The sequence below is a fragment of the Camelina sativa genome, chromosome 15, assembly GCF_030686135.1.
Source record: "Camelina sativa cultivar CO46 ecotype springtype chromosome 15, ASM3068613v1".
In the NCBI taxonomy this organism is placed as follows: domain Eukaryota; kingdom Viridiplantae; phylum Streptophyta; class Magnoliopsida; order Brassicales; family Brassicaceae; genus Camelina; species Camelina sativa.
In genome coordinates, this window is record NC_141894.1 from 14,130,422 (window position 1) to 14,257,841 (window position 127,420).

At 33.4% G+C, this 127,420-nt stretch overlaps 18 protein-coding genes, 2 long non-coding RNA genes, 1 other non-coding gene and 7 pseudogenes across 28 annotated transcripts; 15 read left to right on the plus strand and 13 right to left on the minus strand.

Annotated features, from left to right (window-relative positions):
• Positions 1-13,102: 13,102 nt before the first annotated feature.
• LOC104746811 (transcription factor MYB15-like) lies at positions 13,103-14,698 on the plus strand. Its single transcript, XM_010468339.3, has 3 exons — positions 13,103-13,539; positions 13,631-13,760; positions 13,943-14,698. Exons 1-3 carry the CDS (start codon positions 13,407-13,409, stop codon positions 14,526-14,528), a joined length of 849 nt encoding a protein of 282 aa, XP_010466641.2. The 5' UTR covers positions 13,103-13,406; the 3' UTR covers positions 14,529-14,698.
• Positions 14,699-17,476: 2,778 nt separating this feature from the next.
• Positions 17,477-20,430, plus strand: LOC104746812 (pre-mRNA-splicing factor SLU7). 2 transcript variants are annotated; one of them, XM_010468341.3, is made up of 10 exons: positions 17,477-17,689; positions 17,854-18,017; positions 18,105-18,217; positions 18,314-18,730; positions 18,836-18,971; positions 19,049-19,351; positions 19,552-19,768; positions 19,869-19,972; positions 20,063-20,131; positions 20,226-20,430. In XM_010468341.3, exons 1-10 carry the CDS (start codon positions 17,674-17,676, stop codon positions 20,301-20,303), a joined length of 1,617 nt encoding a protein of 538 aa, XP_010466643.1. In that variant the 5' UTR covers positions 17,477-17,673; the 3' UTR covers positions 20,304-20,430. The 2 variants fall into 2 exon arrangements, with proteins under 2 accessions (XP_010466643.1, XP_087344901.1); XM_087488775.1 differs by having other exon boundaries at positions 20,066-20,131.
• Positions 20,431-20,435: 5 nt separating this feature from the next.
• LOC104746813 (uncharacterized) lies at positions 20,436-21,865 on the plus strand. Of its 4 annotated transcripts, none has more exons than XR_015582390.1 (7): positions 20,436-20,599; positions 20,691-20,811; positions 20,893-20,936; positions 21,018-21,115; positions 21,231-21,314; positions 21,385-21,488; positions 21,576-21,865. XR_015582390.1 is itself a non-coding variant. In XM_010468343.3 (7 exons), the coding sequence occupies exons 1-7, from the start codon at positions 20,508-20,510 to the stop codon at positions 21,686-21,688; spliced, it is 675 nt and encodes a 224-aa protein (XP_010466645.1). In that variant the 5' UTR covers positions 20,440-20,507; the 3' UTR covers positions 21,689-21,865. The 4 variants fall into 4 exon arrangements, 2 of the variants coding, with proteins under 2 accessions (XP_010466645.1, XP_010466644.1); XR_015582389.1 differs by having other exon boundaries at positions 20,438-20,599; positions 21,382-21,488; XM_010468343.3 differs by having other exon boundaries at positions 20,440-20,599; positions 21,018-21,134.
• A 1,526-nt stretch (positions 21,866-23,391) lies between these two features.
• Positions 23,392-24,540, plus strand: LOC104748470 (putative F-box protein At3g23260). The gene has a single exon (XM_010470108.3). It carries the CDS (start codon positions 23,406-23,408, stop codon positions 24,507-24,509), a length of 1,104 nt encoding a protein of 367 aa, XP_010468410.1. The 5' UTR covers positions 23,392-23,405; the 3' UTR covers positions 24,510-24,540.
• A 357-nt stretch (positions 24,541-24,897) lies between these two features.
• LOC104748471 (uncharacterized) lies at positions 24,898-25,982 on the minus strand. Its single transcript, XM_010470109.2, has 3 exons — positions 25,853-25,982; positions 25,689-25,764; positions 24,898-25,430 (listed from the first exon to the last, which is right to left on the minus strand). Exons 1-3 carry the CDS (start codon positions 25,874-25,876, stop codon positions 25,003-25,005), a joined length of 528 nt encoding a protein of 175 aa, XP_010468411.1. The 5' UTR covers positions 25,877-25,982; the 3' UTR covers positions 24,898-25,002.
• A 487-nt stretch (positions 25,983-26,469) lies between these two features.
• LOC109129102 (putative F-box protein At3g23260 pseudogene) lies at positions 26,470-26,994 on the plus strand (annotated as a pseudogene).
• A 224-nt stretch (positions 26,995-27,218) lies between these two features.
• On the minus strand, positions 27,219-28,419 carry LOC104748472 (expansin-like A3). Its single transcript, XM_087486840.1, has 3 exons — positions 28,143-28,419; positions 27,766-28,060; positions 27,219-27,672 (listed from the first exon to the last, which is right to left on the minus strand). Exons 1-3 carry the CDS (start codon positions 28,261-28,263, stop codon positions 27,297-27,299), a joined length of 792 nt encoding a protein of 263 aa, XP_087342966.1. The 5' UTR covers positions 28,264-28,419; the 3' UTR covers positions 27,219-27,296.
• A 2,351-nt stretch (positions 28,420-30,770) lies between these two features.
• On the minus strand, positions 30,771-39,037 carry LOC147926623 (uncharacterized; annotated as a pseudogene).
• A 790-nt stretch (positions 39,038-39,827) lies between these two features.
• On the minus strand, positions 39,828-41,177 carry LOC147926624 (uncharacterized). Its single transcript, XM_087487122.1, has 6 exons — positions 41,043-41,177; positions 40,681-40,948; positions 40,473-40,584; positions 40,250-40,377; positions 39,948-40,035; positions 39,828-39,867 (listed from the first exon to the last, which is right to left on the minus strand). The coding sequence occupies exons 1-6, from the start codon at positions 41,175-41,177 to the stop codon at positions 39,828-39,830; spliced, it is 771 nt and encodes a 256-aa protein (XP_087343248.1).
• Positions 41,178-41,645: 468 nt separating this feature from the next.
• On the minus strand, positions 41,646-43,166 carry LOC147926625 (uncharacterized). The gene is made up of 6 exons (XM_087486844.1): positions 42,966-43,166; positions 42,630-42,900; positions 42,411-42,525; positions 42,145-42,287; positions 41,977-42,061; positions 41,646-41,880 (listed from the first exon to the last, which is right to left on the minus strand). The coding sequence occupies exons 1-6, from the start codon at positions 43,098-43,100 to the stop codon at positions 41,799-41,801; spliced, it is 831 nt and encodes a 276-aa protein (XP_087342970.1). The 5' UTR covers positions 43,101-43,166; the 3' UTR covers positions 41,646-41,798.
• A 751-nt stretch (positions 43,167-43,917) lies between these two features.
• Positions 43,918-44,477, minus strand: LOC109129103 (uncharacterized). The gene is made up of 2 exons (XM_087487123.1): positions 44,241-44,477; positions 43,918-44,154 (listed from the first exon to the last, which is right to left on the minus strand). The coding sequence occupies exons 1-2, from the start codon at positions 44,475-44,477 to the stop codon at positions 43,918-43,920; spliced, it is 474 nt and encodes a 157-aa protein (XP_087343249.1).
• A 522-nt stretch (positions 44,478-44,999) lies between these two features.
• LOC109129104 (uncharacterized) lies at positions 45,000-46,302 on the minus strand. The gene is made up of 6 exons (XM_019236731.2): positions 46,249-46,302; positions 45,897-46,161; positions 45,719-45,818; positions 45,420-45,544; positions 45,225-45,309; positions 45,000-45,147 (listed from the first exon to the last, which is right to left on the minus strand). The coding sequence occupies exons 1-6, from the start codon at positions 46,300-46,302 to the stop codon at positions 45,000-45,002; spliced, it is 777 nt and encodes a 258-aa protein (XP_019092276.2).
• Positions 46,303-48,566: 2,264 nt separating this feature from the next.
• Positions 48,567-48,640, minus strand: TRNAV-AAC (transfer RNA valine (anticodon AAC)). Its single transcript has one exon. It is a non-coding gene; the product is annotated as a tRNA-Ile (tRNA).
• A 461-nt stretch (positions 48,641-49,101) lies between these two features.
• On the minus strand, positions 49,102-50,792 carry LOC104746815 (uncharacterized; annotated as a pseudogene). Its single transcript, XR_015581644.1, has 6 exons — positions 50,602-50,792; positions 50,295-50,521; positions 50,082-50,202; positions 49,857-50,008; positions 49,536-49,774; positions 49,102-49,457 (listed from the first exon to the last, which is right to left on the minus strand). The product of XR_015581644.1 is annotated as an uncharacterized LOC104746815 (transcript).
• A 6,169-nt stretch (positions 50,793-56,961) lies between these two features.
• LOC104748474 (uncharacterized) lies at positions 56,962-59,163 on the plus strand. The gene is made up of 2 exons (XR_015581590.1): positions 56,962-57,083; positions 58,935-59,163. It is a non-coding gene; the product is annotated as an uncharacterized LOC104748474 (long non-coding RNA).
• Positions 59,164-60,148: 985 nt separating this feature from the next.
• Positions 60,149-61,211, minus strand: LOC147926626 (uncharacterized). Its single transcript, XR_015582909.1, has 3 exons — positions 60,915-61,211; positions 60,618-60,778; positions 60,149-60,462 (listed from the first exon to the last, which is right to left on the minus strand). It is a non-coding gene; the product is annotated as an uncharacterized LOC147926626 (long non-coding RNA).
• Positions 61,212-62,384: 1,173 nt separating this feature from the next.
• Positions 62,385-64,054, plus strand: LOC104748475 (putative F-box protein At3g23260 pseudogene; annotated as a pseudogene).
• Positions 64,055-66,258: 2,204 nt separating this feature from the next.
• On the plus strand, positions 66,259-70,627 carry LOC104746817 (PH, RCC1 and FYVE domains-containing protein 1-like). Its single transcript, XM_019236938.2, has 8 exons — positions 66,259-66,635; positions 66,801-66,887; positions 66,980-67,069; positions 67,159-67,245; positions 67,329-67,427; positions 67,518-69,590; positions 69,673-69,819; positions 69,913-70,627. Exons 1-8 carry the CDS (start codon positions 66,582-66,584, stop codon positions 70,477-70,479), a joined length of 3,204 nt encoding a protein of 1,067 aa, XP_019092483.2. The 5' UTR covers positions 66,259-66,581; the 3' UTR covers positions 70,480-70,627.
• A 4,946-nt stretch (positions 70,628-75,573) lies between these two features.
• On the plus strand, positions 75,574-78,373 carry LOC104746818 (uncharacterized). Its single transcript, XM_087489472.1, has 5 exons — positions 75,574-75,715; positions 75,813-75,848; positions 76,480-76,679; positions 76,899-77,706; positions 77,793-78,373. The coding sequence occupies exons 3-4, from the start codon at positions 76,514-76,516 to the stop codon at positions 77,201-77,203; spliced, it is 471 nt and encodes a 156-aa protein (XP_087345598.1). The 5' UTR covers positions 75,574-75,715; positions 75,813-75,848; positions 76,480-76,513; the 3' UTR covers positions 77,204-77,706; positions 77,793-78,373.
• A 4,127-nt stretch (positions 78,374-82,500) lies between these two features.
• On the minus strand, positions 82,501-84,014 carry LOC104748476 (uncharacterized; annotated as a pseudogene).
• Positions 84,015-85,704: 1,690 nt separating this feature from the next.
• LOC147926627 (uncharacterized) lies at positions 85,705-87,090 on the minus strand (annotated as a pseudogene).
• A 274-nt stretch (positions 87,091-87,364) lies between these two features.
• On the minus strand, positions 87,365-90,444 carry LOC104748477 (uncharacterized; annotated as a pseudogene).
• Positions 90,445-90,725: 281 nt separating this feature from the next.
• On the plus strand, positions 90,726-93,988 carry LOC104746819 (putative E3 ubiquitin-protein ligase XBAT35). 2 transcript variants are annotated; one of them, XM_010468348.3, is made up of 10 exons: positions 90,726-91,259; positions 91,378-91,492; positions 91,819-91,899; positions 91,997-92,085; positions 92,186-92,277; positions 92,417-92,498; positions 92,597-92,699; positions 92,786-92,857; positions 93,029-93,114; positions 93,206-93,988. In XM_010468348.3, the coding sequence occupies exons 1-10, from the start codon at positions 91,158-91,160 to the stop codon at positions 93,761-93,763; spliced, it is 1,380 nt and encodes a 459-aa protein (XP_010466650.2). In that variant the 5' UTR covers positions 90,726-91,157; the 3' UTR covers positions 93,764-93,988. The 2 variants fall into 2 exon arrangements, with proteins under 2 accessions (XP_010466650.2, XP_010466651.2); XM_010468349.3 differs by lacking the exon at positions 92,786-92,857 and having other exon boundaries at positions 90,826-91,259.
• Positions 93,989-99,172: 5,184 nt separating this feature from the next.
• LOC104746822 (protein LIGHT-DEPENDENT SHORT HYPOCOTYLS 4) lies at positions 99,173-100,687 on the plus strand. The gene is made up of 2 exons (XM_010468352.3): positions 99,173-99,627; positions 100,117-100,687. The coding sequence occupies exons 1-2, from the start codon at positions 99,343-99,345 to the stop codon at positions 100,417-100,419; spliced, it is 588 nt and encodes a 195-aa protein (XP_010466654.1). The 5' UTR covers positions 99,173-99,342; the 3' UTR covers positions 100,420-100,687.
• A 4,097-nt stretch (positions 100,688-104,784) lies between these two features.
• Positions 104,785-108,400, plus strand: LOC104746823 (putative methyltransferase PMT1). The gene is made up of 8 exons (XM_010468353.3): positions 104,785-105,384; positions 105,691-105,982; positions 106,076-106,240; positions 106,327-106,509; positions 106,588-107,182; positions 107,298-107,410; positions 107,509-107,729; positions 107,817-108,400. The coding sequence occupies exons 2-8, from the start codon at positions 105,734-105,736 to the stop codon at positions 108,133-108,135; spliced, it is 1,845 nt and encodes a 614-aa protein (XP_010466655.2). The 5' UTR covers positions 104,785-105,384; positions 105,691-105,733; the 3' UTR covers positions 108,136-108,400.
• A 4,332-nt stretch (positions 108,401-112,732) lies between these two features.
• LOC104746824 (uncharacterized) lies at positions 112,733-117,970 on the plus strand. The gene is made up of 14 exons (XM_010468355.3): positions 112,733-113,247; positions 113,722-114,112; positions 114,550-114,724; positions 115,131-115,214; positions 115,297-115,538; positions 115,641-115,866; positions 116,035-116,114; positions 116,213-116,297; positions 116,453-116,584; positions 116,683-116,796; positions 116,916-116,963; positions 117,102-117,186; positions 117,281-117,337; positions 117,473-117,970. Exons 2-14 carry the CDS (start codon positions 113,889-113,891, stop codon positions 117,628-117,630), a joined length of 1,710 nt encoding a protein of 569 aa, XP_010466657.1. The 5' UTR covers positions 112,733-113,247; positions 113,722-113,888; the 3' UTR covers positions 117,631-117,970.
• Positions 117,971-120,573: 2,603 nt separating this feature from the next.
• LOC104746825 (uncharacterized protein At4g14342) lies at positions 120,574-122,092 on the plus strand. The gene is made up of 4 exons (XM_010468356.3): positions 120,574-120,734; positions 120,930-121,015; positions 121,112-121,235; positions 121,802-122,092. Exons 1-4 carry the CDS (start codon positions 120,729-120,731, stop codon positions 121,847-121,849), a joined length of 264 nt encoding a protein of 87 aa, XP_010466658.1. The 5' UTR covers positions 120,574-120,728; the 3' UTR covers positions 121,850-122,092.
• Positions 122,093-123,130: 1,038 nt separating this feature from the next.
• LOC104746826 (putative pentatricopeptide repeat-containing protein At3g23330) lies at positions 123,131-126,068 on the plus strand. Of its 2 annotated transcripts, none has more exons than XM_087488600.1 (2): positions 123,131-125,443; positions 125,833-126,068. In XM_087488600.1, the coding sequence occupies exon 1, from the start codon at positions 123,179-123,181 to the stop codon at positions 125,384-125,386; it is 2,208 nt and encodes a 735-aa protein (XP_087344726.1). In that variant the 5' UTR covers positions 123,131-123,178; the 3' UTR covers positions 125,387-125,443; positions 125,833-126,068. The 2 variants fall into 2 exon arrangements, with proteins under 2 accessions (XP_087344726.1, XP_019092113.2); XM_019236568.2 differs by lacking the exon at positions 125,833-126,068 and having other exon boundaries at positions 123,325-123,617; positions 123,730-125,510.
• Positions 126,069-127,420: the final 1,352 nt, after the last annotated feature.

The following is a 127,420-nucleotide window of genomic DNA, read 5'->3' on the forward strand; positions in this document are numbered from 1 at the left end:
TATTTTCTCCTCTATTTATAGAAGAACCCTATTTTTATTTTACAAAGGCTCCTCTATAAGGGCATCTCCAACCCCACTCTATTTTAGAGTCAAATCTCTATTATAGAGCAACATTTGCTCCAACCCTACTTTATATTTTACTCTAAAATAGAGAAAATAATAGGATTGCTCTATATATAGAGCAACTCTATTCTCACCTCTATTTTTTTACACTACCTCTATTATAGAGGTGAAAATAGAGTAATACATTGGAGGAAAATAGTGCTCTATTTTTGAGTTACTCTATTTTAGAGAAAAAAATAGAGAAATACAATGGAGATGGTCTAAATAGAAGAAAAAATAGCAATCTCTATTTTAGAGGTGAGAATAGAGGACTATCGGAGCAAAACTCACCTCTATTATAGAGTTCTTTCTTTTATAGTGGCAAAAATAGGAAAACTTATTGGAGATGGTCTTAGTAGAGACTTCCTAGTTCTTGAATTAGGTGATAGCAACTTGAGTTCATAGAATAGATGAAGCTCATGAAAACTATTTACATTTACAAGTCATAGGTTAGCTAGTATATATCAAGAGATTTGGATTTGGAGTAGTAATTTCCATAATAGTATAATACTAGTATTAGTATGTAACGATAATTTTTTTCAATCTATTGAGTTCGGATTTGAACATCTGTTTTTCTTGCATAAACTATGCCAATATCATATTGGTAGTATTACTTTCAGAAAATTTGTTTGCCAATTTTGTAATTACGTAAAATATTATTTCTTCTGTTGTACAAAGAGAACCATTTTGACATGTAACACATGCTAATAAGTTATTTAAGTGTACTAATATTTAGCGTATTGGAACTATATTTAAAGTATATAGGCTATAGTTGAGAGATATATGAAGTAATGTTATCGTGTAAACCATTCTAAAATTCTTAAACAATGTTTGAAAAAAAAACAAAAGAACTTTTCTTGTAAAGCAGAAAAATGTAATAAACTTTTATGTAGATTTACCAGTCATTTATCATCAATAGGTATAGCCGCCAGTTGTACATGCTAACCATTTACGATGGCATTCATCAAGAATGAAATGCTTATTATATCCTAATACTGTTATTTTATGTAAAAGTAAACTAAAGAATTCTTGCGATATGTTCATCTCCAGTTAATCAAAGCCGAGTGGAAAATTCCTACCAAAGTTTTAGAAATCATTTGTTGTTTCAGCTAATGAACTGGTTTGAAAAGTATCCTCTTGGGGCTACTAATCCAATCATCATGTCTATATATAATATATAATCTATATGAAACTTTGGAATGACAAGGTAAAATAAAATACGTCTTAGTGGAATATATAGTATTAATAAACTCTATCAATCATGAAGTAAATTTTGCTACGCTTCTACCAACGCTTTTTAAAATAAAGAAAGATACAATTGAAACTTGGATGAGCCAGCCAATAATATATAGCTCAATAGAGTAACTGGCTAACTGCAAGAAGAAAAGTCAGGATAGTGGTCTTTCTTTTTGCTAGCCGCAGGCGAGAAGACAAGAAAGTAAATAAAAATTTCAAATTTGGGGATCCTTTTTCTAATTTGCAACCATTTACGAATCGTTCTCGAAAAAAAAATATTAAAATCTTCAATCTTTTAGAATGATCAATATATATACAACTACATCGATAAACAATTAATTAATGTCATATTATAGAATCTTCGAGTAGCGGGCGATCAAAGTAAAACCTCACATGCTTTTGGCGGTGTGAAGTGTGAACCATTACCTTGAACTAAGTAAGGTTCACTAATCAAGCATTTAAAATACTTGGTATTACTATGTCAGCAAGTCCAAAACATCTAGACATGATCTGCATGAAAATAGATTCACATCTTAGCCATGTAAGCCAACCACTTCATTTGGTTGGGTTAGGTAAAACCTTTAGAAATACCTCTATTCTCACTTAATATATGAAGCGAAAATAATGGAGAGGAGGATTTTCATTATATGATATTATCTCTCTTAGACTTCACTATCGTTAGGAAGATCCTTTGAATCCTTTGTCCATCATGACTTAAGCCATAATTTCTTCCCGAAATCTAACTTCCGACAAGTAACGTTGACCCATTATAACTAGAGCGTCGAAGAGTCCTCGAGAGGCTACCATGAATGTGTTGTTTAATTTTGTCATGTCAATTTTCCCGAAAGATGGTCTAACGAGTGAGGTTTCACAAGATATCATATATAGTGAGCCTTATTTAGTGTAAACGTACATTTGGATTTGAATGTGAAAATCTAAAACAAGCATACGACCCATATTTTATCCATAAATCCATCAATGATAGCTACATCAGTTTTCAAAACGGCTAGGCAAAATTATGTTGTTACATTTTTCTCCGATTGTTGATATAATGTTGAGATTCTTAGGGTTATATAAGAGAAATAATCCTATTCGTTGTATATATAGAATTTAAACTAAGAGTACTATGCCCAAAAAAAAAACTAAGGGTGTACAAAATGCTGATCCACTAGATTAACCATCACATATTATCAGTTCTTTTTATTTTCTAAATAGTAAACGAAATAAACATGCTTGTTTCAGAGAAAAAAATAGTGAAGGCATTGGAAAGCCATCATTACATGCATCTTTCTCTTTCTTAATTTTATCTTAGAGAAAACGAAGAAAATAAATAAGACAAGTTGGTTTGTTATCCACAAGTGGTAAAAAGCTTAATACTTAGGTGGAGAAAAACATTTTAAATGTTGGAAAGTATCACTATATATGTTACTGTCAGTGGTATTACTCACTGGTCTTTAAATAAAACAAACATAGGAAAAGTCGAATTGAGAGGTCTATAAATAATGAACCGACGCTTAACTATTTAGTAGTGTGTTTAAGTCGACCAAAGTTATACCAATTATTATCCGAAATAAAAATTTATTTGTTCTATAACTTTTTCAGTTTTTTTTTTTTTTTTTGGCTCCGAGTTTTGGAAAGATCGATGTTAACTTACAACAACTGTATACAACTACGGAGTCTTAATCATCTAGCACGTATTTCACACGTTTTGACCAGCATTTGATTAGACTACCACAAATGGAATATTACGCTCTTTGTTTCGAATGAATTCTATCTAAATTTTGGGAACGACTTTTTAATAAACTTCTTTTTCAAAGAGGAAAAACATTTAATAAACATTTTAAATAAATATCTGAAACAGATTGTTTTTTTGGATACACTATCTATTTACATCTTTATATTACAAGAAAATATGTGAAATCGGTCGATTTGACAATTTAACTTTTGGAAATCAAAATTCTATCAAAATATTTTATTGGAGAAAACACCTAATAAAAAATATATTGAAAATAATATTTTTGATGAATTTTCTACAAAATTTTACCGCCAGAAATTTGTAAACTCTCCAACTGATTTTTGACAGTTTTTTTTTTTAAGTTTTGAAAGATAGTGTTATCTAATCCGTCAGAGATTTCTAACGAGTTTTTGATGGATTTCTATCTTATTAATAAATTTTACTAGATAAATCAGTTCTGTAAATATAATCAAATTTTCATCAAATGTCTCCGCATGTTAAAAAAAAAAAAAAAACTCGTTGATTTGATAATCTAGAGTCCTAGCTAGACTATGTACGATGCATGGTTGAAACCGGATTGTCTATTTAAAACCGGAAATCTAAAGTATTGCTAACAGAATACAATCTGTGAAGTCAAAGTCTTGACAGAACTTATGGATAATAACGCGGAGGAATTAATATCTCAATTCAATTGTAATTTTTTTTTTTTTTTTTTTTTTTGTTCAAAGCAATTCAATTGTAATTATGAAAAGAATCTTGGACATTTTGTACACCCACACATACGTTCAACTAAATATATCCTGTATGAATTTTGTAGTTTCGGTCTTGGTAGAGTGAATGAGGTATTAATTGTTATAAAGTCTTCAAAATTGAGTTCACATAATTTGGAGCTAAATGCTAAAAGAGTAAACGTTGATGGATCATCTGCTAATTACCAAACTTTGGAGTTTGGACGTCGATAATAGAACAAGTAGCAATTTAGAGGTAGTTATAATTTACTTCTAATTTCGCATTTTAGCCCTAATAAGATTATCTATTATATAATAAAATAGAAGTACACAACTTTTTTTAAAACTATATAATATAGGTTATAAAATTAATTATTTGATATTTGATAAGTTATAGGTTATATGGGTTGTAACCATTAATTAAATCTCCATTTAAGATTCTCTTAAAAAGGACATTCGAAAGAATATCATCAAATATCCAAAGAATATTTAATTAACCATATATAGGTAACAAAATCTCAAAAATTAATCACTCTTCCGCAGATTAAGAGTGATTTCCGATTATACTTCTTTTTACCGGTAACAAAATCCAAGCAGGGGAGAAGAAAGAGGATGTTACGAAATTTGAAAAAGTTCTCACAAAAGAGAATTGAAAAATCATTGAGAAATTTTCCATCACCAAAGTGCTAAAGAATGAGTTGATTTTAATCACTAGATTTTAACCGTGTACGAGCACAGATACGGTTACAAACAACCACATATTATCCAAAAACCATTTTTAAACAATCACATAAATTATATTTTATATAAAAGTGTAATATAAATAAAATAAATTTCAACATGTGCTCAAGCACGGATGGATTAGTTAACTTTTATTAAATATGTCTATAAATCTACTGTAGATGTAAATAAGCAGTTATACATCATTAGTATCATAATAAATTATCATAGTGATGTCATCATGATCATTATCGAGAATAATAGCATAATGGCAGCTTGTAATAGTGATGCCGTCATGTAAATAAGCTTCGAACAATATTTGATGAAGAGATGTAAACGACGGCAAAAAAAACATATCGTTGTAAATTACCAAATCAAATCTGAATTTCGACAATAAAGTAAATAAAGACTATTTTATTAACTTTTCTATAATTTCTTTTTAGAGTACGGTAAATGAACTCAACGATGGAGGAAAAATTAGAAAAAGGCCAAAAACAAACCTTAATTTAAAAAAAAAACAAACCGAACCTAACAGATTCGTAATCCAGTGATTCAATTTGGCTTTGATTTTTTCTAAAACCTTGGTTACGATTATCAGAATTCTTTTGGTTTTAGTTTGGTTTGATTTAAAATTGTAAAACCGTTGGTTTGAGTTTCTATATTTTTTTTATTATACAACTTGTATGATTAGTGTTTAATTGCAAAAAAAAAAAAAAAAAAGATTTTTGTTTGATCATTTTTGCAATATTTCTTTCCTCTTGTCGGTGGTATATAAGCTAAATAAATACATTTTTGCAATCAAAGGATAGTTTTTTGAGAAAATTTATATCAATACTTATAAGAAGAGGAAAATAAGAAATAAAATTCTTTGAAAGATGATATAGTTTATTTATAATAATAATATGTTTACTACTATTTAATTGATAAAGTATGTTGGAATGTACTTACAGTTTCATAAAATTTAAATCAAAGATGTTACATTTTAAGATAATTTTTATTTTGAAAAATTATAGAACGATTTTTCAAGTAGCGTTTGACTAAAAAATTCACCAAATAGCCAGAACTGAACCAAATCAGACCACATATAGTTTTTTAAAATAGTTTTAGTTTTAAAAAATCGATAAACCAGAAAACCAAAAAAAAATTAAACCAAATTACAAACGGTTTTTTACTTTTTATATGGTATAAAATCGATATACTATAAAACCAAAACACATAAACAAATCAATTAGAAAACCGTATGTCCATCCCTAGGAAAACAAGAAATCAATCTGATTTTGGAGAAAAAATAAACACAAATATTACCTTATTCTATAGAATGTGAACACAAATACTAATTATTTTTATATTCTTAATTAAGCAATTTTTCTATTACGTAACTAAAATCTATAATTGACCCGTGAGAGAAAGAAGACCCGTCTCCAAAAAGGAAATCCAATGTTCTTTAAAAAAAATACTATTGAAAGAATTAGCCCAAAAAAGGTGACAATGGTGGATTAATGGTCATTACTCATTATGGTCCTCTAATTATTTATATAATGCTTATTGTCAAAAAAACAAGTTATATAATATCTTCACCATATTTTCGGGACAAGACAAAAGCACCAAACCCCATCTTGATCTCTCACTCCGTACGTACTATTACGACTATCGTTTTTTTCTCCTCCTTATGATTTGACGATTTGTATTCTATAACGCGTTTTTAAGAATCCAATAAAATATTTCTCTGTTGAATTTCATCTTTGCATGCACATATAGTAATCATTTTACTTTCTTAGAATTCAGCACCTAGGCGTTAATGATTTGTGTTGAAAAAATATTGATGGAGTTGACATTCTCATCGTTATTTCAAAGTCAGCTCTTACATTTACATACCATTTTTAGGATATATGATATGTTTACAAGTAAATAATCGTAATTACGAGATTAGTATAATTAACTCGGAGAATGTATAACACAAGTTCAAGAGAAAACATGATCATAACTGTTTTCTTTTTTTCCAAGTTGTGAGTTGTAGAAAATATTATCAAATGTTATAAATTATAAATCTTTAATTAAAACTAGATGCAGTCAAGGATGACATGCTTTGATGATCATTTATTCCACTATTTACATTAATGTATACTTAATACTTTACAAGCTAGTACTATTAATTTATTAAGCAGCCGATATAGCTTTGCAACCACTTTCGTTCTTCAGCTACATGTCTGCCTGCTTGTAAATCAAATTTCATACCAAAATTTATTATAGTCATTCCTTGAAGTCAAAATTTTACCGGCTATTCGTGTATTCGAGTCAATTGCATTTAGATTTGAGGTTGAAAAGGTTGAACTTTTTCTTTTGGTTATGAACAAGGTAATTAAAAATCCCCCACTTATGTGAATATATATGACTTTTTCTGGGCACTCATTAATTACTAAATGACCAAGAAATAGTCTATATGTACCAATATATTTTTAACTGCTTGGTGTTCACATTAGAGAAAGTGGGTTTATTTTGTGTTAGTTTTATTTACCCTTTTCATATATATATAGAAAAATCGGTTCCTAATTCGCAAAAGTATTTGGTATGTATCGAATACTTGTGTGTATAAATTTGTTGACCGGCTGTTAAGTATAAACATTGTAAATTTGAAATAAATCTCCATTAGTGCACCAAGTAAAAATGATAACACATCAAAAACTTTATCACTTGTTTTCAACACATACCAACTTTTTAAGCACTTTTTTGAGAACAATATTTGATAAAGAGATCATTTTGACAAATAATATGGAAAAAATAAACGCATTTTTATAATTGGAGATGATTACGGTATTGGCTAGCATACCAAAAGCTAGATACTAATATATATGCATATATAAAGAATTTAAGGAATAGATATATACTCACTCCATTCTAGTTTAACTGTCGTTTAAGGTTTTTACACACAAATTAAGGAAACTATTAAATTTTATGTTTTGTCCTTCATTAATATCATTTATAATTTTTTCATTGGTTGAAACTTTAAAATAGCAGGGATAAAATTGGAATATTCATCAAACATCTGCATTGAAAATCTAAAACGACAACTAATATGAAACAAAAATTAAATCCTAAAACGACAACTAAATTAGAACGGAGGGAGTAATTGCAAAATAAAATAAGTAAAATAAAAATTGATGAAAAACTCGAAAAAGATAAATTGAAAGAAAATTTTTGTAGACAAGAAAATATATTTATGTTTTGCATTGATGCAATATCAAATCTGAGAAAGAATTATTTTTTTATAAAATAAAGATGAAAGGATTTCTACATTGAACTGTAAATTATGTTTACAGATAAATATATTAAGCTAGCTATAACTAATCTATATTAACATTTTTGAAGTACATTTTATGTTATGTCCTTTAAATTGCTTATTTAAATTTTTGTTTACAACGTTAACCCCTAAAAAAATTTCATAAATAACATCGCAGATAAACTCAAATACTAAACTTTTTTAAATTGACCAACATTTGTTATATTTATTGCCATAAAATCTTAACAATATCTATACATTCTGATTTTTCTAAAAACAGCTCTACCCATTAAAGTTTTAATCCCATAAAATCACCAAAACTATCTTTAGATATTTTGTTTGTATAGACTTTCTATAGAAATTTTTGCTTTACATATTTTGATTATAAAATGTAGATTTAGTCTCATCTACATTACTTGATTTAAGGTACTTAGTGGTTGATTCTTCAGATTTCTCACATTGTAATAAATAAAACTAAATAATTATCCCGTGATGTTTCTATAAATTGAAGTACATTTGGTGTCCTTTAAGTTATACTTATTTACAAAGTTAATCCTTAAAAAATTGCACATACAAACAAAATCAATTAGATTCCTGAAATGTCTCTACAAATTTGATTTATAATTTCCTAAAACAATTTATTTATTAAGAAATTTATTATACTTAATAACATATGCCAAAAATATCTATACAATATTTTCTTCTTTTAAAAACTCTAATATCCAGTAATAACTATATTGTTTCATATGAACAATTAAAACTTTACTGGTTATTAATATGCTGATAAAAAATACAAAAATAATTATTTCACGGGTTAAATCTAATAAATTGGAGTATTTAAAATATAAATTAATATGCGGTATACTGCATAATAAATTTTATGGATATAATTCTTTCACGGGTTAAATCTAAATAACTTTAAACTTACGGATTAAATTTAAACACTAAAAATTTAAAAATAGAATAGTGTAAGAATAATTCTTTCACAGGTTAAATCTAAAAAGCAGTAAAAATTCTATTTTTATAACCATAAGAAATTCGATACGGTACAAATGTAACATTAGTATAAATAAAACTAAATAATTGTCGCATGTCTGCACTGATCAAATTTTATAATTAACAATTAAAATACAATTATACAATCTTAAACACTAAACAAAAGAAACAAAATTAACAAAAAAATACAATTTTTAAAAATTAATTTTTTTGTTGTAAAAATATTGTTCCGTGGTGTATCGCGGGTTAAAATCTAGTGTATTATTATAGTAACTATCCTTAAAAATATGTTTACCAACAATTACCAAATTTATCAATATAAATGTCGTGTTAACTACGTGAACTATTGTCATCACATAAAGACATCCATAAACAAACATAGGTTATGTGTGCAACACCATAAACATTCGAGGTTTGCCGGAATCCGGCATTGACCAGAGTTGACCGACGTTGACCAGTATTGACCGGCGTTGACCAGAAAAAAATATTCAAAAAAATATTTTTTTTTCTAAAAATAATAATGATTTTGTTTTTATGTATTTTTGATAAATAAATAAAAAAGATAAATGATTTGTATAATTTACAAAAACAACATATAACAAAAAAAATACAAGAAAATTATTTACCAAAATAAAATAAAAATAATATGAAAAACAAAATTTGTGGTATATAAAGTAATTAATTTTGTTAAGGCTAGGGGTGAACAACTCTCATTCATCCCTCTTAATTAACAAATCGGAATACAATAATATGGCATGTCATATCATATTTTAAAAAAGAGATCTTTTATTAATAAAATTATGTCAGTTTGGGTTTACAAAAGAGTGGTTAGGGTATACATTTTACAGTTAAACGAAATTATATGTCGGTTTGGGTTTACAAAAGAGTGGTCAGGGTTTAGATTTTACTATTAAATAAAATTATATGCCTGTTTGGATTTATAAAAGACTGTTTAGGGTTTAGATTTTATAATTAAAAAAATTATATGTCGGTTTGAGTTTATAATAAATGGTTAGGGTTTTAGATGTGATAATTAAAAACTCTAATATAATATTAAAATTAACAATTAAATTGATTGATCAACATATTTTGTTTCTTTAATTAAGATTTGTTTCCTTAATTTAAAGGGGATGAATAAGAGAGGTTCGCCCATAAGGTGAACCCACGAATTGTCTGTTTCTTCGTACAGAAAATATACCAAAAATAATATAATAAAACTATACCACCAAAATTTGACGTGTAGTAGATTTTTTGATAAACAATAACAAATTTCTACTCTTTCTATTTAAATATCATTTTTAATTTTGTATTTTCAAAAATACATAAAAACAAAAATTATTATTATTAGGAAAAAAATATTTTTTTGAATATTTTTTCTGGTCAACAGCGGTCAACACCGGTAAATATTGGTCAACATCGGTCAATACCGGTCAACGCCGGATTCCGGCTAACCTCGAATGTTTATGGAGTTGTAGACATAACATATATTAGTTTATGGATGTCCTTATGTGATGACAATAGTTCACGTAGTTAACAAGACATTTATATTGTTTGTATGTGTGACTATGTGTTGGTGTATACTTCAAGTAGCTAGCAATCATTTTTCCCACGTGTCGTGGATTAGTCATTCCAGGTAAGTCTCGAAAACACATGAATCTAGGAAGATGCGAATCGAATCTCGTTTTTAAATTGATTTCGGCTTTGAGATTGTAGGTCTGAAATTTCCAAATTATCAAAACCAGAACTGGTTTAACTGTTTGTAATCCTCAATAACTAATGCAGTTGAAAATTTGTATGTTAATACTTTCATTTTACAGTACATAGCTATATTAGCTGTTCCAACCCATAACAACCCTCGTCTAAATCGATCGTGCGGAACAACTCTTTTTTTCTCTCTCTCCCTCGTCTAAACCTAAAAGCCGCCGCTCAAAATTTTCTCAGATCTGAGGCCAGGGTGCGGTGGCTCCTCTAGCACCGGCTCTGGTCTCCATGCTTTATTCCTTTCTTTTTCTGTTTTAGTTTCATATTAAGTTTTGGGAAGTTTTTTAGCCTTCAATTGGAGTTTCTATGTAGTTTAATCGGTTTGTGATTTCTGGGTGTTTTGCGGAAGCGGTCGAGCATTTTAGATTTGGTTGGTTCATAGCTCGTGCGAGGAGGATGGTGCCGGATCCGGGATCGACGGGACTTTAGTCTGTTATAAAAGCCATCTTTTCGCCTGCCCACAACCCATATCAGTTTATCGCTCTTGTGCTTCAGTTTGGTTTGATGCCGCGTGCTTGGCTAGTGTTTGCTCTGAAGGCAGACTTCTCTTTGCCATTGTCTTTTCGCTCTCCCTTATTGCCTGGTTTTAGCTATTAGTTTCTCATTTGGTTTGTCTCCGTTTCTAAGAAGAGGTCTTTGTTGTGTGAAGTTTATGCTAAGTTCTTTGCTTCAGATCCTTTTTCTCTTAGGTGGAAGTTACTGGTGATGATAACTTTTGTAGATGAGTTTTGTTTTTGTTCATGATTTCAAAGCTCATCGAGGTTGTTTGGTCTTGCTCCTTGTCTTTGTGTTTCCGAATCTGAAGGATATCGGATTGCTTTTATATGGCTTCTATCTAGGCGCTCCCTTGACGCACCGTTCGTCTCTGCCGCATCTGGAAGTGTTTTATGAGGTTCTGAATTGAGCCTTTATTTGTCAGGTTATGAAGTCAGGTTCTTGGTTCCAAGAAATCATCTCTCATTATGATAGGAGGAGCCTTTTGTGATCGATGTGGTTGCCGTGGGCAGCATTGGTACATTTCTCGCAGGAACTTCAGAAGAAAAGATGGATTTGTTTGTTTAGTCATAGCATTTATCTTTGGTCTTAATGTTTTTTTGCCTCTGTTCTTAGTTGGGTTCATTCTCTTTCGTTAAGGGCTTTCAATTCTTCTCTTTTGTATTTCTACATGACTCCGGGAATTTATCCTTTGTCCGCAGGCCTAGCTTCCCTTGTTTGGGTTTTAAACTTCGGGAATATATCTGTTTTCTGCCGATTAAGTTGTATTTCACAATGTATTATTCCAAATATTATCAATAACAACAACAGATGACAAAAAAAAAAAAGCTATATTAGCTGTTCCTTAGTTAATCTTACTCCTATTATTTAGCTTTAATATCGCTAAATATAAAAAATAACATTATTTTAGTTTGGTAATAAAGCTAAAAATATCCTAGTGTAAAATATATAGATATGGTGAATTTGAAACCTGTAGGTAAGCCTCATTTGTTGACCAGAAACTTTGAACACAATACTTCTATATTAACAAATACTACTAACAAATGCGGTCGCAAGAGAGGTGGGGGAGGAGGTTTTGTTTGAAACTAGAAATGTTTTGAGTGCAGTAAGTGTGAACGCGTTAGTCAACTTGCTATCACGACACGAGCTATATCTATCAATCGCAACTTGTTTCTCTATCGCGCTGTGTTTTGTTTTGTTCTTTTCAGGTTTGTGTCATAATAATATAATGATACCAATGGAAATATATATAACTGGTGAAAAAGGATATATATTTTTGCAGACGACTTTCTCAGGGTAATGCAAATTCATAGCTTGGATAGTAGGATTTGAAGTAAGAAAATGTATGCAAATATGTAAATATATGCTGAAAATTACCCCTAATATTAATTACCGCACAGTTGGTGTTTATATTGTATCAAATACGATTATAAAAAAACGAAAAATATACATATCAAAAGACTGAAACATTTAGTAGGTTTTCTGTTTTTTTTTTTGGGTACAAATTTAACATCACAAATTTATTTTTTTACGAATTTCAAAATAAAAATTTAAAATCTAAAAAAGCTGGATAATTGTTTATATTAAAAATGTTAAGAATGATGACAAATAATACAGTGACTTTGTTTCTTCATTTTTTTAATATGTACGTACATAGAGATGGTTAACCTAAACACCATTACTACCACGATTAAAGATGTCAAAGTTTAATAAGAAAGTAAAACAATTTTACGAGCAGATAAATGAATAGTGTTTTTTTGGGGTCAACATATAATCCACCCAACGTTGATTTTTGTTTGTCGTATGCATCTGTAAAACGTTGATTTTCTAAAATATATACGTGTGGGCTCATTATAATGCTCTTCGTGCGTCTATCCGACGACTTTGTTGTTTACTGGGAACTATCACTATACGCCACATCTAAAATTAGACCATCACACTCCATACACACATTTACATATACATGCAGACCCATTATTATAAAATAGTAAAGTTTTACTGTATTATTCATTCCCACATGACATATAATATACGTAAAACAAACTTTTGACTATGTTGCCAATAACCAAAAAAAAAGGAGACATCTCTCTATCTCTCTCTTTCTTTCTTTCTCTCTCTCTCTCTCTCTCTCATCCTATTTCCAAGAAGCTCACCAGTGCTTTTGAATTCTCCCACATGTCTTTTGACAATTTCAGTATATATACTCAAAGCCTCTTAGTAATATCATTCTCATGCTCATCAACACAACTCATAACAATTGATCACAGCATCCTCCTATCTTGATCGTTCGTACCCCACAAGACAAGAACTTCAACTTTTTTTGTACCTGGCAATCAAAACATATTAATCAAAAGAGATGGGAAGAGCTCCATGCTGCGAGAAGATGGGGTTGAAGAGAGGTCCATGGACGCCTGAAGAAGATCAAATCTTAATCTCTTTTATCATCAAACATGGCCATAGTAACTGGCGAGCCCTCCCTAAGCAAGCTGGTATGTACAAATTATAATAACACCACTTATATAGTTTCCTCAATTTGGTTATATATAAATTTCAAGACATTGATGGTAATTATAATTACAGGTCTTTTGAGATGTGGCAAAAGCTGTAGACTAAGATGGATGAACTATCTAAAGCCTGATATTAAACGAGGCAATTTCACAAAAGAAGAGGAGGATGCTATCATCAGCTTACACCAAATCCTTGGCAATAGGTATTTTACTTCACATTCAGCCGACACACAAATTTTATTTTCTTTTCTTACTATTAATAAATCACCTAAAGAAAGTAACTTTATATATACGTCTAGGTCCACTATATTACTAAAGAATGTATACTATAATCCGCTCTTTAATTGCTTTTGTATTAATGTTTTCATTTGCTATTTGTCTCTAGGTGGTCAGCTATTGCGGCAAAACTACCAGGAAGAACAGATAACGAGATCAAGAACGTATGGCACACTCACTTGAAGAAGAGACTCGAAGATTATCAACCTGCTAAACCTAAGACAACTGGCAACAAAAAGAAGGTTACTAAACCAAAATCCGAATCCGTAATATCGAACTCGAACAGTACTAGAAGCGAATCCGAGCTAGGAAACTCATCAAACCCTTCCGGAGAAAGCTTGTTTTCGGCATCACCTTCCACTAGTGAGGTTTCTTCGATGACACTCATGAGCCACGAAGGACATAGCAACGAGACTAAGATGGATCATCAAAAAGCGGGAGACATCATAAGTACTATCGATCAAGATTGTGTTTCTTTCGAAAATTTCGGTGCGGACATCGATGAGAGCTTCTGGAACGAGACACTTTACAGCCAAGATGATCTTGAAGTTGCTGGTTTAGATGAGACGACACACCAACAGTTTCAGCACCTAGGCTCCGTTGATGATGGAATGATTTTCGATAGTGAGATGGACTTCTGGTTCGATGTATTGGCGAGAACTGGCGGGGAACAAGATCTCTTAGCCGGGCTCTAAATTAACATTTTGATAAGTAAAGTGAATTATACAGTATGGTGCAAAATTAAGTCTAAGAAACTCAAATTGCTGTTTACTAAAAAGAAACACTCTTAACTGTTGATGTGATGTAATTAGTATATTAATTAGAGCTTGTGTATTCAAGAAAATCTATTCATTTGTTTCTCCAAGATTGAGTAGTTAGCAGGTTCGAGTAATTAATAATCACTGACAAGTAATCATAGAGTATATGTAATATGTATATTAAAATGAAAAATGGTAAAAAAAAAAGTCCTCAACCGTCAAAAAAAGCCAATAGAGTTGAACTTTGTTTTGGATAAAATAATTCGATTTTCATTTTAATTGTTAATTTTTGTTGATTTCGCCAAATAAATCACCTCGTCAAGTTCACTAACGGAACTAATTAAATTACACAAAACAATGTCATTTTGACTAAATAAATAAAAATAAAAAAGTAACTAGTTTTGACTTTTGAATGCAATGAATAAACTACATATATATATATATCGCCTTCTTCTAAATTAGAATGAGAATCGTTTATACTCAATAGATGGAGGTGCATCGTCGATATCGATGCTCATTGAGCAAACCTTCTGCTTCAACATGAGGGCCCGTAACTTCTTTGGTGCTTTACTAAAATGTTTCTCAGTAAGTTTCCGGTTTTTGAATAAAGCATTCTATCGTCTAGCAAATATTTCGTAATCGTTTCAAAGGTATGGTCGAAACTCTATAGAGTATTTTCTCTACAAAGTCATAATGAAGATCAGACATCATCATTGTAATTCTCTCTAAGAAATGAGAAAGCCACTCCAATCCTTAACCTTGTTCACTTTTCGTTTGTGGATTATGTTTACTATCTTATTTAATAATTGGGCTTTTTTAAACATGGTTTTTTGTTTAATTAGTGGTTTGTGTTAATGTTGTAATGTAATCATCATTTAAGTTTAACTCCTCATATCACATTGTTGACAGAAATTTTTTTTAAATTATAATTAAACAAAATATATGAACTATTGATTTACTATTAAATTAGATAGACTAAAACTTCAAAAAAGTTTGGTTGTTGTTCTCTTACATTAACTTTGTAATGTACGAGGAGTTTGATTGGTTCCTATTGCACATACAGTTCAAGCATTTTTTCAATATGCTCAAATACTTAAACTAGAAGTGGATGTTCTTGCTTCGCACAGTGCATTTTGGAGAAAAAAATGAATGATGGTTCATGGTCAATGGTGTACCCATCCGGTATTCTCTTAAAATAATGATAATCATTTTTGGGTTATAATGTCATAAATATCTACATTTCAAAGAAGGTTTGACATATTTAAGTTTTGTTGGGAAGTACTTTGAGGATGTATCAAAAATAAAATATAAAGATGTCAAAGCCAAGCTACTATCAATGAGGAAACCTTCTGCAAATTGTTTGAAGATGGCAATATTGTATTTCTTATGTGGCGTCATTATAGAAAAGAAAAATGGTGGGAAGAAAGCAACCTCTATGGAGTCTATTTTTGTTAGAGCCGTTGATGGTTTTGATATGTGTAAAACCATCCTTTAGGGTCGATTGGCATTCGATGAGAATATGAAAGACATCTTTCATTTGATGTACCACTTTAGTGGAAATATGGATACAGAATGAGTCTTTCGTAGCACATACTAAGTAATTAGATATACTATGTGCGGAATTTAAAATTGTCTAATAAAGTTAAATTTTAAATTTTAAGTAAAATATATTTTTCAGAAGTAAATATATAAATATATTTAAAAAGATTTTACTTTAATACACTAATTTATATTTTTATATTTGAAAAATTATTATTACAACTATTATTTTTTGTCAAATTCAAAAATATTCAACTACTTATTCACAAAATATTTTACATCCAAGCAAACCGTCAAAATGTTATCTTATTAGGATGCACATATAGTTTTATTATATGGTTTACCATTAATAATGTGCTCTTACACTCAAAAATATTTTATTGTTAAAGTATGCTTTTTATCATTACCTATAAAATATCTCTATGAACAAATTAAACTAACTTTTATTCTTTTACTTTCACTTTGAAGTAGTTCCTTTTCAGCAATAATTTTTTTTTTGTGGCAGTTTCTTTAAGCACTAAAATTGTTTACTCAAAAAGTATTTTGGACAAAAACTGTGAAAAATATCTACATGATTGCAATGAGTTTATGAACAACTCAATAAAATTTGAGAAATTGAAAGACTTAGTTTGACAGAGAAAACTAAAAAATAAAAAAATTATAACTATGATGATATATGAGTATTAGATAATTTAAAGATATAAAAGAGAAACTAAAATAGATAATATAAAAATACTACAACATAATAAAGTTACAATATTTATTTTTAAATAAATAAATTTATATTGATCTTACATATATCCTTAACTGAAAAAGAGTTTTTTAAAAACATAAAATTTTTATTTTATAATTAAAATCTAAAATACTACAACATAATGAAATTAAAATATTAAAAAGAAGGAATAAACAAATAGTAAATATCCTTAACTTATATATAACATAAAATTAGAATAATTATTTTTTGACATGTTTGGTGATCTCAAATCGATATAAATTGTTAATTTTTTTTTTATATGTGTCAAAATCATATTGATAGATTTGATATATGTCGCGATCATATTAATGCTAACTTTTTTGAATATATAAATAAATATTTGTTGTTTTCTATATATAAATTTCTTTTTTACAATAGATTTAGAATTTTTACCTTTTTATTTTTTATTTTTAATATTTTAGTAAATTTACAATTAACAATATGTTATCAATACAATTGACACTTTGAATTTTCTTAAAACAAAAATTATATGCTAGAAACAAAAAATATCCCTTTTAATAATTTTGGTAAGTGAAACAACGTCGTTTTCGTAATAGACTTGTATATTGTGAAAGATCAATTGTGACTAAACGAAGTCGTTTCAGTGGTGAATCTTCGTCTTCTCTCCAGAAAGTTCGTCTTCTCTTTTTTGTGACGTCCGTCTTTTTAGTTACCGTAACGTTTTTAGGAATACAGAAAAGTATCAAAAGAAACAATCGAATCCGGCTTCGTTTGAGCATCCCTTGATCGAATTTGTCAAAAAAAGTTTTCATCTTTCAACACATCGACATGGCTACTGCATCAGGTTCGTTTTCTTCTTCTTGCTGCAATATTGACATCTCTGTTCTTGAATTTATGTTAAAAGGATTTGGCTTTATCGTCTATATAGATTGAATGGTTTTGGTACATTAATGGGTATTTAAATCAATGTATGAAATTGATGGTCTTGGCATGTAAATGTGATTGTAGTTGGGTTTAAGTCAAGAGAAGAGCATCGAAAGAAGCAAGAATTGGAGGAAGCGCGTAAAGCTGGGCTTGCTCCAGCTGAGATTGATGAGGAAGGTAAAGTGATTAACCCTCACATACCTCAGTACATGTCATCTGCTCCGTGGTATCTTAATGCTGAGAAACCTGTAAGTTTATGTTCATAAGTTGTGTTCTGTTCTACATCAATTAGATTAAGGAATGCTTAAAGATTGTGTTTTTTTTTTTTTTCTCAGAGCTTGAAACATCAGAGGAATTGGAAATCTGATCCTAACTATACGAAGTCGTGGTATGATAGAGGAGTGAGAACGTTCAAGGCAGACAAGTATAGGAAAGGAGCTTGTGAAAAGTAAGCAATGTGGTCAAGAAGAAACTCTTTTTTTTTGTTGTTTCTTTAGTTTCTTTGATTTGTGTTGTCTCTGGTTTTGAGTTTCTTTGTTTACAGCTGTGGGGCTATGACACATAGCACAAAATTGTGTATTGAGAGGCCAAGGAAGATAGGAGCAAAGTGGACTAATAAGCATATATCCCCTGATGAAAAGATTGAGTCTTTTAAACTTGATTATGATGGGAAAAGGGATAGATGGAACGGTTACGATATGAATCAATATGCTCGAGTAATTGAGAGGTATGAGGCTAGGGATGAAGCGAGAAGGAAGTTCTTGAAAGAGCAGCAACTGAAAAAGTTGGAAGAGAAGAGTAAAAAGCAGCGTGTGGATGAAGATTGTAGTGATGTTGATGATGAAGAAGAAGATGCTCTGAAACTTGATGAAGCCAAAGTTGATGAGAGCAAGCAAATGGACTTTGCTAAAGTAGAGAAACGTGTCAGAACAACAGGTGGTGGCAGCACAGGAACTGTTAGGTATGTTTGATGTTCTGATTTTTGCTTATTTTTTCTCAGTGTTTGAGCATGATCTCATAATGTTTTGGTTTGATTGATATACTTGTGATGTGCTTCTCTTTACAGGAATTTGCGTATACGTGAAGACACTGCAAAATATCTTCTGAATCTTGATGTCAATTCTGCTTATTACGATCCCAAAACCCGGTCTATGCGTGAAGATCCTCTTCCAAATGCCGATCCATATGAAAAGTTCTATTCAGTAAGTGTCCGGGACTTAAGATTTTTGCAGCTTCATTTACATTGATCTCTAATAATAGTAATCTTGAAATGTGCCAGGGAGACAATCAATACAGAATGACTGGTCAAGCCCTAGACTTCAAGAAGCTCAATGTTCACGCGTGGGAATCATTTGAGAAAGGCCAAGCGGAGATCAGCATGCAAGCTGCTCCTTCTCAAGCTGAGCTGTTATTCAAGAATTATAAAGCAGCAAAGGAAAAACTGAAGAAACAGATGAAAGAAACCATTTTGGAGAAATATGGAAATGCTGCATCTGAGGAAGAAATCCCAAGGGAGCTTTTACTAGGACAAAGCGAGAGAGAAGTCGAATATGACCGTTGTGGAAGAGTTATCAAAGGAATGGTACTACTATATGGACTACTTATCTATTATTCACTCTTGTTGCAGTTTTAGTCTTTCTGCATACTCGTTAACTTCAGAATTCATCAGTATATTGTCAAACGTTTCAGCTTTAATCTGAGCAACATAAGTAAAGGGGCATGGCTATTGTTTCTGTCAGACATGGTTAGTTTCATTGTCTTTGTTTTGTGTGTGTTTTACAGGAATCATCGGTACCTAAAAGCAAATATGAGGAAGATGTTTATATAAACAACCACACAAGTGTATGGGGTTCGTGGTGGAAAGATCACCAATGGGGATACAAATGTTGTCAGCAAACGATCAAGAACAGCTATTGTACTGGAGTTGCAGGAATCGAGGCGGCTAAGGAAACTGCAGATCTGATGAAAACCAATATCGAAAGAAAAACAAATTCTTATGGTTAGTACTGCACCTTTCTATGTAGTTGTATGGGTTTGTTTGTTGGTCTTTACATATAGCGCCTTATTGATGAGTGTGATGGCAATGTGGATGAATGCAGAGACGTCCGGTACAGTAACAGAGAAAAGACTCGCGACTTGGGGAAGTGAAACGCAAGAAGGTCTGGTTCTTGACCAGAACAAACTCGCGGAAGCTCTAAAGAAGGTATGAATATATCATCATCAATAACAACTTTTTTGGTCCTTTATTATTATGTTGCGCGGTTAGGCTAATGTCATTTGGTTTTGCAACTAGGAGGATGAGAGAAAGAGAGAGGAGAAAGATGAAAGAAAACGCAAATACAACGTCCAATGGAATGATCAGGTATGCATATCATCAATCACAACACATTGATCAAAGTTAGAGAGAATTTGTGTAAACTGAGGTAATGACACATTTGTGTTTATTAAAATTCCAGGTTACACCTGAAGAGATGGAAGCATATAGAATGAAAAGAATGCATCAGGATGATCCCATGAAGAATCTTTTGCACTAATAAAGGATTTGTTTTATAGTTTGTACTTTGTAGTTAGAAAAAAATTGTGAGAGCAAAAACCGAATTGGTTTGTTATAAATAACCGAATATTACCCTTAACCGAATCGAAATTTGCGTTCAAATTAAACCAAAACCGAAGTTTTTCTCCGGTTTACTTCGTCTTAAGAAAAAAAAATTGAATCTCAGTAGACGAATTGTTTACAAATGGTGGAGAGATTTTTTCCGACGAAGCTGAGCAACGGCGACGTGAATCGCCGGCGGGATAATCTTACTCTCCTCTCCGGTCCAGTTTCCTCGTACTTTCTTCTTCCTCCGACGCTTCTCCCTTAAAAAATTGATCCTCTCTTTGCTCTCTAACTCACTCACTCGCTGTTGTTTTCGCTACAGAGGCAAAACCTCTCTGCTTTTTCAGTTAGCTCTCAATGTCGCGAGTGCTTCTACAGACTCTCGCGTCGTCTTCATCTGTCACCGGAAAAAAATCGAATCCAATCCTCCGTTTCTCTCTCAGGTAAACCTTTTCTCTCATCGTTGCTTTGCTTTGAAATTTCTCTGAGCTTTTTTATGGAATCTAGACTCGAATTCTTCTCAGGGAATCGATCCTTCTTCTGATGTATTCAATCGAATCCAGATGAAGTAAGTAAAGAACACAAAATCAATTTACTTAAAGCTTAGTTTTAGACGAATGATTCAATTTGTGATTTGTCTACTTTGAAGATATGTGGATAATGATGAAGAAATCAGGAAGTACTTTGCTGCGTTTCATCTTCATCATGTTGTTGATTCACCATCTGCTGTTATAATCGATGATTTTGGTGATTACTTTACCCAATTGTAAAGCTTCCCCCACTCTCTCTCTCTCTCACACACACACACATTGGTTTTTCAAGATTTTTCTCAATGGTTTGATTTGAGTTTTTTCGATTTTAGGAACTCGGTAACGAGTTCTCGGGCTAGAGACATGGCGATGGTTCGGACTCTTGCTCTATGCCACAATGCTATAGTTGATGCTAAGTAAGTGAGTGAAGCCTTTTCTCTCAAATGGTAAAGAGTTGTATTGAGTGTTTGTTTTTTTTTTTAGTAGGAAAGCCTTTTGTGAGCTTGTTTTATCTGAGACTAACCATGGAGATTCCCCGAGGTCGTTGTTCATATACAAACGATGGATCACGAAGATCTTTACGATAAAAGGTTGACAAAAGTTTTTTTTTTGTAATTAGAAACATTGCAACGTTTTGTGACGTTTAGTTTTGTGATATTCATTTGTGTGTGATGAAGGTCATGGTCATGGTGATGGTTCGTTTCTCTTGACAAGTAATGGTGAATCCGAGAAAAGTGCCAAGTATTCGATCGCGCTGCAATATCTCATCTTGGAGCAGATGATTGTATGATAGTTGTTAGTTAAGAGATTTTTGTGATTTATGATAGGTCTCTGTTTCTTGTTTATATTTTAGGAACTTTCATTTCGTTTAGGTTTTAGATATATCCAAGCATATTCCAGTCTAAGCTGTTCCATGTATCTACAAACTATCTTTCTACTCAGATCATTTCCATCAGATTTTGACAAAGTAGAATTCCCAAACTTCTTCAAAGAGAAGATAAACATAAGCTAGATTAAAGGTTTGGAAGGGTTCCGGCTAAATCTTTGGCACGATCACGTTCAACATCGAAAAGATGGAACGCTCTCTATTGAAATCTGGGAGCTTTGCTAAGATACACTCTGCTAATGCACCAAAGGAGTCTCTGATTATCATGTTGACGTGTTTTAGGCCAATCTCCGTGGAACTGACAACAACGTTCCCCCATCTGTTAAGGTAGTATCTCAATTCTACTCTAAAGATCCGAAGTTCAGATGTTCAAAAATTTATATGTACGTAAGGTCTTTCACTGTGACGGCGTATTGCTATGCACCACCAAGGAAGATAGAATCGTGGTTTGGAATCCTTGTTCAGGAGAAACCAAGTGGATTGAACGTAGATACATCTTTTACAAGGAAGCAGACTACTATGCTCTCGGTTACGAAAACAATGACTCCTGCAAGAAATAAAAAGTCTTGAGGATGGATCATAAGCTCTATATTCGTGATAACTACAATTATGAGTACAAAATCTATTACGTTCACTAACGATTTTTTTAAGGTTTGTTGGTAAGACTACGGAATGGCATTTACAAGTAGTCTCACGACGTGTCTGTGAAGGGAAATACATATTGGGTTGCTTCTAGTAAGTGTCAGCCATCTCATGAATTTTTACTAAGTTTTGATTTCTCAACAGAGAAATTTTGAAGTCTGTCTCTTCCTCATGAATGTCCTCGTGGTGTTAGTGGTTGGAGAAGATCAACTTTGTCTGTATGGGTGACAAAAATTAGTATTGAACCAGTTGTGTCGTGGAGTCAAGTTCTTAAAAGTGAATGTTGTCGTTAGTCTTAATAGAGAATATGACATTTCTGATAAGGTGAGTTTCTTGGCTGACGAGAAGAACGAACCTGTCTTGTGTTGTAATAAGTACATACAAGTGTATCCTAATAGTCGGAACTATACAAGCGAATTATCTTGCCCGCTTCTTCTGAATTATGTGCCAAGTTTTGATCAAATCCAACAAGGTACACATATCTATTCAATCTCTTTTTTCTTGTTATCTTTTAGGCACTTTCATATAATGTTTCATCCAAGAAGCAATCTTCAAGGCAAAACTTTTCAGTTTACTCAATCGCGACGTCGAGCACTGCTGACCTATTCTTCTCTTTTCCAAATCTTGTTTGGTCATGTCATGAAGATCTATTCACTAAGCTTAATTACCGTATTGATTTTGCCAACCCATTGGTTAGGAAAATTACTATTTTAAGATGTTTGTCATTTTTTTTTTCCAGTTTCCTAAAATTCTTGTTGTTTCGTAATAATTTTAACAAATTGTATACTTTGTGCTGCGTACTTATTAGTGCAAATATATTAATTTTTTTTAGAGAATAGGTCTTTCTTTCTTGTAGTTGGGGCTACCTTGCTCTCTCTCCATCGCTCTCCATCTCTCGCTTCACGTAATCACGTATTCTAATTAGTACATATTACAGATTTTGGTTTCGATTGACAAAGTTATTTAACCACAAGTCTCTATGGAGTGGGGAACTCTTCCGGTGGATTTGCAAGAAGAGATACTCTCTAGGGTTCCGGCTAAATCTCTGGCACGATTGCGTTCAACGTCAAAACGATGGGATGCTCTATTGAAATCTGGGAGCTTTGCTAAGATTCACTCTGCTAATGCACCAAAGGAGTCTATGGTTACCATGTTGACCGGTGATAAGGTTTACTTAGCGAGGTTCAATCTCCATGGAATTAACAACAACGTTGCTCCATCTCTTAAGTTAACATCTCAACTATACCTTAAAGATCCACACATCTGTAACGTCTTTCACTGTGATGGCTTATTATTGCTATCCACCTTTAAGGAGAATAGACTAGAGATTTGGAATCCGTGTTCAGGAGAAACCAAGTTTATTAAACCTAGAAACAACTTCTTCAAGGAATCAGACTCGTATGCTCTTGGTTACGACAACAGATCTTCCTGCAAGAAATACAAAGTCTTGAGAGTGGATCGTCAAGACCCTGTTGGTGGTATCTACAATTACGAGTACGAAATCTATGACTTCACCAATGATTCTTGGAGGGTTCTTGGTGTGACTACTGAATGGGGTTTAGAGCCAAATGATCGCGGCGTGTCTTTGAAAGGAAATAATTATTGGGCTCCTATAAGTAAGGGGCCGTGGGGATATCATAAATTCTTACTATGTTTTGATTTTTCAACAGAGGAAGTTCAAAGTATGTCTCTTCCTCAGCCGTTCCCCTACTTGGTTGCAGCTTTATCAGTGGTTAGAGAAGAGCAGCTCTGTCTGTTAGGTTATCTTGATTATGACGCTGAGCTAGAAGAATTACATGTATGGGTGACAACTAGTATCGGTTCAGTCATGTCATGGAGCAAGTTCTTTACAGTGAAACCCAATTGGAGTTGGGATCTGTTTGCTGACGGGATGATGAGTTTCTTGGCCGATGAGCAAAACAAAGTTTTAGTCTGTTGCAATAACGGGATCGACAAAAATTTCTTATACATTGTGGGAGAAACTAATCAGATACAAGATGTGGATGATCATTGTTGCGTAACTACGTCAAGATCATATTGCTCGGTTCTTATGAATTATGTTCCAAGTTTAGCCCAAATCTAATAAAATACACTTCTTGTTGAAGGCAATAGGAAAGCACTAAGCACTTCTTCTGAATCATGTTCCAAGAGTTTTTTTTTCTTTCTGTTCCAAGATTGACTTTGTAATTCTCCCACCAATCTATCCAAGTCTCTTTTGTTTTTTTTGTTTCTTTAGGAACTTTCATATTGATCAGGATTAAGATTTTCTTTGGTTGGGTAAACTTAATACTAATCAACTTTGCTTACATGTATTAACTTTACTTAATACTAACCAACTTTGCTTGAGTTATTTTATGGATTATAATACAAACGAGATGGGGTCACAACAAAAGGTTCAAATAAATGAACGATAAAGAAGAAGAGCACAAATATTTGTAGATTCATAAAGATCCCAAAATAAAGCAGTTCAAGAAAATGGGTTTTGACGATTAACGAACGAAAATTACATAAAATTATGCAACACATCGTACGTCTAGTTAAGCCTCTATCTAATACTACTAATAATTTAGAACTTTTTACATGATCTTGCATCCTTGTTGCAAATCTCCCATAACAAAGTTCTTCGGCGGTGGTGGTGTAGGCGGAAAACTCTTAGCCACCGGCTCACTCTGGTGGAACTTGTATGGTGCCGGTGCTGGTGGATGCGGATGGAACTGTTGTACATATGGTAATGGATGAGCATTCATGTATGGTGGCGGTTGATTCATCCAATAATTAGGTGGAGGATAATTTGAGAAACCGTTAGGAGCATTCATGTAACCGGACGTATATTGTTCCATCAAAAGGTCTTTTCGATTTTCTGGCTGCTTATTCGTTCCACTGTTGCTCCAAATTATAACAGCATTTTTGCCTGATTTTGTAATCTTTTCAAGTATTATCTGTGGATCGATTTTCCCAGTTACATATACCGTTTTGCTTCGCTTGTCAATCATAAAACTCACATCTGTGAAAATAAAATTATGAAAATATATTCGTTAAACAATTTGTGGAAGTATAGTATATAAAAGAGTCCAATATTAACAAAGTGGTTACAATATCGATTAATATAACAAAGAAATTGAACATGTCACAGCAAAAAAAGTGAAATATAGTGTAAAAAATATTAGCTATTCAGGGAAAGAAAAAATGTGAAGATAGTGTAAAAAATGAATGATAAATTGTAAAGTTAATTAAAGGAGAAAAGTGATATAGATTATGAAACCATTAATAGTCTTGAGTAAGTTTTCCAAGGATTTCTTCCATCCCCGCATAGGAGATTCTATCTTCAAGAGACATGTCTGCGCTTAAACACATAAGATTCATACACGCTTGAAATCATAAAATATATACACTAATTTTACAAATCTGTTATGAGTGAACGCATACCATGTGACTGGAAGATGATTCCATCGATCTAGATCAAAGATCTTTGATATTGTTCTTGAGGAACAGTAAGAAAAAAAATAAGATTGGGGAGTTTTTGGGTGGTGAAGAAATGTTTGGAAAAAATTCTATAGGGTCAAATGTATAAACAAAACCGAAATCAAGGTACTCGGATTTGGTAACGAAATATCCGAAAACTATAAATGGATTATTGGGTCATATATTTATTAAATCTTAAATACTAAATATTAAATGAAACTTAAATAGATTTTCTAAAACAAAACTATAGTAGTTGCGAGAATATTTTTGGTGCCTGCAAGTTAGGAAACTAACAAAATTAGTGTTATCTTAATCAATTAGTAAATATTAAAATACCAAACAAATTATTTCGGAAACTTTAATTATAGAAATACCATTTACAGGCAGAAACCGTAACTTAATTAGTTGCCATAAAAAATAAACGTTCCAACCAAAAATTCCTAATTATCAATATCATATCTTCATAAAGGAAATTAATAAAAGAAATATAATATATACTCAAGGAATATACGCTCATAGATACTGTTGTATTTTCAAATTCAATTTGTAAAAAAAAAAATCAGAGAAGTTTAACCAATGAAATGAAGCAAATCAGGTGTTTAAACCCAAATCATCGTGGCGTGTCTGTGAACGGAAATACTTACTGGGTTACGAATAAGAGGTCGGAGGGATATCATAAATACTTATTGTGTTATATGTCTCTTCCTCAGCCGTTCACCTACGTGGTTGCTGCTTTATCAGTGATCAGAGAAGAGCAGCTCTGTCTGGTAGGTTATCTTGATTATGACGCTGAGTTAGAAGAATTACATGTATGGGGGACAACTAGTATCGGTGAAGTCATGTCATGGAGCAAGTTCTTTACAGTGAAAACCAACTGGAGTTGTAAGCAGTTACTGTTTGCTGACGGGATGATGAGTTTCTTGGCCGATGAGCAAGAAAAAGTTTTAGTGTGTTGCAATAACGGGAATCGTTACAAATTCATATACACTGTGGCTGTGGGAGAAACTAATCACATACAATATGTGGATAATCGTGTTTGCGTGACTATGTCAAGGTCTTATTGCTCAATTCTTTTGAATTATGTTCCAAGTTTAGCCCAAATCTAATAAGGTACACTTCTTGGAGGAGGCAAAAGGAAAGCACTTTTTAAGGGTGTTAATAATTGATTAACTTCTTTAATTACGAGAAATGCATGGGATTTTTTTTTTTTTTTTAATTTGCTTGCATATTTGCAATGTATAGTGACTCTAGTTTTTTTAGATTGAACTTTGGTTCTTGAGTAGTGTACCGTGTACATATAACACATATATAGATCTTCTTAGTCCTCTTGTTTCGTATAAATAAATTCTAATATATAATCGAATCGTACATGTTTGTTGTTTGCCTAAATAAGAAGAATTGTAATGATTCAGTGCCATATGTGACTGCATGTATCACAACCTTCTTGAGCAATGTCGGTGATCTGAACCCCGGCGTCGTAGATCATCCCCGCTTTCCATGAGGCCGGAAGAACCCTCTTTGCCCAAACCGTTTTGCCATCGTACCCCCCTGTCACCGTGAACCTAAACTGTAGAGCTCCGGTTGGTACTTTGTCAGTAGCCCACACCGCTCCGTGGCTTCTAGTCATGTAACTCCACTGTGACGAACCCTCTTGAGCAATGTCGATACCTACCACTTCGGTTTGGCCTCCTTGGTACAAAAGCTTTATCGCCAAGTAATTTGGCTTTTTGCTTGCTTCTTCCACTCTCACTTGCAAATTCCTTTTACCGTAATTACAAGGAACTCTATTTTGATTTCCAAAATTTTTTCATTAGTACGAATAAATCAACTGACCATTAAAAAAAAAACCAAAAATTTAGGTGTTTCAAGAATGGAACCTTTGGTATTCAACGTCGACGATGCCTTGTTTGAGAAGATACTTGTCAGCACCAGCACTAGGCTTAGCCATAGCCCTAAAAGCTCTACTACTAAGGACAAGATCGGTTTGGCTGCCCGTGTTCAAGTCTGTGACCATCACAATGGTTCCTTTACTGGTACACAACTTGGGGTTCTTGCATCTGACTTGGAAGCAAGCTCCACAGCCAGCACCATCTTTGTAAATGGAAGGTATAGCTCCCGCAATGTGTCCGGCGAAGAAACTGGTAGCCATAGAGCCATAAGCACAAGCTCCGGCTGTGAAAACACATCAAGACATGAGAAAAGAAAGAAACAAGTAGTTTTAAAAGAAGTAATGAGAGAAGATAGGAATGTTTACAAGAGAGAGCAGAGGCAGATGAGAAATAAGATGCTTTAGAACTGTGAAGACATCGGTCACATGCGTTAACATATGATGAGAAGAGGGACACTACTACGAGTAGGTAGAGAAAGCTTCTCATTTTGTGTGTGTGTTTTTTTTGAGTTAACAAATAATAAAATCTGTATGAGCAAAAGAGATTGAAATGGAATTGATATGAAAAGAGAAGAGAGGACAAAGAATGGGATTATATAATAGTGAAGATGAATAGAGAGATGATGCCAGCTCAGAATCTAATATCTAATAAGCACAGACAGTCATAGTCATAGAGTCATTGTGTATTCTTTCTAATTACGCGTTAACTCATAGTCATTAGTCATTAGTCAAATGTCAAATTTTAATTGCTCATTTTCTTACTGGTTAACTTAAATGTCAAATGTCAAATGTCAAATTTACCAAATATACTCATGGGTGGATGACGTGGTTTTGCACCTACCTTTACATATATTGATCGGTCTCATCTTTTCAAAAGATCAAACAACATATCTTTGTTTTTTAACCTCGCCGACACATTATTTTCACATTAAAAAATGTTAGTTATAATTCCAAACCCAGTTTCACTTTCTTTCGTTTCTATAATTTTTGGAATATATATGTGAATTTTCGTTAAAGTGAGGAGTTAATCTACGAAAGAATTTAAACCCGTTTAATTTAATTAAGCTTGCAAAAATTGTAAAAAAAAAAAAAAGATGAATTTTAGAGTGAGGAGATATAAAATTCATAAAAATGGGAAAAATACATACAATTTTTTTTTGCATAGGATATGGAAAACTTCCGCCCTTTAGATTCAGTAAGACAAATATGAGAGCATTTCCCACCTATTTTTTTATATTTTTTGTTCCAATTTGGTGTTTAGTTTTCCTCCAACAGATAATCTATTTTAAACTTCAAAAAAGTAATATTTGAAGTACAGTATTGTATATAAATATTGATTTGTTGATGACCCCTTTTTTAATTGAAATTACAAAATCAGCCCAAATATTCTATATAAGAAATAAGCAAAAAATTACCATATATTTTTATTTAAAATTGGTTATAGAACAAAATTACATTACACAACATTTATTAATTATTATTGTATTTTATATTAATTTTGAATTTAAGTACTCATTATGTATTTCAAATTTTATTGTTAAATCAATTCAACCCAAAAACAAAATAATTCTTCGCTATGTTGTTTGTACTTTTTGTTGTCTTGGATTTTCTGTTTCTATGTAATATATGTTATTGTTGTATTTTATAATATTATTTAACTATATAATTCACATAGTTATCTATAAATTTAAATATGAAATTATAATTAATAACTAACTTTGTTTCTTTATAAATAGATATATCAAATATAGAGATATCTATTTTGGAGATGAAAATGTAAGGTTGAAGAAGTTTTTTCTCTAAAATAGAATGAGGTTGTAAATGGTCCTAGTTTATCATCATCTACAACTAATATTTATCTTACTTTATGAACATAACAATTATAATCCCCCAAAATATTGATGCCCAAATCCTCTTCGTCACTTCGCCTATACACGTTTTTGTATTGTTGGTTTTAGTCCATAACAACACATTTCCACTAGCAAACTAGTTTATTAAAGCCTAGATGTAGAGCCTTAGGATTTGACAAAAAAAAAAAATGTAAAGCCTTAGCCTCTCCTCATTCCAAGTGATATTTATCACTTAACTCTATCGGAATCGGACATGTCAAAAGTTTATTAGATTGTTGATTTGGGTTAATGAAATCTTCAAAACATTCAACAGATTGGTAACAACTCATGTGAGAACAACTCTGTCATATCCACGGCATTGATTACAACATGTGAGATTCTATATCAATTACGGCTGACTTTTAAAATGATGCACATCAAAAATAAAATAAAACACTCATGTCTTCTTGAATTTAGTGCTAAATGGGATTTGGTAAAGGAACGCTCATCAGCTTAGTGCTAATGTCCATAACAAGAAGAGTGTACACTATTTTTATTGGAAAACACTATTTTCCTGATATTTGAGTATAATATATAACTAGGGGATAACCCGTACTACAGCACGGGATTAAATTTTTTTAACCTTTTTCTTATCTGAGTTAGGTAATCTATCTTATTATCGAAGTTAAAATAAAAACGTAATCGGTAATAAACTAATTCAGTCGCTTTATATAATCTCATACTTTGCATAATATAGCTGCTTACAAAATCAGACAGACAAAGAGTATATTGAATAGTAGATATGTTAGAGGGTATATATTGGACAATATCGGATAGTAGGTTCGTAATGGATTACGCAGAAAGCAATATCGGACTATAGTTTTGTTGGTTTGTGTTTTAAGATTCTAAACAATAATAATAATTTGTGTTTATGAATGTTTAATATCCAAAGTAAACAATAATAAAATAAAATAAAAATAATAGTAAGAGTAGAAATGACTCATATAGTCATGAAAGTACCATATTCCGTCATTAACCCATTCAACCATGTGTTGTATTTTCTCTGTAGGGCAAATTAGAATAAATATAGAGTTAGTAACATATATATTAATAAAACGAAATTATAATATACCTAGAATTTAGGGAGTAAGTACCATTCCATTTCCTAGTGAAGATTTTGGAAAACTTCTTTAAAAACAACATTGGTGGTCTTTGTTTGAGGTTTTCCCTCAGCATCTGTTATCAACATCTTCAATCCAGACTTTGATTTAACTCTTGACATTGCTACATATAACTGACCATGGGAGAAAACGGGTCTAGGCAAGTATATACCAACATTTTCCAGAGATTGACCTTGACTCTTATTGATAGTCATTGCAAAAGCAACTGACACTGGGAACTGTCTTCGGCACATTTTGAAAGGCAACCTAGTATCTGATGGTGATATCAACATCCTAGGGATGAGAACTATCTTACCAACTCGCATACCAGTTAAAATCCGAGCTTGCAAAACATGGTCCGCCATTTGGGTGATCTGCAGTCTTGTACCATTCATTAAACCACCATGCGGATCAATATTTCTCATTAACATAATCGGACAACCTATTTTCAAACGAAGCCTATGATAAGGTATACCCAAAACCTTAATGGTATTTAGAAAATATGGTGAGTAAACTTTATTTTTCAGAGCACGTTTATCTTGAGGGTCAATTGAATCAGAACTTAGATAAATTCTTTCTTCAGCTGTAAAAATAAGAAAAAACAAAATCTAAATAAAATAATTTGATGAATTAAGTGTGTATGATTACTAACAATAACTAAAGGACGAATAAAGATGAACTAACCGTTTAGACTTGATAACATGACATCATTGATAGAATTGACATCTTCATTCGTAGGGCAAAGAATAGCTCGTTCTTGGAAAAATTTAGGATCTTTTTGAGTGGCAAAGTTCTTTCCGTAAACAGCTTCAATGATTGACTCTAACGGAGAGGAACCCTCTGGAATAAGTAACTCTTGTGGGATATCTATTTCACACACACCATCATTAGGCTCATTAATTTTTCCTTCTCCAACTGCGAGTATCCATTTAGAAAACTCTTCTATCTCGCTGGCCTCTTGTTTACCAATGTCTTGAAGCAACCTCATATTCTTTGTCAATCTTAAAACTTTGCACTGATTCCATAAGTATGAAGAGTTTAATGATGCATTGACAATCGCTTCCCTTCCTGCGCCAACAATAACGGGAAGAATTTGTCTGAAATCACCTCCAAAAAGGACAACTTTTCCTCCGAACAATTTGTCTTCTTTACTCCTCATAATATCTTTCAAGCTTCTGTCTAATGTCTCAAAGCAGTATTTACTCATCATTGGAGCTTCATCCCATATGATTAACTTTGCTTCTTTAACCAACGCACCAAGTTCTGAGCTCCTTGACATGTTGCAAGTAGAAGTTTCATTTGGATTTAAAGGAAGGGCAAACCTAGAGTGAGCTGTTCTTCCTCCTTCCAGTAGTAGAGAGGCAATACCGCTAGATGCCGAATTGAGAACAATATGACCGTTTGATCTTATTGCTGCAGACAATACTTTCCACAAAAATGTTTTCCCTGTTCCTCCAAATCCATATAAAAAAAATACACCACCTTTGTCATTGATTACAGCTTCCATTATCTCATCATAGATCTTCTTCTGTTCTTCTGTTAGCATCTTTTTCCAACCATCATGTTTCTTTGCTAAATCCTCACGGTTGTAGTTGAGTTCATCCAGTATCAACTGATTAGGCAATGTTACATCTTCAAGAGATATGTGTGGCATAAGCTTGTATTTTTGCAATGAACATCCATTTCTTTTCATTAGCTTCTGTAACTCTCTTAGTAGCAATTTCTTTTTTTCCGTGTCTGACAAACAAAAGTCTAACGAAAACAATATTTACTCATATGGTTAGAGAAATGAAAATAAGCTATCATATATTTAATAAATAATATATAGTCAAATTATTGGTGGATATAGAAGTAAAAATATACCTGGACGTTGTCTCCTCTGTTTTTCTTTTCTCTCAATATCTTCTGAAAGGATTTTCCATGTTTCTTCCCATACAGTTTTAGGAGAAGTTAAACTTTCAGATATAAGCATTATCACAAAAAGTCTACGACAAAACTTTGATGAACACCAAAAATTAGCTTCCTTTATGCCTTCAATATACTCTTTGTCATCATCTAGCAAACCTAGAGTGAAGCATGCCTCTTTATAGGTTTTATAAAGAACACCTTTGACAGTTTTAATGTCGTTGAAACTGGTAGGACCTTTTTTGCTGTTTATGAAATTCGAAGATGGTATGAATCTTCTAAATTATGTGGCACATAATTGATTCGCCCAATAGAGAAACCAGTTCTACCTCTCGGACGAAACTCTTTCTCCTTTTTATCATAGATGTATTTATTTGGAATCTGTTCATATGTAAGCTTTCTTGCTTCCTCATCCCTTAGACACAACTCAAACCAAGCGGTAAACATCGTGTGATCAAGAGTTGGGCGATTTAATACGGTAGTTGGCTTGTCGCCATCTTTGTAGAAAAGAGGTTGCTTTCCTTCCTCATGAAATGTAAGTTTGACAACAGGTGTTGCTCTATAGTGTATAGGATACTGATTCGTCCTCCAGAAAGCTTCACATGCGGAAACATATCTGCAAAATGGAAAAATTTCATATCATTCAATTCATTTGACGGGGTATCATCTTATAGAACTATTTAAACATGTTTTAGATAGATAAACCAGTCAAAGAAATCTTGAACATCATCCTTTTTTTTGGATGAGTTAATATTGACACCGTCGGAGGTATACTCTGTTTCATCCTCTTCTTGACCTGCCTCAACAGATACAGTAACACGATCTTGACCTTTGTGCACATACTTAAATAAGTACTTGACCGATCCAGTTTGGTTACACCATTCCACGTTAATGTGAGCTCGGTACTTTAGAGAAAGTTTTCTGTTGTATGGGACGACATATGTATTGTCGCACTTGAAACCATTCTTCTCTATAAAACGACCATCATCCCTCCTCCTATAAATTGGATATCCATCTCTGTCTAAGTTTGTTGTATCAACAAACTCCTTAGGATAGAACTTTGAACATTTTCCTCCAACCATACACGGAGAGTTCATATTCGCACTTCCACAGGGACCATGAATCATACATTCTTTGACAACTTCGTAGAGTTCTGGATCTTCATCTTTATCTGGAATTTCAGCAGAAATTATCTTGTCAATATGATCGGCTGTTGGGAACTTATGTTTTTTATCCATCCAAACAATAATATGAGCATGAAGAAGACCTCTTTTCTGAAACTCAATCTGATAAATAGCTGCAAAACAGATTATGTTTATAAATTTAATCATTTTCAATTAAAAATGATTTAATATTTTAAAATTCAAGATTTTAGTGGAAGAGGTTTACCTGAAACTGTTTTCCTCAATATATGTTTCTTAGTTAAATCATCCATAAACTTCTCTAGTTTCAGCTTAAAAATTCTGCAAATGATGTCCGGTCGATCATCAGCTTTCAAATTCCTCTGATTGACGAATCTTGTGATTTCTGGCCACTTAGCATTGCAAGTGAAGGTTATAAAAAGGTCTGGGAAACCGAAATGTTTACATGTAGCCATAGCATCCAAATAATTTTGCCTCATATAACTTGGTCCACCGGTGAAAGAAGGTGGAATAACAACTCTGTTACCACGATTTGTGAGATCATCTTCTCCTTCATCCGCTGCGAGCTGAATCTCCTCTATGTTTGAACTCCTTAATTTCTTCTGGTTTTTTTTTAGGTACCGGAGACGATTAGACTCAATCATAGTATACGTATCAACCAAGAACTGCTGAAATAAACGCTTAGACCGGAATAATATATGTTTCTCATCTTTCCTCTCGTGTAGCCTATACGCGTACCACTGCCTCATACTTATATCCTTTCGCTTCTTCTTCTTTGATCCTTTTTTAACCCTCTTTTTCAAACCCAATGTGTATCCATCTTCACCGAGTGGAAATAAAAGAGGATATTGCAAAGCAAGATAAGATATATGACACTCATGAATCCTTTTCAACTTACCAAATTGCATTTCAACCACTATATCACGCTTATTCATTTCGGTATGGAAATCTCCAGGTATCAATGCAGCAACTTCAGAAGCAGTAGGCAAATTATATTTGGTGCCATCTTTCTCACGTGTAGAGACGATTCGCATATGGAAATTTGCTTTTTCTTTTTCCAAAGCAAACCTATCTCTTGCATAACGAAAATGCTGTACGTAAGGATTTATTTCATTCAACATCTTCTGCAGTTTTTCAACAATTTCCTTTTTGAACTTTCTCTTTTCAGATGGATTCTCATCATCTTTACCTTTACTGAAAATAGAATTAGTATTAGAAAGGATCAAATACAGTAAATTAATCAAAAGAAAAACTATATTACCAATAATATTTTGTATTCAGGAATTACCTCATTATATTCATTCGGTTTGCTACTTCATTTTCAGTATCAACAATATATAACTGTTGAAACTTTGGATAGTCGCCAGGTTTTGGTTTCAAAGAACCCATTAGATGATAATTTTCGCCTTGCAGAGCAAACATAGAAGGACCTCGACCTTTCTTTACTGAACGATCAACTTTACCTCCTATAGAGGTAAATGAGAATATCATGTTATAAGCTCTGATATTTTCTCGGAAATGTTTGGCTAAGTCATCATCAGATGTTAATAACCACAAAAGCAAAGCTGGAGATTCTTTAAACGTAGGTAGTTGAATTTGTCCATGCATGCAGCATCCACTGTATATTGGTGTTTTTGTATTCTTCCTCCGATTTAATCTTTCACCATACCAGAAAATAGCACCACAATCCTTACATGTGTGGACAGGATCACCGTCATCTTCATAAGCTGAATTTATAAAAAAACAGTTTATTAATTATGTTTGAAAATCAGTATCCGATATATATATAGAAAAAAAAAGAAAATTCTGATAACTATACCGTCTTTTGTGTTTTTCGTCTTCTGTTTCTCCTTCAAATTGATATTGTCCTTCACAGTTGAATTAGGTTTACCAAACACCTTTTGAATAGCCTCATCAAAAAGGTTTAGGAAATGATAACGACATTTAGCCTCTTTATGTTTATCTTCAATGGTTTGTGTAATCGGCTCTGAATCAGAGTCAGACTCAATAGCATCAGATGGGTCATGAGGTTCATCTTCTTGACTACTACAATCAAAGACTTGTTGTTCATATTCAGCTTCTGAATCATCTGTTATACAACATTAATTAGATATATATAATGAATTCAATAACTATTGAGTGAAAATTAGTAGAGACAATCCTGTACTATACCACTTTCAAAATCCTCAAGTTCCGAGTTCTCTTCTTGATCAGATGTGTTGTCTAAATCTCTGAATTTACTGATAGTATTGTTATCCTCAGAAGGATAAGTTGAAGAAACACATACTTTGCCTGCTTTTAAAAATAGGGGTTAGTAAAATAAACTCTTTTTCAAGATTTTGAGTAGAATAGATTACTATAATCACCCTAAATAATTTGTAAAAAAATTGTTTACCGAATCTAGTTTGTTGTTTTTTACTGATGTCGTGGCTTGGATCTATGATACTTGGTAGCAACGAATGAGTTGTATTTTGAGTATAGACATCCAAGGTAACTCCTTTATTCATCTTGCCTGCTTGATTAGTATTTACAGAATCTCTGCTTGGAGTGTCAATGATTTCAGAGAAATTTGATCCATTTCCTGTATATATATTTTGCATAGGATAAGAATGTGTATTAGAACTAAATTATAAAGTATTCAGTGAATAACAAAAATATTATATGATTATACGTAAATATAACCTTTTGAATATGGACTAATCCTTGCTTCATTCGTAAGAGACGACAAACGCCGGATTGGAGAAATGCATACATTAGGTGTGCACGGGGTATCTACAAAATAAATATTGGTAGGAGGTGCATATCCAGAACCTTAGCAACATAAGAAATAATATGGATTAATGGAGTTAAATAATTATCTATAATCTATAATTAAGAGGTACATACCTTGGAGGATTTTTCTTGAAGCCGATGGTGTTAGTTTATTGATTCTGATATCATTTTCATATGGTAACATCCTTTGTGATCGGTCTAAAGGAAAAGTAACACTTGTATTACTGTAACCTTTTTTTGTTAAATCCTTAAACAGACGAACGTATACAGAACTGATAGGGACTATATTATTAGATCCAATATTTTTAGGAGATGGATGAACAGGACCTGACAAACAATAAAAAAATGATTTGAATTTATGTTATTAGATTATTATGTACAATCTATATTATATATAGTAAAGAGTTACATACCATGGAGTTCTTTTCTTGAAGTGGATGATGTTAAAGGAATTTTTGTCCCATTTTTTTCATGTGCTGACCTTCTCTGTGGCTGTTGTGTAGATTTGCTAACACTTTTATTATTTTCAGTGGTATTTGTAATATCCTTCAACACTGCACGAAATGCAGATTTAATAGGGACTGTATTTTTAGATCCAATAAATGGTTGTGGTGGATTCTCCTTTTCAGAAGATGGAGTTATCCGAAATTTCTTCTCTAAGTTTGGAAATTGTGGAGATTTAGGAGTTTTGTTCTCACATTCATCTTTCCTGCGTTTCATAGTCACTGATTTAACAGTATGTTTAGAGAAACTGCGGATAGTTGAAACTATAATCAGCCCAAAAGTAGAGAATAAGAGGAAGAAAGATAATTTTGTTAGTTGTTGTGATTGCGTTTAATTACAATAGTAATTAAAAAGATATTTATTCCTAATTTAGTTTCTTTGATATAATTCCCCTATAATTTGGTTAATTAGTAGATTTTATAATCAACAGTGGAAAGTAATAAGTATAATGCATATATGCATTTCCTTATACAGTTAGATGTTTCGACGATTGAAATTGAATAAGTGGACTATAAAAACATGCCAAAGTTAATTATCTAAACAGAAGTAAAATACTGAGTACAACCAAAGTAAATAACATAATACAAAAGTTAATACATAAAAAGGAAGATGCATATATTTCAATTATAAGAAACTACTTTATCCTTGATCTCCTTATGCAAATGTTCGATTGGCTTCATCATTCTGTCCCATCAGGTTCCTTATATAATACGACGCCGCAAATTCAGAGCTGGATATATGAACAACATATCTTTGAGCACAACATATTAAGAAGAAATTATAAATATTTATTAATAAAACTTACTTTGTTTTGTGATTTTCTAAGCCAGCAAAGTTTGGTTTTATGAAGATCCTGGATGAGCCAGTGCGATTGACAATGCATGGTTTTCCTATCATTGTTTCTATGTTCAATTAAATTTGATCATAGAATTTAGTTGAATAAAGTCTAAAATCGAGACATACCTCCAATAACACCAACATTCCAAAAACGTAAAACACAAAACACTGGGTCGGTTTTGTATGTGAGATGGCATCCTTTTAATCTCCAAGAATACATGAAATAGTCAGCATACAATCCTTTTGCACAACACATGAGTTTATCATTCCTATTATTTCCACAATTAAAAAAATATAACAAAAGTTATTATCTTCTTAGTATCTAAATATGATAATTCTAATTGATGTAGTAAAAATCAATAAAAACATATGGAGATAAAACAACACATAGTGTAAACTTTAAAACAAAAAATAGTACCTGCCATTGATGAGTGTAAATAGTACTTCATCATAACCGTTGGCACTACTATCGTTAGGTTTATGCTCCACATCGATTATACATCCACATACATCTATATTGTAATAATATAAATAAATATATGTTAATATTAATATATGTAAATATGATTATCTTTGGAATTGGAAATATGGTTAAATGAATGTACTTACCAAAAGATGAACCATTTAACGATCTACCATTTTTAATGTCTAAGAAGTCTTTGAATCGATAGAAGTCACCCTCTCCCTCATCTGCTAAAGTGATCATCTCAGATTCCTCGATAATTCTTATCTGGTAAGGATGTGTTGTGTTTCTTTCTCTGAGAGTTGGATAGATCACTTTAAATTTATCAATTTTATACCATACACCGTCATAGATATATCTTGGAACATTTTTCAACCGCGGATCGTGGATTAAAGTCGCTTCAATCGTTTGACCCTTGCATGTCCAAAATCAAAATTATCTTATCATCTCTTATCATTAAATCAAACATCCAAAAGAAAATATAAAATGGATATAAAGAATATACTAAGTTGAGATTTACCTCTTTATCCACCAAGAGCATGACCCTTTTTTCGAAAAAATCATGTATCTTCCAAGTACTCAATACCTTAACGATGATCGTCCAATCGGTCCTTCCAGGACTGAGATCAGCAATTCTACTGATAACCATTTTCTAATATATATAAAATTTATTTTGCTTTTGGTGAGATTGAAGGTTTTTTTTCTTTTTTTTTCCTGAAATGTGTTTGGATAGTTATAGGGTTTTTGGAAGGGAAGAGAATGGAAAAAGTCTCTTCGTGTACATATGTGAAACGTAAAAATACTTCCACTCCTATTTTATATTTATTTATATTAAATGTTAAAAATTTGTATACATATGCACAGTCCATTACCCAGATTTTGTGAAGATTTGATTATGATAGAAATCAAATCATCATCCTCTTTTACTCAGTTATTTGTATAATATAGATATATACATAATAATGTTTTATCTGAGTAAGGCAAAGTATTTTTTAATATAGTTCTTTTGAAAAAATAATTTTGTTACAATCTTCCATTTGAAATCTCTATTTTAATTAAATATAAGTTTAATTAAATTATAAGTTTAGTTTATTTATACATATTTTAAATTGTTTAATATAAGTTCTATTGGTTATTAGTTATATATCCATCTATATTTATACATATTTTAAATTGTTAAAAATAAGTTATATTGGTTTTTAGTTATATATCCATAAGTTATTAGTTATATACTCTATAATATTATAACAGAAAACAATAAGTTTGAATTAAATGAAACTGAAAATAAGAGAAACATTTTAACTTACTACTAAATCTTTTAGTTATAACTTAGATTCAAGTCTTGACAACAAATTAAAAACAAACGACAAACGTAGTTTCATTATTAAAACACCAAATTAAAAACAATCTCTTCGCACTTCCACCATCTTCAGCATCTCTCAATCACTTCCACCATCTACAGCAGTTTGGTACTCTAGCCTGCATAATTTCAGTTAGATCATATTAGTCAATAATTTTTTTTTTTTTTTTTTTATTAAAATTGAAATTGATCAAATCACCTCATCTTGAAATCTTGGACTTCTGCAACTGGAGGATTAAAATGAATCCTTGATACCAACGGGGTAGAGTACAGTTCAATTCGTTTACCTATTAATTCGAAAGATATAAACTATGTTTCAATGATACAAATCTCTACATACTTATGTCCAATAACTATAGATATTTTCTAAGAACCAATCAAATGATTCCTTGTCCTATTATAAGTTGTGGTATAAACATTCGACTGATCAAAATCGTACAAATTAAAATTACTATCCATAAAAATCTAGAATAACAACTATATAAAGTATAATTTAATTACCGAAACTTGGATATTTGGCATGCCAAAACTGCAATATTGCAACAACATGGTAACATCCTGTTGCCAACCAATTGTCGTTAAAAAAGGTGGCTGTCTCATTATATGCCACGCAGCTTATATCCATACCACTATGAAACAATCAAACATAGTTTCAGTATATCTATACTATTAAAAAAGCTTGATATAAAACTGACCTAAGATTTTAGTGAAAATTTTAACGAACCTCAAATCACGGATTGAAAACCGTAAGATCCTCATAATCTCATTAGGAACCTCCACATTTGGATCATGTGCATGGATCATTGATTCGACATCGATCACTTCGCCCATGATGTCTGGTAGAAAACGGGAATATAGTTCTTAGATTAATATTACGGATCCATCAAAATATAGTTAAGTTCAGATAACTTGTTAAAATATTTGAAACTTACCTAGTGGACGTTGTGTGACAGAATGAAATCCATCAAACACTCTGTCAATAGTTTGGAGTTCAAAGAAGTGATTGTTGGAAACAACTTCTGAATTTTCCACGATGGTGTCATTGGAGAAAATGATCTTATGATCATTATGAGTGTGCTTCAGACGTCTCTCATGGTAACACACCGAGAAATTGGAAACAATCTTCCAATCATTTTCAGCAATTTGATTGTTGAAAATTTGGAACAGATCCGGAGAAATTGTTGTTTCAATTTTTTCACCCTATATTCAAAAAATGTAACAATTAATGAAAAAACAAATTTTTATATTCTCCCAAACAGTCATGAATTTACGAAGATAATGTATAGATACTTACGAAGACATCACAAAGGATTAGATGAATTGTGGAACCTTCCTCAGACTCCTTCCTCCATTTCCTCAAGATCTTAACTTGAATCTTCTGGCTTGATGTCCATGTGAGAAGATCCTTAACTCTATCATAAATAGCCATTTTGTGTAATCGGTGTTTTTTTTTTGTCAAGAATCGATAAAGATAATAGAAGGTAACTTCTAAAATAACAAATATTGGTTCCTTTTATAGTCAATACACGTCGTTTATGAATCGTTACAACGATTTGTTAATATATTGACAACTACGACGATTTATTAATTAAGAATAAATATTTATAATGCAAAATATATAATAACCGCTTATATTCTTTGATATCTTTTTAACAATATTCGTATACCCTTATTGGAAATATAAATGTTACGTAATCATTACAGTTAGAGAAAACAAAAAAGGTAAACAATGGGAATCGAAATCTTACTGTTTCAAAAATGGCATGCATTGGTCTTAGATGTACCGTAAATTATGTTCAAATTTTTAATGGCATGCATATGTCAATCATGAATTATACTCTGACAAAAAAAATCTTTGAAATTGAAGGTATTATGCATAATTTGGTAAAAAGATATATTTGAACATAATTTCAAGATTTGAAAAGAGTAATTGGCATAATATCCGCAAATATAGGTCCAAAATCTAAACAACAAAGAGCTGAACTTATTCAAATAAAAAACAAATGAAAGTTGTTAACGAAATTAACAGTAAACTTGATCAATCTTAAGGTTACACCGAATCATTAGAATCACTCTCATCTTCTTCTGAGCCGTTATAATCTTCATCGTCTGATGATTCATGAAAACAAAGACTGCGAAAGATAAAGGAACACAATAGTTAAAACAGCTTATAGTAATGATTCCATATTAATAATCTGTCATAGTATAGATGTTATAGATGAACTTACAGTGCAGGATCTATAGTGAATGGTCTTGCTTCGTTACCAAGTAAAAGTTTAGAACATCTTATTTGAGACATTAGACAACGGTGACCTTTAAAAAAAAAAAGTAAGTGACAAATCTTATATTTGATCTATTGGCTTATCTAGTAAAAATGCTAATATATTGCTTAGTACCTTCAAAGACAGAGATTCTCCAAAACATAAGCAGACACAATACTGGTTCACTGGCATAGGAAGGACTCGCAACATATTGTTCCCATTTTTCCCGAAATTCAGAACATGTATCACCGACGGCAATACATTGAATCTGTTCGTTACTTTACAATAAACAAATTAACAATGGACAACTTCAGTGGTTTCTTCTATGTATTATTTTCAATGGCAAATATAAATCAAATGAGGTAGTACTTCTTTAAAAAATTTATAAACTTTTAACTTACTTGATGTCAATTACAGTAAAGCGAAGAACATCTTTCAGACCATTGAATCCAACTTCATTTTCCAGAAAAACAATTTTACGCGGTAGATTTACTCTTACCACCGTTCCACACAAATCTGAAATTGATTGAAAAGAGCAAAGAAATTAAAAAAACTATGAATCTAAGGAAATAATGTTTTATTAAAACTGTAAGTTAAACAGTATATTTAAATAAAATTACCAACACAACAATTTCTCTCATCTTCTGCGGCATTTTCAACTGTTAGTGCATCTATTAGATGGAAAAAGTTGTCTGGACATCTAGGAGGGATTCCAGTGATGCGAGTTTGGCTAGTGATCAATATTTCAGAAGAATTGTTACAATTCCTGTAAATATTCTGATTTTCAATAACCTGGAACTTGTAAAGAAGAAACCATCGTCCTTCTTGCAACAAATCTATGTACTGATCAAAGTAAAGCTGACTTCGGAGTTTAGCTTGAATTCTTGTTCCCTAAAATATATAAAAACTAATTTCAGATTTAAATATTAAGAAGAAGGATATAAATGGATTGTTACCTTCTCATCAACCAAGATCAAACAAATGTAGGTAGGCTGCATTATGATGATTTCGGGTATCCAGAGCCTCAGTACTTTAACAGCAACACTCAACCTATCTGTTGATGGATTCAAATCCTCTATGTATGCAACCATTTTTTGGTTTGGTTCTTGATTATTTTGGAGAAAGAAGAAAGATGATGAAAGGTGAGAGGTTAGAATATTTTAGATAATAGATATATAGTAAATGTTTTATCGTGAATGAAGTTTGAAGTTGCAAAAAAAATTAAAATATATATATATATATATATATATATATATATATCTAGAAAAGAGGAATATGAAAAGTGATTGGAAGTTACTTACAAATTTATGTCGGTTTTTTTTTTGTCAGTTCGAAATTGAAGTAATCAAGGCGAAGACTTTGAAAATAACAAAAAATTTATGTTTGGTGTATAATCCATACATGCAATGGTTAAATTTGATCGAAACTATACATTGTAATAGATTAATTCATATTTATATTGTACTAATACTAAATTAGACAGTCTGCTTGAATTGCAGTTTTTACTAATCGCATGTACTGCAATAAAAATTAGAATCAGTATAAATTTCTTTTACATTTATAGATACATGATGAAACTGATGCTACTTCAAAGTAGATTTCATCATCATATACTCCATTGAAACTATGATTCTTAGAAGTCTAATTCATCATCAATGTCTCTGTTGAAAGAGATCCTTATTTTACTATATTGAAGATTTCTAAATTAAATAATTGAGTACAATAAATTAAGTTTTGAACAAATAAATTATAAACAATAAAAATACCATATAAATAACCAAAGCAAAATAATATTAAAAACTGAACCAAATAAATAACCAACAAAGTTTTAAAATAAGCATTTAAAAATGCTTTTTATTGTTCAAAGGAAAAATGTGAAAATAATTGGAAACCAAACGTGGAGTAGGACTATGTTTTTCCGTGATCAACATCTTCACAGCTAATGACTTCATTCAAATCCTTGGTAGGATAATCTCCTTTATCTTCGGTGAAATCAGTAGACTGATCGGAACATTTTTTCTTGCTTGTAGATGATTGATCAATGTTTGGGTCTGTGGCTTCTGTTTTGCGCTTCGACGAAGGAGTTGAACTGGAAGAATGATCAGTTTCATAAGGCTCAGTGCCATTAGTAATCATCAGTGATGCCTGCACGTAAAAAAGTATATACATTAGATGTTTCTGATATCACTATATAGATATATAGAAACTATATTTAATAAAAAAAGGCAAACCTGTTCAGAGGTGAGACTAATTCTGTCAATAGTATTTTCAGATGCTTCATTACTAATTTCCATGAATTTATTGCCTTCCCAGACATTAGCAACCTTGTAACTATCATTAGCACCAGAAAGATTGTCCCCACCAATACATATCAGAAATTGAAAGGTCTTCCCACACACAGCCTTAATCTGATCAGGGATCAAAGTAGGATCCGTAATCTGCATATTCGATATTGTGAATGATTCCATATTTTGTTAAAAATCTAACCAAGGAATTTAAAAATATACCTCTTCAAATGAACCATTTAGGATTTCAGCTGCGGAAACACCAACAATTTTTGATGCCCAACTATCAAACATGAAAATTTTGGTTTCACCACTCTTGTCCCAAACGTGGACATGTAATTTGTACCTAAAGAGGAATTAATCATCTAATAGATAAACCAACAAATATTCATATTTCAAAATATATGACAAATAATTAGAAGACTTACTTAGGCTCAATCAACGTGGCCCACTCGTTACAGGTTTCACACCTCCACCTTGGTTTGCTTGGTTTCTTAACATCTTCCACTTTAATTGACAGGTCCTCTTTATCAACCTTCTTATTACACTTTCGACAGCTAATGTAGAACCAACCCCAATCTGTATCGATTGCTGAAATAGTACATGCGATTCTACATTTTCCTACCTATCAAAATAATATTACATCCTTAAGCTTATAACTCATACATTTTCCAAAATAGATTATGTTAATATATTGTTAGACTATTAATAAATGTAAAATACCTCTGTTTCAGCAAGTACGTCAGCAATCATTTGCAAAGGAAAGTCAAGACCACTCTTGGAGCCAGACGGGTTATAAACTCTCTTTCCACCAGAATTGGTAATTGTTAAAGCCAATTGATCCGCAGGAAGACTAAAATGAAAAAGAGGAATAGTAAATCATAATGAAACATATTGTTGATTAATAATTTCATAGCTATTTGAATTTACATGTTCTGAAAAGCCTCCATCTCTGGTAACTGAGGATTGATCATCAAGATAGAAGAATCGAAAGCATTCTCAGTGTATCGTTTTTCTGAAATGAAATATAAATATGATACAGTAGTTAAATGTTTTATAAAAATACTTTTGATAAATATTCTGTGCCCTAGAAATTAAATGTATAAATATTATGCGTACTGTTACCTTTATAGCTGTTTTGTTTAACAAAGCGTAGGAAACACATAACCATTCCATCACTTGAATCATTGATAGCACGATCTAAAGCTTCAGCGTAGGTTTCCCATAGAGTACATGATAATCGTTTATCCCTAAATAAGAATTTTAACAGACATAGATTATATTAAAATAGTATAACGTATAAGCATGAACATCTATATAAAATAGATTTTAAATAGTATAATGTATAAGCATGAAAATATATATATTATTTTTGTTATGAACAAAAAAAATCTAAAAATATATATTTAGATTTATAATATTACTCAGTGTCTCTTATCTCAAACTCAATTTTCTTCCTGGTAATGTTGTTACGACTTGTGATTTCTTCTAAACCTCCAGAACTGACTACTTGACCAATAACGTCTGTAAATATAAATAATACAACTATTAATAAAATCATCTTTGTAAATTAGTAACAAAATATATGTATTATGAAATTACCTAGCAGGAGATTTTTGTCAAGATTTCCAGCAAGTATACTATCAAACGATGTGAATGATAGGTAATGATCATCAGATATATTTTCAGAAGGAATAATTGTGGTACCATATCTGGTACTAATCTTATACTTAATAAGAGAAGGACGCAAGTAGGATGTACAGAGATTCAAACCAAAAGTTGATATAACTTTCCAAGATCCAGGCTTCAATTCAGATTCAAACTTTTTGATATGATCCTTTCTGATAGAAGCTCCTATTTTGTCACCCTATATAAAACAAAAAAAATACTCTTAGAATGAATTGATATTAATATATTAGCAAAAGAATAATAAATCTATACTTAAAATACATACTGTTTCGTCAGCGAGAATTAGTTCGAGTGATTCACCAAGTTTAGCGGTATTCATTTTCCAACTGTGGAGAATTTTGACTTGAATACGCCAAGCGTTTTTGTATGGTTTTAGGTCTTTCAAAGGAGTGTAAGATAGGGGTAGAGCCATCATTTTGTGTAACGAAGTAAAAATCGTTATTTTAGTATAATAATCCAATAGAAAGTTCTCAATATATTTATAGTTACAATTCATTGATTTAGGTTATCACTTATAAGTTAAGATTTGATATCAGGAATATACGCAAAATATATTTACTTGCTTGATTCGTTACAACTGATAAACGAATATTCCTTTGAAAATTTGATCGTAAAAGATTAGTTCATAATTGTAACATCGGAAATCAAGGAATTAAACAAAATATGGTAACTTGAATATTCGTTTATAAGATTTTAACTGAATCAGAAAAATTTCCTTTTAAATTAATATTTGTTATGAGATGTTTCGGTAATTAAGTAAATATTCAAATTCTTCGGTATTAAAATTTATGAAATCAGAGTGTTTGCCTATAACGAATGGGTTTGTTTGGGATCTTAATTAACTAATCTTGAATTAAATAATAAACTGGATCCGAAAAATATTATTCTCGAACACAAACAGATCCGGTGGTTATTTTCTTTCTATTGTCGGTTTCATTAAGGATCCGCGTCCCGACCCGTTTTTTTTAAAGTAATCGACCGAGGGCATTTTCGTCATTTGTCAAAATCGAAACTATAGGTTAATTAGATTAAATTTTGTGATTCTCTAATCATTTTTAATGAAAAACCTACCAAAACCAAGTCATGGTCCATTTTTACTCTAGAGAGTACTTCTGCTTTAATAGTATAGATTGTTGATTTGGGTTAATGAAATCTTCAAAACATTCAACAGATTGGTAACAACTCATGTGAGAACAACTCTGTCATATCCACGGCATTGATTACAACATGTGAGATTCTATATCAATTACGGCTGACTTTTAAAATGATGCACATCAAAAATAAAATAAAACACTCATGTCTTCTTGAATTTAGTGCTAAATGGGATTTGGTAAAGGAACGCTCATCAGCTTAGTGCTAATGTCCATAACAAGAAGATTGTACACTATTTTTATTGGAAAACACTATTTTCCTGATATTTGAGTATAATATATAATAAATAAGTTAATAGACAAACAAATTAAACAAAAATTTCAAAGGACGTTTGTATTTAATCCACAAAGTAATAAAAGAGGCCAAAGAAAAAAAATATGTTGAGCAAATAAGGGAACAAGAAGATCATGGAAACGAAGAACAAATGTAAACGTTGTTTTGGCCTAGGGTTTTACTTACGATATTTTTTAGCTCAATAAGCAGTAAGCTAGTGTCATCTCTGATTATATTCTTCCTTCGTTTATGTGCTTTGGTTTTTCATTTATATTTATCCAAATTGCATTTGTGTCCATCGCAACCAGGAAAACTTCCGGGAGCATCACCTACATTAATCAGAAGATTATACAACAATCTAGCTCTATTTTTAGACCCCTATTGAGAAAGGTACGTACGTACCAAATAGAAGAAATTAGCTCGAAATGAGTAGGTCTGGGCATTCGGGTATCCGTTCGAGTTCGGTTCGGGTATTTCAGGTTTTCGGGTTTTCGGATTTAGAGGTATAGGACCCGTTTGGGTATTTTTAGACTTCGGGTTTGGATCGGATTCGGTTCGGGTATTTCGGGTTCGGATTCGGATTACCCAAAGTTCACAAAACTCAAAATTTTAGTATCTAATTTAGTCTAAATTATTCAATAATACGTAATATATCTAAAAATTTAGAGTATTTTCTACCCAAATTTACTAATAAACAGTTTAAATACTTCAAATTGTCGAAAATATCTAAAAATCTGAATATTTTGAACACTTATATTATTAAAATTATAAATATTACTAATATATTACTACTATATATTAATAATGTTGGTTTATTCGGATACCCATTCGGATTTCGGTTCAGATCGGGTTCGGATTCAGGTTTTCGGATTTAGAGATTTAGAACTCGTTCGGGTATTTACAATTTCGGATCGTGTTTTTTAGATCTGGTTCGGATCGGATATTCGGATCCGGATATTTTGTCCAGGCCTAAATGAGGTTATAGTTTCTGATCACAAATCTCAATGAGGTATTGCAAAATAAAAGGTATATATTATATTGTATTTTGTTAATTTTAGAAGATTTTAGGTGGTTTTTTAAATACTAATCACAAAGATTGGAGAAATGTTACGTATGAAGATGTTAAAATACAACCCAAAGGGAAAACTAAAAAGAAAATGGCTTCACCCGGGTTCGAACCGGAGACCTTCAGTGTATTAGACTGACGTGATAACCAACTACACCACGAAACCTTCTTACCAAGTTTACATTTCTTGCAATTATAAATGCAGAATTTCTCAATTTCGATGGCACCTTTGAAGCTCTACTCCTCAGTCCTCACTAACGAATACACATGTAAAATTTTGGAATCCGCATAGTCTTTTCTTCTCGTATGTAACGGAAAACAACTTTTAAAAGTTGTGTGCTAATTTATAGTCGTGTGCTAATTGTCATTGTCCCACTTTTAGTTTTGTTTATTATATTAAGCATTTGTTTGAGCTAGCGCATTGAAATTATGTTGGAGACTATTGTTTCAACGGCAGGTTATTAGACAAAACAGATGCTAAAATATAGATGTGATGATCCATTTTACATTAACTATTTAAAATATGTTGTTTGATTATTGTAATGTTAAACCATGTTGAGTTGTTAAAGGTTTGTTGTGGTTATGGACCGTTCCACTAATCTTGGAATGAGTAAACTTATCAAAATTTCTACACTTAATTGAAAGTTGAAACATCACATGAGCTTGAGGACTTTAACTCCAAAATACAATCCCTAGGAAAGTTGCAATGGCGATCCCAAATATTCCGACAAGAATCCCGGCCGGGAACTATCAAAGAGCTCCATCCCTTTTCCGTCAGCCATTCCCGCAGCGGTTGCTGGTCCACCAACATTTGCATTTGATGCAAGAAGCAAAAGCCGTAGCTCTATCTTCATCAGCTTCCCTATTCCTAGTAACACCCCAAGATGTATCACTATTTGTAACAAAGCAAACATAAATATGCTTGGACCTGTGCTTATTACACTCCTTATGTTTCCACTTGCTCCCAACACTGCAAAGAACACCTGTTAATTTTTTTTCATACAACTTGATCAGCACACATACAAGTATATAGATAACTAAGTATTTATCATATCTCTCACCTGCATCAGAACTAGAGCCATTGCTTCTCCAGACGGTGCAAGATGGTCGAATTGAGACGGGAATATAGTTGCTAAAACAACAACTATAGCAGTTATCGCTGGTAAGCTACCACCCGAAATCCCAAACCACGTTGTGAAAACAGTTGCAACTTTGCATATAGCTAAGGACACAACTATTCCTGTAGCCATTTGTATCACAGTAATTTTGTCTCTGCTTTTGTTAACAATCACACCATCATCTGCCATTATATTAAGAAGGCATAATCAAGTTATCATAAATCAAACACACAACTTCAAAATTGGTTATGTGGTCTTACTTACCACTAGTACTTTCTTGTGGTGCAAATTCGGCGGGTATCTTAGAAGCTAAAGCAAACAATGACATGAAATATAACGCGCATATAACACTATCAGCAGCAAGTCCAGCAGCTATCACTGAAGGAGATACATTGAGAGCTTTCGCTATAGCAATGAGTTTTCCCAGCTGCACAAGAACAAACAAACTAAGCAATATATTTATATAGCAATATATATATATGGATGGTTTATTATTTACCTCCACCAATATGTCTTCCCATAAGAGCAGCTGCTATTTTCCAACTATCAGAACCAAGCGATTTCATCGGTACGAGTAAGTAAGCCAAAACAGTCCCAACCGTTGTAGCAACTGTTTTTAATGAATATAATAGAATTGTATTTAGATGAAACAGAGTCATGATAATGTAGATAAAGTGAAAAGAGAGACGAAGCTTTTGTAACATGATCCGATGAGAAAAGCAAAGAGAAGTTTTCCAGTAGATTGAATCACACGGCACAGATCTGCTCTAAACAAAAGCAGAGGAACAGCTAACGGGAGCAAGAAGTTCATCATTACAGAGAAAGCAGGCGCTTCTGAAGAAATGATCCCTAAATTGCTAGCTGCAAATCCTATAAGAGTGCTCACTAGTGCACCGCTCATCGCACTTCCTATTTTTGTCTTTTCCGACCTGTCAAACTCAAAACCAACTGACAATAGCGGACGGATGATATAAAACACATATCCTTTATGTATTACTTTAATGCGTACCAAATACCGAAAGCTCCAGTGGCGAAAAGAGCAGTCCACATTCCCCATTCATCGTTGGGAGAAATGAGAGGCGTGCTTAACTGCGATCTTACTGTAACTGATCGTATCGGATCCTGTCTGAGAAAACTCTCCCTTCGGTAACGAAACGGTGAGAACAGAGATGAATGTAAAGAAGGAGGGGAGCTTGTTGAGAGTTAAACTTGATTTTTTAATCAAGGTTAATTAAACTCATGTTCTAGAGTTCTCTCTAGAAATATCAAGATCTCCACCTCCTTAAAAAAAATATATCTAAAAGTTCTAGAATAATGTATCACCTCCTTGAACATAAAAATCTAGATATTTAATTAGAATTATCTAGATAATTATATTATTATAGTCTAGATATTGTGATAGAATAATCTAGATTAAGGATTAAAATATTCTAGATATTTTGTAATATGGAGGCTATAAATACCTCCTCCTACTCTCATTTGTAACTAAGATGTTGTGAAGTTATTCCAAGTTAAAATCAAAGTAATAAAAGTTTTATTTTCTAAACTACTCTCTCAAATACTCAAAACACTTTCTCCATCACTTCTAAAAGAATTTACTTCCAACAAAGTGGTATCAGAGCTTGAAGATCCTTAAGATGGCAAGTAATGGTGTTCCCTTCCAAGTCCCGGTGCTCACAAAGAACAACTATGACAATTGGAGTTTACGAATGATTGCTATCCTAGGAGCACATGACGTATGGGAGATAGTCGAGAAAGGTTACACTGAATCAGAGAATGAAGGTAGTCTCTCTCAAACCCAAAAGGATAGTTTGAGAGACTCAAGAAAGAGAGACAAGAAGACTCTCTGTCTAATCTATCAAGGATTAGATGAAGACACATTTGAGAAGGTCGTTGGAGCTACGTCGGCCAAAGAAGCATGGGAGAAGCTTCGAACATCTTACAAGGGTGCCGATCAAGTCAAGAAGGTGCGTCTTCAAACTCTAAGAGGAGAATTTGAAGCTTTACAAATGAAGGAAGGTGGTTACTAATAATCTCAAAAGAAACGGCGAAAAGCTAGATGATGTGAGAATTATGGAGAAGGTTCTTAGATCATTAGACTCAAGATTTGAGCATATAGTTACCGTTATTGAAGAGACAAAAGATTTGGAGGCCATGACAATGGAGCAACTTCTTGGGTCATTACAAGCTTATGAAGAAAAGAAGAAGAAGAAAGAAGACATTGCCGAACAAGTACTAAAAATGCAAATTAATAACATTAAAGAAGAAATTGGGCAAAGTTATCAAAGAAGAGGTGGTGGTCAAGTACGAGGACGAGGTCGAGGCCGTGGATATGGAAATGGACGTGGTTGGAGGCCATATGAAGACAACACAAGTCAAAGAGGAGAAAGCTCATCAAGAGGCCGTGGGAGAGGAAGCTCAAATTCAAGGTACAATAAATCAAGTGTAAAATGCTACAATTGTGGAAAGTTTGGACATTACGCTTCTGAATGTAAAGCTCCTAGTAACAAAAGAGTCGAGGAGAAGGCCAACTACGTTGAGGAAAAGATTCAAGAAGAAGACATGTTATTAATGGCTAATTACAAGAAGGATGAACGAGAAGAAAATAATAAATGGTACCTCGACAGTGGTGCAAGCAATCACATGTGCGGGAGAAGAAACATGTTCGTGGAGCTTGATGAGTCGGTGAAAGGAAACGTCGCTTTAGGAGATGAATCGAAGATGGAGGTACAAGGCAAAGGAAACATTCTCATTCGATTGAAGAATGGAGATCATCAATATATTTCCAACGTTTACTATATTCCAACCATGAAGACAAACATCTTGAGTCTTGGGCAACTCTTAAAGGTTATGATATTCGATTAAAAGATAATAACCTTTCTATAAGAGACCAAACAAGTAATCTCATAACTAAAGTGCCGATGTCTAAAAATAGAATGTTTGTTCTTAACATTCAAAATGACATCGCACAATGTCTCAAGATGTGCTACAAAGAGGAGTCTTGGCTGTGGCATCTTCGATACGGACATCTAAATTTTGGAGGTTTGGAGTTACTTTCGAAGAAAGAAATGGTGAGGGGGCTACCTTGGATCAATCATCCAAATCAGGTGTGTGAAGGATGTCTACTTGGAAAACAATTCAAAATGAGTTTTCCAAAGGAGTCAAGCACAAGAGCTCAAAAGCCATTGGAGTTAATACACACGGATGTGTGCGGTCCAATCAAGCCAAAATCACTTGGTAAAAGTAACTATTTCCTTCTCTTTATTGATGATTTTTCAAGAAAAACATGGGTTTATTTCTTGAAAGAAAAATCTGAGGTGTTCGAGAACTTTAAAAAATTTAAAGCCCATGTTGAGAAGGAAAGTGGTCTTGTGATCAAAGCTATGAGATCCGACCGTGGAGGAGAGTTCACATCCAAGGAGTTTCATAAGTATTGTGAAGATAATGGCATTCGAAGACAACAAACGGTGCCTAGATCCCCTCAACAAAATGGAGTAGCAGAAAGAAAGAATAGAACAATTCTTGAGATGGCGAGGAGCATGCTTAAGAGTAAAAGACTACCGAAGGAGCTATGGGCGGAAGCTGTCGCGTGTGCGGTGTATTTATTAAACCGATTTCCAACAAGAAGTGTCTCGGGTAAGACACCACAAGAAGCTTGGAGCGGAAGAAAGCCCGGTGTCTCTCATTTAAGAGTCTTTGGAAGCATAGCTCATGCTTATGTACCAGATGAGAACCGGAGCAAACTAGATGACAAAAGTGAGAAGTACATCTTCATTGGTTATGACAACAACTCGAAAGGCTACAAGCTTTACAATCCCGATACGAGGAAGACTATTATAAGTCGAAATATCGTGTTCGACGAAGAAGGAGAATGGGAATGGAAGTCAAATGATGAAGATTATAACTTCTTTCCAAACTTTGAAGAAGATGACCCAGAGCCACCAAGAGAAGAGCCTACTACACCACCAACTTCACCAACGAGTTCTCAAGGAGAAGAAAGTTCTAGCGAAAGGACTCCACACTTTAGAAGTCTACAAGAGCTTTACGAGGTAACCGAAAATCAAGACAACCTTACTTTATTTTGTTTATTTGCGGAGTGCGAGCCCTTGAACTTCCAAGAAGCTATTGAAAAGAAGACTTGGAGAAATGCCATGGATGAAGAGATAAAGGCTATACAAAAGAATGATACATGGGAATTAGCTTCACTTCCAAATGGACACAATGCAATCAGTGTGAAATGGGTGTACAAAGCAAAGAAAAATTCTAAAAGGGAAGTTGAAAGATACAAGGCAAGATTGGTGGCTAAAGGATATAGTCAAAGACCCGGAATCGACTACGATGAAGTATTTGCTCCCGTTGCTCGTCTTGAAACTGTTCGACTAATTATTTCATTGGCGGCTCAAAACCAGTGGAAAATACATCAAATGGATGTTAAGTCAGCCTTTTTAAATGGAGACCTTGAAGAAGAAGTTTACATTGAGCAACCTCAAGGCTACATAGTTAAAGGAGAAGAAGACAAAGTTTTGAGGTTAAAGAAGGCACTTTATGGGTTAAAACAAGCCCCGAGAGCTTGGAATACACGGATCGACAAGTATTTCAACGAGAAAGACTTCATCAAGTGTCCATATGAGCATGCACTTTATATCAAAATTCAAAATGACGATATATTGATTGTGTGCTTGTATGTAGATGACTTGATATTCACGGGTAACAATCCAATCATGTTCGACGAATTCAAGAAAGAGATGACGAAGGAGTTCGAGATGACAGATATTGGATTGATGTCTTACTACCTCAGAATCGAGGTAAGACAAGAAGAAAATGGAGTTTTAATTACTCAAGAAGGATATGCTAAGGAGGTACTTAAAAAGTTCAATATGGAAGACTCAAACCCGGTGAGCACACCAATGGAATGTGAAATCAAGTTATCAAAGATTGAGGAAGGAGAAGGAGTGGGCCCGACATTATTTAAGAGCTTAGTTGGAAGCTTACGATACTTAACATGCACAAGACCTGATATCTTATATGCAGTTGGAGTTGTTAGTCGCCACATGGAACATCCAACAACAACTCATTTTAAGGCGGCAAAGAGGATTCTTCGCTATATCAAAGGTACCATGAACTTTGGTTTACACTATTCTATTTCAAATGATTATAAGCTTGTTGGATATAGCGATAGCGATTGGAGTGGAGACGTAGATGATCGAAAAAGCACAAGTGGTTTTGTGTTCTACATTGGAGATACAGATTTCACGTGGATGTCAAAGAAGCAACCAATTGTCACGCTTTCCACTTGTGAAGCAGAGTATGTGGCAGCTACTTCATGTGTGTGCCATGCTATTTGGTTAAGAAATCTTCTAAAGGAGTTAAACTTGCCACAAGAAGAGCCAACAAAGATTTTTGTGGATAACAAGTCAGCAATAGCTTTGGCGAAGAACCCAGTCTTCCATGATCGAAGTAAGCACATTGACACACGCTATCATTACATTAGAGAGTGTGTTAACAAGAAGGATGTGCAATTGGAGTATGTGAAGACACATGACCAAGTAGCCGATATTTTCACCAAGCCTCTCAAACGTGAAGACTTTATCAAGATGAGGAGCTTACTTGGAGTGGCAAAATCAAGTTTAAGAGGGGGTGTTGAGAGTTAAACTTGATTTTTTAATCAAGGTTAATTAAACTCATGTTCTAGAGTTCTCTCTAGAAATATCAAGATCTCCACCTCCTTAAAAAAAATATCTAAAAGTTCTAGAATAATGTATCACCTCCTTAAACATAAAAATCTAGATATTTAATTAGAATTATCTAGATAATTATATTATTATAGTCTAGATATTGTGATAGAATAATCTAGATTAAGGATTAAAATATTCTAGATATTTTGTAATATGGAGGCTATAAATACCTCCTCCTACTCTCATTTGTAACTAAGATGTTGTGAAGTTGTTCCAAGTTAAAATCAAAGTAATAAAAGTTTTATTTTCTAAACTACTCTCTCAAATACTCAAAACACTTTCTCCATGACTTCTAAAAGAATTTACTTCCAACAGAGCTAAGGTGAAAAGAGTCAGCTTTTAAAGAAAAGGCAGGAAGAGTGTTTTGGCGGGAAACAATGTGAGGTTGCCGGAGAGAAGGTACCGGTGACGGAGATGGAGATGGGATTGAAGTTACACTCATGAACGGTAAGCTCGTCAACATGTTGCAGCCTCTAGTGGAGAGAGTGTGAGAGAAAAGAAAGAGAGGGAAAGATGGTATTTCTAGAGATAGTGAGTGGAGAGTCTTTGCTTTTTTTTTTTGTAAAGTGAAATTGTCAGCGTATGGGAGAAATCACTGAAGATAAGGCCTTGTTTATCGGGGGGTTCAACCCCTGATTCTTAGTATTTTTATGCCAAAAAATAAAGGAAAAGAAATGAAAAAATGTAAGGGAAGTTGTTATATAGTATCCCCACATGTGTTTTAACAGACGCTACGTGTCCGTGTTTTATTGGTTGGACGAAAAATAGAAACATGGAAAAAACAATTTTCTTCCCATTTCTTTCGTTTTCTCTCTCTCTCTCTCTCTCTCTCTCTCTTTCTCTCGCGATTGCGAGAAAATGAAGAATTTTTTGTGGAATCGTCTGGGTGTTTGGTAAGGGGAGATTGCTTTCGGAGAAGATGAGATTGCTGCCGGAGGAAGAGGAGATTGCCGTTTCCCATCGCGGTATTCTGATTGAATGGTGAATCGGCTTTGATTGCATGTAGGAGAGGCGATTTGGAAATTAGGATTTCGTGAATTGGGAGTCCACTCAATCGGAAGAGATTGAATCAATTGGAAGCAGAGGGTAAGTTTCTCAATTTAATTACTGATTGAATCAATCTCGATTAGTGTTTGATGATTAGGGTTTTTTTTTTTTTTGGATCGAAAATTTGGGTTTTTTGATGTTTCTTAGAAAATTAGGATTCTTGGTGTTCATGTGTTCCGTTTTGATCCTTACTTTGGAGATGAGTACTTTTTAACTCCGGTTATGATGAATTTGAAAAGATTTGGCCGTGAATGTATCGCAATATGCTGATTAAAGTTACTAACTTGATTCAACAGAAGCTATTTGTTGTTTTCGTGTTGTTATTTGTGTAAGCTAATGATGATCCGTTTTGGTTAAGTTTAGATAATGTGTGGAGTTGGATATGTAATTGTTTTGGTTCTTGACACATGATTGTTTTTTGTGTTGTTATAAGTTGTTTTTGATGTTGTTATTTGTGGTAGCTAATATGATTTAGTAAATGTTTTTGTTCTTGACACATGATTGTATAATTTTAGAGTACATTGTTCTTGTTCGATTTAGCTTATTCATGAATGATTAATTTTATTTTGAATTTGGGCTTCATTAACCGTGGATCTGTCTTTTGTTTTGAGGTTAAATGGACAAACATGGATTGATGCATTGATGAATATAGAGTGTGAAGGATCTATTGAGTATGGACAAACATGGATCTCTTCGGCCATGAAGGAAGGTAATCATCATCCTCAACTTTTTTGCATTTATTTGGTGTTAGTTAAAGCTATTGTTTGGTGGTTGTGATAAATAGATTTAGTACTTGCTAGTGTAGGTATTAGTGTAGTCTTTGATGTTATAGCTTTTGTTTGTTGGTTGTGATAAATAGGTTTAGTAATTGCTATTGTTGGTATTAGTCTAGTCAGTCATTGATGTGTTAGTTGGTTGTGAAGATTTTTAATGTGTGGTTGATGTAGTTTAGGTAAACACTTTATTTCAAAATTTAAACCAACATAAATATAAACTAAACCTTATAAATTCAAACACAAACAAAACACAAATCATTCTTGCTTTAGCAATCTCTTGTTTATCGATAAACACAAACAAACACATCTCCTTCTCCCTTTAGCAATATGGATCCAAACACAACCCCTTCTTGCTTTACGAGTCTCTTGTTTCTCATTTAACAAAACACTAGTCCTTCTCCCTTTAGCAATCTTTTGTGTCTCATTTAACAAACACATCTCCTTCTTCCTTTAGCAATCTCTTGTTTCTCATTTAACAAACACATCACCTTCTCCCTTAAGCAATCTCTTGTTTCTCATTTAACAAACACATCTCCTTCTCCCTTTAGCAATATGGATCCAAACGATTACATGAATCCTTATCGTCCCACCTCTAGCTATTTGAATCTGTTACAAAGTCAACTTGATACCCAAAACCTCGATTACTCTCCTTCTCTAAGTCCATGTTCTGAAGCTCCATCTTCACCTGCATCCCCACAAGAAAACCGCAAGTCAAGGCAAGCATGGTTACCAATAGATGATACCATGTTGGTCAGCGCTTGGCTCAACACTAGCAAGGATCCGATTACTTCCAACCAGCAAAGACTTGCATCCTTTTGGGGGAGGATTGCGAAATACTTTGCATCCTATCCGAATGCTGTTGGTCGGCCAAAGAGAGAGGCGGGTCACTGTAAGCAGAGGTGAGGGAGGATAAACGACTTGGTGTGTAAGTTTGTTGGATGTTTTGAGGCTGCGAGTAGGGAGAAGTCTATTGGACAGAATGAAGATGATGTAATGAAGTTAGCACATGAGATATACTTTAATGATCATGGACATAGGTTTTCATTGGAGCATGCATGGCTTGTCTTAAGATACGATCAAAAATGGTGTGCCTCCACATCTATTAAAGCTAATGGAGTGAAAAGGGGAAGAGCAAGTGTTGAGGCTGCGATTGATGTCGATGAACCAATGCCCCGGCCTCCTGGTATTAAGGCTGTGAAGGGGAAGTCAAAAAAAGCTCCAAGGCCAAACCGGATGTGGAGGAAGATGGTAAAGATTACTTGGAGTGTCAGTTGGAGTGTGTGTCGAGGATGTATGAGATGAAGGAGAAGGACTTTGCATTGAAAGAGAAGGAGTTTGCATTGAAAGAGAAGGAGTTTGCATTGAAGAAGGAGCATATCAAGCATGTGATGCTTGAAAATCTGATTGCTAAAAAAGATTCACTAACTGAATCTGAAAAAGCTCTTAAGGAGAAGCTAATTGAAGAGATGATGTCTTAAGCTTGAATGTTAAAGACTGTAGTTTTTTTAACTGTTTGTGTGTTTAGTGTTTTAAGTATTCAGTTGTTTGATATTTGGATGGTATCTTAAGTTAAGTATGTGTAAGTCTGTTTAAGTATGTGTAATGGTATGGTTTCTTGTGTTTTTTGCGAAAACCTAAAAGCCTCGCTCCTATATCAAATTTAAGATGAAGATGTGACTAGTGGATAATATAGTGTGATGAATGTGTGATGATAATACGCATATGATGATATGCTAATTAATCTGTTTAAGTTTGTGTTTGTGATTGTGTTTGTAATCGGACAGGTCGATTCGTGACACACAACAACTCTCATCAGTCCGTGAAGCCTCTCTTGTCCGTGACACACAACAACTCTCATCAGTCCGTGAAGTCTCTCATGTCATTTGACCACATGTTCTTTTGTATTTTTGTGTTTTTACCACAAGTTTTTACAAGCTCTTTTGTATTTTTTTGCTTTCACCACATGTTTGTACAAGTACTTTTGTCATTATTTACTTCTACCACATATTATTTCCAATGGTTGTGTACCATAAATTTCAAGAACTCAAGCTACCTCCTTTTTCTATATAATGATCAACAATTCTCAACAATATGTATCACAAACATTTTCTTATTATTCTCAATACCAACCAAAAAAAACTCTTTCTCTTTAGTTTCATTTTTTTTTACAATGGCTTCTTCTTCCCATTCTTCTTCCAACACTTTCCGTCGCCGTTTTAGAATGAACAAGCCATTATTCATGCGTATTGTGGACTGTGGAGAGCATAGAGTCTCCATGAGGAAGAATCGAGATGGTGATGGGTCGACTCACGGGAAGAGACGGACGTGAAGCATCAGAGATTTTACTCCCAAGCACCTGCAGAAAAGAAAGGATCGATTGAGAAGAATCAAAGCAAGAGGGAGATGGATTCAAGAGGGAGATGAAAAGAAATTCACGCTGGAAAATCAAGAGGAAGAAGATTGATGTGTGAAGATTCAGAGCTAAATGGAAATCGATATAGCAAACTCACCTGTTAGCTTTGTTGATGTCGTGAAGAAGAAATTCGTCCGGATAGGAGGCGGATTCACGAACAAAGAACAAGGAGCATGTGATTAACCAAATGAATCAAGAGGGGATGTTGGAAGTTGATTAATTGGTTAATCCTGCAAAAGAAGAAACAGAGACGCTAAGCATCGAAGAAGAAAAAGAGAAAAAGCTTTTGTGTCGTAAGGTGAAAGAAGAGAAGAAAATGGAAGAGAGGCCATGGGCCACTAAGGCCCATTAACCATTGTGGGTTAAGTGTGTTTGTTATAGTAATTAGGTTAACAATAAACCTAAGTATATAAGTGTTGTGATGTTGTAATAGAACCTTATCCAAGATATTAACAATGTAGAAGCTAAAGAAAAGAGTTCTCTTGTCTCTAGACTAAACAAACCAAATCTAGTGAGATATAGAGAAGTGAGATCTAACCTAAGAGATGTTAGAAGTAAGAATTCCAACATGGTATCAGAGCTGAAGATCCCTGGAGCCTGGAGCCTGTAAGAAGAAGAAGGGGTTGAGGCCGAGAGGGAGAAAAAGTCAGTCAAGGAAAGACTGAAGTGGAGAAGAGAAAGACGGGAGTATGGACCTGAAAGCTTGGTTAGAGAAGACCAATGGATACGAGAGAAAGGAGGAAGTGAGATGCGGCTATAGAAGCTGCTCAATGGAGGACCTGCAGCCAAGTGAGAGGCTGTGAGGGAAAAGAAGAGAAAGCCGCGAAGAAGAAACGACAAAGAGAGAAAGACCAACATGCTGTTCAAAGCAAAGCTTGATGGGTGAGAAAAGAAGAAGCCTGCACAAGGAAAAGTGTTAGGCTGAGATAGAAAAAAAATAATAATAATAAGAGAAGAAAGAAGAGCAATCTGAGACTAAGTCAGAGAAGAAGAGAAGGAAAATGATGTGGTGACAAGAGCACCATCAGCTACCACAAACACTTTCACACCATACCTTCAAGAGCATCCAAGAAGACGAGGAGGTCTCTGGAAGAAGCTGTGGAGATAGTGCGGATGTGAAGACAGAGTTGTGGGGTGATTTCTATTCTTGTTTTGACATGGTGAAGTGAAGCTTGAAGATGCTTGGTGAAGTTGAGGATCCATGTGGTTCTCCAACTGAAACAAGAAGAGAAAAGAAGCCAAGGTTAGAGAAAAAAAAAACCAAAGTGGAGGTGTAAGGAATCAAACAAACAAAGTCGGACAAAGCCGAGATTGATAATTCAAGAATCCAAAGCTAAGGTTGGAGAAAAACCTAGGTGAAGAGAGGGAGCCTGCACATAAAAGAAGAGTGTAAGGCTGGAATAGAAGAGGTGTAATCCTCTTGAAGGATGTGTCAAAGAAGGTTGTGGCTGAAGCAGAAGAAGAGAAGCTTCACATCTGTGGTGAAGGATGAGAACCGCAAAGGTTCAAATTCTGAAAGGGATAAACCAGCATCAAGATGATCTTAAATCTGCAACGGGTTTGAGAAGAAGGACTTCACTTTGAAAGGTCTAGAAGCTGATTAATGAAGAGTATTCTTCTGGTGAGAAGCATAGAAGCTCAAATCAAAAGAGAAACTGAACCTGTTGAATCGAAAAGTCTATGACATGGCTCAAAGTATTGAGAAGCAGAAGACTGTGAGTGAAGTTGAAGATCAGAGAGGTATGCTCTAGTTTTGGACATGTCGTGTTTGATTAGTAAGGTTGTGCTAGAGATTCTGAAAAATCAAACAGACCGAGGTTAGTGAAAGCTTTAGGTGATGGTGGAGAGAACCAAACAGACTAAAGTCAACCGAAGTGATGGTTCACAGAACGCAAAAGACACAACTTGGTGATCAAAGAAGACTCAAAGTAAAGAAATGGAGAATGCATACCTGAGATTGAGAGAACGACACAAGCTGTTGGAGAAGCAGAGATCAAAGTAAACCAGAAGGAGGATGCTCACCTAAGAGTGAAAGGGAGCAACGAACTGGTTAGACAGAGAAAGATCAAAGCTTAAACCAAACAGAAGAACAAAGGAGGCTTACCTAAGAGAGAGAGCTGAAGACGTGAACAAGAGTCACGCACAAGATGGTGATATCAAAGAGGACACCAAACAGAACAAGAGAAAGCTCACCTTAACGGGAGCTAGTGCTGATTGTAGAAGCACTGAGGAGAAGCTCACGGAAAAGCTTGAAGGAGAGACTTGCATATTACAGAGATGAAGCCACAAGGCTGACTGACCTGCAAGTGAAACAAATTGGTCAAGAAATTGATCAAAGATAAACATGGGGAGAATGCGAAGAAAATATGTCAAAGAGTTGACAAAGAAATTCGCAAACAGAACAAGAGGATGCTCACCTTAGAGGGAGCTGAAGCTGGTTGAAGCAACTAGCAGAGACGTGAGAAAGGAACTCACAGAGGAGGCTTGGAGAAGGCTGGCGGGAGTGTGAAGAAAACCCAAGAGCCCAAAGAACAAAGAAAACCAATTTCAGAGATTGGCAACAACAGCCGAGAGAGAATAAACGGTGAAAGAGTAGCAGAAGCAACAAGATTAAAGCCTTGAAGAGGTAAGTAAATTGTTGTTGTGTGATAAACAGAAATTCACCAAGAGGGAGCAACACATAAGAGATTGTGAAATCTGTCAAGAAGTGGCAAAGAAATTCGCAAGAGAAAAGCTGGATCAATGGAGATTCAGGTCAAGAGGGAGAAGAACTAGTTTGGTAATGAGCTATGCTGACATTGTGAAAGAGGAACCATGAAAAATGGTGATGTCGGACAAGAAGCTAAAGCTAGAAAAGAAACAAGGGAGAGGGAAGGAGTTATGTGTCTGCGGACTGTGGAGAGCATAGAGTCTCCATGAGGAAGAATCGAGATGGTGATGGGTCGACTCACGGGAAGAGACGGACGTGAAGCATCAGAGATTTTACTCCCAAGCACCTGCAGAAAAGAAAGGATCGATTGAGAAGAATCGAAGCAAGAGGGAGATGGATTCAAGAGGGATATGAAAAGAACTTCACGCTGGAAAATCAAGAGGAAGAAGATTGATGTGTGAAGATTCGGAGCTAAATGGAAATCGATATAGCAAACTCACATGTTAGCTTTGTTGATGTCGTGAAGAAGAAATTCGTCCGGATAGGAGGCGGATTCACGAACGAAGAACAAGGAGCATGGGATTAACCAAATGAATCAAGAGGGAGTGTTGGAAGTTGATTAATTGGTTAATCCTGCAAAAGAAGAACCAGAGACGCTAAGCATCGAATAAGAAAAAGAGAAAAAACTTTTGTGTCGTAAGGTGAAAGAAGAGAAGAAAATGGAAGAGAGGCCATAGGCCACTAAGGCCCATTAACCATTGTGGTTAAGTGTGTTTGCTATAGTAATTAGGTTAACAATAAACCTAAGTATATAAGTGTTGTGATGTTGTAATAGAACCTTATCCAAGAGATTAACAATGTAGAAGCTAAAAAAAAGAGTTCTCTTGTCTCTAGACTAAACAAACCAAATCTAGTGAGATATAGAGAAGTGAGATCTAACCTAAGAGAGGTTAGAAGTAAGAATTCCAACATAGGGGTTCCGGCTAAATCTCTGGCAAGATTGCGTTCAACGTCAAAACGATGGGATGCTCTATCGAAATCTGGGAGCTTTGCTAAGATTCACTCTGCTAATGCACCAAAGGAGTCTACGGTTATCATGTTGACGAGTGATCATAAGAAGGTTTACTTAGCGAGGTTCAATCTCCATGGAATTAACAACAACGTTGCTGCATCGGTTAAGTTAACATCTCAGTTATACCTTAGAGATCCGCACATGTATAATATCTTTCACTGTGACGGCTTATTACTGCTATGCAGCAAGGACAATAAACTTGAGGTTCGTAATCCATGTTCAGGAAAAACCATGTTGATTAAACCTAGAAACCGCTACTTCATGGAATCAGACTACTATGCCCTTGGTTACGACAGCAGATCCTCCTGCAAGAAATACAGTCTTGAGAGTGGGTCGTCAAGACCGTGTTGGTGGTATCTACAATTATAAGTACGAAATCTATGACTTAACCAATGATTCTTGGAGGGTTCTTGGTGCAACTACTGAATGGGGTTTAGAGCCAAATCAACGCGGTGTGTCTGTGAAAGGAAATACTTATTGGCTTAGTCATTACGCATGGTCGGGGGGATATCATAAATTCTTACTAAGTTTTGATTTTTCAACAGAGAAATTTCAAAGTATGTCTCTTCCTCAGCCGTTTCGCTACGTGGTTGCGGCTTTATTAGTGCTTAGAGAAGAGCAGCTCTGTCTGTTAGGTTATCTTGATTATGCCGCTGGTTCAGCAGAATTACATGTATGGGTGACAACTAGTATCGGTCAAGTCATGTCATGGGGCAAGTTCTTTACAGTGAAAGCCAAATGGAGTTGGAAGCAGTTACTGTTCCGATGAGGAAAAAAAAAGTTTTAGTGTGTTGCAATAACGGGAATCGTTACAAATTCTTATACACTGTGGCTGTGGGAGAAACTAATCACATAAAATATGTGAATGATAGTGGTTGCGTGACTATGTCATCAAGATCATATTACTCAATTCTTTTGAATTATGTTCCAAGTTTAGCCCAAATCTAATAAAAGGTACACTTTTTGGAGAAGGCAAAAGGAAAGCACTAAGAGCATCTCCACTGGCGTTGCTCAATGCGCTGCTCAGTATTTTATTTTTTCGTTCCAAGATTGACTTTGTAATTCTCCCACCTATATCCAAGTCTCTTTTTTTTTTTTTTTATAAGAATTTTCATATTGATCAGGATTAATATTTTCTCTGGTTCGGTAAACTTAGTGGGGGTTATTGGTTTAAGATTTGAATAGAGTTTTAAAGATTTTAAATGTTATGTAGAATCTGTTGTTATTAGATCAAGATTTTGTTAAGTTCTGTTAAAGTTTAGTGTTATTATTTTGTGATTTATAAAAAGTCATTTAAAATCTTAACAAATATGGGTTATTGGATTCAGACTTTTATAAAATCATTAAAAGTTTTGTGTTATTTAATTAAAACAAAAGAATCTAGTATTGTTAATGAGTTCAATTATTATGTTATTAGTTCATGATTTTAGAAACTTTATTTACAAAATAAAGTCATGGAAAGTATCACAAAAATACAGGGATTGTTTGGAGGACTTTACAAGATTTTAGAAAACTAATCAACAAAACTCTCTAGTAATCTTTAACAATCTTTCACTTATTCATTTTTTATGATTTTGTTGAACTCTTCAAAAATCTTCATAAATCTCAAACCAATACCACCCTCTTAATAATAGTCAACTTTGCTTACATGTTAGCTTGAGTTGTTTTATGGATTGTAAGACAAATACTCTTATACAAGAATAAATGGAGAAACAGCTTGTTTTATTCAATCTAAATCTGGGAAATACAAATTTATACAAGATATGATTAATTTTTATTATCCAACACACAAATGAAATGATTAAAGCTTATGAAGAAAATACAATCAAACATGCTACAAAGGAATGAAAAAAAAAAAAAAAAATCAAGCACTTCGAATTAACCTTTCTTGGAACTCAAGAAAATATCTCTCTCTTTCCATCCTCATCTCCTCTTTAAACTTATAGATAAACTTAGTGGCTCTTTCGTCCACCCTAAGATGCGGCGATGCAGCCACCACTCTCCTCCAAGCATCTTCCATCGAACCAACAAGCTCCTGCGCTCCATCTTCTTCGTCTTTTTCCTTTTTTCTCCCCAAGAATTTCTCCTCTCTCCTGATCGCGCCCTGTCCCAATAGTTGGCTTTGGTATTTGTAGATTTGCCTGTAATTGCCCTCACTATACCTTTTAAGACACTTTTTATTGGCAAAAGGACGAGACAAGAACTTGAGAAACCGAGAACGTTGCCTCAGGCTGTGACTGTGACGATAGGATTTGTTGAATTGGGTTCGAGAGTTGGTATTTTGAAGATATCTTGTCTTGAAAAGAACGATGAGACGGCAAGAAATGCCATGGAGGAGACAAGAAGTCGAATCTCTGACCAATGTAACAATCTCGAGGTCTCTAACTTTTGATCTGAGCTTGTTAGTAAAGCTCTTCCATGCCCGTTTGACCTCATTTTTCTTCTCGCTAAAGCGCAGATTAGGAGGCAAATTAACTTTCGGAATAGGTATAATTTTTCAATTAATTAGGAGGCAAATTAACTTTCGGCACATATTGTATTAGAGAAAGGCAAACTATATGATATAATTATTTTGCTTTATAATTTGTGTACGATTGAAAATCAAAATCTATATAAATACGAAGATGAACAACGTCTTTGGATATCTTAAACTCCAATATATAAAAAAGATTTCAAAATCACACAATTACTATAATAAATTATTATTGCAAGTATATGTCGCATCGTATGAATTACATACTAAATTCTAAGATGTTGTCTCTTTCCGCATGGAACACAAATTTTTACTTAAATGTTAAATCAATTAGAGAGTACATAATTTCTAGTTCTATTGTGTGGATGTTTCAAAAACTTCCATTGACTTGGTCTAATCTACTCTTACAATCAAGAAAAATATTTCTTCTTACAACGTTACGTAACAACCCTTAATTAAATTTGTCTATTTTAAGCTAAATAATGTTAATCATAGGAAACGAGGTAAGAAAGAAGGAAGAGCGCCAAAGTCTGAGCTAAATCTATGGTGGTTTCAAGCAGCATTCCTAAAATGGCGATCTTCTCTCAAAAAAAATATTATCTCTTAACTAAAACCATTCTTACATTTTCTCATATCATCATTTCAGACGGAAAGCGTTCCAAGCTTTTGTGTGTGTACGTAGCTATGTTTTGATAGATTGGAGATACGATAAATGATTTTGTATGAGACTTGAAGACAAATGAATCTATGAAGACAGGTGAATTACAACACTTGATGCTTCTTGAGTTTATCCGACGTTCTTCTCTCGGGTTTCTCAGATGGAATGGCAGATCCTTCTAGTTGTTATAATATCTATCACGAGCGTGACATCGACCAAGTTTGTTTCCTTTTTCTTCTTTTGATTTCTTTACCCGCAAAACATTAAAGCTATGTGTTGAATTCTTGATACCTCATACCTCACATGACGTACGAAATATAGTATACAAATTTTAATTGGCTCATTCACCACACTCTCTAAAATTTCACGTTCATTTTGTTGTAGGCACTTGTCATACTGAAAAAGGGAACACAATTACTCAAGTATAGTAGGAAAGGGAAACCAAAGTTCCGCGCATTCAGGCTTTCACCGGTATGCAATGTTTTCTACATTTCTTTTATATATATGTTTGTGCTCATAGTATATGACATTGTGTTCATACCTCGTACCAATGCTGATGACAGGATGAAAAAACGTTGATTTGGTTCTCGCGTGGAGAAGAAAAAGGTTTGAAGTTATCTGAAGTTTCTCGAATCGTCCCTGGACAAAGAACTGTAATTTTTAACTTGATTTTACTAAATATATTTACTCAAAAGCAAAGTCTTATTTTAATTTTTTTTGTCTAATAACTTCTCATGAACAGGCTGTTTTTAAGAGATTTTTACGTCCAGAGAAGGATCACTTATCATTTTCACTTCTATATAATAACAGAGAAAGGTCACTTGATCTGGTTAGTAAAAAAGACCACTTCAAAACTTGGATTACAAAATTGAAAATTCACTTATTATATCTGATTTTTTTTTTTTTGGACAGATTTGTAAGGACAAAGCTGAAACAGAGGTTTGGTTTGCTGGTCTTAAATCTATAATTGAAAAAAGTCGTAATCGACGCGCTAGAAGTGAGATCCCTGACGTATGTTATTCAAACTTTTCTATATAATTTTTATATATCTCTAGTTGGAATAATAAAGTTGCATTGATTCTTTTATGTTTTTTTTTTCAGATACATGACAGTGATACTTTCTCCGTTGGTCGTCAATCTATAGACTTTGTTGTCCCAAACAATAATATTCCACGAGGTAGAACATCCATTGATTTAGGCTATCAGAACAACTCAGATGTGGGATATGAACGTGGAAACATGTTAAGACCAAGTACGGATGGTTTTCGGATTAGTGTCTCAAGCACACCAAGTTGTTCAAGTGGAGGATCTGGTCCAGATGATATCGAATCATTAGGTGATGTTTATGTTTGGGGTGAAGTATGGACCGAAGGGATATTACCAGATGGGACTGCTAGCAACGAAACAGTGAAAACAGACGTACTGACTCCAAGACCTTTGGAATCAAACGTTGTTCTCGATGTTCACCAGATTGTTTGCGGTGTAAGGCATGTCGCGCTTGTGACAAGACAAGGAGAGGTATTTACATGGGGAGAAGAAGCTGGAGGAAGACTTGGACATGGTATTCAAGTCGATATTAGTCGTCCGAAACTCGTTGAGTTTCTTGCTCTAACCAACATAGACTTTGTTGCATGTGGAGAATATCACACTTGTGTTGTTTCTACCTCTGGGGACTTGTTTTCATGGGGAGATGGAATCCACAATGTTGGGCTATTAGGGCATGGTAGTGATATCAGCCATTGGATACCTAAAAGAGTCTCTGGTCCTTTAGAAGGTCTTCAAGTGCTTTCTGTTGCTTGTGGAACGTGGCACTCGGCTGTAGCTACTGCGAATGGGAAGCTATTCACGTTTGGTGATGGAGCCTTTGGTGTTTTAGGTCATGGAAACAGAGAAAGTGTTTCGTATCCTAAGGAAGTACAATCGTTAAACGGTTTGAAAACAATTAAAGTAGCTTGTAGCGTTTGGCATACCGCGGCGATTGTGGAAGTTATGGGTCAGACTGGTACGAGTATGTCATCTAGGAAGTTGTTTACTTGGGGTGATGGTGACAAAAATAGGTTAGGACATGGAAACAAAGAGACTTACTTGCTTCCAACTTGTGTCTCTTCTCTTATTGACTACAATTTTCATAAGATTGCTTGTGGACATACATTTACCGTTGCACTCACAACCTCCGGACATGTTTTTACTATGGGTGGTACAGCACATGGTCAGCTCGGCAACTCAATATCTGACGGTAAGTTACCTTGTTTGGTACAAGATCGATTGGTCGGAGAATTCGTGGAAGAAATTGCGTGCGGAGATCACCATGTCGCGGTTTTGACATCTAGAAGTGAAGTTTTCACATGGGGAAAGGGTGCAAATGGAAGATTAGGACATGGAGACACAGAGGATAAAAGAACACCAACTTTGGTTGAAGCCTTGAGAGACAGACATGTGAAGAGCTTATCTTGCGGCTCAAACTTTACATCGAGTATATGTATACATAAGTGGGTATCCGGAGCAGATCAGTCAATATGCTCCGGATGTCGCCAAGCATTCGGATTTACTCGAAAGAGACATAACTGTTATAATTGTGGTTTAGTACATTGTCATGCTTGTAGCTCTAAGAAAGCTCTAAAAGCAGCACTAGCTCCAACTCCAGGGAAACCGCATCGAGTATGTGATGCGTGTTACAGCAAACTTAAAGCCGCAGAGTCTGGTTATAACGCTAATGTCAATAGGAATAATGTTGCAACTTCCGGACGGTCGATAGATGGGTCAGTAAGAATTGATAGAGAAGCAACAAGGTCATCGAAAGTTCTCTTGTCCACAACTACAAATTCAGTCGGGTCATCGTCAAGGTCTGGAGGATCCACACATGATTCTTCTAATGTACGTGCCTCACAAGTTCCATCTCTCCAACAACTTAAAGACATTGCATTCCCGAGTTCACTTAGCGCCATTCAAAATGCTTTCAAACCTGTTGTTGCTCCTACTACTAGTTCTACTCCACCGCGTCCACTTGTTGGTGGACCACCATGTCCATCACCGCCTCCACCAGCAAGATCTTCCTCTCCTTATGCAAGAAGACCGAGCCCTCCACGCACTTCTGGATTTTCGAGGAGTGTTATCGATAGTTTGAAGAAGACTAACGAAGTTATGAACCAAGAAATGACAAAGTTGCATAGTCAGGTATCTTTATTTATAGTTTCTTGTTTTTTAATCACTACACTAACAATATTTTGAACCTAACTCATTATTGAACAACTTTTAGGTTAAGAATTTGAAACAAAAATGTAGTAATCAAGGCACAGAGATCGAGAGATTTCAAAAAGCAGCTAAAGAAGCTTTCGAATTAGCTGCAAAACAATCCTCCAAGCATAAAGCAGCAACTGACGCACTCAAGTCTGTAGCAGAACAGGTTTGCTCTATCTCTAGTTTAGTGAAAAAAAAAATCATAGAGAGTAAATACAAAATTTTCACAGTAGAGTTATGTTTTGTTTTCCTATTTTAGTTGAAAGATTTGAAGGATAAATTACCTCCAGAAGTATCAGAGAGTGAAGCGTTTGAATCCATTAACTCTCAAGCTGAAGCTTATCTAAATGCGACCGAAGCATCTTTAGTTACAACTTCGGGACAAGAACAACAAGAAACATATTCTTCTACGAACACAGTACAAGATCAAAATACAGAGGTACAAGTATCATCATCCAACTCAAGTATAGGCGAGACATCGAATTCATCAAGGCCACCAAGTACGGAAGCTTCATCATCATCATCAAGAACAGCTGGAAAAGAAAGCAAAGAACAGTTTGAGCCTGGTGTTTATGTGACTTACGAGGTAGATATGAACGGTAACAAGATCTTTCGAAGAGTTAGGTTTAGTAAAAAAAGATTTGATGAGCAGCAAGCAGAAGATTGGTGGACTAAAAACAAAGATAGGTTGCTTAAATGTTATTCTTCAAATTCAACTACATCATCCAATACAACAGCTTCCGACTCACCTATTGCTCCACCACCACAATCTGATACGTCAGTACCTGAACAAAGCAAAGAGAAGGACCCAGATTCTGAAACCTAACCATATGTGTAAGTTTCTTGTTTTTATCTTTTCATTTGTATCAAATACAAAGGCATAATGGAGTAGTCATTACTGGTGGTACATTGTTGTATGTTACCACAAATATGTGATTTCGAGAAATTATATAGAAATTCTTGTTTTATACCAATATATTAAAATTTACTTTTATCTTGTAGTGGCCTTATGCAAATTTATGAACAGTTGTGAAATACAATTATTATTGCTAAAACAAGTGTTATAAAACGTGTTCTACCCGGATCAATGTCTGGGCATTATATTTTAAAATAATTTGGGCACTCTATTTTTGTCACTATAAATAAAGTATCTCTATAATAGAGGTGAATTTTGCTCTAACAGATTTCTCTATTTTTTCCTTCTAAAAAGAATATTCGAAAAAGATACTATTTTTATTTTACAATTAATATTTTTTATTTATAAAAGTTACAAACTAACCTATTTACTTTAAATTTTATAACACTTTCATCAATTTATTTTTTTATTTAAATTAAGCATTCATTATTATAAAAAACATCACATCATACAAAAATTATAAAACATAATAGATTTTTAATTAACCATCAGCCTTAGTGTATTTTCCCACAATTGATCAATTAATGAATTTCGAAGTGAAAAGTAGCTTCTTTATCTCTTATTTTTCCAAATTAACCTAGAAACTCCAGGAAACGGATGTCATCATCTTCTGTTATTGGACCGCTGGAGATGAAACTTCTCTTTCAATTTCAATCGGTGCATCGAGATCATGGTCATCCTTGATTATCATATTATGTAAAATAATACAGGTAGTCATTATGTTATGTAACACATTTTTCCCCAAAACATAAAAATTATGCTTTGAAAGAGATAAAAAAGAAAAGAAAATTTATTTTGTGACTTGACTACTCTACATCCAAATGTTCGTGGATATTTTGAGACTGAACAAACACAGATTATTCAAAAGCGGAATGATCAACAACAAAACCAACAAGCTCCTCCTCCATCTATTTTGTTTTGTTCATTTGGACAATATTTTAGCGACATTGGTAGATCCCAAAGTAATTTACCATACTATTATAGCCATTAGTTTTTGTTGTATTAAAAAGAATTATTATGGAATGCATGAAAAATAAAATTATTATATATATATATATATATTAGATTTTATATAATTATCTTTTACAAATGGTAGTCTCAAATTTTAGAATAAATATTTATACTAAAACTTCTAAAATCATTTTTATTATTAGTTCTTACAAGTACCTATTTTCTTTATGTTGGTCATAATAAAAGAAGTTAAAGATTAAAAGGACTCTTTTGCAAATAAAATAGTTTAACTCTATTTTTTTTTTTTTTTTGTCAAAGTCCAACTCTATTTATAGAGGAAAATATAGAGTTCTTCTAGATATAAAAAAAAATAGCAATCTATATTATAGAGGTGAAAATAGAGGTGGGTTGGAGCAAAAATTGCTCTATAATAGAGTTTAGAGACAAAAATAGAGGTGGATTGGAGATGCTCTAAGATGATATTTAGGCAGCCTAGTCCGATTTACGCAGATTTTAGGTAGACTTTTATATTAAAATTATTTATAAATTATAGATTTTTATGTGTAATTTTTTATGTAAAATAATATTTTATTTTATAATTATATAGGTTTATACATTTGAAAAGTAATGTTTAAGTACTATAGTTTCATCCAACTTAACATCTTCGTATAATTATCTTTTTTTACTTTTCATTTAAAAATTAGTTTATATTTATAATTAATTAAATTTAATTTTGAAGTTTTATTATTAGTTTTTCCTTAAAAATGAAATCTATATTGGTTTTATGAAAACGTATACTATATATATGTAACTTATTTACATGTGCACATGCCTACAAATATATAGGATGACTATTACTATTAATTCAATACAAAAACAAAATATTACATTGTTTTAAACCAAGCAAACTATTCTTAGCAATAAAAATATGTTATTAACTTATAAGAAAAATGATAGTTTATTTTTCTTATAACTATAAAGACGGTTAATAATTTGATGAGAGTTATGGTTAAGAGAACCTCCAGTTGATGCTTGTGATTATTTTGGTTAATCTCATCTATATCGTTCCAATTTTATTGAATGTCTCTGAACGGACTGATGTTTGTGATCCCCTTTATAATAAATGGAAGTACACAACATTGTTTTGTAGATTATATAATTTTAATAAGTTGGTTACAAATAGGTTATAGATTAATTTATACAAGTTAAATAGTAGGTGCAACCTTAATTTATTTTCAGAAAATTTTATTACTAGAGCACGTTGTTTCCGAAAATCTTAAAGAGAATATTCCAAAGAATCATTTGATATCATCTAACTTACCATATTAATTTCCTTTATTAAATTATTCATCAAAATAAAATCTTTTGATATCTAACTTAATATATTAATTTCTTAATTATTATTATACTTCACCTCTCATTTATATATATGAGTCTATTTTGTGAAATAAATAAATTATCATATTATTTACTATAATTAAAAAATAGTTTTATTTATGGATATACCATAAGTTGAATTTTTAAAAACAAATAGAAATTGTTCAATCTATAAAATATTCAAACTTTAGTAATATTATTCTTTTAAAATAATATCTATTGAATTAAAATATTTACTGAATAACGGGTCAAAATTTGAATATTTAAATTCAATTTCATATTTTTTGTTTAATTTTATAATTTTACATAAGATAATAAACTTTAAATAATTTATTTTGAAATATTTTCAAAATATTGAAACTTGATATAAAAGTTAGAAACTATAAACACTCTAAATTGATTTGTTATAGCAAAGTCAATAATATGTCACTATAATATGAAAGAAGTTCAGGAAAGCCAGTATATTAAAACAAAAGTATAACAATATATTAAAGGGAATCTATACTAATAAAAAGTAGGAGCTATAAGCTCCTAAAGGCGTCCACATAGGATTTTAAACCACCAATAGGGATAAGATATGTCACTAATTAACATTTTTAAAAATTTCCTGAATTTTCAATATTAATAATTATTTTAAACAACCTATAAGGATTTGACATGTCATTCATTAACATTTTTTAAATTTCCAGAATTTTTAGAAAAAAAAAAATTTTTAAATTTATAGAAATAAAAGAACTATGTACAACGTCCCACATCGGGTATAAATCTTTTAGACATTGGTTCATAACCAGTATAAATAAAGATTAATATGCTTCCAACAGCAAATGAGCAGGAAAACTTGATTTATCAGGTGTCCAAGTTAAAAAGTTTTATTCGTTTGATCTGATTTTTTATTTGATCAAACTAAAACTTTACAAAGTTTCAAAGAAATATTATAATATTGAAAATTTTTAAAAGTTTAAATATTTATAATATTTAAACTTTTAAAAGTTTTTAAAATAGTTTAAAATATTATAAATATTGAACTTTTTAAAAGGTTCAAATATTATATTTTGAAACATTTTAAAACTTCAAAATCTTATGATCTTTAAATTTTAAAGATTTATTAGCTTATAAAAGGTTTCTAAAAAATTATAATTTATAAATTTTAAAAGTTTAAAATAGTATAGATATTGACACTTTGAAAAGTTTCAAATATTAAAAATATTTAAACTTCATAGAATGTTTGAAAATATTACAATTACTTAACCTCCATAGAAATTTTAAAATATTATATCTATACTAATAAAAAGTTGAAGCTATAAACTCCTAAAGGTGTCCATACAGGATTTAAAACAACCAATAAGAATTAGATATTTCACTAATTAACATTTTTGGAAATATAGTAGTAATCTATATTATTAAGAATTTTTAGAAAAAAAAAATTAAAATTTATAGAAATAAAAGAAATATGATATGATATTCTTGCAGTAAAATTTTTATTTTAAAGTCTAAGAAAGAAGGATTGACATCGCAAGACCTTGAGTTGATGTTATTTGAGTTTAAAGAAGAAGGATCGACGAAAAACACAAATATTATTTTAACTATACATGTGTTCATATTACTTTCTCTGCGAGTAAGGATTTTGGTTTGAGAAGTTTCAATACATTTGGATCTTAAACGAATAAGTATATGGATGAAATTATCAATAATTGGATGCATGTGTTAACTATGCAGGTCTTTATGAATTGCACAAATTTTATGAGAAAATAAAAGATTTTGGTCTTGGAGTTTGATGGGTTAACAAGTTGTATGGTAGTCTAAAAAAAATGTTTTTCATTGAAAGAATGTGAAAAAGTTGACGAGGAAAAAGAAGAAAAAGAAGAAAAAGAAGAAGAGTATAACAAAGAACGGGATAAAAGTAATGATGACAATTACCATAAAATTTGACAATGAAAATGACAAGAAAGAATATGAAAAATAAGAAAATATTGAATAAAAAACACGAAAACATAGGTGGTAGCGATCAATTAAATATGAAAACGAGATAAATTCAAGATTACAAAATTATTTCGTTTTTCTAGTGGTCAAAGAAATGGTTTAGGATATGTGAGGTCATCAGTTTGATTCGCCTTGCCTGGACGTCGAGTTAAATTCATGATTTTTTTTTATCTGATTTGAATGTATAACACAACTCATTTTTATATTTTTAAAAATTGTGTATCTGAAATTTAAATTTTTATTTAATACTAATATAATTTATTTTTATAAGATAATATTTCATTACTGTTATCAATCACATACTTCCTGCATTTCATAATATAAGATGTTTTAGAGAAGATTTTTTTGTTTCATAATATAAGATGTTTTCAAGTTTCTATGCTACTTTTAGATTAGTTTAATATATTTTATTATGCAGTTTTATTTATGATTGGTTGAACATTTTTAAAGTGATCATTTCTTATATTTTGAAACAGAGTGAGTATATATATTTTTCATCAAAATGTATCAAATAAACTCATGCGTAGGTTCAAAACCTAGTATTACATAAAAGTAGGTTTTATTACTAGAATAACACGTTGAAATTTTCAACTTACTAGAATAACACATAAAAGTTTGCAAATTACTTCTATACTTAAGTTGTATGTTTTATTACGTTTTATGCCATTTATAATTAAATTTATCTTCTAAATAAAAGATTGTTTCCTTCATCGTGTCACCTAATCTCATTTCTCTTCTTCTTCTTCACTGAGCTCTCTACAGCGAACGGAGCAAATTCTTTAATCCTTCCCTCTTTCTCTCGCTTTTTGGTTTTTCAGATCAAGAAGCTTTCTCCAAGGTTAGTTTCTTTCTCAATTCGTTTTCGTTTTTAATAAAAAGATTTGGTTTTTAGAACTTGAGCTCTCTAGTCTCCTCCATCTTCTTACCGGAAATAGAAAGAAAAAAACAGAGGAAACTGGTTCCAATAGCAGGTACTGTGTTAATTTTAAAACCATACAGTATGATATTTTTGATTCTCTGTAGTTTCAAAGGTTTGATTTTTGTCTTGTGGCTTTGCGTTGGAAGCTTAAAAGTCTTGCTTTCTGGGATTTTAGACCTTTTAGCTTCTCACGGTAATTAATTACTCATATTAGCTCAACGAGATCTGTTTCTGGAATTGCAATGGTTTCTAGAGTTTAAGATCACGACTTTTGGATGATTATGGCAGTTGTAATTTTTTTTTTTTTAATTACAGCACAAAGTTTTTGTTTACCTCAAGTCATTGGTAGTATCAGATTTATATGTTCTTGATTTCTCAGGATGAGATTAAATTTTTTATATACTCTGTTGTTTTTTTTACTTTGCTCTGTTTGATTCTGTTCCGGTTTAGTTCCTTTTGTGTCAAAACTGATGTTTTTGTATTATGATTAGCCTAAACCTCTTGTTGATCTTCTTCATTTATATAACAATTTTTTTAATGCTTCTGTTAAGATTGACTCAAGCCTCACCATTAGCTTCTGTTTCTTCTTCTTTACCCTGACCTGTTATGTATTAGTTTGGATTCATTGTTCTGTCAACATTTAACTTTGATTCCATTTAATAACACCCTTTTAAATTCTGCAGGTACGTATATACACATACAGGTCTTTGTGAAAACATGACATCTCAGCTGAAACAATCTCTAACCAAGAGATACGGCTCTCTTGAACTGTGGGAGATCATAGTGATTGCTCTATTTGCAGGGTTCATTGTAATCCTCGCCATTTCAGTATGGCTCGGCTTCCGTAAAAAATCCAAGAGATCTAATGCAACAACTCTTCAGGGTGGGAGGTTAATCCATTCTTTGATTCTTACGATTTGTTCCTCTGAATTTTTTGTTAGTAGCTGAGTTCTCCTTTAGATATTTTTTCGATCTGGTTCACGTCTTTCTTCGATTAGGGTTTTGATTTATTTGCTTGAATTCACTTATAGATCTGTCTCCCCTGTAAAATGTTAATTAGGTATGAACAAGTTTTTTTTATTTATCTCTTTTGTAAAAACAGAGAAAACAGAACAAAAACAATGGCAGCAGCAGCAGCAGCAACATCAGCTTCTTTGTTTTCAATTGGATCTTGTTACACCACAGTCTAGCTCCTTTACACCACAGTCTAGGACACAAGCTGTGAACTTTAACTCAATCCCTAGTTTCACCCGTCTTAGATCAACCTCACTCATCTCTGGATCTGATTCTTCTTCTTCCTTGACCAAGACTCTCCGCGGTTCTGTGACTAAAGCTCAAACCTCTGACAAGAAGCCTTACGGATTCAAGATCAATGCTTCTTACAATTTGTGTATGCCTAGTCTATAGATTAACGAGTTCAGGTTTAGCACTTAAGAGTAAGATGATCTTGTGGCTATTTAGAGTTTAGGAGATACGATTGATCTGGGTAGTCTCGTAGAACGAAGCTAGACTGAGTTCAAATTGAGATAGTGATAGGAGAAGGGAGTTTGAGCATATATTAGTCTGCTTGGAATACATTGCCAATGTTTAGAATCTGAAATCTCCTCATTGGTGCTCAGAAGTCTTACTAACCTCTAGCTTCTGTTTTCACTCTATTTCTCTGCTTCCGTTTAAAACAAACACACAAACCCAAAAGAGCCAATAAGCTAAGATGCATTGTTTAGACTGTTCTTTACATCTTCTGTGCACAGAGCTGAATAAAATCGTTTTAGCACTCAAGCTTTTGACTTGGTATATGCCATGAAGACCAACATAAGAGAGTTGGAGGGATGGTTGAAGTGGTGATTGTGATAAGTGACTTGCTAGAGACAACTCATCATTGCAGCAGATCATTCGACGGCAAAAAAAAGGTTTGTTTAAGTCTCAACTAATACAATAGCTCATAATGAGATGTAACGTATGATTGGCTGATTTTTAAAATGTTGGATTTTCCCAGGTTTTATACTTTGACAACTTCTCACCTTCCCCTGTTCCACATATGGTTTGATCTTGGTCAATCTGTTTTGAACTTTTAGTGTCAGTCTCTTAAATTTCGACAGGTTTGACCAAAGATTTTGTTGTTGTTGGTGTTTATCTTTCTTATATTTTCAGCTATGTCCCTGACCTTGCAAAGATCAATAGCAGGCCTAATATTCTCCTCTAGTGACTTGGACTTCCATGGAGATTGCTTATCGGTTCTTGGCTACACGTAAAGAGTCAAAGAAAGGGAAACTTTCTTTTTTCGGTGATCCTCTTGCCTTTCTTCTCTAGTCCACGCCCATTTCTTTTGATCCAGGCCCTTCATTTCATCAATACAATCCAGGACGTCCATTCAACCCTAAAGACATGAGTATCTTCTCAGCCACCATCGTCAATGCTCCACCATCAATGCCAAACAGCTAGAAACTCCAACGTTCTCCTCCATTACTTCGCATATCTAGTTTCCTTTTCTGCGTATTTTATGACCGTTTGGTTCAGCATTTTGTATGGACGCATTTTCTAAGTAATAAAAAACACGGTTTGTCGTTTGCTTCAAAACATCGTCTTGTTCTTGTGTTTTTTTCTAAGTGTGTCTGGTTTCCCCTCACTTGGCTGATTCGTTGAGTCTTTTATCTTTGTGCGAATTCTCCTTAGATAAAGCCTCAAAACCGGTTACTCAATTCTCTTTCATCACCACCACCTCGACACTTCCACAAGTCGTCTCGTACTAGTGTGCTCACAAGTGCGGTGTGAGTCCATTCTTGTAACACTCCCTCGCATTTTCAAGGAAATCAAAAAGTTTGTAGGGTACTCAATCAGAAAGTTTGTGACTCCATAGTTGTCCAGTTGTACTCTCGTATTCATAGTTGAACTTTTGGATTTTTTTTGTATTTCCAGTTGGACTATAATATAAATTGTTAATTAGTAGTTGACCACAAAATTTATCACTATTAATTAGCTAGGGTTGTATTTCCATTTCCGGTGAACAACAACGACAATATTAGTTAGGGTTGTAGAAGAAGATATGTTGAAGATGACTACAAAATTACAATAATATTGTTCATTAAAGCGGATTTATGGACCTACACTAAGCAAAAGAACGTTATGTACGTACACGTTTATATGTACGTACACGTTCCATTTTAGGTTTAATGAACCCAAAATTACCATAATATCCTTGTCTTCTACCTCTAACATACGACTAAAACCCTAATTTCCCCTGCCTCACTTTATTTTTTCACGACTTATGTCTATTTTTTTGGTTTCACTTGAGGAGTTTTTTACTCAACTATTATAGATTTTCATCTCAACATCTAATTTCTAAATCAAAAACCTATAAAAAGTGAGTTATATAGATTTCCGAAACGATATCTTGCTCTTCCATGGATGAACCCAGAGGAAAGATTTCCGAAACTAAGTAGGAAAAAGACGTTTGCTCCGGCCGATAAACAGAACACGATTGATGAATCTGCTACAAACTTTATTACATGAACACCATTAATCGGAAGAACAGCAAACGTGTTTAGATCTATCCCCAATAAGTCTATCGCAACGCTAGACTGTCTTTGCCAGCTCAAACAAATTCGTATTATTCTGGTAAGACTTTACAGCTATCAAAAATGCCTACTAAATCTACCACAGACTAGAAGTCTACCAATACACTACGAAAACTATTGAGAAAAACAAACAAAGTATACCAAAAATATCTGTAAAGGATGAGGTCTGTCGCATAAATCTGTCGCAACAGGCCATTAGTCTACCATAAATATCTTTGGGGTCATATTGACTGTTGAAGGTGTACGTCAGATATTTTTGGTACACTTAGTTTTTGATACACATATACGTCACTGATAAGTGTACCAACACTACAACTAAGTGTACCATCTACGTTGACCGATAAGTGTACCAAGACTACAACTAAGTGTACCAAAAATATCTGACGTACACATTTAATCAGCCACCTATATAAATGTACCATCAAAGAATCGGTAGACTTTCTCCCAGTTCCCAATATTTTTTTTTTCACTAATGGCATTAGCCGTAATAACGTTTTTTCTCAACACTAGTTTCAAGGGTAGTATGTGTACAAAGTTTATTCTAGTAATTACAAACTATTTTGTGCTACTTTTGTAATAAGGAAGCTTTTATGTAATATTCTAGTAACTCTCCCTATATTAAATTACTCATAATATAATAACTTGCTTTTTAAAAACCAAATTTACAAAATTATGTCTTATAATGACATTCAAGTTTTGATATAGAATATACATTGTTGAAATAACTTCACATACGTAAACTAATACAACATATTAAAATTTTATTTTAAAATATAAAATATACAAAATTTTGTATAAAATAAAATTTAACCAGTGTTATAGCACGAGTACTTATCTAGAATCATTAACAATATAAAACTTACAAACAATGTGTCTTTTTTCAAGCCATCATATTTAGCATATGATTTTATTCTATTATGTTTTATCCATAAATTTTTTAAAACAATCACATAAATTATATTTTATATAAAAATTACAATATAAACAAAATGAATTTCAACCCGTGCTATAGTACAAGTCTTAATCTAGTTATTTTATTAATTTGGAAGAAGATATTATCTAACTTCAATATATCAAAAAATACTTTTTACAAATTTACGGTGGTAAAACGAGAACACAATAAAATATTTATATTTTATTTAATTATAACAAGCATGTAGATAATAATGTTATTGTTTTATTTGATACAATTTTGGTAGAGGATAGATGTAGAAAAATTCATTGCTCATTTTGCTTTACTGTTTTAGTATTTTATAATACTTCTATGTGACGGTTAATTGAATAAATATTTTGAGCAAAAAATATAATAATTAATGAAATTGAGTCTATTTAAACTGACAATTAAATATGCATTGAGGTCAAAGTATCAAAATCAATATATATAAAAAATGTCGGTTATTTGAGAGACTAACAAAACAAGTATATATGAATGTTTAAATTAAGATGTGGTAGAAATTGATGCATCCCGATGTACCTACGATTTTCTTCAAGTTGTTCGTTTTTGCGATATAAAAGGATCTGAGAAGGATATATATAGTGGTTGTGCGATTGAGTGGGAAAAAATAGCGTTGAAGGATAGAGAGTATAAAAAAGTCACATGAATAAATATTAGTAGATAAACATTTACTAATGAACAACGATACCATTTGTTTTTTTAAAAAAAGTTTGTTATACAAATTGAAAAAGTAAAATTTTGATTATTTTTTAATAAATAATGGTCAATTAATAAATCTAGTTAATTTTTATGTAAACAGGAATATGATTATATGTGTGGTAAGTTTTTAAAAATTAAACATGCTCCTAAGTAATAAAAGAGTTTGAAATAAAAAAAAATAAAAAAAAAAAATTAGACGCAAACTTTCAGATCTGGTTTTGTTAACAGATGTTGTTTTGTTTTGTAGCCCCACAACAGTTTTAAGTAAATTTCTGCTATCCGCTCCTATCAACGTTAAACATGATGTAGTTCGTAATGCCCAAAGAAGCACTAATCCCAATGTGATCATTGGTCAAGCCATCGAAATATTTGATGATCAGTTGGAGCATATGAATAGAACCGTAGTGAGTAAGAGGCGCTCATCTCCAATCTTAATAGCCTTGAAACTTGAAAGCAAAGTTGAGTCCTATCTAACCGTTGTAGGGAATCGTGTTTGGAATCTGAGAGGATGAAGAAAAGAAATTTTGTGGTTCAAGAAAGGATTACTATATTCTTTTGTGGTTTTTGTTTTTTTTTTGGTTTTGTGAATGTACTACTTTTATTCAGGTTAATCTATGAAAATTTTAAAATCTATAAGCAAACTCAAGATTTATTTGGCAAAGAAATTAGGAATCCAAAGCGTAAAGATCACACACAATGTTTATATGACTTGGATTATGCAACAAAACTTTCAAAACACATTCTAAACTACTACACACAATCTTGTTCTAACTAACATGTTTAGAAAATATCAAAAATTCCTTCAAGAAGACTCTCACCTATTGCAAAAGATCCAACTAAAATATACTTTATTTAATATAATGTTGTAAACCATTATATCACCATGCTTTAACCTTATATGTTTTCAAGTATGTATTGCTTTTAACATTATCCAGATTGAAATATATAAATTATAATTGTCCAACAAATATTAAGACGAAAAACTGAAGGTATTAACCGATTTGTTAAAATCAATATTTTTACCACAAATAGTAATTTTTCAATAAATTAATTTTATTTTTCTCCAATATACCTATAGTATACATATTTTTATATATATACACAAGATCATTTCTTCATTGTTGGCTCCACTATTGTAAAACTCAATTATCAATTCTAAAATCTCAGTTTAGACATATAAAATTCTAGAAAATGATAATACACTGAGATTGACTGTACAAAAATTGTTGTGAAAATGACATTCATCAGTCAAAGTAAGTGATAGTTATCTAAATCACTGTAATTAAAATTAATTGTACAAATAATTTGATTATGCAAAAAGTTTTCTAATTTGATGATGAAAATAAAATAAAATTTAACACACAAAAAAATCATTGATTAAAAAGTTACAAGAATAGTTAAATCAACATTGTTGAATAATAATACAATTATCATTCAATGTCAAAATCTTCAAACTCAGCATTCATCATTTTTGCTTAGAGACTAATAATAAGACTTGCTCTTCCTCGTGGTGGGTGGGTTTCATCAACTTTCTTATGAACAAGAACTTGGTCCGTGTTATGTCCATGGCTGCCAAAATTTAGGTCAGGATAGTTTCTATGGTTCAAGGAATGCAACCAAAGAGCCATATTTCCATATTTTGGCTCTGTAGCGCCGATATGAGAATGAATATATATGCTTCAATTTGAATGCTTCAGCTTCTTCTTTGTATGCTTCCATTGACACTTCCTCATGACTGTCTTCAAAGTTTTTGTTATAAGACGTGAAGAAGCATTCGTCGAGATAGAGTCCAACTTCTGGGGCCATTGGTACAGTTATATCCACATCCATGCTGAAAGCAGTCTGGATAAGTGATTCAGAAGCACTATTCCTCATGATTGCAACAGCAAGACCCATCATCTTACGAATCTGATGTAGCATGAAGCTTTTGCCTAAGACTTGACACTTGATAAAGTCAATACCATCAAGATTGATGACAGTATTAGCAGTGAAGGAGATGACGTGACGATGCGCAGCCGGATCATCTGCTTTCATTCTTGTAGTAAAGTTATGAAAATTATATGATCCAACATAACAACTCAGTAGTATTCTACTGAACCTTTCCTTCTCCTTTTCCCCGTAACAAAACTTGCTCTTTGCCTCAGTCATTTTGATCTTCTCAGATGAAGTTGTATTCAATTTACAACTGTCTTCCTGTATCTTAGCTACTCCAACATCTACTGAGCTAAATCAGAACTCAAAGCTTCAATCTTGACGTCAGTTCTTAATGAACTAGACTTGTTCGACAAAATGTGTGACTCTGAACATTCAATGATTTTGTAACAAAGTTGGTTCCTTTCCAATTACCCACAACATTAGTATGTATATTGAGAAGAATTCACTTTACCCCCCCCCCCCCCTTTTTATTTATTTTTCAATAAAAATTTGAAAAACGAAAAGAGGTGTGATGTAACTCTGTTTCAGGAATCTTACGACCTCTCTCTGAGCACTCAATACACTTAACATAAACCTCGCCTGAACCTAAACTAGCAATTACCGCTTCTCTATCACGATGCGAGATTGGATCAAGAGCAAACACAGGAAGCAGATACACATACCTTCTTTGATCGCAGAACTTCTTGGAACTAAACGACGGCATAACATGCTTATAACCAAAGATCCTAATCTGATTAGGGAGATTCGAATTGAGTTTAGACGCTCCACGAATCCAGGAGGATCAACGTTGAAGTGACCTGAAACTACTTGTCCCACAGCACTCACTCCTTTATCGGTTCGTGCAGATCGTGCGAAATCGTACAGTTTAGGCTTTGCCTCTAATGGACTCCGGTACAGCTCCAGCGAGGAACAGAGCTTCTTCGAGCTTGCCTTCAATGGTTTTTCACGCTGGGATTCTTTTGCATCCCTTGGTACCCTACACCCCAAACGCAAAGATTATAGCAACTTTTTTAGGCTCCGTGCTGCCGCCTGTACAAGTCTGTTTTGTTGTCATTACTGAGAGCACGGCATTGGTGTCCCTCAGATTTTGGTTCCTCAAATATAATAAGATTATTTTCAGAGTTTCTTAAGTTTGGTACGAGCATTAGTGATGTGATCGTATGACAGGAGCTCGGCCAAGACGACCAAGACACGTTGGACGCGACCGAGACGCCTGACCAAGACGCACCGGATGCGGCCAAGACGCCTACTTCGAACGCGGCCAAGGCACCAACGATCCTCAAAGGAGCCACAACACGATCAAGGAGCTCAGCAAAGGCGGCCAAGCAACGGATCAATCTCTTTGTCCGATCATTTGTCCAGCATCAACCGTCCCATGAAGACCTCGAAGGTTCTGTTCATTTGGTCTTCACTCTTACCCAAGAGTGAAGACAACAAAGTTACGTAAGCAAGGATTTGTACTATTTTTCCTTACCCCGGATTTTTCCCATTGGGTTTACCGGAGAAGGTTTTAACGAGGCATTGAGCTTGGTGCAAAACGACCTAAGGCTAAGTCGCTTCCCGCGTCAAGACCAAAGGCGGTTATCTCTCTTTACTTTTATCTTTTGGTTTAAATTGAACTTTGGAATATTCCCTTTGGACCGTTGAGAGTTTTATGTTGAAATTCTTAGAGGCGACGTGTTCCATTTACAAGGAGAACACGTCTAAGGACAAGTGTGCGGATCAATATGAATCCGCGTGTCCCTAAGCCCTCTCTTGACCTAAGTATTTAAACCCTCTCTTAGCTCTTTGTTCTCCTTAGACTTGAATGAAAATAAAACTTTTCCTCAAAGAGAGATTCTTTGATCTTGTCTCCTTCCTTTCATTAGTTCAATCCGGGATTGTCTAAGTGAGAGAACCCTAGCTAACTTCGAACTGGGTTTGTTGCTAGCTAGCGACCGTATCAAGAGGCGAGCCAAACCTCTTGTGTCGTCATTCAATCCATCTCCTTTTCCATCATTCCATCTCTTATCGCTTCCACCTTCGCATCTTACCAAAGCCACACTTAGCTGTTTCCGCATCCGTCCGACCCGATAGAGGCTTCACGACCGTACTCGCAAACGGCTCGTTGGAATCTCGCCATTTTCCGTTTCCCTCGTTTGAATCTTCCCTAGATTCAAAACCTCAAAGCTTGTCCGCGGAAAGTTTTGCGTGTCAAGTTCTGTCCGAAGACGTTCCCTCCAACCGTTCCGCATCCGCGACCTTTCAGTCACATCAATTAGTGTCCCTCACAATTGGTCCCCTGAATAAAATAATAATATTATAAATTTTAAAAATTAATTATTTCAATAAATATGTAAAAAGATATTAAAGTTTTAATTAAAATAAAACATATAACATTAACTTGAAAATTACAAAGTTAAAAAAAAACTTGAAAAAAAAAACAAAACATACAATTAAAACGTTAGAAATTAAAAACATAAAACATACAAACATCAAAAATAAAAACAAATATTTTATTCAATTCATAGAATTTTTTTAATTAATCTTCATTATCTGGAAGATGTCCAAAGTTAGTCCAAATATGCTCAATCAAATCTTCTTTTAACCGTTCATGGCCTTTTTTATCCCGAATTTTTGTAAGACGAGTAATCGTAGTGCTCATATTTGAACCCAAACTGGCTGCACCGACGGTATATGTTTGATCCACATCTTCTCCGTGTTGAAATTCAGAAACAATGTTTCGGAAACTGTATGTTCCTCGTTCATCCTCGACAATCATATTATGGAGTATTATGCATACTCTCATAACATTTGCTATTTTGTATTTATCCCATAAACGAGATGGATTTTTAACAACGGCGAATCTAGCATGCAAGACTCCAAAGGCACGCTCAACATCTCTCCGCACAGCTTCTTGTTTTGTAGAAAAGAGAGAATTTTCATACCTTGTGGAAGCCGGATAGATTGTATAAAAGTGGTCCATTTGGGATAAATACCATCGGTGAGATAGTACGCCAAATTGTACTCCCTTCCGTTGACAAAGTAGTTGACCTCCGGAGCTTTACCGTTAAGAATGTCCTAAAAAACATTTGATCGATCTAGAATATTAAGATCGTTCATAGTACCTGGAGCTCCAAAAAAAGCATGCCATATCCAGAGGTCGTACGAAGCTACCGCCTCCAATATGATTGTAGGTTTTCCGGTTGATCGTGAATACATCCCTTTCCAAGCTATTGGACAATTCTTCCACCCCCAATGCATACAGTCAATGCTCCCAACCATCCCGGGAAATCCACGTTTTTCATTTTCATAGAGTAGTCTTTCTAGGTCGTCTGGTCTGGGACGTCTTAGGTATTCATCGCCAAACAACAGGATTATTCTGGCGGTAAACTCATGCAAACATTTCCGAGCTGTTGAACCACCAATTCGTACATACTCGTCAACTGAGTCGGACGTAGTACCATATGCCAATTGGCGAATTGCTGCAATACATTTTTGTATAGGTGATAGACTAGCCCGTCCGGTTGCATCATGGGATTGATGGAAATACTCGACTTCGGTAGAGAGACGTTGCACAATACGCATGAACAATGGCTTGTGCATGCGAAACCGTCGCCGGAATAAATAGTCCGGGTATGTTGGAGTATCACTGAAATAATCATTCCAAAGATTATTGTGGCCTTCTTCCCGTTTCTCGGGATAAAAATTTGTTTCTTTGGCTCTATTGGTTCTTGAATGATATTAGAATTTTCGGGAAAATTATCAAAATAAGCATCAAAATCATCATCCATACCATCTCTTTGGTAGTGATAATGGTATGATGAAGATGCCATTTAAAAAAAAAAAAAGTGTAGATCTTGTTTTGTTATTGAGGAGAAATCGAGTAAAAAAAAGAGAAGTGGAGATCTTGATTTCGTTTGTTTGGTTTTGTGTTACAAAAGAAGCATATATATAGGAAATGATATGACAAGCTTTGTGGTTACTCAATCCGTGACTACCACAGTAATGATCCGTGACAAAAGCAATGTACCAGAGTTGATGTTCACGACTATATAGTAACGATCTGTGACTTCAAGTGTTGATATTTTCGGAAACAACAAGCTTACAAACAGATTCCCTGTCCTCAGTGTCCTCAGAGTATCTATCATATTGATATGAGGAATCAGGCTGAGAGTAGCTGTAGTCTTGGCCCATCTGATTTATTTGAAACATATAGACACAGAGAACAGATTGACATAATCAGAAACACAAGGAGAATTTAACATCGTTCGATAATAGATTAATCATACAAAGTTGCATCTTAAGCCGAGTTGATAAAACAAGAACAGACATAATTGAATACATAAAAAAACTAAAACAGAAATTCGAACTTAGATACTACCAAAATCATACAAAGTTGCATCTTAAGTCAATACATCAATCTCAGAAATACTGAGCCACTATCTTATCCTTGATAACTTGATCAGCTTCACTAAGTGGCTCTGATTTGGCAAGAAGTGTGTCTAGTATGCCAAGCTTCTGTAGCTTCTCCTTTTCAGCCATATCCACCTTCTTTACTTCCCACATGCTCTTGTACTCAGCAATAGTCTTCCCCTGAGCATTGTTCCTCCTGGCCTTTGCAGCCTTGATACCTTGAGGCCTTTTCTCAAAGTCTTGCTCAGTGTGGGTTGACTCGGATTGTGAAGCTGCCGCGGATTGTGAAGCTGCCTCGGATTGTGAAGCTGCAGCAACTGGTTTCCTCTTTGTTTTGACTGAAGTTAGAAGGGTTGTTAATAGCGTTAAGGTTCAGCCATTTCTGCTCAAACCTTAACAAACACTAGCAATGCTCCATTGTAAACTTCGTCTTATAGTCAGAGAAGTAGATGTGAGCCACCTTCAGCACATCGTTCTCAGAGTGTCCACTACTGTTTATTCTCTCTGCAGCTGCATAAGCCCCGTAGAACTTGTTAGTGAACTCATTGATCTTGAACCACCTCTGCTTACAGTTTATGTTCTTCCCCTGTTCACCATTGGCTATAGCATGAGGAGTCTCTACATAGTATTTGTTAACCCTTTGCCAAAAGCTTCCTCCTTTTTGTTGATTTGCAATAATCAGGTCCTTTGAAGTGTTCAGCCACGCACTGATAAGAATTTCATCGTCAGCCGGATTTCGTTTCTTCCTATCCTTCCTGACAGGTGTCTCTTGAGAAAGAGGTACATCCTGGGACTCTTGAGAGCTCCAAGGAGGTATTTCATAAGCACCATTGTGGTCAGGTGGTGGAAAACTCTCATAAGGAGAGTTTTCTTGGTTAAGTGACTCTCCTTGACTGTTGAGAAGCTCTAAATAACTAAAGGACTGACTGAATGGATTGTAAAAACTCATAGGAAGAAGAGTTTTAGATGATGAGGAATCAGAAATGTTGTTGGTTTACCAAAGAAGAGAGATAGAAGATGATGGAGAAAGATTGAAGGCTGGTTTGGTGTTTAAAAGGTGAAAAGGTATCAAGTAATAAGTTACCATTCATAATGACCTATCCTTCAACTACCTAGGTCTAATCACAATTTATGACAACTTACACAACTACAAAGAATTCTAGTATCCCATTAAATTCATAGAGGACATTTCTAATGCTATCCTTTATACAAAGATCAACTATACAACAACCAAAGCATTTCCAGAACATGATTCCACCAAACAACAACCAATGGACATTTCTGATGCTAATGGATTCAAGTATTTACCTCTGACTCGATGATTGTTGCTACTTCTTCTGTGATTTCCCGTTATGTGTTGTTTTCTTCACGTGACGCTGAGGAAACTCATGAACAACAAACAATTGCAAGGTTATACTCAGTTTAACATAAAAGAATCAACATAATCCAAACAAACTGACAACAATCTTAAGTCAAAGCAAGAAACTGAGACACTCAGCTAGCTAAACAAAGAAACATAATCCAAAAACCTATTTCGAACCAAAACTGAGACACTCAACTATCAAAACCCAAAACATAATCGAAATCCCTAAATCTCATAAAAATCAGAGTAAAAATTTACCTAAACCCAGAGAGTAAACTATCCAAACAAAGCGACTAAACTATCGAATCCCATAAATAATATCTAAAACCCTAAATCGAGATTACATCAAAAATACTAAATCATCTAAAATCGCAAACGAATTTGGAACACAAATCTCCTTTCAATTGGAACCGGCGGATAATCTTCTAGATGATACAAAATACGGATGAAACCGCTGGCGTTTGATGAATCGCCAAACGAATCACTGTCAAGATGGAGAGAGTCAAGAGAGAGACTCGGAACTGCTCTGGACGGACCGATTTTTGGGTTCGTCCTACCCAAACAACACCAACCACACAGACGTTGCCACGCGTAACGAAGGACGAAGCAAAAACGTCCCGTTTGGAGGAACGTTTCTTCTATAATCTTTTTATTTCGAATTAACTTTTTAATTATAATACTGAAGGACGCAGCAAACATACATTGCTGCACTTACTCTGAGTGGTGGTCAACATTTTCGAGCTTCTTCTGGTCTAAATCTCAATCAGAAACCTCGTACCGGGGAAAAAATTGTTGGTTCTCAGACTCCTGGGTCTCCATTATTGTTGACGAGAGTTCGATGAACTCTGATGAAAAAAAGTTTACCATTCAATAAAATTTGCATCATGTTTTACAAAATAAAAAAGAAAGACGACCAAAGCAAGATTGTTTGAGCCAATCTAACTCTGGGGACCCATCTAACGCCTCTACGATGTCCAGCATATACTCAGGCTTCGAATATGAGTTGATACGACCCTTAAGAGGATAGCGATCCGTTGCAAAAAGACGCGGTGGAAGATGTCCATCGTTGGTTTCATTGACAAAATCTCTGTGTATAGACAAAACACGATGGACTTAATATATGCTTGTCCATCGACAAAAAATAGAGAATATATGACAGTTCCACTTACCCCACAATTGGGTCAGCAGATTGGAGATTTCCCCCCTGACCATCCGGAGGAAGATGTCCATCGTTGGTTTCAACACGGTCTGATGTCGAATCTGGAAGATCTCTGTGTAGACAAAAGAATATGGGAATTAGTATATCGTGGTCCACCAACAATATGAGAGATTATATGTCGGTACATCTTACCCCACAATTTGGTCAGCAGATTCGAGATCTCCATCATTTGGGTCAGCATATTCGAGAGCTTCCACAAATGTACTTTTGGTAATAAGGACAAAGTTGGGCGAAGGGACCACAGGAGGAGGATCAACGTTGTTCTCAGCAGGGGGGGACCTCTGTGTAGACAACACGACATCGACTTTAATAAGGTGGTCGAAGGAAAAACAAAAAGATGATAGGGTCTCCAAAAGGAAATTGGGTTACAACTTACGAAAAAACTGGTACAGGAGAATGGAGAGGGTCTCCAAAAGTACTTTCTTCTGGAATAAGATTAAAATTGGGAGTCGAGCCGACTGCTGCCGGATCTGCAGTCTTCTCATCGGCGTCATCATTTGTTTCCATTTCCGGGGGTAGGCCACCGTTGAAGTTGCAGTTCAATCTGTTGGGAAAAAAAGTGAATCAGCAATAAACAAGAAGGATAGTATAAGATAAACGAGAATTGAAAAAATGGTAGATTAAACTAACAAGTTCCGCCGCCCGTAATTAGGTTTAGACATACAAACTCTGGCGATTGGAAAAAACTGGGGAAGAGAATAAGTGAGAGAGAGAAGGGTTCGAGAAATAAAGACCAAAAAAAAAAATTAATATCTCAATATTAATTGTCAGACGAAAAGACAAGACATACACGGTTGGATTTTAAAAATTAAAATGTTTAGTTTCGGCGGAAAAACCAATAAATCGAAAACGAGGGATATATGAGTCTTTTCTTTTGTTTATTATGGTACATCATAAAAGGTCGAGGGGAATGTCGTAGAACCCACAAAATTAGTTTGGAAATGTGGCACATTTCTTAAAAATCTCTTAATTAATTTCTCGCAACTCTTCTTTGCTAAGGAACCAATAAATTATTAATCTCCCAACTGTGTTGAATAGATCTTTTTCTCTTATCTCTTCTCTTTGTTTGATAAAAACTTCAATCATCCCGAGATTTTGTTTTTTGTATATCTCTCGATCGATTCTACTCCTAAAGGTTGAAGCTTTATCTTGTGGGTTGTGTAAAGTTTCCACCTTTTCGTCGTCTTCTCTCAATCGTGTCTTATTTGAATCTGTGAGAAATGGGGCAACAGCAATCAAAAGGTGAATTGCTGTATCAGCAAGTGAGTTATGGTAACTCAGAAGGGATTCGAACTCTTCGTCGAGATGGTGCAGACCTTGAGGTTTCTTCCAATTTCTGTTAATCAAATTCTGGTTGCATTAAATCGAAATTTAGGGTTTTTACAGGGGACACACAATCCTGTTTTGATTTCGTGTGTGTGTGTTTTTTTGGGATTGTAGTGGATGGATAGAGAAGGGAAAACTCCATTGATCTTGGCTTGTATGAACTCGGAGCTTTATGATGTTGCTAAGACTTTGATTGAGCTGGGCTCTAATGTTAATGCTTATCGTCCTGGTATGTCTAAAGATCTTCCCTTTTTCTCAAAATTGGTTTATTTGAAGTTTGTTGTTTATGCCCAAATTGAACTTGTCGGTTTGTAGTTTGTATACGAAATAATGGAGCTTGAGTAGCTGAGTCAATCCTAAGTTAGGATGTCGGTGACATTGTATGTTGTGATAGTCATTGAAATAACTTTTTCTAGTTGCAGCTAGTGGAATGTATTTAGAGTTTGAGACCTTTTTGATCTGTTAAGAGGTTCCATGATTATGTGATCATCAGAAAGAAGTTTTAGTTTTAGAGTGTGATTGAGCTAATGTGGTCATTTTTTTTTTTATCTTCAGGTCGTCATGCTGGGACTCCTCTGCACCATGCTGCAAAAAGAGGTCTTGAGAACACTGTTAAGCTACTTCTTTCGCACGGTGGTAAGTGTTTGTCCTCTTTTACAACTTGATCAATTTGAGTTTTATAATTTACTTATGGTGTCTTTTATCTCATTTGGCGTATCCCATTTTCTTGCAGCAAATCCACTTGTTCTTAATGATGATTGTCAGACACCACTTGAGGTCGCTAGAGTCAAAGGGTTCAGCAATGTCGTACGTGCAATTGAGGTATGTTTGAAATACCTGTTTGATTATCTCCTGGTAGCCAACTTGTGAAATACAATTAACCTTTGTGGATTAATAGTCTTTTTAATTGTGGATTCTGTAGAGTCACATCTGCTTGTTCTCTGGTTGGATGCGTGAATTTTACGGCCCTACCTTTCTTGACTTATTTGCTCCGCAGCTTCTTTCAAGAAGAGTGTGAGTATCCATCCCTTGAACTTCACCCTTATCTTTCTTTCTTGTCATGGAAAACTCAGTTTCTTTTCACTGAATTCTGAGGATTATATTTCTGTTATGCACATGACTATGAATCTTCTTTAAACCTGTTGATTTGCAGATGGGCAGTCATCGTACCAACTGGTTCAAGAAACGCTTCAAAACCTTTTAAGTTGGAGCTTGTTGTATATGCTAGTCTGCAGGTATATGATCATCAATAGATATCAATAAATTCATGACGTCTAACTTTCAATGTTTTCATATAGCTAATCTGTCTATAAAACTTGTATGATTTAATCAGGATGCACAGCCACGCACAGTGATGCCTTTGTGGAAAGCAAACTTGGAAGAACCAAAAGGGAAGCAGTCCGATACTTCAGTGATGATTGTTGATAACTCCACAAGTAATTTTTCCGGAACTTTAATTATGCTGTTGACAATGCAACCTCTAGTTTTGTGGATGTTGATTGAATTTTATTCTGGTGGATAGTCCCAAGCCGCAGGAAGAAGAAACGAAGGGCCTGCGCCTCCCACGGGAGACGTGGGCCTCAAGTAGTTAGGCGTAAGTCTACCCTGTTTAGTTGCTGACAACTATCCTTAGTTTGCTTAAGAATTTTTTTGACCTCCATGTTTTAATGTGCCAAAATTGATGTATCTGTTTTAACTGTTCTTGCGTTATAAAATTATTTTTTCAGTGAATAGAAACATCTGATCTTGTCTCTTTTCCTTACAGAAACACGTCTTAAACTCGCACCTTCGACTGAAGGTGACACACAACAGCTAAAGTGGTTTTGTGATGCTTGTAAAGGGATTCCACAGGTAATGTCGAAAATAACATCCATTAGGTTTATTGAGATTTCTTGTTTCGTTTCTTCCTTATTAAAACTTGCTTGGAACATAAAACACACAGCCTATGCATCCACCGGTGTTTCTCCAAGCAGAACCATCTGCTCCACCACCACCATCAGAAGATGAACTAGCCATGGCAATGAACGCCTCACTTCATACTACTACGAGTGACCCATCAAATCTCAGTCACCATTCCATCAGCCAAGCAAGTTCCTCATCCGGTCCAAGCTCATCAACCGCACCTCCTCCTCGCTCAGGAAAAGCAAGCGCCTTTGATCACAATAGCCATGGAATTGGCATCGTCCTAGAATCTTCACCATCAGCTCCTCCATTGACAGATGATGATATAGCAACTGTAGCAGAAGGTCCGGTTCATTACCCATCAATCGATTCAACACCCGTTGATGTCCCATCAGCTTCAACAGATACTGAAAGGAAAGAAGACGGGAGCACTGGAACGTGTACGATATGTCTGGATGCTCCATCTGAAGCGGTTTGTGTCCCGTGTGGACATGTCGCTGGATGCATGTCTTGTTTGAACGAGGTCAAATCCAAGAAGTGGGGATGTCCCGTCTGTCGTGCCAAGATCGATCAGGTTATTAAGCTGTACCGTGTCTGAAAATAGACAGGTACAACAAACTCCATGAGAGTGTATCTATCTTTCAACCATTGTTTGAACTATCTCTATCAAACAACCAAAATCAATTCCTTATTTCTCATAATCAAAAGCGAAAACAATATGTTTATGTTTTGGAACTGAAGAAACAGTCCCTATGTTCTGTATATATCGTTTTGGCCGAAAGGAAGAATGTAAAAAGAGTGTTAATATATTTTTGTTTCTCTCTATTTTTTCTCAGATTTATAGTCGTAGTTACATTCAAAAATTACTAGTGAGCTAAGGTCTTAAATATAAAAACTCATCCCTCCTCCTTCTTCCCTCTTTCCTTTGCTTTAGGCTCTCATCTCAAAGGTAGAGTTTATGATTGTTCAATTAGATGGTGGGAGCTAACGTTAATGCTTCAACTCCTGGTAAATTCAAGATTCTTTACTTAGTTCTCAGAATTGGATCTAGAGATTTTTTATGTATTTCCCTGTTGTCTATTCAATGACTCCAACAGCTTCAGCTTCATTTATAATGATGGAGTCATTAATCCCAAGTAAGGATCCCTGTGCCATGAATTGTTGTGAACGTGAAAGTGTTTGGAGTTTGGAGTTTGAGACTGGATCTGGTGGCAGACAGTGAAATGTGTTTGGAGCTTAAGCAGCTAATGTTGTCATTTTTATTTTTCTCTTCAGCTCCACATGACTACACTCCTCTGCAACAAGCTGCATTGAGAAGTCTTGAGAACACTGTTAAGTTACTTCTTTTGCACGGTGGTAAGTGTTTGTTTGTTATAATATTTTAACAACATGAGGTTCACTATCTACTTATCGTGTCTTTATTTTCACACTTGTCCATGTCCCATCATCTTCTTCTCTTCCAGCTTCAACAGATGTTGGTAACAACGAAGCTGGGAGCAGTAGACAGTGTGATATACTGATATGTCTAGATGCTCCATCTGATGCCGTTTATGTCCAGTGTGGACATTGCCCGGGTTACATGTCTTGCTTGAAGAAGGTCAAAGCCAAGAAATGAGGATATCCGGTATGTCGCGTCAATATCAATAAGGTTTATGAGACTGTTTCAAAGTCCATGGGACTATTTTTTCTCCTTCATTATCCGTGTGAGACTTCAATTTTTTTCAACCATTGAAACTAAAATTGTCTCTATTGCTCAACAGAAAAAAATCAATACACTCCTAACTCGTTGTCTTACAAAAGCTATAAACAGTTCATATGTTAGTAATGAGTATTGTTGTTATATCTAATCACTCTTTAAATTATTGTAATGAATCCTGAGATTGGTTCCAAAAAGCAAGAACAGCATAATTAATCATTGTACGGAAAAAGTTTGGATGGGTTAATAAACTGTTTGTGTTCATATAACTTTTTTCCGTTAATTACTCTTTTCTTTTTCTACATGCCTAGCTAGCTCCTTGATTCACAATAAGTACATTGAGCAATTATTGTATGTCTCAATTCAATCTTATAGAAACAAAGATGGGCATTTTGATTAGCTACATTTCGAGCATGGAAACATATAACTTTGTCATATCTATAGTTTTGTTATTTTAGAAAATTACAAAAATTTAGCACTATTGATTACTTGATATATAGTTGTAATAGCAATAAACCATAATAGTATCTTAATAATATATTGTCAACTTTTTAAAAAAAGAACAACGATTTATAATTATATATAAGAGGATTACATTATTCAATGGAAAATTACTACTTTTGTTTGGAAATTAGAGTGAAATAAGTGGGCTACAAGATAAAGATATCCCCACCACCAAATGTAGCATAAAGAGAAACTTCATGTCATTGCTATTAATGGCATTATAGACTAGACGTATTAAACAAATAAAAAACCAAAAAAAAAAAAACAAAACTACAGTAAAACCTCTATAAATTAATAAAATCGGGACCATGAAATTTTATTAATTTATAGAAATTTTAATTTATCGATAAATTAATAATTATTAATTTATAGAGAGACTTTCCTAATTTGGTAAAAATATATTAAAAACATGATTTAATTTTTATAACTAATATTTTATAAAATCAATTACAATGAAAATAAAAATTACCATGCTTTGAAGATAGCATTCAAATATTTTTATATTGTAAAAATATTAAAAATGAACTCTAATAAAAATTAATGAGTTAAAAATGAACTCTAATAAAAATTAAGAGTAGATATATACATATATTTAGATAATTTTATCTAATTATTAATTTATATTATTGATGGGACCATATATTTACAAAGGAGTTTCAAAAAAATTATTATTTTATTATATTATCGAATAGTGTTCAAAATTACACTAGTCCCAACTTGGGACCGGAAAAATTTATTAATTTATAGAGATTATTAATTTACCGAGTATTAATTTATAGAGGTTCTACTGTATATAGTACATGTCTAGCTAAATAAATAACTAATAACTCTCATATGTGAGGATCGGTTAAAATGATTTTTCATTCTAAATTAACTGATCCATTTTTATGTTAAAAAACAATTGAATGATCTTAACTTTATAAGCTCAATAATTAAATATAAAAGAAGCAAACAATTTACATAAGTTAAGGTTTAATTTTAGTTACAAATTATACCAAAAATATAACAATACGTGAGTCGATTGAAAAAGGTGGTTTGTACAATCTACCAGACTTCGACTGTTTCATACATTTTAGGTATAGAAAATAAATAATTAGCGTTATCATGTATTCTGTGAAAGTTCGGTCAGTTGCTAAATGATGCAACTTTAAGAAAATTAGACGTCTACTTTGTTTTTGTACAAGAGAGAAAAGATCCAAAAAGAAAGAAACCAAAGTGAAAATTTTTTTTCACATGGTCCACAATGACATGAAAATGGAACAGTATAGATTTGATTGATTGACTCAACATTTCTCCTTCCTTTATTAAGTAAAACCATTCAAAAACACACTCCACTGCTCATTTTTTTCCCTTCTCTGTCCCCATCCAGTTTTGTACCTCTGCCACAAGTTAACCCTTGCCCCTAACTTCTTTCAGGGGTTATCTCGTCTATTCATTCCAGGTGTTGTCCACTCACACCAAGAAACCAAAAAGCCATCGTCACTATATTATTATTCCCCCTCTGCCCACCCCTACTCTCTCCTCTAATTAGTTGATGTAGCACTTGATTTGATTCCATGTTTCTCATTTAACTATAAACTACTGTATTTGTCTAGATTTGTAGATGAGTGTGGAAATGAATCATTATAGGTTATATAGCTTATAAGTTAGTTTGGTTTAATTCAGTTTTTCTCGCAATTAATTTTGGTGTAAGAGACCATTCTATTTCGTTGGAGTGAGTATTTGTGGCTACTCTTATTCCGTTATTCTCAAAGATTATAAAGTATTGTTTGAAGAACCATATGGAGCAATACATATGTGATTTTTTGGTCAGAAAGAATGAGATATGAGGCGCTGCAAGGTATCAACACTACGCAAATTATACTTGCACTATCGAGCCATGCTGTAAAATGTATATGATCTGGATATTAAAACTGAAAAAATATATGATCATAAACAGATTACGTAAACGTAAGAAATTAAGGGCATAGCTCCTATCCATGTAACTAGCTAAGATAGGTTAGTTCCTTCTTCTCCGGTCCAATATATCAAGGAAGTGGCGCGAATCAAAAATTTGTTCTTAGGAAAGTGTCAGTGGTGTATTAAGGGGAAAAATGTCATGTAAACCATGAACTTTCAAATTGTGGTCATTTAAACCATGAACTTTATTGTAGGCCATTTAAAACATGAAATTTCATTGACTAGCTCTTTTAAATATTAAGTTTTGTTGACTAAGCCAAAAAAGACATGACAATAAATTCGTTAACCGAGCAACTAACAGACGTTACTATACCGTTAACACTCTCCATTAGTGACAAAACAACGTCGTTTTGATGAAAATTTTAGTTCGAGAAAAATGTCATTTAAACCATGATCTTTTAAATTGAAGTCATTTAAACCATGAACTTTCAAATATAGGCCATTTAAACCATGAACTTTGTTGTAGGCCATTTAAAACATCAACTTTCATTGAGTGAGATTTTTTAGACATCAAGTCAAACTATTAAGTTTGCTAACATGTCTTACTTCAGTCGATCACAAGGGTGAATACAAACATCATGATCACAAGAACAAAAAACATCATAAAGGTCACAAGCAAAAGCACAACAAAGATGCGGTAAAATAACGCATCGAAAACCTAGAATCTTAAATAAAGTGATTAATTCTATTAAATTAAAATAATGTGATCAATCTTTTAGACTCCAGTGTGACATCCTAATAACTAGAAAAAAACTCAATACACAAACAAAAAGACACAAATGACACGACAAAACGACCAAAACTGAGTACTAAACAAAAGAAAAAATACGCTAAAAGTACCATATATCACTCGTTTTGTTAGCATAATTAATGTCATGTCGAGTTTAGCTTAGTCAACAAAACTTAATGTCTAAAAAGTCTCATTCATTGAAAGTTGATGTTTTAAATAACCTACAACAAAATTCATGGTTTAAATGGCCTAATTGAAAGTTCATGGTTTAAATGGCCTCAGTTTAAAAGTTAATAGTTTAAATGACATTTTTCGCGAACTAAAATTTTCATCAAAACGACGTCGTTTTGTCACTAACGGAGAGTGTTAACGGTAGACGTTTTGTCACTAACGGAGAGTGTTAACGGTAGACGTTGTAGACGTTTTGTCACTAATGGAGAGTGTTAACGGTAGAGTAACGCCTGTTAGTTGCTCGGTTAACGGATTTAACGTCATGTCTTTTTTGGCTTGGTCAACAAAACTTAATGTTTAAAAGAGCTAGTCAACGAAAGTTCATGTTTTAAATGGCCTATAACAAAGTTAATGGTTTAAATGGCCTCAATTTGAAAGTTCATGGTTTAAATGACATTTTCCCCCTTTATTAACTAAAAGAAGTGCTGAGAATAAGTCCATTGAAAATTTTGTATTGAGTGTCCAGAGATAATAACCAAAGAAAGGTAACCGAGGAGTGGTGAATATTTTACATGTAGATTTAGGCCAAAGATCACTGATTTGCTACTATACCTGACCTTGTACCAAAAAAAAATAAAAAAAATAATGCAATTAAAAATTTGAACCAATAAAAAGTAAGTATACTAGGTGAAAATTTATATCTTATGTACTACTATTTTATATAACATTTTCAACCATACCCCTTTAATCTTCATCCGCCAAAACTATTCAAAGTCTTCTTACACAACAATAATGATTTAAGAGATATATCATATACGTAATGTAAGTTGTGTTTAACTCAATCTCTATAGTCAAAATAAAAGCTTGCATTATTATTTATTCCACTGTTATTAGTCAAGCAAAAGATTAAATGATATTAAAAGAAAAATATATATTTATATGACTCCATTCATTTCACTATTTATAGCAATGACTCCGATACCCTCTTCCTCTTCTCCTTTTCCTCCCATCATCTTCCCTTATCAACTTAGAGAGACTCATAAAGCTCCTCTCTCATCTTCATCATAACCTAAAACCAAAAAAGAAAACAGATCTTAGCTTATCAGATCTTGGTATCATGGATCCTGTCCTCGGCTTTATGGGCACAACAAACATCTCACATAACACAAACCTTATGATCGCTGCCGCAGCCACCACCGCTACCACCTCCTCATCTTCCTCGTCATCCTCCGGCGGTTCGGGGGCTAACCAGTTGAGCAGGTACGAGAATCAGAAGAGAAGAGATTGGAACACTTTCGGACAGTATCTACGCAACCACCGTCCACCACTTTCTCTCTCTCGTTGCAGTGGTGCTCATGTTCTTGAATTCCTCAGGTACCTCGACCAATTCGGCAAGACCAAGGTATAACATTTACACTTACATATGTGTATGTATTTCTTACATTTAAATACTCTCTGTGATAAGTTTTCACTGATATAGATCCAAATATGTCTAATAGATTTGGGTTTCCTTGACCTAAAAACCTAAAAACAATTTTTTTGTTATAGTTGGGAATATGATTCTTATAACAGATGTGTAGTAATATAACAAACGAGATGAGTCTCACTGATCTACATTTATTTAATCTCACTTAGGTTCTATATCTATCATATATTTTCATCAATCACCGACAAATAGTATTGCAATATGATTGTTAATTGTATTTATTCAAAAAGTTAACTCAATCATTATATGCACATAAATAAAATATAAAAGATATGTTCTATGATTCTTACTGGATTCTTACTGTGATGATAGTTGTGTACACGCTATGACGAATTGTCCTAGAAATGTTATAGAATGAAATTTGGTGATGAAGTTAAATCACCAACTTTGATCTTGTATCCTCAGGTTCACACACACCTATGTCCGTTCTTTGGACACCCAAACCCACCAGCACCATGTGCATGTCCACTTCGACAAGCGTGGGGTAGTCTGGACGCACTCATTGGCCGTCTTAGAGCCGCTTTTGAAGAGAACGGTGGTTCACCAGAGACGAACCCTTTTGGTGCACGAGCCGTTCGACTTTACCTAAGGGAAGTGCGTGACTCGCAGGCTAAAGCACGTGGAATCAGCTATGAAAAGAAGAAGCGGAAGCGACCTCCTCCGCCTCTACCACCGCCTCAGCCCGTGATTTCAACTAGCCCTAATTAGCACTTGAGTCATGAGTAAGATGTTTCAATGAGTACGTTTATTTACAACTTTTATATATAGTATTTGTCAATGACGTCGAACATGCACGAGCTATTTTAGTGTCACATGCCCTTTTCTTCCTAATCCTTTATTTGGCAAGCTAAAGAATTTTTTTTTTTGTATTAAATAAATTTGTAATTCTTTTGCTTGGCCTCACATAAGAGTGTCTTCACATAATGTGGATACATAATTATTTTATGTTTATTTTTAATATACATACATTAGGCAAGTCACAAGTTTTACCGTAGCACTAAAGGACCATATTATTTTCATTTTTTAACGAAAACGAACTACGAAAAATTGTAGTTATGTTGGTTAATTATTTCATTTACTGCATGAGTAATAAAAAAAATAACATACAGTAGTATATGTTAAATAACATACAGTAGTATACAAGAAAATGCATAACTCAAAGAAAAACAAAAATTACGGTTTACCAATATAATGCAACTTATTTTTTTTAACAAGTTCAATCAACCAAATAAAACCATGCGTTTTCTTTACGCTATTCAAGGGTTTTTATACTTTACAATACTCACTGAAGTTTTCAATCAAGAAGAAGCTCATTAATTCAATTATTTCAAAACTGTAACTCTATAAATTGTTTGTTATATGTATCACATTATATATACAAGTACTAACTAGTACTCCCTCCGTTTTATATTACTTATCATTCTAGGTAATTTCACATATATTAAGAAAACCATTTAATTTTCTATTTTACCCTTCACTAATATATTGTTTCATTTGTTTTAAATAATTAATAAGCTAAAAGTGAAAGATAAGACTGGAAATTTGATTGATAAAATTGCATCGTAAATATAAAACGACAATTAATATGACACAAAGAATTTCCTCTAGAATGACCGGTAAAAAAAAACCAAAGGGAGTAACTACTAGTAATGTTTTGTGGACGTGGGACACTATATTAAGTTTTTTTTTTAATTTGCGATCCCAATGCAAGGCGAAATATGGATTAGTAAAGTGAAAATATACCATTTTGACACAAATTTGGCAATTAATTGCTAGATTAACACTTCATCCTATCTAATGACTAAACTGACACAAATTTTAGGTAAAAAATCTAAAAATCCAGAATGTTTTTTTTGATTTTTTTTGGAAAAAACGAAAAACCAAAAAAAATAATAGTATTTGATATTTTGATTTAAAAATATGATTAATGAAAAAACTAAATGTTTAAAAATATGATGTTTATATTTCTAATATAATTTATAAAAAGAAAATATGATTTAAAATATAATTTATAAAATTAATATTCAAAAAATTGTTTATAAAAATATTATGTATAAAGATATAATTTAAAAATATGAACTTTAAGATGATATAGATTAAATAAGTTTTATAAAAAAATATAATGTATAAAATTATAACTAAAAATAATGTATATTAAAATATTAAAATAATATTATGAAAATATAATATAAAATATATAAAAATAGGATTTTAAAATATGATGTTAATTTTTAAATATGATTTAGGAAAATAAAAATGTATGACTGAAATATATGCTTTAAATATATGAGTTTAAAAATATCATTCATAATATGATTTATAAAAAATATAATTAATAAAAATATGACTGAAAAAAGTATAACTTAAAACAAATCTGTTGTCATTATATTTACATTTTACATCTAATAAATCTGTTATCAAACACCAGATTTTTGGAAGCAAACAAAAAAACTGTCATAACTTAAGCAAATCTATCATAACATATGATATTCACATAGGTCATTTTAGCAATTTTTTAAAAATGTTATAAATCTGTTATCAAACGACAGATTTTTGGTTAAATTTAAAAAACTGTCGTAACTTAAAACAAATTTGTTATCACTAGAGGTCAACCTAGTAATTATTTCTCTGTGAAAAAAATCAGATTTTTAATCAAGAAAATAAATCTGAAATAACTGTGAAAAATAAATCTACCAGACATTATATTAAATCTGTCATATATTCTGAAAGTCTGTGGTGTCTTTATAAATAAGTCTGTCGTAAAAAATAAATTTGTCATCAATTATAAATCTGTCATAACTGTAATTAAAAAATTTATCGTCCAAAATAAGTCTGTCATCAAAAATATGTCATACAAAAATAAACTTGTTGTACAAAAACAAATCTGTCATACACAAATTAATCTGTCACAACTAGTCCGGCAGACGTTTGAATATATTTTGATTTAAAAAAAAAATTCTGGGAGGGTAAATTTGACTTTATTTTTTTCCTAACAAAGTAAAAAAGGGTATTTTAGGCAAAAAAAATAATTTATCTAACCCTTACATTTTATGAATTACTTTAGTAATTAACCTCCTAATTTGGGTCAATCTAGTTTTTCTCCCATTAGTAAATTTTATAGTAGTACTAATTGGGTTTGATTGTCTGATTCTTATACTTCCTTCGTTTCAAAATATAGAATGTTTTAGTAGAAACACACATATTAAGAAAAAGTTACTTTTAAAAAGTTTAACCAATCATACTCAAGACTGTATAATATAAAATATAAAATTAATCTAAAAGTTGCATAGAAAGTTGGAAACATCCTATATTATGAAACAAAAATAATCTTCTAAGCATCCTATATTATGAAACGGAAGGAGTAGTATATACTAGCTACTTAAATTTTTCATAATTGGCCTCTCCAATCGTAGAACCAACTTATAATATAAGTTGAATATTATTGTAGTTTCGATAAGACGTGACAGGTTGTTCGTGTCTTTTCATGCTAGTGTGCGTGCGTACGTATGCCTTCATTTGTAGCGTCTTAATTTGGTAGGGAAATGGCAAATCATCCAGTTTCTTGTCCTTGTTACAAAAGTCTTTGCTTTTCTTTATTTTATAAGATATACAAATATTCTTGTAACGGTAAATTCTGTATCTCATTTTAGCATCTGACTATTATTTTTTTTTTGCTAAGCAGCATCTGACTGTTTACGTTTTCATTTGATTGCGCTTAAAATTTACATGTTATATAGTGTAAAATATCTTTATAGTCTAGTTGTAAGACTCTTCAAGTTATATTTTAGATCTTTACCGTAAGATATTGTATAATGAAACTAGATCTTTGGTATTTAACACTAGCATTGCCGATGAATAATGAAACATAACACATAAGAGTTCACATGGAAACAGTACGAAGACAACAAATTTGCTCCTAGTCATATTACAAATTGGTGTCAATATATAAACAACTATTGTTAGTCAATTTAATTATATCGTATAAAGAATGGTGGCATAACAACATAAAAAGGGAAACATTACATTACATAGGTGAAGAAGATTTGATTGGTGGACCAAAGCGGGTCAGACGGCATCACACGCTCTCACCGCCTCATTTGTCATTTCATGTCAGCTCTTCTGCTCAAACGATAATGTAATGGAGAAAGAAAAAATAAAAGACTAGTTTGCCTAAAAGACAAGTCATTTCTCCTCCGTTAGATCTTCAAGACGTGGCTCGATCTCTGCCCTACTTGTTTTCCTCCTCTCTTCTCGGACTCGGAGTTAAGTTTTCAGTCTTTTGACTTGTTTCCAATTTCCCATTCAAAATGTATAAAGCCCATTTGTTTACAGGCTTCAGCATCAATACAAGTAGTTTTAGCATCAATACAATACAAGTTGTTTCTTTTTTGAAACTCTCATGTGTATGTAATGTATAGCATGGATGGAGATTTCAAACTTAGGAAAAAAAAAAAGTTTACTCATTCTACTCTTAAGAAAAAAATGAACCATATGGATGGATTAACCACTTTCAAAAAGGTGTGTTTTGGTATTTGTCCACTTAGGTCTATAGAAATTTGGCTATTAATTAAAAAACCTAACAATCATAGCATTAATGGACTAGTGTTTTAAGGGTTGTTTCAATGGACAAATTGTAGTGAACAAGTTGTTGTGATTTGTGAACATATCAAAACATATTATGGACAAGTTTTGGATGAACAAATCTGAAAACACCCATTTTAGTACTATATAACAAAAATTGAATAAAAACAGTTTCTTGTAAACAACATAGAAAAGACTACAAAAAGAAATATCGTGGGAATCATTTGTATTTTTACATATATATATATATATATATATGTAAAACATATTTTGGATCATATATAAAAAGATAAATTAAAACCATACCACCCCAATTGAGTAACTTTTGTAAATAATAGAAGTTTCGAAATAATCACTAAATTTTTTTTTTTTTTTTTTACTTTGGTATACCGTATACATTACTCAAAAGCAGTCTGTTAACTTTGGTTGTGTATATACACCTAACTAAAACTCACAAGTATATTAAAATCGGGATAAGTCAACCATTTGGACATGTCGAATCATTTATTTTCTTCCTAGTAACACTCCACAAAAGACCAGAATTTTTTTTTAAAAAAAATAGCGTAGATCCCCAGAGCCCATACACAAACACACAAAAAAGTCATACTATGAGTCATTAGTTACAATAAATAAAACTTTTATCTCTTCATATTTTTTCATGTTACAAAAACAAAAAAATAAGATCACCGACACACACACCCAACACATTACTAAAAAAAATATTTAAATTCAACGAAACAAATAATTAAATTCAATGAAAAAAAAAAAACAAAAGAAAAAACGAAGTTGACGCTTTTTTAATTTATTTCTCTTTCTTTCTTTCTTTCTTTCTTCACTCTCAAATTGGTTTGTTTGCTTTTGTTCGTTCGAATCCCAATGTAGAATAAGTAAGGAAGAGGAAGAAGAAGAAGAAGCAGTCTCTGAAACTTCATCATTAAGATCCGAATCTCGCTCTTGTTTTTTTCTCCATCTCTCTCTCTCTCTCTCTCTCTCTCTCTCTCTCTCTCTACTTTGAATGACCTCCCCACGATTTTAGCATCTCTCGATTTCGTTCTGTTTTGTATTCGTCTCTTCCAAATCTCTAAGCTACTGGTGAGTGATTCGCTTTTTTTTTTTTTCTTCCGAATCTTTCTATTCCATTACTTTACTTCGTCTTGTATCTGGAAGCTTTTGTTCGGAACTAGGTTTCTGGAAATTCCTAAATTGATGTTGAGATGCGATTTCGATTTCGATTTTTGTTTGTGTGTTGTGTTGTGTTGTGTTGTGCGTGATTTGTGTCGTATCGTAGTTTTCATAATTTGATACTTGTTTGAATTGTTTGAATCAGATCTCCATGATTAGCAACTTTTTTTAGATTTGTTAATGGCATTGATCAGGATCTTATGTTTGTTTTCGTAGAATCTCTTGGTATTGAAGTAATCACTAAATACACAAAAAGGCAATGAGGGGGAGATCAGATGGAGGGAAGAAAAAGCCAGTGATTGTATTAGTCTGTGTTGCATCGGTAGTACTTGTTTTTGTATATCTCTTCTTCGGCTCCTCTAACCATGGAGCTTCAGCTATTGAGTATGGGAGGAAACTTGGGTTAGGTGGTGATGATGATGATACCAAAAAGGATGACTCTTCTTCTTCTACCTCGTTTTATGTAGAAGATGGAAGCAATGATGGTTTCACACCAAGAAGCTTTCCTGTGAGTTGTTAGATAATAATTTAAGCTTGTTCGTTTGATTGATGATTAGACAGTGTGGTTTAATATTGTTTTTTTCTTTTTTTCTTGCAAAAGGTGTGTGATGACCGGCACTCAGAGCTTATTCCCTGCTTAGACAGGAATCTTATATACCAAATGAGATTGAAGCTTGACTTGTCTTTGATGGAGCACTATGAACGCCACTGCCCTCCTCCTGAAAGACGATTTAACTGCTTGATTCCTCCTCCTCCAGGATATAAGGTTGGTCATTTCCTCTGGCTCTGGTGGATAAGATCAGTGTCTTGACTTATTTTGAAGCTAATTTCTTAGTCGAAAAATATGTCTAGATTCCAATCAAGTGGCCGAAAAGCAGAGACGAAGTTTGGAAAGTGAACATTCCTCATACTCACCTTGCGCATGAGAAGTCTGATCAAAACTGGATGGTTGTCAAAGGTGAAAAAATCAATTTCCCTGGTGGAGGCACACATTTTCACTACGGTGCTGATAAGTATATTGCATCAATGGCAAATGTAAGGCAGTTACTATATCTTATGTGCAACAGAGATATGCCTTTCTTCAGTTACTGATACCAATCTTGGAAATTGCAGATGCTTAAATTTCCAAACAATATTTTGAACAATGGGGGAAATCTGAGGACATTTCTTGATGTTGGATGTGGTGTTGCAAGCTTTGGAGGTTATCTTCTTGCATCAGAGATTATGACAATGTCCTTGGCACCTAATGATGTTCATCAGAACCAAATCCAATTTGCTCTTGAGAGAGGCATTCCTGCATACCTCGGTGTCCTAGGAACCAAGAGGCTCCCATACCCAAGCAGATCCTTTGAACTTGCACATTGTTCACGTTGCCGAATTGATTGGCTTCAAAGAGATGGTATTCTTCTTCTCGAGCTAGACAGGGTGCTAAGACCTGGTGGCTATTTTGCATATTCATCTCCAGAAGCATATGCACAAGATGAAGAGGATCTCAGAATTTGGAGAGAAATGAGTGCTCTTGTGGGGCGTATGTGTTGGACCATAGCTGCGAAAAGGAATCAAACTGTAATCTGGCAAAAACCTTTGACAAACGATTGTTATTTGGGAAGAGAACCTGGAACCCAGCCTCCTCTTTGCAATTCTGACAGTGACCCCGATGCTGTTTATGGTGTAAACATGGAATCCTGCATTACTCAATACAGTGACCGTGAGTTTCATTCTTCTCCTTTCTTTTCATTGACAGAGAACACAATTCCGTTTTGTGATATTGCATATCTGAGAACATGAATGCACACTAAATCATTTTCCAACGTTTATATTAGATGACCACAAAGCCAAGGGAAGTGGATTGGCTCCATGGCCAGCTCGATTAACCTCTCCTCCTCCTCGGCTAGCTGATTTTGGATATTCTACTGACATGTTTGAGAAAGATACAGTAAGGCCCACAACCTTTTTTTAGTTATTGCAATCCAAGCTCCAATAATATGTCTATATAGAGGTTGTATAAACCGTAAATATTGCTTGTCCATACAGGAAACTTGGAGGCAGAGAGTAGATACTTATTGGGATCTCTTGAGTCCAAAAATGCAATCAGACACTGTGAGGAACATAATGGACATGAAAGCAAGCATGGGTTCATTTGCTGCTGCTCTGAAAGAAAAAGATGTTTGGGTTATGAATGTTGTTCCTGAAAATGGACCAAACACGCTTAAACTTATATATGACCGAGGCCTGATGGGCGCTGTTCATAGCTGGTTAGTATCTCTCTTTAACTTTTCACTTCATTAAAATCCATTAGTAATATATGTTCCTCCGTGATTTATCGTGTGATTATATCGCAGGTGTGAAGCGTTCTCAACTTACCCGAGGACTTACGATTTACTCCACGCTTGGGACATCATATCTGATATAAAGAAGAGAGGTTGCAGTGCAGAGGATTTGTTGTTGGAGATGGACCGTATACTTCGGCCAAGCGGTTTCATACTCATAAGGGACAAACAATTAGTAGTCGACCTTGTGAAGAAATATCTCAAGGCTTTACATTGGGAAGCTGTTGAAACCAAGACAGCCTCAGAATCAGACCAAGACTCAGACAATGTCATACTCATTGTCCAGAAGAAGCTGTGGTTGACAAGTGAGAGCCTCAGAGATTTGGAGTGATGAATAAATGATGATGAGGCCAAAAACTGCCTCCAACATGAAAAAAAAGAAAACCACATTCACAACTCACAAGAGATTTCTTTCTTAAGAGAATCTAATCGAAACATACAACGAAGAAAATTCGTTTTATAGCGGCAATTTTAACGTTCTTTTCCTCATAAATCTTTCTTTCGTTTACATAATTCATGTATGTTGTTTCATGTTTGTAAGGTTCGGTAGAGATGACTAAAGTTTCCTATCAAATGAAACTCTTTTTTTGGTGCAATTTATGTATTAAATCATTGACTAATAGATTTATAAACCCATTGATTATTCACTAATCATTGCTTCATTAACCTTATCCAAAAAAACTTGGATGATGAGGAATCATCTCTACAAGCTCTTTTAGAATGGAGAAAGAAATAAAGAAGGAAACTTAAAAGAAGCGTGATAGCAACAAAAGCATGCGTGTTATTTACTTAGTAGTCCCCATTAGATGAGAACTCAGGAAGTAACTTTACTGTTGTTGGAAGAAATCTTTAGGTTTATGTCCCAAGCAAAATTGAAGATAAGTGATTATTCTATGATACAAAAAGGAAATAATTAAGAATAATTGCATTTGATGATTAGGACATTTTATTGGTCCAAAAGGAAACTAAAAACATGTGAAAGCATTCTACAAATTTTTGTTGTCTCGTGGACACAACAAAGTTGAAGCTGTTGTCCACTTCTCTAAGTTAACTCCCATAATCGATGCTCCCCCACTTTCTTGATTCTCTATGTATTCTATCCAAATAATTGGTTTGAAAATTTATTAGCCTCGGGTGCATGACAATAACATCTATATTTTTACATTTTATAGCTAAAACTCATACATCAATATTCAATAGTTAAACGAAACATATAAAAATCCAATAATCAACGAGATAAATAAAAAGATCAGAAACTAACCGCGTTGAATCTTTTTCAAAAGACAGACAAGTTGTTTACTCGTTTTATTAGCTAGATGACTTTGTTTGGCATTTTTAAATTTAATATACACCTAAAATTTACAAGAAAATAACATGGTAAGGAAAATATGTGCTATGAAGAAAATTTAAAAGTACATTAAATATTTTGGGCATAAGATAATACGGAATTTGATTAGTTGTATCATTTAATATTTTATTTAATATATCTGTATTTGTGGTATTACAATGAATAAAATATTGAATAACAATATAAAATCCAAATTAGTAGGTGGAGATAAAAATCTATTTAATAACTTGAAAAGAAATGAAGTATAAAAGATGACTACTGACTTCAAACGTTAAATATTTATATGGATACATTATCCAAAAATATTTCAACTTATTTTTATTTAGTATGATAAACTGATATTTTACAAAGTGATCTAGATGGTCACGTAAGATCCACCAGAACTCATCGACATCTAAACGGCTGCCTAGACTGCATAGATTTAAGCGATTTAAACAAATCTAAGTACTTTTAAGAAGTTTGAAGCAGTCTCAAGCAGTTTTATAATATCGTTGATAAGTTATTTTGTAACTAATTTATGTGTTTTAGTGTATTTTTCCAATATATGTTCAAATTTATAAATTTTATCTCTATAGACATGGTTATAAAAATTAACAGTATGTTTTCTATGAATAAAATGAATTTTTCTAGTTTTTTTTTATTGCTTAATATTTTTCATTTTAAAGAATGAGTTTCTATAGTTATAATTGTAAACGCCTGCAACTACCTAAAAATGGATTACCATCCGCTTAACGCTTAACATTTTTCCTTTTCTGTTTTCTTACATATACCAACTTAATAATTGTCAACACCCCAAAATTTTGAAGTTATACACACGACAATTAGTCATGTAGAAAACATTGACCGTTAAACCATATGACAAAAACAAAAATAATGGTTTCTGTTTTTGTTTTCGTATTACTGTTGTTGGAACCGCTACAATTATACTCGTTACGTAGTGATACATCTAAGTTTTATGAATAGTACAAGACATTTAAATTTATTTTGAAAAATATGAATGTGATACATACCTACAAAGTTTGGCAAACACAAATGGTCCCCGACGTTACTATCCCCCACCTCAAAGCTGTTCATATCGCCCTTCAAAGATTGTGAAAATCAAAACCCTTATCTTCTTAAAACTCTTTAAATGTGTTTTTTTTTTCTAAAGATAAAGGTGTTTTTTTTTTTTTGAATTCGGATTGTTGTGGCACATAAACAATGCACGAATATTATTCTTAAAAGTTTTGAAGTGTTCGGTAGTTCATTTAGCAAAACATATTTTTTTTGAGGTTTGTAATCCGTAGATGGTATGAACCAAAAATTAAGGAAGCACAGAATGTTGCCTTTAAAAATTTAGAAGGCTAAAAAGAATATTTAAAAAAAAAATAGAATTCCTTATGTCAGATTTTTGTCTTTGAACTTTTATTTATATTGTTCTTGTACTTTCGAGAACATAGATAAATATTTGATTCCTCAAATTGATAGTATTGATACGATTGAAAGTGGTTTTTAACATGAAGGAATAGGAACATAATCTTTTTTTTTTGAGACAAAAGCATGGAATTTTGAATTTAATTTTATTAAAACAAAATTAATAAAAAAATTACGTATTTTCTAGAAATATTAGTATAAAAATCGATACTTATATTAAAATCAATAAACTGAAATATCTTACAAGACTTGACTCTATATTTTTAATTTTGATGAAATAAATCTTAATTATATTTTGTATTGTTATTAAAAGTAGAGAACTAGTTTTTACTTTTTTACCATCGATAGTAACAATTTGCTTATAAAAAAAATTAATAATAATGTTTCCTCGCATTAATTTTGGTGTGCCTAGATTATAAAATCTTCCATAGAATGGAACCTTCCAAGTTTATAAAATCTTATGTAACTAATCTTCCTATTTACAGGCTAGTTATTAATCTTCCTAGTTAATATAATAGAATTTATAAATCTTTCTAGTTTATAAAATCTTCCACTTTTCGATACAGGCTGATTTGGAACTTGGAACACAATGAACTTCATAACCAGTATTTTTACACATTTAGTTTATGACCATACTTTGCATTCCATATGAACTTGATGAACAGTATCAGTTGGGTCACAGTCCAAAGATTTAATTTTCTTCCCATTCATTTCCTGATATTCCATATAAAAGCATTATTGTATTTGATTTTCTATATACATAATAAAAAAATTCCTCAAAATACTACAGTTTGTTTTTTCAAAAGTACCATAAAAATTTTATTTACCAAAAATATCATAAACACAAAAAATAAATTTTTATTAGGTTTGGTGGACAAATTTAGATTCAGAGTATAAATATTTAAAGATTAGTTTTTAATAGAGAAAATTTAGTTGAATTTTGTGGTATCTTTTAAAAAATACATTTTAGTGATATTTTTGGGGAAAAAACTAAAAATGGTATTTTTAGAAAAAAATCATTTTAGTAGTATTTATAAGAATTGTCCTATATATTACTTGAGAAGTTAAATAAAACCAGTCCGTAACTAAACATCATTCATATGGCAAACACCATTTTCGATACATGTTGGTTTGGAACTTGGAACACAATGAATCTTCATGAACCAATATTTTTACACATTTCTTTTCTGACCGAACTTTGCATTCATGAACACGATGAACAATATCAGTTAGATCACAGACCAAAGATTTAATTTTCTTCCCAATCCTAATATTCTATATAAAAGCATTATTGTATTTGATTTTCTCTAGATATATTAGAAAAATTTCTCAAAATACTACAGTTTCAGTTTTTTTTGTTTTCCAAAAATATCATTCTTAAGTTTTTTTTTTCAAAAATATCATAAAAATAATTATTTTCCAAAATACCAAAAATATTATTGGGTAAAAGTTGTTTTTTAGGTTTGGGTTGACAAATTTAGACTCATGATATAGTTTTTAGGATGTAAGGTTTAGTGATATTTTTGGGAAAAATCTTAAAAATTGTGTTTTTAGAAAAAAATCATTTTAGTGGTATATATGAGAATTGCCCTATATATTACTCGAGAAGTTAAATAGAGAAATTTAACACTAGAGTAATTTTTTCAATATTTAGTAATTTAGAATAATGCTATTAGAACGAATATCTTCATTATAGTAACAAATTTTTTTTCAAACAGTATTAAATAAAGTTTCTTAAATATAATTTGTTTAAAATATATAAATTTGTGACATCAGTAGCTATATTTTTTTGGCTAAAAAATTAGATAAAAATTATGGTACTAAATTTCTTTATAATTTTTGCAAATATTAATTCTACAAAAAATCATAAAAAGTAAAATTTCTTTACTATTGACAAAAATATATTGTGAGTTTATTATAGTTATTTCATGTTTTTCTTTTTATTCTATAATAAAGTTTTGAAATAACTGAACATTTCACCAAATAAATATTTATTTTTGATGTCCTACTATTATTTTTAGTTCTCGTGAACCATACATCTTTCAAAATACGTATTAAAGTTATAAAAATATAAAAATTAGGGAGACTTCAATGATTTGGGATGAAGTAAGTAAGCGAGGTGGAATAATCAATTTATATAATATCTATATATGTCTACGTCAAAGATAAGGTAACATATGTTTTTAATAACTACTCTGAGATCTTGTACAAATTAAAACTCCCTAATCCATCATTAATGTCAAATATTTGAGATTAAACCAATTCCAAAAGTGTTACAAAACAAAGTCCTATTTTGTTGCCCAAACCCAAAGAGAAGCCAAAGAAGAGCAGTTGGTGTTTGTGTTGAGTCTCTCTCTCTCTCTTTTGTAAAATTTACACATCAAAAGCAACAAAAAGCTTCAAACTTTCCTTTCTCCTTTCTCTTTCACTGCAAATTTTTCTCTAACCCACACAACAAAATGCGAAATTTCGTAAGAAGGAATTGAGAACGAATCCAATTCCCTTGATTCGAGGGTTCTTCTCCACTCCTCTCACTTTGTTTCTTCTTCTATCTCTGTCTCCTTCTCTCCTTCTTCTGTTTGTTCCAAATTTCTCTCCACGCCTTTTGTTCTTATCGGCCTGCTTCATCGGAACCGTTATGATTTGAGAGTTCTGCTGCATTTTCTCTGAATTTACCCTAAAGTACATATTTTTCACTTTCTTTTGATTGTTTTGAAATCGATTTGGTATTGCTTTATCTTCAACTAATCATGTTATTGAGTTTGTTTTTGGTTAAGTAATCATGGGCAATTCTCAAAATTTGATTTTGTTTTGTTTGATAGGTGTTCTGATTTGGGAATATACTTGTTAGGGTTTGGCTAGTGTGTGATAAAGTTTTAGGAACTGGTGAGAGAGTAAAGGTGTCAACTTTTTACTCGTTTTAGGTTATTTATATTGTACCAACTTCACCGTTTGGTATAAGTTCACGAGGGACTTCGCATTTGACTATCAACAATGTTCAGAATTGATTGGTTTAGCTTGTCCTTATATCTTGTCTCTTTTGTTGTTGTTTGTATTGTTGTATCAATTGGTCAAACGTTTCTTGTTACTTTGAATATGTTCTTTTAGGTGTGTGGAGTCAGTGTGAACTTATGTTTTTGTTATATCTTGTTGTAGGTGAAAGGCACTGGGGAAACCTGTCTAGTCGCTTGATATCTGAATTTTGTTGTTGTACATAGCTCTGGAGTAGACGTCATAGTTAGTGTATATCAAACTCTCTACTGACTTTTGCGTAAAGGGTGTATCTTGATATTTGGGTTGAGAATTCGAATTAAGGGGAAGCGATGGATACTGCCAAAGCATGGCTGAATAAGTTAAAGTCTAAAGGGAAGGAGAAATCTTCGAAAAAGAAGGAAGCTACTAGAAGTAATGTAAAGGATGGACCCAAAACAGCTGGAGGTGAAGAAGCTGTGTCAAATGTAACAAAGCAGAAGGCTGCAGCTGCAAAACAGTATATTGAAAATCATTACAAAAAACAAGTGCAAAGTCAGCAGCAAAGAAAGGAGCGGTATGGTTTCATTGCATATTTTCAAAATATAAAATGAAGTTTTTGTTCATTAGCATATAATTTCTTGACACCTGCTCAAGTTCCTGGCATACATATGTCTGGAAAGATAGTCATTTATTTGGTACCTCCTTAGGATCAGGAAAAATAGACATATGTGTTGTTGAAGATTAGCAGTCAAAAGGAGTCTTTTAGAGTTTGCTATCCTTAGGAGAAATTTATCTATCCGAGATGTTGATGTAAAATCATAATGTGGATTGACGAGAAGTTGGTGTGATTATTGTATCTTCGTTCCCCTGCTTTCTCTGAAAGTTTTTGTTTGTGGGCTATAGCTATGGAAGAAAATTTTGGTATAATAGATGTTTTCTGCTATTTATATGGGAACTTCTATTCATATCTTTTGCCTAAGAGCGTGTTTTGGGTAATTGTATTTGCTGCAGACGTGATATGCTGGAAAATAAGTTAGCTGCTGCAGAAGTCCCTGAGGAAGAGCAAAAGAATTTGCTTAAGGATTTAGAGAAAAAGGAAACTGAATACATGCGCCGACAGAGACATAAAATGGGAACTGATGACTTCGAGCCATTGACAATGATAGGAAAGGGAGCTTTTGGAGAGGTATCATTAATGTTACTGTAAACTTTTTCTTCTCTCACTGTTGTTTTGTTCAGCATCTCTGCACATCATCTTGATCGTCTCCTGTGAAATAGAATTGTTGAAACATCATTGTTTGTAACGGTTGGCCACCTTGAAGGGCTTGCATTCATGTGTACTTGATTTTTGGGAAGATGAACCTACCTGCAGTAGTTTTTGTATTCTTTGATCTATAGTGAGCTAGTGGCCTGTATGGTTTTTGCCACCTGAGAATGATTACAAGTTTTATTTGCACTCAGATTGCTTTTTCTAGTTTTAAGTATATGAACCAGGCGTTGGGGATACTGCTTAAAATTTGAAATGTTCATGCTAACGTTGACCAAAAGTACTTATAAGATTTTTTTATGTGTATTCTCTTCCCTTGATGCAGGTTAGGATATGTAGGGAGAAGGGAACAGGCCATGTCTATGCGATGAAAAAGCTTAAAAAGTCTGAGATGCTTCGTAGAGGCCAGGTATCTCCTTCAAGCTGCTTTTATTTGATATATCTTTGTTTTTTTTTTGGAAAGTGTTTGTTGAAATTTGAATACTTTTCAGGTGGAACATGTGAAAGCAGAGAGAAATTTACTTGCAGAAGTTGACAGCAATTGCATTGTGAAGCTGTATTGTTCTTTCCAAGATGAAGAGTATTTGTATCTTATTATGGAGTATCTACCTGGTGGAGATATGATGACATTACTTATGAGGAAAGATACACTTACTGAAGATGAGGCAAGATTTTATGTTGGGGAAACGGTCTTAGCTATTGAGTCCATTCATAAGCACAACTATATCCACAGGTCTAGTGAAGCAATCAGGCTATCTGAATAAATTATTAGCTCTTGAGTGGATTTTTATTTTTACTGTTCTAAGCATCTATTTACTTCTCCCATTTGTTACAGAGATATCAAGCCTGATAATCTGCTACTCGACAGAAGCGGTCACATGAAACTATCAGATTTTGGATTGTGTAAGCCATTAGACTGTAGTATCCTTCAGGAAAAAGATTTCATAGTTGCACACAACGTTAGTGGGGCTCTACAAAGTGATGGCCGCCCTGTGGCACCAAGACGCACCCGCTCACAAATGGAACAACTGCAAAACTGGCAGAGAAATAGAAGGATGCTTGTGAGTTTATGTTATACAAATCATTCTTTTCTTGTTCTGAGATGTCCACTTGTGCAAGTTTGAGTAAACAGTCATTACTTTATTCATCTTACGGAAGTTCTTCTCTCTGTTGATATATAAGTTTTCTGTTCAAATACAGCTTATTAAGTGAAATAATATCATTTGCAGGCTTATTCTACAGTTGGAACTCCTGACTATATTGCTCCAGAAGTTTTGTTGAAGAAAGGATATGGAATGGAATGTGATTGGTAGGTGCAGCAAACTTGTTGCGCTTGTTCCGTTTTGTTTCTTTAATTCAGAATAGTTGTTGTTGATGAATTCTTTTTGGGGGTTTTTATTCCATTAGGTGGTCTCTGGGTGCGATCATGTATGAAATGCTTGTGGGGTTTCCACCATTTTATTCAGACGAGCCAATGACAACTTGTAGAAAGGTATCCAATCCTCACTTTAACTAACTTCCATTAATCTTAAAGTTTTGCATTCGATTTTGTTCTTGATATTTTGATGATGCGTCTACGGTAATATGTGCAGTCGCCTACCTTTTAACCTTTCATCTCTGAATATCTTCTTGTTCTTTCTAATGCAGATAGTAAACTGGAGAAATTATTTAAAATTCCCGGATGAGGTTAGGCTATCACCAGAAGCCAAGGATCTTATTTGTAAACTTTTATGCAACGTAGAACAAAGGCTTGGAACAAAAGGAGCGAATGAAATTAAGGTGCTTTGTGCTTTAAGATTTGAAGGTCCCTTGTCTGAAGACTATTGATAAATGCATATTAAACGCTTTTTGTCGCTTTTTGTTGGCATTGCTTATAGGAACACCCTTGGTTCAGAGGTGTCGAATGGGAAAAATTGTATCAAATGAAGGCTGCTTTTATTCCTAAAGTCAATGACGAGTTGGACACTCAAAATTTCGAAAAATTTGAAGAGGTAAAAAACTTAAGTGTTCCGATCAGAAAAATGGTTTAAATATCTTGACAATGGCACTGCTCCAGTGATGCGTATGCAGCTGTTTGATGTAGAACTTAATATAAATTCTTCTGTAACAGACTGACAAGCAAGTTCCGAAGATGTCAAAATCAGGTCCATGGAGAAAGGTACAAAATTTGCTTGCTTTCATGTCTCACTTTCTAATGAAATAAGAAATTATAGCTTGAATTCATGCTTATATGCAATGTGTTGTCAGTAGCATTCTTAACATTAAAATGTCTTTGTTTGTTTCTTTGTATCTCCAGATGCTCTCATCCAAAGACATTAACTTTGTGGGTTATACTTACAAGAACGTTGAAATAGTAAATGATGATCAATTAACAGGGATAGGTAGAATCTCACTTATATAACTGATTTTGACTTGTAACTAAAACATGTCCTATGTTTGATCCGTTGTTAATCTATGTTGTGTTTACTGTTGCAGCTGAGCTGAAGAAGAAGAGCACAAAGCCAAAGCGACCATCAATTAAATCCCTATTTGGTAAATGCTATACTGAAATCCATTACATAGATAAAACAATCTATTTTCAGTTCATTGTCTCAGAATTGCCTAATATATATTATAGTATGGTTTTTAGCTCTAACCAGAATTGTTATTAAAAAAAACATTTCACAGAGGATGAATCAGCCAGTAGCACAACAAGTCACAACCAAGGAAGCTTCTTGAAACTCTTGCCAACACAGATCGAAGTCCCAGAGAAAGAAGGCAAATCCAGCTCATCTAGTGAAACCCTATCATCCTCTGCCACACGTTTCGACAATGTCACAGCCTAAAACCACCAGACTCTTTGCTACACAACAAAAGAAGGTTTGAGGTGGTGGCAGATTCATGGTTGGAGAAAGTACAGTTTCCTATGGGAAATGGATTGTTTGATTGTTGATAGAGAGACCTTATAAAGGATTTGTTCCAACATAGGGATATTGTTTTTGGGTTAATATCTTCTTCTTCTTCTTGTTCAAAAGGTTTTTATTAGTTGAAGCAAAAAGAAAGTAAATATTCGTCTTTCAGAAAATTGGGTTTCATTTGTTTGATTGTTTTGTTTGTTTGGGAGTAATCAAATTTGGTTTGTAGTTGTACCACACAGTTTCTCTAATGACTTTATTTCCTCCCACACTTCATCTCGCACATTAATTTTATTTGGTTTGATTGTGCAATGTACGGTTTTTTTATAGGGGATGTTTCAGTTTTAGTACGTTTTTGAGAAGTTATTAAGAAATAAGTACGTTTACTATTTAAAATAAGAAAAATAGGTGGTGAGAGAGAGAGAAGAGCGTGTGTGATGGTGAGACCGTGAGAGAGACGGTGTGTGAGTGTGAAAAAAAAACTCATCTTTATTATTTTTTTTTTCCTTTTTCTTTTTTCCCTTTATCATAACTACTCAAATAATTGTTAATGTAATTAAAGAATAAAAAATCTTTTCACATACAAAAAATATAGATTTTTTTCTTTACAATTTGATATACATTTTGTTATATTATTCTAAATATATTTTATATTACAACTGATGTATATGATTGTTCTGTACACTGGATGGTTTTTAATCCATACACATTTATTATTAGATTGTTTTGATCTGTATATGTTTATGTCTGGATGGTTTTGATATGTACACATTTATAACTGGATGGTTTGAATTATACATGTTTTTTATAATTTGATATGCATTTTGTTTGATGATTTTATATGATAATGTTAAATATTTTTTACAAATTTTGTATCCATACATAGTGTAAAAAGACCTGTATAATTAAAATTATCCAGCCATAAAATATGTATAATTAAAATTATCCAGCCATAAAATATGTACAGATAAAAACAATCCAGCAACAAACGTGTGTGGACTAAAATCATCTAACAATAATGATTAAAAACTATCCAGTGTACAGAACAATCATATACATCAGTTGTTATATAAAATATATTTAAAATAATAAAACAAAATAAATATCAAATTATAAAGAAAAAACATAGATTTTATAATTTTTATATGAAAACATATATGAAATTACTAAAACAAAATGCATGTAAAATTTTAAAGAAAAAATATAAATTTTTATGTATCTGAAAATTTCCAAAAAAAACTAATTTATACTCAGTGTATTTCAAGTTTAGATTAGAAAGTGTAATAATAAAAAAAAAAAAAGTTAAGCTACGTCAATGGCAGAAGAAAAGGGGGAAAAAAAAAACGACTGCTGACCCCACTTTTCTCTCTACCTCCCTCTCTCTCACTCACGCCATCTTCTTTTCTCCCTGTATCTAATAGAAAGAAGAGATTTCTAACAAATCTACCACATTACAAAACAATTTTTATGGGTTCTACCACATTACATAACTCCTTTCCTAGAATACCACATACATCATATGAATTGACTAAATTATCCCTCTTTAGTTATCTCATTTACTTTTACAAAATTAAAGAATATATATGTGTGTCTTATACCATTCTCTCTCATGCTCCATGTCGAGAAACCCTATCTAATTATATTCTCCGGCGCCGTTGAAGATTTGAGATCTCCATGTTAAACTTTTTTGCAATATATTTTCTGTTTTAACTCTTTTGTAGCTGTCTCAATCTTTTCAAAACTTTCAAATCTCTCAACCTCTTTTTAGGCCGACAAACTTTCAAACATTTCCAAGTTCTGTCCACATCTCATATGTTGAAGCTTTTACTCCTAGATCTACCTCAAGTCTTCAGATCTGATCAATTCAAATCTCGGCGGAAGCTCCCTTGAAGTCTCTTTGCAGCATATCTACGCTGTCCCCTTCCTCTATGGTGATGAGTGCCTCAACTCTGATCATCCGCTCATTGTTGCATAGCCACCACACCATGCCATGGGATTGTTGTAAAAGGAGATTAAGTTTTCTGAAAATGGGCTATATTTTTTGTCCATCATGTTAATTGTTTCACATTATTTTTATTTTGTCTACGACATTTGTTGTCCATATTATTTTATTTTGTCTACAGTATTTGTTGTCCACTGTAATATTTTTTTGTCTACTATCCATAATCTTGTCTACAAAAAATATTTGTCTACATTAATATTTTTAGTGGACAAGTTATAAGTAATGTCTATCGTTTATTACTCTACGACACATTAATTTAGTGGTGGTAGACAAAATTATGTCAAATATAATTATTGTTTACAGGATAAATATTGTCCATAACATATATTTTGTCTATTATATATATTATTAGTTATTTGGTTAACCAATTAAAAAATCTAAATACATAAAATATATAGATACATAGTTACATACTTTTGTCATGTTATACTTTATTAAAAGCAAAGTCAGCCGATTGCTGATTGCTGCGTGTTCCCTTTTTTTATTATTATTATTTTGTCATGTACAACCACTCAAATAAACAAACAACACAGCTGTCTCCAAATAATTCACGTGTTATTTCTAGTCAATTACATACAGGGCAGTTTAGTCATTTTATGTACCCCATATGGTAGATCGAAAAAAGTATTTCTGTTTGTGGTAGAATTAGAAAGATTTTAACCAAATGTGGTAGAATTGATAAAATTCCCTAGAAAGAAAGTCAAGTATACTATTTCTTTAATTATGAATAGTAAACGTACTAAAAAAATCAATTTGTTTTTGAAAACGTACTAAAAACACAAATACCTCTTTTTTATATGGTTTGGTTTGGTTTTTTCTGTACCGGTTCTCATAGTCATTATAGTCACGTGTTACGAAATTTCATAGTATTGGGCCTGGCGGTGTGGCCCAGATCCATTCTCAAGACAGTCAAATTTCTCAATAAATTATGGAACGAGCATTAAAGCAGAAGCGACAGCACAGAGCAGAAGAATCCGAGTCTGTGTATTTGAGTCTTCCCGAAGAGCTTCTGAGAAATCTCTGAAAGATGCAGGTATGTATTTTTTTCGATTCGAAACCCTAGTTTTATTTCTTGTTCTTCTTACCTCCAATTTTATACGATTTCTTAAAGATTAAACTAAGCATAGCTAAAATCTGGGAATAATTTGCCTTTAATTTTTATTTATAAAGGTTAGGTTTTTGTTATGAAATCTCACTTTTTTTTTTGTTTTTTGGTATGTTTGTGCAGGCGAGTGATAGGTTTAACATAAATTCTCAGCTTGAGCATCTTCAAGCTAAGTATGTTGGTACGGGTCATGCGGATTTGAGCAGATTGTAAGTTTTTTCTTTTTTCCACTTTTTTGTATGGATTTTTTTTTTCTGGATTCTGAATTTGTGGACTAATTGGTATTTTGTATGTTTATGTGGTAGTGAATGGGCTGTGAACATTCAGCGTGATAGTTATGCTTCATACATTGGTCACTACCCGATGCTTTCTTACTTTGCAATTGCTGAGAACGAATCCATTGGTCGAGAGCGCTACAACTTCATGCAGGTTTGTCTTTCTTTTTCTTGCTTCTTGTGTTCTTTCAAGTCAAGAATCATATTGAAATTGTGAATGTGTTAGTGTCTAAGGGACAGGAAGAATCAGGGTTAGGATTATTGATTCTAGGTTTTAGGTGATGAGGGTTGTTTCTAATGGTTATGATATGTTTAGTTTTCAACTTTTCATCTGGCTCTTTTGTGCAAGATTGTGTCTATGCAATATGCAGAGTATCTAGTATCTACACTCCGTTGCTTCATCCTTTTTCCTGTTCTTTTACCCTCAAGATTCAGTGACTTTGCTTATAGCTTTTACTTAAGCTTAGGCGGCTCTATTAGGATACTTGACTATAGCTTTTCTAATTAATAGACATCCGTCTATGGGTTACAATCAGTTTTAAAGGGTAGAAATCAGGTCATGCTGTCGTACCAAAGTTTACAACTGAGTTACTAGTTTAACCGCGGAACTAACCCTTTCCCTTCTATTGCATTCTACAAGCATCTTTTGATTCAGGTTAATGTCAATCTCATGTTTCCCGTTCAGCTAATAACTCCAAAATTCTTTGATTTTGTTTGCAGAAAATGCTTTTACCTTGCGGCCTTCCTCCAGAAAGAGAAGACGAGTAAGAAGAGCTTGCAAGTATGTGCCTCTGTGTGTGGCATTTGGAATCAGAAAACATTCTATCATTTTAGCACTCCTCTTCTTTGACTTCTTCGTCAATGTAATTGCCAAAAGGCTTCTCCTTGTTCTTAGTTCATAATGCAGTCCTTGATTGTAGTCTTCCGAATTGGTTGATACTTTGATACCAATTGCTGAGCATGATCGAAACTTTCGTACTTGGTTATAAATCTATACTAGTATTTTTAATATGGTTTTGGAAACATTTACCATTAAATGCTTATATTCATACCCAAACAAGTATTGTTAGTGGTTTTGGAAACATTTACAATTAAATGTTTATATTCATATCCAAATAAGTTTTGTTAATTCTCTCTACTATCCTTATAACCAAACATAATTAAAATATTTTAAATATCTATATATATATATATATAATGTTATAAAATTAATATAGATATTTAGAAGATTTATTCCAAATTAAAAAAATATTCTCTTATAATCTCTTTTTAATTTTCAATTTTAAACGTAATGAATCATCATATAATACATACAATTAATAAAAATATATATTTTTGCAGATATTGTAATTTGAATTTTTTTTAAGCGAACATATATTAATCAATTAATATAAAAAGTGCATTCAACATACATATATATGAAATTTACGGTATATTACTCAATTATAAAAATTTAAGAAGTTTATAATTTATAACTGATATATCTAAACTTAATAAAAAAATTTAAAATTATTAATACTTAAACATATTAAATTTCTAAAATAACACTAACAATTTATATTACATGACGGTTTATATGACATGTTAAAAATAAATTATTTTTAATATGATACTTCAATATAGTTTAAATCCTCATTTTACTATTTTAACTACACTAATATAAAATATGACGAATCAAACTAATTTAATTAAGATTGTACAAAAATTGTTGTGTGCAGATTATATACCAAAATAACTAAAATTAACAATTAGCAAAATTTAGTAATAAAATAGTACCTAAACAAAAGAAAAAAAATTGCTACCGCCGGGCTAATCATCTAGTAGCCTTGATACAATTGTGTCAACCTTGATCTAATATGATAACTTTCTTAGATCTTTTTGCAGAAAATGCTTTTTACCTTGCTGCCTTCCTCCAGTAAGAGAAGACGAGTAAGAATATCTTGCAAGTGTGTGTGTGGCATTTGGAATCAGAAAACATTGTAGTATTCTGAATTGGTTATTGAACATGTTCGAAACTTTTGTTGGTTATAAAGAGTCTTGATACAAATACAATTGTGTCACAAGTTGAGTTTTTAAATAAATGACCAACAAATAAAAATGAAACCTTTGTCGTTTGTTAATGGCGAGTCCCTGAGAAGACAAAGTAGTAAACACTCATTTCTTGAGATGAGTTCATCAAAAACCCTAATCAGAACCCTGATTAAGAACCCAAATCGGATCAAATCCAAGTATCAAGCCAAGCAGCTTCACGCACAGTTCATCAGAACTCAATCACTCTCACACACATCAGCTTCAATCATAATCTCAATCTACACAAACCTCAAACTCTTGCACGAAGCTTTGCTTCTATTCAAAACGCTCGAGTCTCCTCCTGTTCTAGCATGGAAGTCAGTAATCAGATGCTTCACAGACCAATCTTTATTCTCCCGCGCGTTAGCTTCGTTCGTAGAAATGAGAGCTTCTGGGAGATGCCCAGATCACAATGTGTTCCCTTCTGTGCTGAAATCGTGTACGATGATGACGGATTTGAGATTTGGTGAGTCTGTTCATGGGTGTATCGTTAGGCTTGGTATGGATTGTGATTTGTATACAGGTAATGCGTTGATGAATATGTATGCTAAGCTTCTGGGTATGGGTTCAAAGATTAGTGTAGGTGAAGTGTTCGACGAAATGCCTCAAAGAACTTCATGTGACGATTTAAAGGATGAAACTTGCATTATGCCTTTAGGAATGGATAGTGTGAGAAAAGTTTTCGAAGTGTTGCCTAGAAAGGATGTTGTGTCCTATAACACTATCATTGCAGGGTATGCACAGAGTGGAATGTATGAAGATGGTTTGAGAATGGTTAGGGAGATGGGAACTACTGATTTAAAGCCTGATGCTTTCACTTTGTCCAGTGTGCTTCCGATATTTTCTGAGTATGTGGATGTTATTAAGGGAAAGGAGATTCACGGGTATGCGATTAGGAAGGGGATTGATAGTGATGTATATTTCGGGAGTAGCTTAGTTGATATGTATGCAAAAAGTGCTCGGATTGAAGACTCGGAAAGAGTGTTTTTTGGCTTGTCTCGTCGGGATAGTATCTCATGGAACTCGCTTGTAGCTGGTTATGTACAGAACGGTAGATACGATGAGGCTCTGAGATTATTTAGGCAAATGGTGATGAAAAAGGTTAGGCCAGGACCTGTGGCATTCTCAAGTGTGATTCCTGCTTGTGCTCACCTAGCTACCTTGCACCTTGGGAAACAACTTCATGGATATGTATTGAGAGGTGGCTTTGGCAGTAACATATTCATATCTAGTGCACTTGTCGATATGTACTCGAAATGTGGGAATATTAATGCTGCCAGGAAGATTTTTGACAGGATGAATGTACATGATGAAGTATCATGGACGGCTATTATAATGGGGTATGCGTTACATGGTTTTGGACATGAAGCTGTTTCCTTGTTTGAGGAGATGAAACAGCAGGGAGTGAAACCGAATCATGTGGCGTTTGTTGCTGTACTAACTGCTTGTAGTCATGTTGGGTTGGTAGATGAGGCGTGGGGATATTTCAACAGCATGACTAAGGTTTACGGTTTAAACCATGAGTTAGAACATTATGCTGCTGTTGCGGATCTTCTAGGCCGTGCAGGGAAACTAGAAGAAGCATATGAGTTTATTTCAAAGATGCGTGTTGAATCGACAGGTAGTGTCTGGTCTACCTTGTTGTCTTCTTGCAGCGTTCACAAGAATCTTGAGCTAGCTGAGAAGGTAGCGGAGAAGATATTCGCTATTGATTCTGAAAACATGGGAGCTTATGTTCTGATGTGCAATATGTATGCATCTAATGGGAGATGGAAAGAAATGGCGAAACTGAGATTGAGAATGAGGAAAAAAGGATTGCGGAAAAAGCCAGCTTGTAGTTGGATCGAAGTGAAAAACAAAACTCATGGGTTTGTTTCAGGAGATAGATCGCATCCGAGTATGGACAGAATCAACGAGTTTCTTGATGGTGTAATGGAACAGATGGAGAAAGAAGGGTATGTTGCAGACACAAGCGGTGTACTTCACGATGTAGACGATGAACATAAGAGAGAGCTTTTGTTTGGACACAGCGAGAGACTGGCTGTTGCCTTTGGTATCATCAACACAGAACCTGGCACGACAATTAGGGTGACTAAGAACATAAGGATCTGCAGGGATTGTCATGTCGCGATCAAGTTTATCTCGAAGATCACGGAGAGAGAGATTATTGTAAGGGATAATAGCAGATTCCACCATTTCAACCGTGGAAGTTGTTCTTGTGGAGACTATTGGTAAAGAAGTCTGCAACTTTTGACTTCATGTTTGTTCAGAGACAGAGACAACATCGCATAGGTAACATACTATTACAGTGATTGTAGTGTTAGGCAAAGAAATGAATTCGTACCGCTAAGTGAAAACATTTCTTTTTGTGGTTTGTAATTGGGATAGTTCTTGAGGTGTAACTCAATTCGCATATGACCATGTGATCTTTCAGAGCTCAGACCAACAGTATCATCAATAGCCGCCTATGTGGTCATATGTGATTTTATTATCATTTAGTTCGGCCTAACTTTACAATTATTTCTTCTATGTAGTGGTCTCTCATAATGCATAGTTCTTTAATCTTAGAATGGCAAACACGTTTTCAATAAAATGTTAGCTTTGCCGTACAAATTATACGTTTATCTTATAAGTTATAACGATCATGGACAATAACGAATAATTTTCTTTTGCTTTTTCAGAACAATTAAGTACTATTAGTTACAGGACCGAGTTAGCAGCACGTAGTTTGTTTAATCGCGTGGTGGTCTGATTGTCTGAACATAGTGAAATCATTACATACTAGCGGAGAAGCTTTTTGACCAACGACACCAACCTACGACAACTTTACTTTACTTCTGGACACCAACCTACGACAACTTCACTTATAAATATTTCTATTCTTCTTCCTTATGTTTTCAGAAAGATTTTAAAACCCTCTCTCTGTTTTTTATTTCCCTCGCTCTAAGCCATGGAGGCTCCCAAGTCTCTCATCCTCCTCTTCTTCCTCCTATTCGCTTTCTACTTCCTCTCCACGTCCATCGCTGACGATGGAGCGGCAATGCTCGCGTTGGCTAAATCGTTTAGTCATCCGCCAACAGACTGGTCAGCAACTACCTCGTCTAACAACTACTGCCGATGGACTGGCATAAGCTGCATCTCTGGCCGCGTTTCCATTGTGAATCTTGAGAAACATGGTTTAGTCGGGTTTGTTTCTCCGACCATTGCAAATCTCACTTCTCTGAAGAGTATCTACCTTAATGACAACAAGTTAACCGGCATTATACCTAAGGAGTTGACATTTATGACTAGTCTACGGTTGATCGACGTCTCCAACAACAACCTCACCGGGAAAATACCGAAGTTTCCGGCTTCGGTTAATTTTATTTACAAACCTGGTAACTCTTTGCTGGGAACTATTGCCGGAGATTCTTCGACAAAACATGGAACCGGTGGTAGTTGGAGTGTTTTAATGGCTTGTGTGATCACTTTCGCAATCACGATTTTTCTGGTCTTTTTAGGATGGGTGGCTCGAAAAATTGTTTTAAAAATGAGGAACGGGGTAGATAATACGACGGATACTGCTGGCGATGCTGTCTCTGGTGAATCTGCCAGCGGAATCGTTTCCTTTTCAGTGGAGGTTCTTCGTGAGGCGACTAAATGGTTTCAATGAGGATAACATATTGGGAAGCGGTGGTTTTGGTGTTGTGTATTCCGGAAAATTACAAGATGAAACAAAAGTTGCGGTCAAGAGGATGAACCTTTCATCATTGGGTGGTGAAAGAATGAAACAGTTTGTCGCCGAGGTTTCCTTGCTCGCTAAGGTTAGACACAGACACGTGATCGCTCTATTGGGTTACTCTGTGAACGGGGACGAGAGATTGCTAGTGTACGAGCACATGTCACAGCGAAATCTAGGACATCATTTGTTCGAGCCAGCTAAACATGGTTACTTTCCACTGACTTGGAAACAGAGAGTTAGAATCGCTCTAGACGTGGCACAAGGTGTTGAATATCTCCATAAATTTGCTCCACAAAGCTCCATCCACAGAGATTTGAAGTCCTCAACATCCTTTTGGGTGATGACTTGAGGGCCAAGGTTGCTGATTTCGGATTGGTTAAAGTTGCAGCAGTTGATGGGAACTACTCTGTTGATCTAAAAGCAACAGGCACATGTGGTTATATAGCACCAGAGTACGCCTGTAAGTTCATTGCATTATTTAAAAAAAATAGAATTGTCGAAGGTATTCATATTAAATTTAAGCGATGCACGAGATAACTTTATAATAA

Excerpts from the sequence above, each read along its gene's own strand:
- LOC104746811 (XM_010468339.3), top strand. The coding sequence starts at position 13,407 with ATGGGAAGAGCTCCATGCTGCGAGAAGATGGGGTTGAAGAGAGGTCCA. Across the intron at positions 13,540-13,630 it reads AGCCCTCCCTAAGCAAGCTG|GTCTTTTGAGATGTGGCAAA; the intron begins GTATGTACAAAT and ends TTATAATTACAG. Across the intron at positions 13,761-13,942 it reads CACCAAATCCTTGGCAATAG|GTGGTCAGCTATTGCGGCAA; the intron begins GTATTTTACTTC and ends ATTTGTCTCTAG.
- LOC104746812 (XM_010468341.3), top strand. Across the intron at positions 18,018-18,104 it reads ATCTTAATGCTGAGAAACCT|AGCTTGAAACATCAGAGGAA; the intron begins GTAAGTTTATGT and ends TTTTTTTCTCAG. Across the intron at positions 19,973-20,062 it reads TCGCGGAAGCTCTAAAGAAG|GAGGATGAGAGAAAGAGAGA; the intron begins GTATGAATATAT and ends TTTTGCAACTAG.
- LOC104746813 (XM_010468342.3), top strand. The coding sequence starts at position 20,508 with ATGGTGGAGAGATTTTTTCCGACGAAGCTGAGCAACGGCGACGTGAAT. Across the intron at positions 21,315-21,381 it reads AATGCTATAGTTGATGCTAA|TAGGAAAGCCTTTTGTGAGC; the intron begins GTAAGTGAGTGA and ends TTTTTTTTTTAG. Across the intron at positions 21,489-21,575 it reads GAAGATCTTTACGATAAAAG|GTCATGGTCATGGTGATGGT; the intron begins GTTGACAAAAGT and ends TGTGTGATGAAG.
- LOC104748470 (XM_010470108.3), top strand. The coding sequence starts at position 23,406 with ATGGAGTGGGGAACTCTTCCGGTGGATTTGCAAGAAGAGATACTCTCT.
- LOC104748471 (XM_010470109.2), bottom strand. The coding sequence starts at position 25,876 with ATGGAATCATCTTCCAGTCACATG. Across the intron at positions 25,765-25,852 it reads AATCATCTTCCAGTCACATG|ACATGTCTCTTGAAGATAGA; the intron begins GTATGCGTTCAC and ends GTTTAAGCGCAG. Across the intron at positions 25,431-25,688 it reads CTTACTCAAGACTATTAATG|ATGTGAGTTTTATGATTGAC; the intron begins GTTTCATAATCT and ends TTATTTTCACAG.
- LOC104748472 (XM_087486840.1), bottom strand. The coding sequence starts at position 28,263 with ATGAGAAGCTTTCTCTACCTACTCGTAGTAGTGTCCCTCTTCTCATCA. Across the intron at positions 28,061-28,142 it reads ATCTGCCTCTGCTCTCTCTT|CCGGAGCTTGTGCTTATGGC; the intron begins GTAAACATTCCT and ends GTGTTTTCACAG. Across the intron at positions 27,673-27,765 it reads GTCGACGTTGAATACCAAAG|AGTTCCTTGTAATTACGGTA; the intron begins GTTCCATTCTTG and ends AAATCAAAATAG.
- LOC147926624 (XM_087487122.1), bottom strand. The coding sequence starts at position 41,177 with ATGGCTATTTATGATAGAGTTAAGGATCTTCTCACATGGACATCAAGC. Across the intron at positions 40,949-41,042 it reads TAATCCTTTGTGATGTCTTC|GGTGAAAAAATTGAAACAAC; the intron begins GTAAGTATCTAT and ends TTTTGAATATAG. Across the intron at positions 40,036-40,249 it reads TGCCAAATATCCAAGTTTCG|GTAAACGAATTGAACTGTAC; the intron begins GTAATTAAATTA and ends TCGAATTAATAG.
- LOC147926625 (XM_087486844.1), bottom strand. The coding sequence starts at position 43,100 with ATGGTTGCATACATAGAGGATTTGAATCCATCAACAGATAGGTTGAGT. Across the intron at positions 42,901-42,965 it reads TGATCTTGGTTGATGAGAAG|GGAACAAGAATTCAAGCTAA; the intron begins GTAACAATCCAT and ends TATATATTTTAG. Across the intron at positions 42,062-42,144 it reads GAGAATCTCTGTCTTTGAAG|GTCACCGTTGTCTAATGTCT; the intron begins GTACTAAGCAAT and ends TTTTTTTTAAAG.
- LOC109129103 (XM_087487123.1), bottom strand. The coding sequence starts at position 44,477 with ATGGAATCATTCACAATATCGAATATGCAGATTACGGATCCTACTTTG. Across the intron at positions 44,155-44,240 it reads TTAGTCTCACCTCTGAACAG|GCATCACTGATGATTACTAA; the intron begins GTTTGCCTTTTT and ends TTTTACGTGCAG.
- LOC109129104 (XM_019236731.2), bottom strand. The coding sequence starts at position 46,302 with ATGAATACCGCTAAACTTGGTGAATCACTCGAACTAATTCTCGCTGAC. Across the intron at positions 46,162-46,248 it reads TAATTCTCGCTGACGAAACA|GGTGACAAAATAGGAGCTTC; the intron begins GTATGTATTTTA and ends TGTTTTATATAG. Across the intron at positions 45,310-45,419 it reads TAAACAAAACAGCTATAAAG|AAAAACGATACACTGAGAAT; the intron begins GTAACAGTACGC and ends ATTTCATTTCAG.
- LOC104746817 (XM_019236938.2), top strand. The coding sequence starts at position 66,582 with ATGGCAGATCCTTCTAGTTGTTATAATATCTATCACGAGCGTGACATC. Across the intron at positions 66,888-66,979 it reads GCGCATTCAGGCTTTCACCG|GATGAAAAAACGTTGATTTG; the intron begins GTATGCAATGTT and ends TGCTGATGACAG. Across the intron at positions 67,428-67,517 it reads CTAGAAGTGAGATCCCTGAC|ATACATGACAGTGATACTTT; the intron begins GTATGTTATTCA and ends TTTTTTTTTCAG.
- LOC104746818 (XM_087489472.1), top strand. The coding sequence starts at position 76,514 with ATGACATCTCAGCTGAAACAATCTCTAACCAAGAGATACGGCTCTCTT. Across the intron at positions 76,680-76,898 it reads TAATGCAACAACTCTTCAGG|AGAAAACAGAACAAAAACAA; the intron begins GTGGGAGGTTAA and ends TTGTAAAAACAG.
- LOC104746819 (XM_010468348.3), top strand. The coding sequence starts at position 91,158 with ATGGGGCAACAGCAATCAAAAGGTGAATTGCTGTATCAGCAAGTGAGT. Across the intron at positions 92,700-92,785 it reads GATTGTTGATAACTCCACAA|TCCCAAGCCGCAGGAAGAAG; the intron begins GTAATTTTTCCG and ends TCTGGTGGATAG. Across the intron at positions 93,115-93,205 it reads CTTGTAAAGGGATTCCACAG|CCTATGCATCCACCGGTGTT; the intron begins GTAATGTCGAAA and ends TAAAACACACAG.
- LOC104746822 (XM_010468352.3), top strand. The coding sequence starts at position 99,343 with ATGGATCCTGTCCTCGGCTTTATGGGCACAACAAACATCTCACATAAC. Across the intron at positions 99,628-100,116 it reads ACCAATTCGGCAAGACCAAG|GTTCACACACACCTATGTCC; the intron begins GTATAACATTTA and ends TTGTATCCTCAG.
- LOC104746823 (XM_010468353.3), top strand. The coding sequence starts at position 105,734 with ATGAGGGGGAGATCAGATGGAGGGAAGAAAAAGCCAGTGATTGTATTA. Across the intron at positions 105,983-106,075 it reads TCACACCAAGAAGCTTTCCT|GTGTGTGATGACCGGCACTC; the intron begins GTGAGTTGTTAG and ends TTCTTGCAAAAG. Across the intron at positions 106,241-106,326 it reads CTCCTCCTCCAGGATATAAG|ATTCCAATCAAGTGGCCGAA; the intron begins GTTGGTCATTTC and ends AAATATGTCTAG.
- LOC104746824 (XM_010468355.3), top strand. The coding sequence starts at position 113,889 with ATGGATACTGCCAAAGCATGGCTGAATAAGTTAAAGTCTAAAGGGAAG. Across the intron at positions 115,867-116,034 it reads AGAGAAATAGAAGGATGCTT|GCTTATTCTACAGTTGGAAC; the intron begins GTGAGTTTATGT and ends TATCATTTGCAG. Across the intron at positions 116,797-116,915 it reads ATTTCGAAAAATTTGAAGAG|ACTGACAAGCAAGTTCCGAA; the intron begins GTAAAAAACTTA and ends CTTCTGTAACAG.
- LOC104746825 (XM_010468356.3), top strand. Across the intron at positions 121,016-121,111 it reads CATGCGGATTTGAGCAGATT|TGAATGGGCTGTGAACATTC; the intron begins GTAAGTTTTTTC and ends TTTATGTGGTAG. Across the intron at positions 121,236-121,801 it reads AGCGCTACAACTTCATGCAG|AAAATGCTTTTACCTTGCGG; the intron begins GTTTGTCTTTCT and ends TTTTGTTTGCAG.
- LOC104746826 (XM_087488600.1), top strand. The coding sequence starts at position 123,179 with ATGAAACCTTTGTCGTTTGTTAATGGCGAGTCCCTGAGAAGACAAAGT.